Consider the following 144,179-nt stretch of genomic DNA (forward strand, 5'->3'; position numbering starts at 1 on the left):
GAATCCTCCGCTGCGACTTCTGGTGCACGGAATGTGGTTTGACAACTCACTCTACGGCGCAAATCTGCCACCCGTCGCTTCTAGAGCCTGGAATCCTACCCATACCCAGTGCCGAAGACAGTTGTAATATTTGCCTGTGCTCACTTTGGGTGGGGAAATCCGGAAGGCTGGAGGCATTTCTGTGGGGTTAATCGGTCATTGCGCGGAATTTGCCATCTCGGGTGCGGATCGTGCTATTGAATCGATCATTGGCTTGTTGGCGGACACCATACTTCTCTGAGCGAATATATAAAATAGTGAGTTTGACTCAGTGTGTGCCCAAGCGACGTCGGAGTGTTGGAGTTTTTATGCACAGAGGTCTGGAGTTCCGCCCACGCATTGAGCTGGTGAGCCTTCATCTAGGGTGCCCTTACGGTCTTTCAGTCCCTCCGACTTGTCCCTGCGTAGTGTAGTTGTGGGGATGGATATGCAGACGGATCATGTGCTTTCGTGATGGTTTGGCACTGGAGAATCTGGGCCAGAGGTAATGCTGGAGGAGGTGATTCCTACAAGTTGTTGATATCTGCCACTTCCTTCATTTTCAGTCTTTTTTTTTGTTTTTTTTGTTTTTTGTTTTTTTTCGTCGTCTACATTTAAATCCACTGGATTTATATCTATAATACGACCTTTCATCTCCGTTTTGCCCTGCTGCTGGTGAGCAGATTCATGCAAACATGAACTCTCTTTGCTGTCACCGTCTAGCAGGAAGTTTTCTCTAGAGCTGAGTGAAGTCTGTATGCGTGAGACTCATAAGCTTGTCTTGTTCGTCTGAGTGAGCTCGGAGACTGTCTCCTTGTTCAACTGCGTTTTAAATTATCCAAGGCACCGTTAGGGCTTTCCAAATTTCGTAAGCCCTACCGGAGCCTGTCTGTATAGTCTCAAATCTAGTAACTGGATATATACCCAAAGTGAATCTTTACTGCAACGAGTTCTTAATTACTAAGAAACTGTGCGACGCAATGGTTAGTAAAGCTCGTCAGTGTTCGAGGATGCTCGTTACACTTCCTGTACGCTGTTCTCAATGAATATTACGAGGAATCTTGCTGTGAGGGTGACTGTACGTTGGGTTTGCGAGGTGCGTGCCTGGCGACGAAATCTCGTGGTGGAGTTTAGGCTACAGTTCGCTCAAACGAAGTTTCTGTGGCGTAGGTCCCGCAGGCAACCGCTGAAAAGTCATTCCAGGGTCTCGGTGCAGGATGATCCGGAACCTAGTGGTGCGCCCAATATCCTGTGTGAGAGTTCGTCGGGTATCAATTATTCTTCAGGTTTGTGAGCTCGTGCGGGTGGAGTCACTTTTTTAACATCATGTTCTCCGGTGTTGTATCGGAAACAGTTGCAATGTCCTCACCCTCACGTGATAACGATTCATGAACTCTCATGTTCCCCTATTCCATGTCCATTCGTACGTTGCTGTAGGCACGCTGGAGCTGTCTCTGTTCCGGCCTCGTTGTCCATTTTCTGAGCTTTCCAATGACGTCTTCGACGTCCCTTTCGTCTTGACTTCGGCTTGACTAAAAGAATAGACTTCAAACCAAGTTCAAACAGGTCCACACGATAGCTTCACATGTGGCTTATACATTGAAGCGGTTTTATTCATTGCTTTTGTTTTCGTCGTGGAGACACTCGGCGAACTAGGTGGACAGAACATTGGGAGTTTGGTTTCAGTTTGAGGGGAGGTCTCGACGTCATGAAAATGAAGCGATAGAAGCTGCGGGCTCTTTGCCTGTCCGACACTCGAATTTTTACCAGTGATAACTCATTTTCAACTGTCCTCAAATGACGAAACGCAATAACGGTCGTATTGTCTGATTGAATACCTTCTTCAGCGTGATCATCAGGTCTGAATCGCAGATGCAAGTCCATCAAGCGCCCAGGGACTTGGAGTCCCAAATGGAGTGGAATGACGTGCTCCATACAGGATGCGAACGATGTAACATGGATACAATCTTCGACATGCCGGTCGCCTCTCAGACGGGTGAAAGCTTAAAATACGGAACCGTGGATCATCAAGGTATCCAAGTTTTCACTAATCCTTTAGGCTGCAATGGCTAAGAACTACTGCTGTCACAGTGAAAGAGCATACTTGCAAAACTAGAAGGTATATGTTACAGCACGGCTATTTATTTTGTGAAAATTGCGCTATTCTTTCTGGACTCAGTGATCGCGCATATACACAGGCATAGAGCGACATGAAAATCAAGACCATCCTCCTCACAAGCACCGACATTCGCTGGATAAAAGCAGCCTAGATGCACACCAATCAAACGACGACTTTCACCGGCGACTCAGCTTAGATGAAGTGGATACAACACATTTCCCCGAATCCTATTTAGACCGCATGAATGGAATCGAGCTGGACAGAATGAATGTAACAACCCACTTCCCTGTCGAGTAACCTTCCCGCTTCCAATTTGACAGCTTTAGCAAGATTCAATCAAAACCATTTTTTAGAAACTAACTTGCACCGGATTTGTTGGCATCCAGGATGCACGTGATTCTATGTTTCCGCTGGACAAGCGATGGCCATTCCTCCTCCGCGTGCCGGTCAACGTGTTTGGAATTTCAATGGGCATTGGTAGTCAATCTATGGTATGGAAAGCTCTCGCAACAGAGAGGTCGATGCAGTTCTTACATGTGCCCTCTACAGTGGGCACCATTTTTTGGGTCATGGGAATCGTGGTGCTCATCGTCGCTTCCGTGATCTATGCTCTGAAATTATTTTTTTGGCCAAAGGTACGCCGCCTTCCCCATCTGAAAATTGTTACGCCAAGAACCTGTGTTACCATCTGTGAGTAGAAAGGTTAAGCATAGCTTTCGTCGCAGGCTGTGTATCGGGAGTTTGTGCACCCAGTTCGCTCCAATTTTTTCTTTGGGCCATTACTATCAGCGTTGTTTCTTCTTCTCGGAGCTCCTACGCTGGTGAACAATGATGATCGGATGTCCACGCTAGTGGGAGCCTTCGTTATTTGCGGTCCGTGCTCTATCTGACCCTGCCATGCCTCTAAGAAATTTTCTAGTTAATGAACATGCGATTTAAATAGATGCTGACCATGAAGCGGTCATGACATGCAGTACCGATCCTGTTAATCGAGGTTCATTTCTACGGGCACTGGCTAATGGGAGGACACAATCGTCGGCTTAGCGTCATCGCGAATCCGACAACGGAAATTGCAGTAATTGGAAACTTCGTCGGCGCCACAGCCTTCGCCAAGGCTGGTTGGCATGAGCTTGGCTTGTTTTTCTTCTCATTTGGGTAAGTCCATCCCATATTGTCTACGAAACTCTAGGCATCAGCATGTATTCAATTCTTCTTCGTCTTTGAATTCTGCCTCTGCTTTGACATAACTGTCTTTCGATGTGCTTGCAGGTTACTGCATCAGATCGTGGTGTTCCTAACCATTTACATGAGATTACCATCAAACACGCCTCTCGGCTCCCAACTCCATCCCGTCCTCTTCCTCTTCGTGGCTCCGCCAAGCACCGCAGCCACCACCTGGATTGCAATCAATGGTAGCGAAGACTCTTTCTCAAAGATCTTGACCTTCATCGGCCTATTTCTCTACCTCCTCCTTGTATCCCGAGCGAATCATCTGGTGCGAGGAGTGAGGTAAAAACCCCAACCCCAAACCAACACAACCTGAACGTAAGAACAGACATCAACAGCATCCCACACAAAAAACAGAACCCATATGCTCTTCAACATGACACGCAAATCCTTGCAGGCACTACACTAAACACATGTGATTCCTTTGTGGCCAAGCGCAGATTCTCCTTGGCGTGGTGGGCGTACACTTTCCCGATGGCCGCTGCGGCACTTGCAGTGATGGCTTACGCGACTGCAACTCAGGGCCTCTTCGCCAAAATCCTGGCAGCGGCGCTGTCGTTCTTGTCCTCTGCCACCGTGACATTCGTGTTTGTGTTCACCATCGCCAGGACTTGGTCGGGCCACTTATTCCCCAACGATGAGGTGGTGGGCGTGTGCTTGACTCCAGATCCCACAGTTCGCAACGAGGTCTCGCATTTCTCCAATCCTTGCCCAGCTACAAACTGATGCTGATGTCGATCCACTTGCTGCTGCTGCAACAACAATTGGCCGGATTTGCACTCCAAAACTGAGTTGTGCTCTCGGTAGGAGCTTGAGATTTTTCTAGATGAATTCCTCTGTCGAGTTGTGGGTTAAAACCCGCTCTGAAAGAACACATTTTACCTAGTTTCTCTGCTTGTTTCACAATGAGAGTGAAGTTCATTGTGCAACAAAAATGAAATTGGCCCTCTGCCTGGTATTGTAATCCTTATTTCATCAGGGTATTATGCATGCCGATGTTAACCGAGTTGGTTATCCTCTGTGTACACAGACAATGTTATCTTTCTAAACTACACATAAAAAAGTGAGTTGGTGTGCACAAAAAAAAAAAAGAAAAAAGAAAAAAAAAAAGGCAATGTTTGTAGGAGATTGATAGGTTGAAATCTTAGCAAACAAATTGACCATGTGTCATTAATGTTGGTGGTTTGTGGTATTAGTTGTATATGTGGTGCACATATTAGAAACTTGTCTTGCAAGTTAGACATTTATCCCTCAAGTTGGATACATGTTTGAAGTATTATAGAACACTCTTGTGTAGCTCTTAGGTAGATAGTATATATGGTGTCAAGTGTGGCCTTTCTTTGCTCTTATCAACTCCTTTCTTGTTCTTGATTTTGTTTTAAAAGTTTGAAATCTTTTTGTCTTTGGCAACAACTATTTTAGTCCTATTATTGTACCATTTTTGAGTGAGTATTTACTTTCTTGTAGTGATACAAGAATTTATTGATCCTTTCATTCTTTGTGATTCATGTTATTGATAGTCTTGTATATTAAATTTATATTTTAGAGGATTTGAAATAAAACTTAGAATAATTAGACAAGTTTTATTGTAGTTTTTTTTTTTTTTTTTTTTTTTTTTTTTACTTTATTATTTTTTTTATTGGTTTTTTATTAACTTAAGAATTACAAAATTTTCTTCTTTTATAATTAATGGAAAAGTGATTTTAAATTATATTTTATGATAGTATATTTAGTTGTTATAAATATTTTAATTATTTATGGCTTTTAATTTAAATATTTATATAATAAATAAATTAAATAAAATTTAAAAATACTTCATATTTAAAAATAATTATAGTTTTTTAAAAATAAATTTAATGCAATAGTTATAATTTTAAAAATAAAAATTGGAACAAGAATATTATTTTTTATATATAAAAAATATAGTAAGCTATACTAAAGTGTGTTATAGCACATAGAGCCACCACAAGAGTGAGAATTAAACATTAGATCTTTAAAAAGGTCTTGAAAAGAAAGCTTGGAAGTTCTCAATTTTTTGTTTAAGTCTTGGAGTGTTTAATTACTCTAAAATTCTAAGAAGACTCATCATAATAGATTTGTGCACTTAATTCAACTAAAACTTGGATTTTGGTATATTTTATTGAAGTTAATGAATTCTCAAATTATAAGAGTTTTTAATTTATTGATACTATATCCTTTATTCATTGATTTTAGAATGTATAGAATATACTTGAGTATCAATAATAGATGATGAATAATTTTTCATCCAAATTAAAGAATTTCATCTAAAATAAATAGATATCATTTGCAAAAGAGATTTTTTTCTCCAAATGAACTCATTACATCTTTGTAGAGAAGTCTACATTGGGCATGCATAGACTTATATGAATGTGCATACATAAAAAAAAAAATATATATTTTTTTGTATGTACGATGGTCAAAGGTAAGCTTAATGCACCTCTTATTAACTTTGAAGATTTAGAAACTATGACATGCTCTTAGAATATTACAAATGTAGCAATAATGATCAATTAACATTGATGGAACATTCAACAATGCTTTTGATTTGCAACTAAGTTTGAAAAATTGTCATATCAAGCCTACTTTGAAAAGTAGTTGTACTCCTTATCATTAACTCATGCCTTATACTTGTTATTATATACACATTTTTTGCCTTGAGACTCTTAGAATTTGTTCTTAATTTTTTTGTCAAAGTTACTTATTAATTGGTTTAGTTATTAAAATCAAATTTTAATTCTCAAAAATAAGTGAGTGAGATATCATCAAATTATATTCTTACTAGCTTCATTGCTCATATTTGTGAATATACAATAGGTGATAATCTCTAGATCTTTAGATGAATATTATTACTTATAACTCAAGGTTGAAGTGACCTCAATTACAAATCAGTGCAAGCTTGGAGGTAGAAGAAATCTTTATTTGAATTTTATGAGCCTGCTCATTCAAAGAAATTAATTGGATTGTATTTAAAGGTTTTGTTGTTGGAGTGGATATTTTAAGAGCATTGAGTGTTTTTATTTTATAGAGTTGATATTATTCAACTAGATTTCAAGGTGTTTTTAAATTTGGAGGTGTTGGTAGTAGATTTGGCTATAGCAACAAGTGACAAAAGCAACCATAGAAATAGAATGCAATAACATTGCAATTTAGTACTTCAAAAGAATAGTACAATAAAAGATGACATTAATTAGTTACATTTTTATTTAAAGATGAGCATATAACAAAATTGGATATATACATGAGTAACTAAAAGAGAGATTGTGATCAAACAAGAAGGGTGTTTGCACTTATAGAAAGATAAGCAATTGGTAGTAATATACATAAAGAGGCAAATATATCCAATGATAGAAATGTTGGAGGAAGTAGCAATGACCTAGACATATAAGGTACATTGCCAAGTTTTAAGATCCAAATCTACATCTTATAATCTAGATTCTAAAATTAAAATTTTAACCCTATATCTCAATCATAGATTAAGGTACTATAATCAATGATTGGAAATTACTTATAAAAAGATAATTAGTGATAAGAAGTTAGAAGGAATAATCATTAAAGTAGATCAATTATTGATTTTGATTGATAACAAAGAATTAATAGGAATGGAACAACCAATAATCAATGCTAAAGAATACAACTAATCTAATAAATTGTAAATAGAATATGATTGATAATCAATGGTAAAAAATACAACTAATAGAAGAGATTGTGAATAAGATATGATAAGTGATCAAAGACCAATCTGTAATATATAACCAGTTATTAGTGATATAAAAGATATCATATATATATATATATATATATATTCTAATAATTATATAGATAATATAAATAAATAGAAGTAGATAAAAGTATATTAATTTTATAATATCTTTTAAAATAGCTTTCTAAAAGCTTTATAGATATAATTTCACATTTATATATATATATATATATATATATATATATTTATATATGTAATTGATTGATATATTAGAAACTTGGCCAACAAATTAGCCATGTATTGCATGTATTAGTAGCTTGTGGTACATGCTAACAATGTGGTACTCATATAGAAAACTTACCTTACAAGTTAAGATATGTTTCTTGCAAATTGGATATATGCTGGAGGTTTTATAGAACATTGCTACATAGCTCTGAGGTAGATAGTATATATAGATGTAAGAATGAAGCCATTTTTAGTCTTGTTAATTCTTTTCTTGTTTTTAGTCTAGTTTCAAGGATCTTTAGTTTTTTTTTATCTTTTGGCAATAGCTATTCTAATTTCTTTTAAATATAAATATTTATTTATTTATATTTTGTCATCTTTCTTTGAAAAAAGTTTCACTTGTTTATTTGCCTTCAACAAGTTCTTATTCTTGATAGATTAATAAGAGTAAATTTATAATATCAAAGCTTTGTCTCTTCCTGATTAAGAATAGATTATCTTTTTTTCTTAATGAGACATAAGTATATTAGAAATTGAGGATTATCTACTTCTAAGTTGATATTGTTTCTAGAATTTCTTTTGTTCTTCAAATCTCTCTTCTATTTATCTTAAAAGATATTAAATATTTTCTTTTTTATTATGTAATCATGACAAAGTTTACTGAAATAGAGAGTAAAATGGCACAAATGCAATAGCAAATGAAGGAATTAATGCTTGTTATGAATCAATTCAATTTACCACCAAAAAGAATAATAAGATTGACAATTAATGAAGATATAGAGACGATTGGAGTTGCTTCAATATGCATATCAAATTATACTATTTCTTCTATGATAGAACACTATTCAAGCATTAGAGAACCAAAAATTTTCTTGCTCAAGAAGTTTGAAAGCACAAGATCAAAATTTTGAGGATTCATCAATTAAATACAACTAATAATTGAACTTTAATTCTAAAGCTATCCAACTTCAAAATCACAAGGTAGGTTTATTGACTATTTATTTAAAAAATTATATTATCATGGTTTTTATCTTTTCTTGAATGACATTGTCATATTAAAAAATAATATAATATATAAAAATAATATAAAATATTATAAAATTTTTATTTAAAATAAAATAAAATAAAATAATGATTATATATATAAGTCAAGATATATTAGTATGAGCTTGAGATATAGTGGTATGATGCTAAAGTAAAGAAATATGGGATAAAGTGGAATGACATAGGCTTGTATTGAATTTAGATATGAGATTTTGAAAACTTGTTTTTTTTTTTTCTTTCTATGCTTTTCAAAAAGCTCTTATTTACTCCAAGTGGAGTTACTATGAAGTTGTGATGTCTTTTTGGATAAAAAAGAGCCAACCACTCTTTAAGGTTTTTCTTTGGAAGTTTTTTTTAGTATATATCTTGAATTTGGTTTTGAGAAGTTTTTCTTTGTTTTATAAGCTTTCTAAAAAGTACCTATTTACTTAGAGAAGAAATAATATGAAGCTATAGTATCTTTTTTTATGATAAAGAAGAGCTAATTATTTTGTATTAATATGATCTATAGCTTTATTTACTCATAAAATATGTTGTAGAAAGTTTTAAGAAGTAAAAATGTATATAAATATATAAGGGCTGAATAGCTCTCAAGACTATCATATATTCAAATCTAATAAAGTATAGAGCTATGGCATCTATTTGAATGAAGAATAAATATTAGCTACTATTAGGTCTCATTATTATTTTAATTTAATTAATATTTCTTATCAATATATATATTTAGAAGTATAGAATATACAAATTAATTCATCAAATTTCTAGTCCACATACTCTACAATTCTATGCCACGTAGTCCTTACGTCAAAAATTCTATTCCATGTAATTCAAAATTTAGATTCTAATGTGATTCTAAATAAAGTTCTAGAGATTAGTATAGTATATAAATGATAAAAATCTATTAATCACTCTATATAAAAATTGGTAATATAACAAATCTTATGATTGCCATTTCTTATCTTATAAAATTAAAACCAAATATAATTATTAGAAATTATGTGATTAAGTATTTTTTAAATAACATAAATTGATAAACAAGGTAGTCAAATAAATAGCTAAAGAAAGGAAGCAAAGAAACCTCTTTCTATTATTTTTTATAATAAATTTATTTTTTAAAAAAACTAAATACAAGACTATTAATTCTATAAATATAAGATAAGATGACTAGATCAACTAATTAACATCTTTTCTTGATTTGCAATGTAAGTCATTGAATTGACTCACTTGTATGTTTAGTGTAATAAATACACTCATTGTGCCTAAAATTACAAGTTTTGTGAGTTAGTAGTAGAATTCTCAAACAAATAGAAAATATAGATTGCTTGTAGTAGATATGCTGTCTAAGATAGGATTTATTAAGACAAATTTTAAAGATGAATAGGTTTTTTTTCAGTTAATTAATATTAGATGATGGTCCAATAGAAGTAGCTATTGTTGTCATGGATTCTTAATTAAGATAAGAAGCTAAGAAAGAATAGTTTATTTAAATAAATTTAAAAAAATAATAAAAAAATATTAATTATTAGTAGTTTAAAAACTATATGTAAATACATGTAATAGAAAAAATAAAAAATAAATTAGAAGAAAAATCAAAGGAGTAGAAAAAGAAACAAATTAGAAGATAAAGAGATCTTAATTAAAAAAAATCTTAAGTAAAATATTAATATATTCTAATTAAAATACTAATAAATCTTAATCAAATTCAAGGTTAAATCCTAATTAGATTCTTATTGAAATCCTAATTAAAATTCTAATAAATCTTAAGTTAATCCTAAATCAAATCCTAATGAAATCCTAACAAAATCCTAAATCTTAAACCAACTCTAATGAGATCCTTGCAAAATCCTCAATCTTAAACCAATTCTAATGAAATCATAGAAAAATCCTAAATCTTAGACTAATCCTAATGAAATTTTAGCAAAATCCTAAATCCTAATCAAATCCTAAACTCTAGATCAACTCTGAGAAAATTCCAAATAAATTTTAATCAACTACTATAGCTATTTGAAACTTCAATAAATATTAATTAAATCATAGATTTTAATTAAAATTTTATCCAAAATTTAATCAACAAACAATTAACAAGTATTCAAAATTTAAAAAGAATTGGATTTATCAATTACAAGAAAAGATCCCAAAACCTCTCAATTGTTGGCTACCTTCCTTCTTTAACTTAAATGTTGATATTTTAACAAATATTTCTCTTTACTGAAGAATTCAATTGTTTCAAAAATTAGGTGGTGTTTAGATGTTTAAGTCTAAATTTCTTTTATTAATTTTTTCTTTAATAAAACTAGAAAATAATATTAAATTTTAAAATCCCTCATTAATCCTAAATTTCAATTATCTAAGACTATAATCTACAAAAAATCTTATATTTTTTAATCTAACCACTCAATTGATCTCAAATTTTTCAAACACATCATAGCAAGTATAATGACAAAATGCTAGATTTGTTTTTGTAAATATGCTATGAAACTCACAAAATCTTCAAATTTATAAATTTATTTTTATTTCTCAAAATCTAAATCTACTAAATACATCACTAAATTTGAAAATCCCTCAAAACCTTAATATTAATCCAAATGACGTAAAATCAAATGTTAAAAAACTTCTTTTAAGTTTGCTCTCAAATTCCACTCTTTGATTTATAAAACATCTTAGAAATAATATAGGTGCTTGCTTTTGTGCCTTTTTGATTTTGACCTTCATAGCAATCAAACCTCTTAGAATATCAATTCTTATTTTTTTGAGATAATTTACTAAAATCAATTCCTAACTCCCTCTTAAATATGCCTATATTCTTTATTTTTCTAATCTACTATGATTGTCGTTTTACTTATTCTACAATTCTTTCCAAAATAAACATGTATAGGGAAATTCAAATACAGGGAAAGACTAAGCGCATGAGTTTTATTTGTTAGGGTCACACAATTAACTGTATTCCAAACCACTAAAACACTAAGAAACACTACAATGCTTCCTTCCAGTAACAATACTCCTTCATCAACCGATAAGCACAATGTGCAACTCTCCACTCTCAAAAGACCATTCAAATCTCAATAAATTCCATCCAACACTAGGAATAACAGGCTTCACTCCAACCAATCTGAATTCACAGAATTCGTGTAATCAAAGGCTTCCTCTGTCAAAACACACACATATAACTCTCAATAAACAACAATCATAATCTTTCATCCATAATCAATCTTCTAATAACTTCTTAGATAATTCAATCACTCAGTACTCCAATTACATCATCAATAACTCACAAATCAATCTTTGATTTATTCCACAAACTCACTTCTCAATATTCAGAAACTATCCATTACTCTTCAACAAGAAAGAAAACAAAAGAAACAAAGAAGAAGGACCAAGCTTAACCCCGGCTCATGACTATCATAGTGTGGCACCCCAACAAACTTCTACAATTCCTATATAATTGCTACTGATTTCCAAATTCTAATCGTAATCCTATAATAACCGCTTTTAATAATTGAATCAATCATCCGTTGTCATGTTATAACATGACTATATAGTAAAAGATGATAACATGGATCTTATTATAAAAGAGCTAAGTTAAAAGAAAAAGTAGAAAAATATGGATAAAAGATAGGAAGGTATTACAACTTTTAGTAGTAATTCTGCCCTTTTAGAAAAAATAGCTTCTATTTACTTTGTAGGGCCAAAAATAAGGCAAAATAAGGTAGATTGGAAAAATAAATGATATAGACATCTTAAGTAAAGAAGTTAAGAATAAATTCTAGTAAAAATTACTTAAAAAAACTAGATGTTGATACCCGGAGAAGGCCAGTTATGAACCAAGGTCGAAATCAGACCTTCAGATACAAAACTGAGTCTCAATGACGACTCCGGGACTCTTTGGTAAATCAGAGAAAGGGATTTGAGAGAAGATTGAATAGGATTTCTAAAGGCATTGATTTTGGGTGATTTGGAGTTGATATGACTTTGTAAGAGCTTTGCAAAGTCAAGATTTGTTTTGGATGACTTGGATTTTATGAAATAAAATAGAGTTTACGTTTTGGAAGATTTCAAGAGTTTTGTAATAGATCTACAGGTGAAATTTTGTGCATTTATGGTTATAGTTGTGTTTAATGTGTGTTATGGATTTGAATTCGATCTAACGGTTAAATTAAAGGATATTGAGGTTTACGTGGGTCAAGGTCTCAAAAAGCAAAATTTTAGGTCTAGTGGGGATTTTTAAGTTTTCTTGCAATCTACTAGTTGGATTGGAGTGAAACTTATGTGAGAGGATATTAGACTTATTTTTCTATATATATGCGAATTTTGAGATCAATCGAACGGTGAAAAGAAGAGATATTGGCTTTTGAAGATTGGCATTAAGATTAGAGAAGGAGGTTGGCCAATACCCGAGCACATTTTTGAGGTTATCGTCAATTTGGTAGCTTCGATCCTTTTCAATTTTTTTGTGCTTATTTTTAACTTATTTTTTTAGAATTGTGCAAAATTTGAGTTAAGATCGACGGTTTATTCATTAGTTATTGAGGTTTAAATCTATTATAGGAATTACTAGGATTTGGTTTAGGATTTAGGGTTTGGATTAGGGTTTGATTTAGGGTTTAGGGTTTGGTTTAGGATTTATTTAGGGTTTAGGATTTAGAATTTAGGATTTATTTAGGATTTAGGATTTGGTTAGGATTTTATTTAGGATTTAGGATTTGGTTAGGGTTTGATTTAGGATTTAGGATTTGGTTAGGGTTTGATTTAGGGTTAGGATTTGGTTTAGGATTTGGTTAGGATTTGGTTTAGGATTTGGTTGGGATTTGGTTTAAGGTTTTCTTAGGGTTCAATTTAGGATTTAGGATTTTATTTGGATTTAAGATTCAATTAGTTTTGGCTTAAAGTTTGAATGAAGTTCAATAGGATTTTAACTAGAATTAAATTAAGATTGAATTGAGATGTATTTGAGTGATATTTATAATCCTTCTAATATTTCTTTAAAAATTCTTATTATTTTTTTGAAATTTCTTTGAGGTTTTTTTGAATTTGATTAAGCTTGCTTAGCATTATTATAGTCTAATTAAAGCATTGTTAGTATTCTGTTAGAATTAGGATTTTGTTATTGCAATTTCTATTCTTCCTTCCACAACTAGGTGCTCGGAGCATTCTCAAGCAAGACTTCACGTATTACGACACGGTCCTCCTAAAGTGACTATTCTATGGACTATTAATCTATTTTATCAATATCTTACAAAAACGAATTAATATCTATTCTACATCTACCTTATTTTTTTTATTATTATTTATTTCCGTACAAAATAAGTAGAAATCATTTTTATAAAAAATGATTCTAATACTATAAGCTTTTATTACCTACCTATCTTTTATCTATAATGTTCTATTATGTCTTTTTAATTAGACTCTTTTATAATAAAATATTTTCTTTCTTCTTTTACTTAAAAGCCATGTTATCAAAGAACAATGTGGAGATTGTGTTTAGCATGGCAAATTTCAACCTTAACTTGTCTTTATTTTTAAGTAGCTAGGAGATTGAAATCGCCTAAATTGGGAGAAGCCTCATGTCTTAGTACTTTCTAGATAGTATTCCTTCTTGTTGGGGTAGTTCAATAGATGAGGCATTTATACTAGAAGTGCGAAATTTTGGTGTCTTTGCAGTTGTATTGGTTCTGACTATGTCACTATGTTTGGCATGGGTAGCGATGTTTTTTTTTTTAAAGTTGGTTTGTAACAAGAGAAGAAACTATTCTGACTGAAGTTGGATTTGTTATTTTTTATTTTATTTTATTTTTATCGTAGAGGCTCTTTGGATTGGTCGTTGATAGGAGTTCATCGACATCTGATTATTCGAGCTCTCGTGCTACTTTTTTCCTTTTCAAAACCGTCATATTCTTGGTTGTTGTGGGCGGCTGTACCTCTTGTTGTGAGAGGGACAAGAGAGAGTGAGGATCTATCAGGTCGATTGTTGGAGGTTTTGTGTGTGGCATTAAAGTGTGGAAGACTTGTGATCGAGCACCACATCTAGGCGCTACATGCGGCATATTGACTACACATTGGTTGATAAACAAATTCTATTTTTTATTTATTTATTTGTTTATTTATTTTATTTTTGTTGCACGTAGTCAGTACTTGAACGCTTGGCGTGGTGCTGTTGTTTTTTCTAGTTCCATCTTTGATCTGCAAGCACCGCCTTACCCGCCTTTTTGGTATTCGCGGTTGATCAGACCGTTTCTGTTGCAGTGAGTTAAGCTAGTCCGTGCGGTGAGTTTGCTCTCGTGAGAGTTGTCGGAGTCACAAGAGCGATGAGAGCTACATGTGCAAGGAATTAAGTGTAGGATTGAATTGCGGTTGAACTTTTAGGCAGTCGTTTGTGCACTTCATTGTCCGAAACCTAGACTCGGATTACGATCACAAGACGAGCTTGAGTTGTGGTTATAGAGTTGCTTCGACTCTGTGCCGGGTTGAAATGGGGATCTAGGTTGCCTTGGAACTGAATCGCACTCTTGTGCGCTTGATTGCGAGTATATATATATATATATATATATATATAAACACTTTTGGGTCATTCCTTGGATTGTGTTGATAATAGTTCTTACGAAAAAAGAGAGTGGAAGGGCCGTCGGACTATGTAGTCGAGCTAGATGTGATCGTATTTTTGGTTGGATTACTTTCATCACATCGGTGATTTTGGTCAGAGCTTTTTGAACCATACTATCATCGTTTTAATTCTCCCTTGTTTTATTGACTTGAAGTCATGAGGATCGGTTTGCAAAGCACACAATGAATAGGGTGTGATGTTGAAAGGGTTACGTGATGAGCTCGACAAGTGAGTGGGGTTACATACAAAAGTAATTATGAGGGATGGTCTGAGCTTGCTGCTGTGAATTGAATGGAGTAGCCCAATGTCACATTTGTGGGCGAAGGAGGATAATTCAAGATTCACAGGAGCTACTGCTGCTAAGACATTGGAGCGAGACTGCACTAATATTTTTGTTTCAAAAAATTGCATCGCTGGTATCTTTCAAATTCGGTGCATTGAGGCTCAATATGGGAGCAGCAAACAAGTTCTTTACTGCTAAGGCGTGGAGGATTCACAGCTTGAATTTTTAACTTTTTGTTGATAGATGAATTTTAGTTAATAGAAATTAATTAATTAATTAATTAAAATAATAATAAATATAAATATAAAATAAAAAGAATTAATAGATAGTTTATTTTTCAATGCATGGATTTGAAAGAATTTACAATTGCAAGTATGAATTGAAGTAAAGTTTTTGCTTGACTATTTGGATGATTTAATAAGAATTAAGAGTGATTTGATTAAGATTTAAATAAGAGCTAAAATTTCTAAGATTTTCATATTTAATTCACTTGTTTTAAACTAGAAGAAACTTCCAATTAAGGAAGGTTTATTTTAGCTCACATGTAATTATCAATCACCTTTTGTTAAGGACAAGAACTTAATGAAGGCAAATAAAGAAGTGAGATGTTTTTCAAAAAAGATGATTAAATAGAAATGAAAAAATATGTATATTTAAAAGAAATTAGAATAACTATTGCTAAAAGATAAAAAAAAACTAAAGATCCTTGAAACTACACTAGAAGCAAAAAAAAAATTAACAAGAGTGAAGAAGGCTTTACTCTTACCTCTATATATATTATCTACCTTAAAGCTATGTAGTAATGTTCTATAGAACCTCCAATATGTGTCCAATTTGTAAGACACATGTATTAACTTGCAAGACAAGTTTCTTATATGTGTCCCACATTATTAGCTTATATTACAAGCTATCAATACATGCAATATATGGCTAACTTGTTGACCAAAATTTTAATCTATCAATAATCTATAGACATGTTTAAAGGTAAAATTACATCTATAAAGCTTCTAAGAAGCTTCTTTAGAAGATATTATGAAATTAATATACTTTTATCTACTTCTATCTATTCATATTATTTAAATAATTATTAGAATAAATATGTATGTCTATGATTTTATCTTCACTTCTATAAAAGAATTTTATAAGGAACAATGATCATATGTTGATGAAGTCAAACATGTGATAAATTATGATTGCCACATACCTTAATTATTTTTCCTTTCTAAGGTAGTTGATAGGTCTTCTTAGCCATTAATAATATTTCATTCTACAACAAGAAGGCCACCTCATTATTTAATCATTGTTGAGGCTTTCATAACTTCTTTCAAATAAAATATTTGTTATACCATCAAAAATTATTTCTATCTTTAATAATATTTTCAAACATCAAGAATCTCTTTTACAGTTGTAATACCAAATTCATTGTATCTTGCCATTTATTCGAAGGAGAACATCTCATTCTTGAAGGTCTTTATTTCACTTACATTATCTTAAAAGCTATGATAATAACAATATCTTGTCTAATAAGTTAGTGAACAATAATTCTTGAGTTAATTTTATCAATTATAGATTTTTCATCTTATAAGTGTTATAAAATATAAAAAAATTATAATAAAAAATAAAAGATACAATATAATTTTTATTAAATATATGTATTTTTTTATTATAGGAATTTTCTTGACTCTTTATCTTGGTTTTAATGGATGTCATTGATAAAATATTTTAACCTTTTTCATTGTATTTGAAAGATTATTTGCTAGCTTTCATATGCATCTGCTAATATCATATCCACGCTAATGAATAAGATATTTCAATCTATTTTGGCACCACTTTGAGTCTAAGACTTCTTCTACTTCAAACTTGAGCTGTGAATCCTCCACGCCTTAGCAGTAAAGAACTTGTTTGCTGCACCCATATTGAGCCTCAATGCACCGAATTTGAAAGATATCAGCGATGCAATTTTTTGAAACAAAAATATTAGTGCAGTCTCGCTCCAATGTCTTAGCAGCAGTAGCTCCTGTGAATCTTGAATTATCCTCCTTCATCCACAAATGTGACATTGGGCTACTCCATTCAATTCACAGCAGCAAGCTCAGACCATCCCTCATAATTACTTTTGTATGTAACCCCACTCACTTGTCGAGCTCATCACGTAACCCTTTCAACATCACACCCTATTCATTGTGTGCTTTGCAAACCGATCTTCATGACTTCAAGTCAATAAAACAAAGGAGAATTAAAACGATGATAGTATGGTTCAAAAAGCTCTGACCAAAATCACCGATGTAATGAAAGTAATCCAACCAAAAATACGATCACATCTAGCTCGACTACATAGTCCGACGACCCTTCCACTCTCTTTTTTCGTAAGAACTATTATCAACACAATCCAAGGAATGACCCAAAAGTGTTTATATATATATATATATATATATATATATATATATATACTCGCAATCAAGCGCACAAGAGTGCGATTCAGTTCCAAGGCAACCTAGATCCCCATTTCAACTCGGCACAGAGTCGAAGCAACTCTATAACCACAACTCAAGCTCGTCTTGTGATCGTAATCCGAGTCTAGGTTTCGGACAATGAAGTGCACAAACGACTGCCTAAAAGTTCAACCGCAATTCAATCCTACACTTAATTCCTTGCACATGTAGCTCTCATCGCTCTTGTGACTCCGACAACTCTCACGAGAGCAAACTCACCGCACGGACTAGCTTAACTCACTGCAACAGAAACGGTCTGATCAACCGCGAATACCAAAAAGGCGGGTAAGGCGGTGCTTGCAGATCAAAGATGGAACTAGAAAAAACAACAGCACCACGCCAAGCATTCAAGTACTGACTACGTGCAACAAAAATAAAATAAATAAACAAATAAATAAATAAAAAATAAAATTTGTTTATCAATCAATGTGTAGCCAACCTAGTCTCGACGACGACTCTGGGGTTCTTATGGAGATCAAAGAATGAGGTTTGATAGCAGACTGAATAGGCTTTCTATGAGCATTGATTTTGGGCGATTTGGAGTTGATATGACTTTGTAAGAGCTTTGCAAAGTCAAGGAGAGATATTGGCTCTGGAAGATTGGCATCAAGATTGGAGAAGGAGGCCGACCAATACCTGAGCACATTTTTGAGGATATTGTCAATTTGGTAACTCTGATCCTTGTCAAATTTTTTGTGCTTGTTTTTAACTTATTTTTTTAGAAGTGTACAAAATTTGAGTTAAGATCAAAGGTTTATTCATTAGTTATTGAGGTTTAAATCTATTATAGGAATTATTAGGGTTTGGTTTAGGGTTTGGTTAGAATTTGATTTGGAGTTTAGGATTTGGATTAGGATTTGATTTAGGATTTAGGATTTGTATTAGGATTTGATTTAGGATTTAGTGTTTGTATTAGGGTTTGATTTAGGATTTGGTTAGGATTTTATTTAGGGTTTAAGATTTGGTTAGGATTTGATTTAGGGTTTAAGATTTGGTTAAGATTTAGTTTAGGGTTTAGGATTTGGATTAGGGTTTGGTTTAGGATTTGGTTAGGATTTGATTTAGAATTTAAGATTTGGTTAGGGTTTGATTTAGGGTTTAAGATTTGGATTAAGATTTGATTTAGGATTTAAGATTTGGATTAGGACTTGGTTAGGGTTTGATTTAGGGTTTAGGATTTGGTTTAGAGTTTGGTTAGGATTTGGTTTAGAATTTAGTTGGAGTTTGGTTTAAGATTTATTTAGGGTTTGATTTAGGATTTAGGATTTTATTAGGATTTAAGATATAATTAGTTTTGGCCTAAAGTTTGAATGAAGTTCAATAGGATTTTAACTAGAATTAAATTAAGATTGAATTGAGATGAATTTGAATGATATTTGTATTCTTTATAATGTTTCTTTAAAAATTCCTATTGTTTGTTTGAAATTTCTTTGAAGTTTTTTTAAATTTGATTAAGCTTGCTTAGTATTATTATAGTCTAATTAAAACATTGTTAGTATTTTATTAGAATTAGGATTTTGTTATTGCAATTTCTATTCTTCCTTCTATAGCCAGGTGCCCGGAGCATTCTCAAGCAAGACTTCACGTATTACCACATATTTGGTGAACCCAACGTGAAAAACTTGAAGTGGGAGGTATTTGGAGTTTCTTTGATCTATTTGGGTTATAGAGAAGGAAGGCAAGAAAATGGAAGGAGGAGCTTTTGGTGGTGCTTCAAGTGGAGTTGGAAGTGGAGCTTCAATTGAAAGACAAGGTATGTATTTTGATCCCAACTCTGCAAGCATGTTTGAGGCATTGGCCTTATTCATGCAACAACAACAGGTTAAGGATCGCAAAGAAGGCACGGCAGACAAAGCATTGCAAGCTCTTATAGATAAGATTGATCAATTTGAAGGAAAGGATATTACAAAATATTTAAGGTGTTACGTAAAGCAAATGGAATTGAAGCATGTTTCAGAGAAGGAGATGGTTTAGCTATTTGAATTGGCTACTGTACTAGAAATAAGAAATCATGTGAAGTCCATTATAGGACATTCTGGAGGTTGATGGGAAAAATTATCTCAAGCATTAAAGGATGAGTATTTTTTAGAAGATAGTGACTGAGTTATAAAGAAGTCATTTTTTGAATGGATTGAAAGGCCTAACAAGGATCTACTAGCAACGGAGTTACTAAGAAAAATTGAAAAGCAATATTCTTGTTTATCAAAGAAGGAGAAGCAATTATTAGATCCAAGTAAAGTAGAGCTTTTTCTTCAAGCGACTAATGGAGAGTTGTAAGAGAAGTTGGAAGTTTTACTGGAAGATAAAGAAGAAGTTGAAGGATTGACAAAAAATTGGAAGAAAATAGAAGAGGTGATTGGGGTGCTTGCAAAAAGATAAAGGAGAAAAGATAGGATGGAAATTCAAAGACCATTGCTAGCATCTAAAGAAAAAATGCCTGCTATCTATCCTATATCTATGATTCAACCTTCAATGGCTATATCAAAGAGAGAAGAAATGGGCATTGTTGAAATCATACGAGAGATGAGAGATTTGCAAATAAAATTTGTAAAACTTGAAGAGATGGGTCAATCATCAAGAATATCAACAAGACAAAATTTAAGACCAATAGAAGGTATGGTACATAGGTGCATTTGGTGTGATAGCATAGGTCATTCAAGAAGGGAGTGTGAGGATTTTTCAGAGGCGCTACGTAAAAGAATTGTTTTTTTAAAGATGGTATGATACACTTAAAAGAGAGTGGAGAAAAATTAGAGACAAAATTTGGTAAAGGAAAAATGAAGATGTTTGTAGGAGATGCTTTTAAGGTGCATACAACTTCAAGCAATGAAGCATCAATATTTTGGGTGGGGACAAATCCAAGCAAATGTTTAAGTATAAATCTTGAATATCTAGGAGAATCTAGTTTTTTATGGTTAAGTACAATGAATTATGCTGAAAAGGGAAATTTTACTGGAGATGATCTAAAACATGTTGGCAATAACATTCAACAAATTAGTGGGTGGGATGATCCAGTAGATAGATTATCAGTTCATGCTCATATTGCAAAGAGTCAACATGAAACATTAATAGAAGAAAAATGAAGGAAAGACGAAAATCATGAAGGGCCATCAAAAAGAATCACAAGGGGAGATAAAATTCGACAATAGAAGAATCCTATGCATTAAGAGACAATAGAGAATATTTCTACAAAAAAGAGGGAGATTGTGAAAGAAAAAACAAAGGTTCTTGCTTATAAATTACAATCTGATATTGAAGCTGCTATAGATTTGAAGAAAGTATTGAAGGAGCGGAATTTAAGTAGAAAGGTTGAATTTAAAATTGGTGAAATTCTAAGAATTGCAAAATGAGAATTTCATGAAGTTATTATTGATACAATAAAAAAAAAATGGCAATCTATTGGTGATACTATGACATCAAATGCACAAGGTACAAAGGCAATATGAAGCAATGAAGATGAAGAAATTGAAATGCAAATTGTTGGAGATGTTTCACGAGTCAAATTTACAAGAAAAGAAGATATGATTCAAGCTTCTAGTCATTATTCTCAGAGTCATTGGACAAGGGCTACTACAGAAACTTTAGTAAAATTGGGAGATTTAAAAGAACCAATTGTAGCATTGACTGATCATGGTTCTGAAATAAATTTAATGTCAACAGAATTATATAAAAGGAGAAATTGGCCTATTGATATTGAGCATGGATAGATGATAAGAGCAGCAAATAATTCAAAGGGGGATTTGTATGGACCTTGTCCAAATATCAAGGTGACAAAAAGAGATGTTATTCATGAACAAAATTTCTTTGTACAAGATATATCTACATATCCTATTATATTAGGACAACCATATATTACTGCCACACAAATGGAGACAAAAGTTATGGATGATGGATCAGCTTATGTAATGTTAAGAAGTTAAGACAGAAAGAGGACGGTGCAATTTTTAACAGTTTGTGCAAATCATGGAAGAAATAGGGATAGTTTGAGGGAACATCCTTTGCCAAAGATACATAAAGAATTTGAAGATCTTGAAGACTCAAAGGATTTTTACTAGACGCCATTGTTAAGCCGGATTGCAATGGTAAAAAGAGTAAAGGCTTTCCGCCTAATAGAAAGGATGAAGATATTATAGGATTATCGCGAGACGGATATATTTTATTCAAAAACATAAATAATTTTAGTAAGATAGTTAAAAAAAAATGTTAAGAATATAGAACAGGGATTAAAAAAATGTAGAGTGATTGATGAAGATGAATACATATCAAAAATATTTGAAGAATCTTATTTTGGTGATACTATGAATGATTTACAAATATTATTGAATGGAGATTTTGAAAGAGATGATAAAGTAATAAATGTCCATTCTAAGCAATTTTATGATGGAATAAAAGAATATATAGATAGGTATGAAGTGAAGGTGAACACAAAATACAAGACTATTACAAGAAAGGTTAAATCAGTGGCATTGCCACTACCATCGGATTTTGAAGAAAGGATTAAAGGGGCTTCTATGCAACCTAACTTAAGAGATCCAAGGAAAATAGGTCATGAATTCAAGGATAATTTGACGTTAGATGGTTTGAAAATTGGATGTGATAAATTTTTACAAGAGATGAGGAGAGATGTTTTAAAGAAATGTTTTCACGACATAGTAAAGCATTTGCATTTGAATCACATGAAATAGGGTGCATTGATCCGAGTATTATAGCACCTATGGTTATTTTTACAATTCCGCATGAACCATGGAATTTGAGGCCAATTCCAGTTCCAAAGGTCCATTTGCCAAAGCTAGTTGAATTACTCAATGAATAAATTAAGATGGAAATTTTAGAACCTTCTATTGCACCATATTCCAATCGGTGGTTCAGAGTACCTAAGAAAAATGGAACATTGAGGTTTATTCAAGATATGCAACTGGTAAATAAAATAACTATTAGAAACATAGGCTCAAGTTCAATTGCGGATGAGTTTGCAGAGGCATTTGTAGAGAGATCAATTTATTCTATGAGAGATCTTTACTCAAGATACGATCAATTTCAATTGGCAATGTAAAGTAGAGATTTGACAACTATGAAGACACCATTGGGATTGATCAAAATGTGTACATTACCACAAAGGGCTACAAATTTTGTGGCACACATGATGAATGGAATGCATAAGATACTAAGAAATTTTATTCCAAGAATAACAATGCCTTTTCTAGATGATGTGCCAATTAAGGGATGTGAAGAAGAAAGAATGAGACTTGGGATTCAAAGGGATGTAGGAAATTTGTCGCAGATCATATTGAAGATTGTGAGAAGATTTTGAAAAGATTGAAAGAAGTTCATTTAACCTTATCGAGGACAAAATCAATGTTTGGAGTAAAAGAAATTTTGGTGGTAGGACACATGTGTGGTTCATATGGATGTAAGCCAAGTATAGAAAAGATTGATATTATTAAAAGAATGAAAAAATATACAAATATAATGGAGGTGAGAATATTTTTAGGAGCATATATTTTCTATTATATATGGATACCTCACTTTGTACATATAGCAGATCCATTGTATGAATTGTTAAGAAAGAATCAAAAATTTCAATGGAAAGAAGAACAACAGAAAGCTATGAAAAAATTGAAAGAACTTCTTTCTTCATCTCTAACTTTGAAGAAAGTAAATTATGAAGGTGGAAGGCCAGTGGTATTAATAGTTGATGCAAGTCCAATTGGAATAGGTTGGGCAGTTGGACAAGATGATGAACAAGGGAATAAATATGTAATAAGATTTGGAGCAAAGGTATTGAATTCTAGGCAAAGGACATATGCGAAAATCAAAAGAGAATTATGGGGTGTACTAATACCTATGAAAAATAAAAAAGAGTACTTGATTGGGGCATCAGTAGTTATAGAAATAGATTGTCTATCTTTATTAGGCATGATTACAAGTTGTTCAACTCCTGATATTGCTATGTTGAGGTAGATAGCATATATCAAATCTATGAATCCAGAATTTAAACATATTACAATGAAAGAAAATTCAGTTGGAGATATGTTATCAAGAGCAAAGTATAATGATAAAGAAAAGATGATTGATTTAGAAGATGATGTGGATAAAATTTTTTATACCAATGCATTATCAAAAGAAAAGGGTATATGTTTTAATATACCATTAGAAAAAAATTTAAGAGATTTATATGAAAATGAATGGAAAGATGTTGGGGAGTATTTGATCACATTAAAGTGACAAAAAGGTTGGATGAATCAAGAATTTAAGAAAATCTGTAAGAAAGCCTATGGATATTTTTTACATGATGGATATTTATGGAAGCATCCAAAAAAGAGAGGAGAAGTACCATAAAGGGTGATATGTAGTTTAAAAGTTCAACAAAAGATTATTAAAGAATTTCATGAAAATTTATGGGCACGACATCGAGGTATTTGGACAACATTCACTAAGTTAAGAAAAAAATATTGGTAGAAAGGAATGTACAAAGACATAAAAAAATTTGTAAAAGCTTGTGAGACTTGCCAAGTATATTCAAATATTCGGCATCAAGATGGATTACATCCAACATACCCTTTGGCTTTACATTACAAGTGGGTGGTGGATTTAGTAGCAATGCCTATGGGACTTGGACAAATGAAGTATTTGGTACTTACACGAGAAGATTTATCAAATATGGTTGAAGGACGAGCATTAACAACAAAGGATATTAAAGGTGTATGTCGATTTCTATTAGAAGTAGTTATTTGTCGCTATGGTTGTATTGAAAAATTACGGCAGATAGGGGTGAATTGAATGCAAAGAAAGTACGAGAATTCTTTAGTAGGATAGAAATTAAACTTTCTTTAACAACAACATATACTCCAAAAGGTAATGGTAAAAGTGAGAGTGGGCATTCACCTATTGTTAAGGCATTAGTAAAGGCATGCAATGGCAAAGCACATGAATGGCCTAGACTATTACTATTTGTACTATGGACAGATCGTACAACTCATAGTTCGGTAACAAGTTATATGCCTTCTGAATTAATATATGGTCAGAAACCAGTAATGCCAATAGAAGATATAGTACCTATATGGGGTGTATTGCCTAAGAAGAATGATCTCAACAGTAGAACATATTCATTACAAGAACTTGATGGTACAGAATTGAAGGTACTCATAGCAGGCAAACGAATTAAGTTATTTAAACAAAGAGATGAAGGCATTTGTTTTGATGAAGAAAAAATTCCAATACAAGATATTGAGATTAGAATAGAAGAGCATATTGAAGATCAAGAATTGTACAAAGATGAAGAACATTCTACATCAACATATTGAAGAACCGTTGGCGCATGCCAGAGGATGTATAGATTCAAGGGAGGTGGACGTCATGATGTAACATGATTAATAGGTGAAAGAGTGTAGAGATTATTATAATTTTGGAGATCTTAGTTCAAAGTATTAGAACAAATTATCTTAGAAATATATTTTATAGTCAAAGGAGTAGAAAAATTAAAAGGTACCAATGTTGTCTTTTAAAAAGATAACTTCTACTTACTTTGTAGTACCATAAGTAAGGAAAATCAAAGTAGATTGGAAAAATAAATGATATAGGTATCTTTAGAAGGAAGTTAAGAATAAATTCTAGAAAAAAGTTACTTAGAATAACTAGATATTGATACCCGAAGAGGGCCGGTTATGAACAAGGATCGAAATCAGACCTTGGGGCACAAAACTGAGTCTCGACGACGACTCTGGGGTTCTTATGGAGATCGGAGTATGAAGTTTGATAGCAGACTGAATAGGCTTTCTATGAGCATTGATTTTGGGTGATTTGGAGTTGATATGACTTTGTAAGAGCTTTGCAAAGTCAAGGAGAGATATTGGCTCTGGAAGATTGATATCAAGATTGGAAAAGGAGGCCGGCCAATACCCGAGCACATTTTTGATGTTATCGTCAATTTGGTAATATGTTCTGTTGTCCTCAAAAATTACATATAGCTATTATATAATTATGTCCAATTGGGCATATGATAAAGAAACAAAGAAGTCTTTTGATTGTTGTTGAGAAGGAAATTTTAGGAACTTAGAGTACACAAAGTGTTTGAGGCCTTGAATATCTCCAAGAATCAATTTATTAGGATTCAATAATAGCTTCTTCACTTGTTATAGTAATCAAGGCCTAAGTGCAAGGTGTTATGCTTGTCTCTATTTATATACGTCATTGTTCTCTATTCTAAAGCTCATCTTCTCTTTCTTGTTGATCTAAAGTCATCTTCACATTATATTTGGAGATATGATGAAGTTGTAGAAATTGAAGAACCAAAGATAATTTGTGCAAAGAAAGGAAGTATAAAATTTGAGACTATTGATATGAATTGAATAGTAGGTATTAACAATCAAAAGTCAAATAGTTATGATATATTGGTAGTTCATTGGAAAAGAGGTTGGTTACAAACGTGAAGCAGAGATTATAAATCTTTCATATACATCCATTATATATTATTTCAAATTTAGTATTTATTTTTATTTATTTTTATCTACTTTATTAATCTATATAAGTATCATTAATATTTATAATATTTACTTTTATTTAGACTAATTTCATTATTTTTTAGCTTCAAATGATTAGGTAGAGATAGATAAAAGTAGATTAATTTCATAATATCTTTTAGACTAACTTCTTAGAAACTTCATAGATACAATTTTGACTTTATATGTATTTATGGTTGAATTTTAGCTTAAAAACTTAGTCAATAAGTTAGCCATGTGTCACATGTGTAGATAGCTTGTAGAATAAGCTAACTATGTAGTACATACATAAAAACTTGCCTTACAAGTTAAGACATGTGGCTTACAAAGTCAATACATGTTGGAGGTCTTATAGAACATCGCCACATAACTCTTAGGTAGATGGTATATATAGAGATAAGAGTGAAGCCTTCTTCACTCTTGTCAACTTGTTACTCTAATCTAGATTTAAGAGCCTTTAATTTTTTCATCTTTTGGTAATAGTCATTCTAGTTTCTTTTTAATATATATATTTTTTTATTTTTATTTTGTTATATTTCTTTGAAACAAGTCTCATTTGATTATTTTTTTCATTAAGTTCTTATCCTTGACAGATTGATAAGAGTGCATTTACAATATTAGAGCTTTGTCTTTTTTAATTAAGAATGGATTATCTTTTTTTCTTGATAATACATAAATATATTAGGAGTTGCACATTATTTTTTTTTTGTAAATTGATATTGTCTTCAATATTTTCTTTAACTTCAAGTCCTCTTTTCTATTTGTCTTGAGCAATATTAGACATCTTCTCTTCTCTAAGTATTATCATAGCAAAGCTTCTTGAAATAAAAAGTAAATTAGCACAAATGTAAGAATAATTGACAAAGTTAATGCTTACAATACATCAACTCAATTTACCACTACAAGTAGCAACAAGAATGGTAAGAAGCAAAGATATAGAAATGATTGGAATTACTTTAATATCCACACTAAATCATGTCTCTTTTCCTATGGTAAAATAACTTCTCAATATTAAAAAACAAAAGATTGCAAGAGATTCAAGTTTCAAAGATTTATCAAACAAATAAAATTTGTGATTAAATTTCAATTCCAAAGCTATCCAATTCTAGAATCACAAGTTAGATTCATTGATACACTTCTTTCAAGTTTAGTATTATCATAATTTTTACCTTTTTTTGAATGATGAGATCCAATATTGGATAATTAGAAGGCTTTTTTGGCAAAATTTTGATCCATATATAGAGACATGATGTAATTTTTATTGCAATCAATAAGATCTTTATTTTACAATAAGATAATTGATTAATAACATTATATGCTTTATAATTTTGGCAACTTATAACTGGTATTAAGTAGAATGATTTTGCACTTGTTAGCCAATTTTTTTATGGATTATAATATGAGATAAAAAAAATTGATGCTCAATTTATATGATTCTCAAATATTGAGTTAAGTAATTGACTTTGCTATAAAATGTAATAATTTACTTTTTAAATTTTGATCTAAGAATCACATAAATGGACTTTAATATTATTATAATTAAATGAAAATACCAACATCTTCTCAACACATATATTTAGAAGTAGAAGATATGCAAATTATTGCAGTACATTTCAAACCTCTTATTGAGTAAAAAAATACTTATTGTTATTAGGAAGGGATTGTATTTGTATTATAGAGAACTTAAGTACATTGCTCAATATTATTTAAAAAAAGTGACACAACCATAAATGAAGAGTACAATTATCAAAGATAATAGTATGTTAGAAAACAAGTTTGTTCAACTATAATCAGAACCATGCAGTTGAAACCTTATACAACACCTAATGAAGGTTCTATTTTTTCTTCAAAATCCTCTTTTTTTTATAATAAATATTATTTTATAACCTGAACATCACAAATCCTTTTCTTTGTTAGATTCAAGAACTTCAACATATTTTTTAGATGAAGAATTTGCTAAAAGATTTAATATACTTTTAATTAAAAAAAATCAAATTTGTTCATATAAAAATCATAGATAGTCGTCTATTATTTTCATGTAATGTTATTTATAAAATCTTTCCTATAGAACTAATAACTAATAGTTATAGTAGCTTTATAATATTTAATATCATTAGATATCTTTCAAATCCAATCATTTTAGATTTATCATGGCTAGAAAAATATTACACTAAAATAGATTGAATTTCTTGTAGTCTTGGATTTTTTGAAAGTATAAGAATGTAGTTAATTAAGTAAAAAGTCATAATTCTAGTACAACTATACTTATATTTGTAGATGCAAGAGCTTTCTTGTATGCTACAAAAGAAGGATTACCTAATGTCATTTATATCGCATTTTTTTCTAATGGTGGAAAGACTTCAAGTGGCATTTCAAGCCAATATCAAGATTTTTAAGATACATTTGAGAAGAAAAATATAGATATTATTTCAAAATATCATCTCTATGACTGCTCAATTGACCTTCAAGAAGGACCTTAACTATCATTGTCGTATTATGCAAAGCCTTGCTTAAAATTGCATCAAGCACCTAGTTGTGGAAGATAGAAGGAGTATTGCAACAACAGGATTTTAATTCTAATAGATTCTAAAACAACTCCAATTAAAACTTAAAAATGCTAATCAATCTTTAATCAATCCAAAGAAACTTCAAAGAAATTATAAAAGAAGCATGAAGAAATCTTAAAGAAATTCAAAAGAAGTATTAAAATAAAATTCAAAAGAAGTATTAATCAAATTTAATTTAGATTCTAGTTAAAATTTTAATAGTCTTTATTTAATTCTAAATCAAATTCTAACTAAATCTCAAATAAATCCTAAATCCAAATCAAATCCTAATTAAATTAACTTAACCTTGGAGCAATTTAGGACCTCAATATCTAACAATTGTACCATTAATCTTGCTTAAGATTTTACACACCTTTCAAAAACTAAGTTGAAAACAAGCACATAAGATTTGAACAAGATCGAACTTATCAAATATAAGCTCAATCCTAAATTCTACTTAGATATTAGCCAGCATCCTACTTTAATCTAAATGTCAAACTTCTAGTGCCAATATCTTCTTTTTAAAATTTTGAATTACTTCCAAAATACACTTCAATTGTAGAAAATCAAGTCTATTATTGATACAAAAAATATATTTTTAATCTAATCAAAAATTTACTAAAGATCTTAAAAATACTCATTGACCTTCAAATTCCAATTCTTAAGACCTTGACCTACAATAACCTTCATACACTTTGATCTAATTGTTTGATTGATTCTAAAATTTGCACACATACTAACAACTAAAATATCAATATATTTTCTAAAATTTACCTATACCCATATCACAAAATTCAAGAAATCTTCAATTTTTTAAATATAATTTTATTTTTTAAAATCTAATCCAACTAAGAATATCACTAACTTTGAAAATCTTCTAAAAATTGAATATTAACTTAATTGACATAAAATCAAAGTTTAAGAATCTCTTTATTGATTTGATTTCAAATCCTATTCTTAGATCTACCAAAAAACTTCGAGATTGCCATAGATATGCAGTTTTGTACATTGGAATCTAATTTCAATCTAGGTTGATAATGGATCCTCTCTAGGTATCAATATTTGGTAATTTGAGGTAATTTTTATTTAAACCTATTGATAATTCCTTTCTAAACATGTCTATATTAATTACTTATTTGATTTACTTCAATTTGAGGCATTTATGTTTCTATAAAGTAAATAGAAGTTTCTTCTTTAAAAGGTAATATTAAGACTAAACTTTTTATTACCTTCCTATCATTTATTTTTATTTTTTGTACTACATCTTCTTACGAGAATCTTCTATGATAACATCTTTATTTTTATTTTTTACCATATAGTTGTATTACTATACAATACCATTTGGATCAATTTATAGTTTATCAGAAAATAAGTTAACTCAACTTAAAGAATTTATTGAAGAAAATCTGACCAAAAACTTCATATACTATTCTAAATCTCTAATATAAGCTCCAATTTTATTTATAAAGAAAAAAGATGGATCATTGCAGATATGTGTTGATTACAAATGATTCAACAAAATCACTATCAAGATATTGTTTGATATTTGGACTTCTTAATTAATAAAATTAAGCTAAGATCTATACAAAAATAGATCTATGAAGAGCATATAATTTGGTATGCATCAAAAAAGAAGATTAATGAAATATTATGTTTTAAACTATATGTAGACATTTTTAATACAATATCATGCCTTTTGGACTTACAAATGTATCAACAGCTTTTCAACATCTAATAAATGATGTCTTCCAGGAGTTTTAAAATGACTTTGTTATTTGTTACTTAGATGACATCTTAATCTATTCTAAAAATATAAAAGAATATAAATTTCATATTTATCATGTGTTATAAAAACTAAGAGATGTAGAATTCTATACCAAGATAGAAAAGTATGTATTCTATACTACTCAAATCGACTTCTTAAGATACATCATTTCAAATAATGAAGTTATGATAGATCCTAAGAAAGTTCAAACTATTATGGATCGAAAGATTTTAAAAACAATAAGAAATGTTCAATGCTTTTTGAGATTTTTTAACTATTATTGAATCTTTATTAAGGACTAATTTCAAGTTGCAATTCTACTTACAAGTTTGACTTGTAAAGACAAATTTTAATAGAATTAAGAAGCAAAAGTAGTATTTGGAGTTTTGAAGATAGCTTTTATTTTCGCACCAATCTTGTATCTTGTCAACTTTTTTTAACTATTCTTTAAAAAAATAAATACATCAAATTTTATTTTAGGTACCATATTGTCACAAATAGGAATAGATAATAAACTTCAATCAATAGCTTTTCATTCAAAAATAGTACTATTATTATAAAGGTACTTTCAATCCATTCACTATTTGTACAAACTATAGGAATCTTGAATAATTTATGTCAACAAATATTTTGAATCATGGCCAAGCCCATTAAAGCATGTCTTTGTCAAGATTTGATTTCAAGATCACTTATCAATCCAAAAAATAATAAGATTTGTCAAATATTCTTTCTAGATATTTTTATCTTTTATCGAAAGAAAAATACATGTCTTTTGATCAACAAAGAATGATTCTCTTAAAATCAAAGTATTTTTATTTTTAAGCAATAAAATCAACTTGATTATTGATTTAATTTTTGTCTAATAAATTCAATCAAGTATGTTCCCTAATTCTCTTATTCATGATATTAAGAATTTTTTTCTAAGTCTTATGAAACTTACAAGTTCAAATTTAAGAACAACCTACTCTATTTTGAAGGACATCTATGTATTCTAGAAAGAAAAGCATGTTTACATGTTTTTCAAGCACATCATGACTTTTTAGCAATCAAACATTTTGGATAGGATAAGATTTTAGAACTTATATCTAAAGATTTTTTGTAGCTACAAATATGGAAGGCAACAAAAGACTTTATTTAATCATGTAATGTTTGCTCAAGGTCAAAAATTCCTTGTTATCAACTCTATGGACTTCTCCAATTATTGCCTATATTCAAACAACTATGATCTTTTATTTCTATGGATTTTATCATAGATATTTTAGTTTCAAATTTGTACAATTTTATATTTGTGATAGTAAATTGTTTTACTAAGATGGTATATTTTATATCATATACAAAATTTATTATAGGTGAAAAAATATTTAAGCTTTTTTTAAAAAATATCTATCATTATTATGGATTATCCACGGATATAATAACAAGTATGGAGATTCAATTTGTATCAAGATTTTAAAGAATCTTTTTTAAGATTCTAAAGGTAGATATAAAATTATCTTTTATCTTTTATTCTTGAGCTAATAGACAGATAGAGCATATTAATTAAGTTTTGGAGTAGTATTTGAGGTATATTATTAAATACCAACAAGATAATTGGACGATTCTTTTTTCATTAATAGAATTTTTTTATAAAAATACATGAGATTTTTCTACTCACTAAACATCTTTTTTTATTAATTATGATTATTATCTATGACTTGATGGTTTTATCTTTTAAAGAATTGATAATCTTAAGACAAAAGATTTGACAAATCATTTGTCATAGCTACATGCAATAATAAAGGTGAAATTAAAAGAAGCTCAAGAATGACAAAAAATAAATGCAGATGCCTATTACAAGAAACAACTACAATTCAATGTAGGTAATAGGATATGATTATTTTATTATAATATTAAGACTATTCATCCTTGTAACAAGTTAAACTATTGTAAGCTTAGGCCTTTTCTTATTTGTGAACAAATCAATTTAGTTGCTTATCAATTACATCTACTAGAATCATTGAAGATCCATCTCATATTCCATGTATCTCTTCTTGAGCTATATAAGACAATGAATATACTAAGAAGGAAACATATTCCACCTCTTCTTATAGAAATAGACAATGATAAAGAATTTGAGATAGAAGAACTCTTAGATTCAAAGCATCACCATAATAGGTTGGAATATCTTATTCATTGGTGTAGATATGATATTAATAAATATACATAAAAGCCAATAAAGTATCTTGAAAATGTAGCAAAGAAAGTAGAGGCTTTTCATCAATGACATCTATCAAAACCTAAATGAAGAATAGAAAATTTTTGCTATAAAAGAAATAGGATCAAGAAAAGATAATATTTTACTTTCTATCCTTGTTTGTAGCTTCTTTATATATTGTGGCAGTAAGAAGATGGAGAACCAAAAACTAGCAAATTCAACTCAAGAGCTATCATTTGTTGACTTACCAAATAAGATATTTTGATTGTCTTAACCTTCAAGCTGACATAATCAAGATGAAGATTTTTAAGAACAACATATTTTTCTTCAAATAGATGGCAAGTTATAATGTATTTAATATCACAACCTTGAAAGAGACTTTTGATGTTTGATGATTTTATTAGATGTAAGAATAATTCCTATTAATGTTCTATAATTTTATTTGAAGGAAGTTATGAAGGCCTCAAAAAAATCAAATAATAGGCTAAACTTTCTACCTTGGTATGGAATACTATCAATAGCTAGGAGGACCTATCAACCATTTTCAAAGAAAATAAAGATCAAAATATGTGACAAACTTAATTTATTGCATCTTAGAATTTTTCAACATATGATAACTATGCCTCATAGAACTTATCTCTAAAAGAGAAGATAATGTTATAGATATATTGCCATGAACATATATACTTACTCTAATAATTACTTATTAGATAAAAGAAGATAAAAATAAATAAAAGTAGATTGATTTTATAATATCTTTTAGAGTAGCTTCCTAAAAGCTTCATAGACATGGTTTTAACTTTACATGTGCTTATAATTGACTTTTAGGTTAGAAACTTTGTCAAAAAATTAGCCACATATCACATATGTAGATAGCTTATAGAACAAGCTAATTATATGGTACATGCATAAAAAACTTACCTTGCAAGTTAAAATATGTGGCTTGCAAAGCAACACATATTAGAGGTCCTACAAAATGTTACCATATAGCTTTTAGGTCGATGGTATATATAGAGGCAAGAGTGAAGCCTTCTTCACCTTTGTCAATTTCTTTCTTATTATAGTGTAGATTCAAGAATCTTTAGTTTTTTTGTCTTTTGGCAATAGCCATTCCAATTTCCTTTTGATATACATATTTTCTTACTTCTATTTTTCATCCCTCTTTAAAAAAAAATCAATTGATTATTTGCTTCCATTGAATTTTTATTCTTGACAGCAAATTATATTTGTATTTTAAATTTAAGCATATTAGCTAGATTTTGGATTTATTTTATTGTGCCTTGAAGGTCTTTAAATTTTTGAAAAAAACTTTTTGTAAAATGTATTAGAATTATGAGAGAATTTACAAGATTAGTGATTATTCCGAAATTATGATTTAATATTAAATAAAAAATAGTTTCTTGGTGGTAAGAAACAAAATAGAACAATGATTTTTTGGTTTGATAATATTTAAGTTTGAAGGTATTATTGTGCAAGAGAAGAAGAGAATGCAAAGGAAGTATTTTTTTTTGTAAATTAATTTATTTTAAATTTATTTTATTCTAAGTATTTTTTTAATTTTATTTAGAACTATTTTAAAAGATTTCACATTATAAAAGTAAAAAACAAATATAGATTGTTTTAGAATTAATGAATTTTTAACATGGTTGCTATGTAGATTTGTATATTTTCTTACTTTTCTTTATTTCTATTACTTGCTAGTAGTAAATTCTATCAAGAAATATTTTTATATTAATATATATATATATATATATATATATATATATATATATATATATATATATAGTTTAAAACTACAAAGTATTAAATAGCTAAAATGACTATTAAAATCTATAATTAAATTTTTTAGTTTTTTATTTTTATTTTATATATAGAAATTATATTTTTATTATAAAAGTATAGTAGGTTGAGATAATAAGATTGGAAAGTCAAACTTTTTGATGATGTTTGTTGCTAATGATTCATATTTCAATAGTAGCAACAACTAAGAAAATTAGGACTTCGAATACTTCTTTTTTATCCATATGGATAAATTACCATATTTTGATTTTTAGTGGTTTACGCTAAATCCATGAGGGGGCATTTTGCTAAGCATCTAGTTTTTGATCTTTTTCTCTTAATACATCATTCTACTAAAATATGATAGTATGGTATTGGAATTCCTACCTTTTAGTCCCTTTTTTTTTATTCTTCTAATCTTTGAGTCTCTTGCGACAAATACATGGTCACTTGGTATAGAATCTCTTGCTAAAAAGAATCTTATCTTTCAACTTCTTGCTTTATTCTTTCTTGTCTTTGAGCCTCTTACAAGGTTCTAAAAGATATTTACCTTTGTTTTTTCTAGTTTTGCTCTTCTAGTCTCTTTGTTTCTTGCCATGGTTTCATAGTCTCTTTAAGCTTGGTTTCTTCTCTATATTTTTCTTAAAAGCTTTCAAGCTTTCTTTAAAGCAAATTGCTTATTTAAATCTTCAATTTGTCTCTTATATAGGTATCTATAGCTTGTTGATTTTTTATGTTTTTTTTCTTGTCTTTTCTCATGTTGTCTAGCCTTAAATTCTTTGAAGTGACTTTGGTCTTCTTCTTCTTTATCAAATGTTCTTCCTCAAAACTAATCTTTGGAAAATTGCACCTTTTATTTTTTTTGGATAATTTAAGTATTTATTTTTTGGATGATGCATGTCACCTAATGATTTTATTTTAAATGGCCTACACATATTTAAGTGTATTAATCAACCAACTTCAATTTTTTTTCATTTGTAATGCCTTTGAAATCTTCATTCTGCTGTAATAAATATATAAATATGATTTGCATAAAACCAAGAATTATAATTTTAAGGAATTGTAATCCTAAAATTACTTTATAGACTATCATTCCATGCATGTCCTACCTATTGAAGTGCCATAATGTGACATGCCAAAGTTATAATTTTTATTTCAATTTGGTAATAAAAGTTTATGCCTCCATAATATATCTTTCATAGGAAGAAGTATGGGGTACATAAGATGGTACTTTAAAAAAAATAATTATAAATTTTAATTTATATAAGCTACTATGCTTATTTCATGAAGAAAAGGCTATTAATTTATTATTTTTTTATTTTTAACAAAAAATTATTTATTTACGAATTCTAAGCTAAGATTTTTATCAATAATATAGTTAATAGAATTTAGATTTTTTATAATTTTAGACAAAAATAGAATATCTTTAATGGTTTTTATTTCATTTAAATTTATTTTTATTGATTGATTATCTACATGTATCTTTAGATGCCTTTGGCCTCTAGTTGAGCAAATTTTGAGTTTGTTGGATGATTTGATTTTAAAAAATATTGCTTTGTTTCCTATTACATGATTTGAGATGCTCAAATCAAAATACCAAGAGACTTTAGGATTTTCTTCATTGATCAAATTTACCTCTTGCTTATTGAAGCAAATATCTACAATATGATATATATTCATATCTCTCTCATTGAATTGTTTGAATTTCGATTCAACTTATTCCATCTCAATTTGGTATATGTAACTATGAAGTTGGCAATTATTTTTTTGACAAGACAATATTCTTAATCTTTTGCTCTATAAATGTATAGTTTAATTTTATTTTTATATTAAAAATAACCTTCTTCTCTACAAAAATTATATATCTTTGGTCTTATTTTTTTTAACTCATAAGTTCTAAACACATAATTGATATGAGAATATTTTATCTTTTGTATAATTCGAACTTTGGAATGTAGACATCAAATATATGTACTAGTATGTGTATCTTTCTAGATAGTTTGCATGATGATTTAGCCTAGCTTATGATATTGTTGAAGAGTATAGGTAGATTATTAGCTAGAAGCTCTATATTATTGAAGTTCTCTCTAATTTTTGTAATTCTATTTTTGAGGTTAAGGTGAACCAAGGGATCTAAATTTAATTTTTTTTTTAATGAAGATTTTTTAATTTTCTAAAAAACTATTTAATCCCAATAATATTTCTATTACAAAAAATTTTGATTTAAAATCTTTATAATGTGATATTTTATTTCCATCTGGATCCACTCTTTTAAAAATATCATAGTAATTTAATAGATTCTAGATAATTGAGTATACTACAATAGATTCAAAAAGTTTTAAGATCAAGTCTTTCAAGTAAATCTATGTCTTTTTTGACTTTTATCAAAAATAAATCTATGGACAAATTTAATGACTTTTTCATTTTAAAAAACTTTTCTATCAACACAATTGTTTATAAATTGTTATGTGCCTTATAAAAATTCTTCAATTTTATCCAATATTAGAAGATTTAGTGTACCTTTTTAAAAGCCTTAAAGTTTTATTCTTAATATTGTCATTTATGGCGGCTAAGGTACTTTTTTTTCCTAAGCATTCAATCTTTAGCATATATCTTGATGGTGGCATGATATAATAGGTAATAAATTCATTGCATTGCAGCATATACTTCATATAATATGCCTACATTGTATAGTTGTGAGCTCCATCTAGATTATATGGTTTAGAGATGGACCATTTTCATGTGATGTTAGGTTGTTAAGATATGCCAAATGAGTCAATGTCTCTTTGGTGATTTCTAAATTATCCAATTTTAGTATTAATTGCTATTGGAACTCCTGTGTCAAACTAGGATCTTTCTTAGTTGTTTATCATATTATGCTTTCTTATTCTATAATGTCATTTTTAATATGTATATATAGGTTCAATTAAAAAAACAATGACAAGAATTAATTGTAAAAATATGATTTTGATGTTAATTACTTATAACGGTATTTATTTCATATAAGTTCACACAATCCAAGAAAAAGTGCTTTAATATTATATAGAAACTTGCATAATAAAATTTATTAACTTAGAGATTATATTCACAAAACTTATTATTTAAAATCTAACTATTTAAAAAAAAATTATTAAATAATAATTTATAAGCATTAATTTAAGAATACTAAGCCAAGATATTCATCTAATTAAAAAAATAATAATTTCCAACAAAGATCAAACATTGGATTCCAATAATTAACAAGAATATAATAATCTAAATTAAAATATGTTGTGGCATATAGAGCTACTACAAGAATAAGACTTAAGTATTAAATTTTTTATATTTTATATGTTGTTGAATTTTTATAATCCATTAGAATTTTTTTTACTTATTTATCAATAAAAGAGAATTAATTGGTCTTTTTTTTTATAGAAATCTATGTATACATGGAACTAATTCTATTTTTGTTTTTACATTATTATGTGTGATAGTTCCATTTATTTTTTTAATTTTGAGAGGTATTGACCTACAACTTAAACCAAATGTAGATTGGTACTATGTGGCATATTTATCAACACAATCATTTACACATTAAAAATACATATTCATTATTATAAATATATTAGTGCAAGAGTAGTTTATGCAACTTTTAGATTATATAATGTGGTATGCAAACATTATATTGGTACATGACATATAAAAAATGACTTTGAATTTGTATAGATAAATAAAATTTTATTATTTTATTTTTTTTTATAATTTGAAGAAAAAATAACTTCTATTTTGAAATCAAATATTGTTTTAAATCCATATTAAGACAATAAAAAATATTAGCCTTTGATTATTTATTTTGGCTTAATTTTTAATTAAACAATGTTTAGATATTTCTTTTTAAAATAAAAAAATTCTAATTTTTTCTAAAATATTTGATAAAATGTACTTTCATTAATTCTATTAATATTAATTTTTAAAAATATAAACATGTTATATGAGAAAAAAATAGAAATAAAATGATTAAGTAATATTTTTATTTAATTTTAATATTATTAATACTTCAAAATTATATAAAAATCATATATGATTTTATTGATGAAAAATAATTAATTAATTATATTTTTGGTTATGTATAAAATATATTTTTTTCATCCCTATCTTTACAAATGTTGGCCAAAAAAAGTTATAAAGAGTCATAGGCTTATAAAATCAACTTTGTTAATAATGCTAGTAGTTGAAATATTGCCTTATGGCATGTAATTTAAGTTTAGAGAGCTTGTAATGGCATGAAAAAAAAACCATAATAGCATATGGTGGATGGCATAGTATAGTGGCAATAGCAAAAATTAAAATGGAAATAAAAATATTTAAAGTATCAATAGCAAAAATTAAAGTGATGATAGCAACATCTTTTATTAATTATAAGCAAAGTGTATATTAAACATCAAAAAACACAAAAGTAAAAGAATAGGTTTTTAAATTCCAACATATATGCATCTTTAATGTATATATATATATAAAAGTTTTAAAACTAATATTATGCTTATAAAAAATTAAAAAATTAAAAAAAATTATGAATTTTATTTTTTTTTCTTTATGCTGCAAATCCTTTATTAAATTATTTAAATATCATTAATTATTTAATAATTATACATAAATTTATTTTTAAATAAAAATAATAATTTTTATTATTTTCATATTATTAAAAATATTTTATATTGCCTATGTAATAAAGTTTTTTAATTAGGTTCAAGCTACAAATATACCTTAAGTTGTTTTATACATACCTATTATGTCTATACAAACACTTAAAGCTTCTAATTGGCTCATCCAAATTTCTTTTTTAATTTGTCTCTAACATAGGTCTAAGATCTTTTTTTCCTCTCTTCTTTGTCCTCGCACGGAACTTGGGCCTCTTTTTTCTTTTTTCCGTGTCTTGGTACAGATTTGAAGCTTAATTTTAATAAATTTATAGCACAAAGAGTATCTACCAATGGTGTACATGATGAAAGAATCAAAAAGCTAGATGACAATTTAGATATTTTTTTTAAGAAACTATGATTATATAGTTGAAATCTAATTTTTATTAGGAACTAATAAGTATGTGTACTCCATATTCACAGAATAGTTAATATAAAAAACTATCAATGATTTGATTTAAAAGAATATATTTAAAATAATCTAAATAAATTGTGCAAAATCTAAGAATTCTAAACTTGTGCCAATTATTGGCAATTCATTGACAATGCATAGAAGATGAAAAAAAACTAATAGAAAATACTAAAAAAATCATTTTAAAAAATAGACTTGTTAAAGATTAAGTTGATATTTGAACATATAAATTAAAAAGTATCTTCTTGCATATTTGCATTGCCATTAAGTCTCTAACCACTCTAAATAGAAGAGATTTAAAACCTCATTTCTTTACCTTTGAATAGGATTGTGTAGCATGAAATAATTAGTTCAAATTTTCTTTGTCAAGGTTCCAAAAGAATCAATAGCCTTAAATTAGACTAAAATCAATAAATGAATTTCTTTAGATAAAAGAATTTTATGTACATATAAAGATGCCAAAAGAAAGATACTTATTAAGATTCTAAATAGAAGAAGAATAACAAGATGTTCTTTAGTAGATAAGAAGTTCTTAGTAAAATTAGACTAAAGTCCAAAATATACAATGTACATGCCTAGAGGTTGTTGTTTAATAAAAGATGATTTCATTTTGACTATTTTAAGAAAATATTCTTCATTATATAATAATTACGGCTTCTACAAAATAAGTATGTCCAAACAAAAGTGATGTTAGCACCATGGATGATATTAACAATCTTAAGCAAAAGTTTAACACAAAAAGATGACGATATAGTAAAAAGATAGGATAAAGATACAACAAGTTATAATATTGTCCTGAATATAAGATACAAGCAATAATTTTAAAAAATAATAGGCATTATACAAAATAATAAAAAAACATATGTTTGCTTTCTTTCTTCAAAATTCAAATGTTTAGCAATTAGAGTTGTAATATAATAAGCTTTTTTATTATATTTTGAAAGCATTCTATTTAAACAAAATAGTAGAATATTTTATATTTGCATGATTAAAAGAGAAATTATTAATTTATTGACTTTGAAATATTTATAAATTCAATTTTGTTGTAAAAAAGTATCATATCAAAGAATGTGTTTATGTCTTAGATGCATCCTAATATCACTATTATTATTCCATGGCTTGCCATTGATCAACATAATTTCTAAGCTAATAAATACCATAGCTTATTAAAGATTGAAATGTATTTTGAAATTGGATATTTTGTAATATCATAATAATCTTTATGGTAAAATTTAAGAATCTTGATAAATTGATTAAAGAGGACATTATACCAACAAAGATGATTGGTGCAAGTAAGAAGAGAGAAGGGACTTGAGATCCATATTAGGGCAAAGAAGAGAAGAAAAATGGGTCCTAAATCTATATGAGGGATAAAAAAAAAGGGAGATTTGGAGGAACCAATTAGTTACCTTGGATATATGTATAAACAAAATGGATGTGCATTTAGCAACTTGATGTATACTTGTAGCCTAAATCTTTCATTTAATGCCTATATAATATGTAATACTAAGATTTGATCATGTATGTGCTCTCTTATATTAATATTGTAGTTTTTCAAATATGAATAATAGGTATTAACTTCATTTTTGTTGGCTTTTCATTTTATATCAAAAGAATATGTATTTATTATTATTATATAAATATACTTTATATTTATTTATTAATATTTATTAATATAAATTATAATATTTTGGCATTAAGATCTATGTTTGTCATGTTTAAGTTTATAATTACTTTTAGTGATGGTTTGTGGTATGTCTCATGTTTTAGATATGTCAGTATCTCAAGGTTCAATTTGAGTAACTGAGTAAGTAAAATAGTAAGCACAATATTATTGAATATGTCACTAATTATTATTTCTTCAATATTAGAATCAATTGGTTTTGTGGCCTTATGTACACATAACTCTTGTTGTACTTTTTCTTGAATCTTCTTGAGCAACTTTGAATATTTTGTACTATACAAGAAATAAGGTTTTTATTTTATTTTTTTCAATATTTCAAACTAGCAACAATTAACTCAAGTACTTATCATAGTATATTTAGTTTTTAATATTAATATTATCGATAAGTACAACTTTTTAGTGTTTGTAATGATTATTCTAGCTTCATGCAAATTCTTTTGATTTTGATACCTTCTCCATCATTGTTGTGATGAGTAAAATTACTAATTTGGTGATTTTTTTTACATTAAAAATATAAGCCTTCATAGATTTGTTAATTTTTTGGTCTTTTGTTGCATTTTCATATTACGTGTGTTTTTACTTGAGAATACACCAAGCACCTAGTTGTAGAAGATAAGTAGAAATGCAACAACAATCCTATTAAGTCTAATAGAATCTTTAATAAACTTTAAGTAAATCTTAATAATTCTATTCAAATTTTAATTAGTTCAAAATAAATTTAAAAGAAGTTAAAAAATTACAAAGAAGTCTTAAATTTATCTCAAAAAAATAATAATAAATCTTTAAAAAATTAAAAATAAACTTTTAAAGAAATATTAAAAATAAAAAATATCAAAAAATATCAAAAAATCGTAAAGAAATACTATAAATATAAATTCTAAATAAATACTAAATAAATCCTATTTAAATCCTAATTTAATTCCAATTAGAATCTTAATCAATTTTAATCAAATCTTAGATCAAATCTTAATTGAAAACCTAATGGATCTTAATCAGATCTTAGATTAAAACTTAATGAAATATTAATGGATTTTAATCAAATCCTAGATCAAATCCTAATCATATTTTAATTAAATCCTAATCAAATCCAAAAAAAATCCAAATCCTAACCAAATTTTAGATCTTAAATCAACTCCAATCAATTTTTAATCAAATCCTAGATCTTAAATAAAAATTTTTACAACTCTATAGCAGATTAATAATTCAATAAAAATTGATTGAACCATTTTTTTTTATTCAAACTTTGTACACCTTGTAAAACCTAAGTTAAAAATAAGTACTAAAAAATTGAAGAAGATCACATAGACCAAGTAGACAATAAGTCCTAAAATCCACTTGGATATTAGCCAATCTCCTCTCTAATCTTGATGTTTATCTCTCTAAGCCAAAATCTCTTAATACCACCATTAAATACCTCTTAAAATTCACATATATGTTGGAAATTAAGTCTACTATCCATATATATAAATTTCACCTCAATCCAATTGGTAGATTACTAAAGATTTTAGAAATTCTCACTAATCTTCAAAATTCCATTTCTAAGACCTCAACTCACTTGAACTTCAATAACCTTCAATCTAACCATTCAATCATACTCAAATTTATAGTATACAATAAAAATAATTATATTTACAAATCTACAATTTTTTGCTTATAGATCTATTATCAAACTTACAAATTTCTCTAAAATATAAATCTATTTTTAATTCATAAAATTGGATTCATTGAAAATAGTCCTAATTTTGTAAAGCTCTTATAAAGTCATTACAAATTCAAATTGCTCAAATCTAATACTTAAAAAAATCCTATAAATTCTTCTTTCAAATTTTATTCTTTGATTTGTAAAAGAACCTTGAAATCGCCTTAGGTGCATAGTTTTGTACCTTGAAATGTGATTTTGATCCAAGTTGACAACCAATCTTCTCTAGATATTATTTTTTAATAATTTGAAATAATTTTTATTTTAATATATTTTAAACTCTCTTTTAAACATATATATATACCAATTTTTTATCTCATTTATTTTTATTTGGCTCATTTATGCCTCTATAAAATAAATAAAAGTTCATTCTAAAAAAGATAGTATTAAGACTAAACTTTTTACTACCTTTTTATAGTTTATCATTGTTTTTCTATTACATCTTTCTACTACACTCTTCTATAATAATATCCATTTTATTTTTATATTTTACTATATATTTGTGTTATAACATGATAGCATTGTAGATAGAACTTCTTATATTTGATTTCTTCTTATAATTTTATGATTGCGATAATTAGATTTCTTTAAATAACCTTCAAATAGTTGTTTGGATTTAAGGGATTCTAACAAAAATGTTCAAAGTACATTTTGTTACAATATATACAAGTTATTAATATTTTATTTAGATTCCTATATTCAAATTTTCATACAAATGATAACGTGTGTTTAATCTCAAAATTTTCCTCAATTGTTTCTTCCATACTTTTAGGCTACATGTACATCATGCCTTGTTTGATACTAAAGAACAAGCCTTACTTGAACTATAAGGATTTGATAGAATAAGCAAGAATAGCATTAAGTTTTTCTACCAGATTTATAAACCTATTTAAATAAGCTTCTATTGTCTTGTAATTAGTATGCTTAATTTTTTATAATCTTAATATAATATCATCATTGGTTTTTATATGCCTAAATCATCTTACAAAGATTAGTTCAAATTCTTCTTAAATGATCTTGAGATGCTTAAAAATAAACATAAAAACCACATAATATCCAATTCTTGTAATATCATTCTAAACAATCATATTAAAAAAATTAGTTATAAGACCTTGTTAATCTCCACTAAAATTATGTATGCTATGAGTGTAAATTTCACTCCTCAGCTCCAATTACAAGATGGCCTCAATTAACAATTGCTTGTAATTGGTGGTGTTAAGTAACGTAATTAATTGGCAAAAGACCAAGGAGGAACAACCAAAATACAAGTAAAAGAAATGAAATCAAATAATCACAACATCCAAAACGAAGTCACAGTCCGTTCACTAGATTTTTATCAAGTAAAAAATAAAAAGTAAAAAATAAAAAATATATTTTTAGATAGATAATTTTTTTTCTTTCCAATGACATAAAAATCATGTAATTCCAAGTTATTATGAATAAGTTATGATAGATTAAAGGTAGAATATAAATAATATAAAAGTTAAGTGAATAATTTTTACCTTAAGGATAACTTGCTTAAGAAATCAGGAGTTTGAGCCTCACCAAGGCTCACAAGTAGTGTATATTTCCCCCCTCAAGAGGCCTTGAGGCCTTAGTCTTATCTTCCTACCTATACCCAAGGTGCTACAACCCATATGGGAATTGTGCACCTCTCTTCTTACAAGGACTACACTAGCTGCTGGTCCTCCTATTTTCTACTTGTAAAACTACTTTTTCTGCATTTTTTACTTCACCATGGTGTTAAAAAAACACCCAATTAGCCTAAAAACCTTACATAGTCTTCAAATCTTGATTCATTTCTTCATAATGGCTCTCAAGGTGATAAAACTCAATTTTACCAAAGACTTGAAATTTTCTCTAAAAATTCATAAAAAATTCTAAATAAATTCTAAATAAATTCTAAAAAATCCTATAATGTTTCTATAATACTAATATCCATATGAGTCTGTATTTTCCTATCTTAGTTATTTTTTATAGTAATAAAATTAATTTAAATCCACTAAAAATTCTATTTTTTATATAATTAACTAAAAAGACATGAAGCTCTTTTTCATGCTTCTTCTAACTAATAACTAATCATTGATAGGATTTTATAAGTAATACATGTAGATAAGAGCCAATGAAGATATTGGTTTCAATAATTAACTCTTAATACTTAACAATAAAAAAAATACTAAACTAACTAAGATAATTGCCTCTTAGACTTACTAAGACTCCATTTTTATAAATTTTCTTCTAATAACACTTTTTAAACTTATAAATACTTCTAAATTATAATAAATACTCGAATAGTAAAAAAAAAACTCTCTACTCTTAACATTTGTATAATTAAATGACTTAAAACTATATTTTTAACTAATCCACTAATTAAGATCAATTTGTGGGACTTACATATGCTTTTATATATTTATTGAAATCACTAATGCATTTGTAAAAAGGATATTTAAGGCTGGATTGTTTCAAATTGACTACTACTTCTGGAATCAAAATGGAAGGTGCGGGTTGACTTTTCTATGGAATTTGATTATGGCCCTTTACTATCTTCTTATTTAGTTGTCATGTTTAGGATTCTAAAACTAAGGTTGTAAATTCATGACCACTTGTATAAGTTCCTTGTAATATTATAACATTCCTTATAAAGTTGTTTTCATATGATCTTCTATTACAATGGTATATTGTTATAGCCAACTTTGTAAGTCTCTAGTTTCTTTGGAGATAATAGCAACTTCTCTTGGATTTTATTTGCTAGACTTAAGCTGGCTAAAAGAAGATCTTGTATCTCTTCTTAATTTGATTTCTTTTCTCATTTTGCTTATAGATCTCATATCCATCCTCTGCTAAATTCTTTTAAGATTCTATGATATAATGCTCTCCAATATAGTTGCCAAATGTTACTTAGGCTTTTAAGTTAATCCACAAGCATAAGATAAGACCTTGTGAAACAAGAAACAAGATACATGATAATTAAAAAAGAAACAATATATAGTTTATTATTCAGTTAATATCACACAAATTTCAATCCAATACTATCTAATTCATATTACTATTGCTTGAGATCTACTAAGTATTGTATAGCTTCTTGAATGTCTTATTGTACTTTTTCTTATCCTAAGGTTGACTATTCTCAAGCCCAAATCCGAATTATGTAAATGATTAGCTTTATTTGATAGCTTTTCATTCTAAAATATTTTTAGTAGTCAAAATTAACTACAAGATCTATGACACAGAGCTTCTTGTAATTATGGATTCATTTTAAGAATAGCATCATTATCTAGAAGATACTTTTAATTTAGTCATTATACAAATTACAAGAAACTCAAGTACTTCATATCAATACATGTTTTGAATTGTTGTCAAGTCCATTAGAGCATATCTTTGTTAAGATTATTTATTGATCCAAAAAATAATAAGATTTGTTAGATGTCCTTTCTAAACATTCTTATCTTGTACCAAAAGAAAGAAAAATAGCTTTTGTTAACAAAAAAAAAAATCTTAAAGCCAAAGTATTTTCATCTTTAAGCAATAAAATCAACATTGATTATTGATTCAACCTTTGTTGAGTAAATTCAATCAAGTATGTCTTTTGATCCTCTTATTTATAATGTCAAAAATGATTCTTTTAAGTCTTATGATATCTCTAAGTTTAATTTCAAGAATAATCTACTCTATTTTGAAGAACAAATATATTCTAAAAAAGAAAACATAATTATGTGTTCTTCAAGCTTGTCATAACTTTTCAATAGCTGGACATTTTAAATACAATAAGACTTTAGAGTTAATATTAAGAGATTTTTGGTAGCTTCAAATATAAAGGTAATTAAAGTCTTTGTACAATCACTTGATATTTGTTCAAGATCAAAAACTCCTCATCATCAATCTTATGGACTTCTCCAGCCATTACCTATTTTGAAACAATTATAGTTTTTTGTTTCTATGGATTTTATCACAAATCTTCTAGTCTCAAGTTTTTACAATCTTATATTTGTGATAATAGATTGTTTTACTAAGATGGCACATTTTGTACTATATTCAAAATCTATCACGAGTGAAAAAATGGCTAAACTTTTTTTTGACAACATCTATTATTATCATAGATTGTTCAAAGATATTATATCAAATAAAAGAACTCAATTTATATCAAGATTTTAGACAATCTTTTTCAAGATTTTAAAAGTGGATATAAAGCTCTCTTTGGCTTTTCATCCTCAAATTGATGGACAAATGGAATGAGTGAATCAAGTTCTACAGCAAAATTTGAGGTATACCATCAACTATCATTAAGATAATTGAACAATTCTTTTGCTATTGGCAAAGTTTAGGTACAATAATTCATTACATCTTTCTACTCAACAAATACTATTTTTTGTCAATTATGGTTATCATCTACAACTTGATACTTTTGACTTTTCAAAAATTGATAATCCTATAACAGAAGATTTGGCAAATTATTTGTCAAAGCTACATGCAATATTAAAGGCATAGATAAAGAAAGTTTAAGAATGACAAAAGATGAATGTGGATGCCTATTGCAAAGAACAACCATAATTCACTGTATATAATAAGATATTGCTACTTTGTCATAATATCAAGACTATTTATTTTTTGAACAAGTTGGACTATTATAGGCTGGGACTTTTTCTCATTTGTAAACAAATCAATCATGTTGCTTACGGATTACAACTATTGGTATTATATTATATGTATTCTTATTTGAAAATGTAATAAGCATCTAGCTATGGAAGATAAATAATAATGCAACAAAAATTCTATTAAGTCTAATAGAACCTTAAATAAACTTCAAGTAATTTTTAAAAATCCAATTAAACTTTAATCTAATAAAATAAATTGAAAAGAAGTTACAAAAAAAACAAAAAAATCCTAAAACAAAAATAAAAATAAAAATTCTAATATAATCCTACTTAAAACCTTAATTAAATTTTAATCAAATCCTGTATCAAATCTTAATTGAAATCCTAATTGAATCTTAATCAAACTCTAAATCAAATTCTAATGAAATTCTAACTAAACCTTAATCAAACCGTAGATCAAACTCTAATGAAATCCTAATAAAATTCTAAATCCTAGACAAGTTCTAAACCGAATCCTAGACCAAATCCTAAACCAAATCCTAATCAAATACTAAATCTTAAATAAAATCTTAACAAATCCTATAACAAAATAGAACCTCAATAATTAATCATCAAAAAAATGATATAAATTCAAAATTTACATACTTTTTAATGTCTTAGTTAAAAACAAGGACAAGGAAGATGAAATCCATTGTACTTATCAATTCAAAGAAGCACTATTATATTATGTGAAGTTTTACTTGAAAATACACCAAGCACCTAACTGTGGAAGGTAGAAAAGAAATTACAATAATAAGAACCTAACAAATCTAATAGAATCCTAAATATATCTTAATTAAATCTTAATAATTTTAATCAAGATTTAATCAAATTCAAAAAAAATCTTTAAAAAATTTAAAAAAAAAAAACATGAAAGAAATCTTAAATAAATATCAAAGAAATTTTAAATAAATCTTAAATAAATCTTAATAAAGTTATATTTTAATCCTAATTTAAATCCTAATGGATCTTAATTAAATCTTATGTCAAAACTTAATTAAATCCCAAATCAAATCCTAGAAAAATTTTAAATCCTAAACCAAATCTTAGAAAAATCCTAAATCCTAAACCAAATCCTAAACAAATCCTAAACCCTAAATCAAACCTTAACCAAAATCTAACCATCTTAAATCAGCCCTAAGATAAATTAAAATTCTCATATTTATTAATTAATCTATTGATCTTGCTTTAAATTTTACATGCTTTTCAATCTCTTAGTTAAAAATAAGTAGAAAAAATTTGAAGATAATTGTACTTACCAAATGGAAGAAAAATCCAAAAATTTGCTTAGGTGTTGCTTAACCTCTTACTTCAATCTAAATGTTGAACTTCCAATTCCAATATCTCTTATTTGAACTAATGATTTTCTCCCAAATTTAAATAAAACTATTGAAAATCAAGTTTAGTCTCAACACAAAAAAAATCACTTTAATCCAATGAATAGATTGCTAAAGATCTTAAAAAAATACTCACTAATCATCAAATTCTAATTTTTGAGACCTCAACCTATAAAAACTTTTACAAACTTTAATCTAATCATTTAACTGATCTTAAATATATAATATATATCAAGCACAATTATATCCACCAATCCACAAAATTGCATCTATAGATCTACTATAAAACTCTTGAAATTGCCCAAAATATCAACCTTATTTTATTTCACAAAAATCCAAGTCATTTGAAATAACCATGATTTTGTAAAGTTTTTACAAAGTCATTACAAATATAAATCATTAAAAATTAATGTTCATAGAAACATTATTAAGTCTGCTTTAAAATTCCACTCTCTAATCTACCAAAAAACCCCAAAGTCACCATAGGTATATGGTTTTGTGCCTTGCGGTCTAATTTCAACCTAAGCTGACAATTAGTCCTCTTTAGATATCAATTCTTAGCTTCTTGAGGTAAATTTTACTAAAATCTATTCTTAACTTCCTCCTATACATGTCTATAATATTTTATTTTCCAATCTACTTTGTTTTGTCTTATTTACAGCCTTACAAAATAAGTAGAAGCTTGAATTTAAGAGGAAGGCGAACAGAAACGCACACGAAAGGGAAAGGGAAATCGAAGGCGCGAACGTAAAAGACACCCGGCGCCCCCGTCTCTTTATCTTTAGGGCTCCAGCTTCGTCGTCCCGGTCCCGAGGTGTGTAGAGGCTCGCCTCGGCACATCTGCCGGTCCTTTTCGCAGCGCCAATTCCAGCTTTCAGACGTCTGTGATTCCAGCTTTGGTCCCCTGCCGGACTTCACCATGAAGGAGAGCGATGTGCAGATGATGCTGGCTGCCGACGTGCACCTCGGCACCAAGAACTGCGACTTCCAGATGGAGCGCTACGTCTGGAAGCGCCGCTCCGATGGTAATTAGGGCTTTTTCCCCCTGTGGCCCGTGTTGGGGTTTGGTTGGGTGCGTGTGCGAGTGTTCGTTTTTTGGTGCGGGGGCGGCGCGGGGGGTTTGGTGCGGATGGAATTGGTTTGTGAAGGTGGGCGATTGACGAGGGTAGTGGGGTCGTTGTTTTATTCTGTGTGGGCAGGCATTTTCATCATCAACGTGGGCAAGACCTACGAGAAGCTGGAGCTGGCCGCGAGGGTGATTGCTGCCATCGAGAACCCGCAGGACATCATCGTCCAGTCCGCGAGGCCGTACGGGCAGCGCGCGGTGCTGAAATTCGCGCAGTACACGGGATGCCAGGCCATCGCGGGGAGGCACACGCCCGGTACGTTTACGAATCAGCTGCAGAACACGTTCAGCGAGCCCAGGCTGCTGATTTTGACGGACCCCCGCACTGATCACCAGGTGAGTGACTGAGGTGGGAGACGATGGACGGATGGGAGCAGAGGGGGGTTGTTTTAGGGCTGGAGGGGGTGAGGAATGGATAAGGTGGAGAAGTGGGGCGGTGTGTGACGATGAGTTGTGTTATGTTTGGCAGCCCATCATGGAGGCAGCTCTGGGGAACATTCCCGTGATCGCGTTCTGTGACACGGACTCTCCGATGAAGTACGTGGATATCGCGATTCCGGCGAACAACAAGGGCAAGCACAGCATCGGTGCTCTGTTCTGGCTGCTGGCCCGCATGGTGTTGCAGATGCGAGGCACGATCAGCGCCGCGCACCCATGGGACGTGATGGTGAGTGTGGCGATTTGGGAGGTTTGGGAGGGGGGAGGGGGCATTGCGGGGTGGGAGGGGTTGGGATGTGAATGTGGTGGACGTGGCGGGTAATGCATGGGGGATAGGTTGGGTGGTGTGGGAGGGCGTATGGGAATTGGGAGGAACGGAGAGCGGGGCTGGGTGATAGTTGGTGGCGAGGGGAGGGGGCTGATTGTGCGAGTTGGGGGGGGGGTCGGGTGTGCGGTGCAGGTTGACCTGTTCTTCTACAGGGAGCCCGATGAAGGCAAGGACCGCGAGGAAGAGGAGGGAGGAGCAGCTGAGTTCGCCGCAGTTGAATACGCGGCGCCGACGCTTGCTTTGGGAGGGGATGCCCAGTGGGGTCCCGAGGCCGCTGAGGCCGGGCAATGGGAGACGGACGCAGCAGCTGGTGCGGTGCCCGCAGGGGCTCCAGCTGGTTGGGACGTGGGAGCCGCTGCTGCGCCAGTTGCTCCCGCAGGTTGGGATCCCGCCGCGCCTGCTGAGGCTCCCGTCGCACTTGCTGGGTGGGAACCTGCCGCTTAGTTAGAATTTAAGAGAGGGACGGCTCGATTGATGAGATTGTATTTGTGTGAACATGCACTTTGAATCTATATTTTTGCGCAAACATGGAGATATGGGAGAGCACGGGCGTGGTTGTGATGTGATGTGGGAGGGGTGTGGTATCGTGAATTGGTGAAAGCGGTCCTTGATGGGGTGGGGCAGTTGGGACAATGCAATGATTTTTGGAGCACGGTAGGTGGTAGGTGTCAAGGTGTTAAGAGTGTAGCTTGTAAAGCCTCCGCCCAAGGAATGGGTTTTAGTTTGTATATTTTGTATGCTTATTTTGCGTATAAACATTTAGGGCAGGTTTTTATTTTTTCCTTAGAAAATTCAAATTGTCTTGTTCTAATTTGATCTAACATAGGTGTTAGGTTCTTAAGTGGGTTGGGTATCTCCAACCAATTTAGCATCAAGATATTCTTATTCTTTGTTCAATCTAAATTCTAATTTGACCCAACTTGGGTATTAGGTTCAGAGGTAGGTCAAGTACGTATGATGTGCCTTCTTTCTAATTGGTCCAAGTGTTCCTACTATTTAAATGTTATTGGTTGGGATCTATTGATTAATTAACCTGACCAATTAATAATGATAAACAATTAAGAAAATTAAAAACTTACAAGCTTATGAAAAGAAATATTTTTATAAATAGGATTGCTATTAGATCTATTCAAAAATGAAATTCACTGAATATCACTAAGTTATAGAATTGACAATTAGATTATATGAGTCAACAAAGACTCATTGAATTATACAAGCGTTGTGCTTTAGAAAGACATTACCGAAATTCTTAAATTATAGTATTCTGTAATACTTTTAGTTTACAAAATATTTTAAAATATGCTTTAATATAGTTTTTTGAGTACAATAATGATATGTTACACTACACATATTAAAATTTATACAAGCATGTGTCTATTGCTTTAATAGTTGGAGTAATATGGTTTTTATACTAAATGTTTCAGTAACTATTTGAAAAACTTTATCACCAAATCAGCAATTTATTTGAGAAAAACGACAATCATATTCCATCTTATAGTCTTAACGAAGTAACTAATATTCATACACCATTCTAGATTGTCAAAAGGATCGAAGATCCAATAATACTATAGAATATAATAACGAAGATAGAACAAGTTCCGAGCTGTAGACATCACCAAAATAAAAAAAACAAAATTTTTAATAGCTATGGCTATTAGGATACAACAGTATTTTCTTTGAGTAAAAATCAAGGTAATCATTCTATCTTAGAAAAAAACATACTAAAAAACTATGCGTTCATATAAATAAACATATCTATATACATATATATTTCAATTTCATGTAAAATTGTGATCCACTAATTTCGTCTACTACATTATACTTAAATTATATTTAGATGATGTGGTTGCCTAGTGAAAAGTTTACTTCTTCAATAAATTATTGCCTCAAAAAAAAAGTTAAATGATCGTTCAATTAAAAGATCACTTAATTTCAATTTCATTTTTTTTTTGTACATCTATAAATATCTATAAATACACACATATATATATATACACACACACAATGTGCAACTGCACCAACTTCAAAGATGGCATGCGCCTAAGTTCCATGCATGCACTGGACATTTCGACAGACGCTCACGCATGGTACTCACGTGCCTCGCTTACTCGTTGAAACCTGCTACTTCATTGAGTAGAAAGTTGGAGCTTGACAGACACATTTGCAACTTCAGCGCAATGGTCCACACGGACGATACCAACATCAGATCGCGGGCGTACCTTACTGAAAGAGAATCCCACGTCCTAAACCGACCGAGCTACCACTCTTAACACCTTGACACCTACCACCTACCGTGCTCCAAAAATCATTGCATTGTCCCAACTGCCCCACCCCATCAAGGACCGCTTTCACCAATTCACGATACCACACCCCTCCCACATCACATCACAACCACGCCCGTGCTCTCCCATATCTCCATGTTTGCGCAAAAATATAGATTCAAAGTGCATGTTCACACAAATACAATCTCATCAATCGAGCCGTCCCTCTCTTAAATTCTAACTAAGCGGCAGGTTCCCACCCAGCAAGTGCGACGGGAGCCTCAGCAGGCGCGGCGGGATCCCAACCTGCGGGAGCAACTGGCGCAGCAGCGGCTCCCACGTCCCAACCAGCTGGAGCCCCTGCGGGCACCGCACCAGCTGCTGCGTCCGTCTCCCATTGCCCGGCCTCAGCGGCCTCGGGACCCCACTGGGCATCCCCTCCCAAAGCAAGCGTCGGCGCCGCGTATTCAACTGCGGCGAACTCAGCTGCTCCTCCCTCCTCTTCCTCGCGGTCCTTGCCTTCATCGGGCTCCCTGTAGAAGAACAGGTCAACCTGCACCGCACACCCGACCCCCCCCCCAACTCGCACAATCAGCCCCCTCCCCTCGCCACCAACTATCACCCAGCCCCGCTCTCCGTTCCTCCCAATTCCCATACGCCCTCCCACACCACCCAACCTATCCCCCATGCATTACCCGCCACGTCCACCACATTCACATCCCAACCCCTCCCACCCCGCAATGCCCCCTCCCCCCTCCCAAACCTCCCAAATCGCCACACTCACCATCACGTCCCATGGGTGCGCGGCGCTGATCGTGCCTCGCATCTGCAACACCATGCGGGCCAGCAGCCAGAACAGAGCACCGATGCTGTGCTTGCCCTTGTTGTTCGCCGGAATCGCGATATCCACGTACTTCATCGGAGAGTCCGTGTCACAGAACGCGATCACGGGAATGTTCCCCAGAGCTGCCTCCATGATGGGCTGCCAAACATAACACAACTCATCGTCACACACCGCCCCACTTCTCCACCTTATCCATTCCTCACCCCCTCCAGCCCTAAAACAACCCCCCTCTGCTCCCATCCGTCCATCGTCTCCCACCTCAGTCACTCACCTGGTGATCAGTGCGGGGGTCCGTCAAAATCAGCAGCCTGGGCTCGCTGAACGTGTTCTGCAGCTGATTCGTAAACGTACCGGGCGTGTGCCTCCCCGCGATGGCCTGGCATCCCGTGTACTGCGCGAATTTCAGCACCGCGCGCTGCCCGTACGGCCTCGCGGACTGGACGATGATGTCCTGCGGGTTCTCGATGGCAGCAATCACCCTCGCGGCCAGCTCCAGCTTCTCGTAGGTCTTGCCCACGTTGATGATGAAAATGCCTGCCCACACAGAATAAAACAACGACCCCACTACCCTCGTCAATCGCCCACCTTCACAAACCAATTCCATCCGCACCAAACCCCCCGCGCCGCCCCCGCACCAAAAAACGAACACTCGCACACGCACCCAACCAAACCCCAACACGGGCCACAGGGGGAAAAAGCCCTAATTACCATCGGAGCGGCGCTTCCAGACGTAGCGCTCCATCTGGAAGTCGCAGTTCTTGGTGCCGAGGTGCACGTCGGCAGCCAGCATCATCTGCACATCGCTCTCCTTCATGGTGAAGTCCGGCAGGGGACCAAAGCTGGAATCACAGACGTCTGAAAGCTGGAATTGGCGCTGCGAAAAGGACCGGCAGATGTGCCGAGGCGAGCCTCTACACACCTCGGGACCGGGACGACGAAGCTGGAGCCCTAAAGATAAAGAGACGGGGGCGCCGGGTGTCTTTTACGTTCGCGCCTTCGATTTCCCCTTCCCTTTCGTGTGCGTTTTTGTTGACCTTCCTTCCAAGTTGCAGTCTGTCGGGACGTCGTGCTGATGAGGGTGGGTCTTCGTCGCTGTTTGCCTCGGGTGGTTGGTGTTCTTCTTTTCTTCGTGTTGGATGGAAGAGGCTTCTTCTTTCCTCACAGTGCCTTGCCATCCTCATGCGCTCGGCCTTTGTCCTATGACTTTCTTCCCTTCGTTGCTGGTTGGGTTTTAGATTATTCGCTCAACTGTTTCTGTTTCTTTTTCTTCTCTCTTTCCCTCTCCCACTGGTCATGTGGGTGTGTTCTTCGAAGTCTCTTCCTTTCTTTGTTACATTTTGGTTTTGTTGTTTTTTTATCTTGTGTATTTTTACGATGCAGGCTCGCATGGCGAGTTGCAATGTGAGGCTAGGCTTTTAACAGCACTTTTGACGGACTAAAATTGATCACGAGTTTTCCTGTTGAAATGCTTGAATTTTTGGGGGACGTCAGCGAACAATTTCGTTGTTTTTTCCTTTCTTTCTGGCTTCAATCAGCAGATCTTAACATGTCAAGAGTCATTACAGGCCTTGTGGAGGGAAAGGAGATTACACAGTTTTTTTTTTTTTTTTTTTTTTTTTTTTTTGCTTATAATGGGCAATTGTTCTACTAAGTGGTAGGCAACGATCAACAGAACCTAAACTGCGCCCACATTTTTTGCAAGAAGCGGACGAGCAAGCAGAGTAACAACAAGACAGCGGTTGGAAGTTGAACTTGTGTTTCCTTGAAAACACATTTGTGTGGAAATAGTGATTGTTTGATTATTTGGAAGCATTTCAACAAGCTCTATTGATCAAGTTGTACCATGTACAGTTTCTTTGAACCTCTGGTCGGGGATTTCATGCCCAACTGAACGTGGCTCTGAAGTTGTAAGGGCTTTGGAGAAGAAATAAAAGATCAGTTGAAAGATTAAGAACCAGCTTCTTGGCAAGATTGTATGGTTGGCATGAGGGAGATTTGTTTCCATCGAAGGCTTTTGAAGCGTGTGCAAGAACTTCGGGAAGAGACGGAGTGGTACAATAATGAGAGTGTGAAGAGAGAAGATAGTGCCATAATTTGCAATACAAAGTCGACATGATGGAGGAGGAACAAACAAAAGATTGCAAATAATTTGGATGAGGAGTTTGAATTTATAGGATGACGTGATTATTGAAATATTATTTCACCAATATAGTTTAATATACATATTAATTACACTTAGTAATTAATATTACTAAGTGTGAGTGTTATGAAAAAATATGTAGTTGATTGTCATTTGTGAATATGGTAAAAAATGAAACTGATAGTTTTACTTATTATGTTTTACAAGTTAAAATTAAAAATACTATAAGTTAATCATGTAGTCATTAAAATTTGATGTTAAATATTTTTAGTTTATGAATTAACAAAATATGTAAGATATGAAAATATTATATGGTGGTTATCAAGTTTAGTTTATGAATGAAGTTTTTGTTCTTAGAATATCAAATAGATGTATTGTTATTAGAGCTTCAAGGACTTCATGCATGCACAAGACAATACTTTGTAAAAACCACTACCAATGACACACACTTATTCTATAAATGACCTTGTTTATTACCAAAAAATTGGAATCACATGGCTTCTAGTCCAATTCTACTCCTCCTGGAGGTTCTATAATCTTGTACCACTATACTCAGTTTGCTAATTCTTGATTATACGTTGTGGTATTTCTTTGGCACCACCTTTGTTTTGTAGTTGTAATAATAGTGTTGTTCTTATCTTCCTACTTGTTATGCTACAAGTTTTAGTTGACCTCATGTTGTTTTAAACTATTTATAAATATCACTTATTATAAGAATTAAATTATTAAATTATTATGTTTAGTTTTTATTTATTATGTTTTTCAAGTAATAGATTCTACAATATTATTTTTTGAACCAACTATGTAGCACCATTCTTAAAAGTTACTTTTAATTGACAATATTTTTAATTATTATTTAGTGTATATAAATTTTAATTAATATTAGATTTTTATAAAATTATATTATTAGATCATATTTATGACCTAAAATTTGATTGCCAACTTTAATATTTCTTACATTTGATAAAAATTAGTTGTAGATAGAATTGTTGAGATTAAATAAAATAAAATATTAAATATGTATATTAACCTATATATTTTTAAGAAAGTTAATTGTGTTTTTTTAAAAGTATAAATGAATCATTACTACAATCCATAGAGTAATGTCTAAATTATGTTAATTTTTTTAAAAGTGAAATATTATAAATTTTATAAAAATATAATAAGTATAAAAAATTGATATTTATTTATTTATTTATTTAACTTTAGATTTATTGCTAATTTTATTGCATATATATATATATATATATATATATATAATATTATGTACCTATGTCTTTAAAACAATGCATGCTATTTTGTAGTATCAAATTAATTTGATCAAAATTGGATTATATTTTTGCTTGATTTTACTTTTTAACAAGCTTTATATTATTTTTATTCTTAAAATTAATTTTATTTGATATTTAAAAGTATGTTGGATATAATACTAGTGTATGTCTTCTTTATATTAGAATCTAACCAAGTTTATCAAAATAGATCACCAACCTTATGTTTTAGCACAAAACTTAATATCTTATGTCAAATTGTGACTTAAGATGGATCCAAAAAATAATTTGATGCCAAAAGAATTTTCACTCTTGTCCAATTATGAAAACTTAAGATAAATCCTTTGTTTCTTTGAATATCCAAGATAGTATCATGGATCTAAATCATAAGCTATATGAATTTATTGTTTTCTAAATCATAAAATCGACTTTTTTTTTGGAAAATGAATTAATTTGCACACAGTATTATTTTCATACAAGTTGATTAATAATTACTAAAGAATAGTATAGTAAAATCTAAAATCATCTATTATCTTTTTTAAAAAATAATTTTTAAATGAAGATATTTGAGATATTTTAAACTTGTTACAAGCTTTATTTATGTATCTTAGGTACCCAACATAAGCCAAAATGCATATCAATAATAGAAAAGCCATTCCTTATAAGAATTATTTTCAATACATCATATGCTATTTTAGAACATCTAAGTTTAGGCATATATCTTTCTTCTTAATTGTGCAAAAATATAATATAGTACTTATAATTAAGTCAAAATCTTTACTAATCTAATATATATATATATATATATATATATATAATTTTTAAATTTTTATTTCTGTATTGTAAGTTAAATCACCTCAAACACTACTCCTAGATTTTAAATAACTTTCTTTTGATTTAGAAAATTTAAGTAAGGGAAAAAATTACATAATACCTACTCTCAAGTTTTTGAAGAGTGGATTCTATATGAATCAAGCTACAATTGGATTTATTTTGATTAGAAAGATTTTAAAACCACCAGTACAATTACTCATTATCTCCAAAACATTACAAATTTAAGCCACTTGTGAATATTTAGTGACGAGAAATAAAAGTATCACATCAATTTATCAATACATTGGTCTAAATATGGCATCAAAAGAACACACTATGTCACACAAAAATTAAACAATTAAAAACTGCTGCATTATACAACACATGTGATCCCTTGTTGCAAATCTTTATTCTCTTTGATTGTATTTTTGTTTTTAAATTTTGGAAATATTTGTCGTTTTAATTGAAATGGAGAGTGCATTATGATTAAGGTATAACATAAGATAGCTAATGCACTAAATAATAATGTTGTTTATTTTTACAAAAATAATGTAACAAAAAGAATTTTGTTTATTTTTACACTATTATAATATATCATTTATAATTGATAATTTAAGGATTTACTATATGTATGGAGACACACATTAATACATATCTATACAAGACTGTGAAACTTTGTCAAAAACTGTAAAAATTCAAGTTGGCATCTCAAATAATTGGAGGTTATAAGTGTCTCCAAAAAATATTTAAATGCTGGAGGCTGTTATCTACATTGCCAACAAAAGTACTTAAATGCCACATATGGCTTTAAAATAAATACATTGAAACGAATAACAACAGAGATATCCAAACTGATTCTTAACAGTTTATTTAATTTTATTTAAATGGTTTCTGAATTAAATGAAAATATTTTTTAAATATTTCTAGGACAATCAACGTTTTATGGAAGTTAAATCTATTTCATAATAACCTCTTACAAGTCATTGCAATAAAAATTTAATGATGGATGAAAAATATGTATACATTTCTTACATAGAAAATATAAAAATGTACTTTGAATACATAGATAAAGCTATGAAGTTTCTTGGTTCTTATTATGCTGAGCTATAATTTATTATTATTATTATTATTATATATAATGATTACATGTAGAACATTTTTATTAGGATGCAAATCAAACAAAATATCCTATAAATTAATAGATATACATGTTTTCATCAGTTAATCGTCCTGTAATAACTCATCAATTACAATGTTCAAAGACTAACAATTCTGGAATTTTCCTTCACTGTTCTATACTTTTTCCTCGTGATTAGACACACTCTTAACAAACCATGCTTTTGCATGCTGAATTTTACTTCACGGAAAGAGAATGTTTTCTGTTGTCATTGTTGTAAGCACTGCTGCTATTGTTATTACTATTGCCACTCATCCATTTAATATTCACATTTTGTTTAGTATCATGACCAAAACATCACATAACAGCGTTCTTCGATGTGCTTCTACCATAATTTTATAAACGTGACAACGAAGCATGCAAAATCTTCAGCATTTCAAATTATCTTTAACCGAAGAGCTTTGAATCTAATCAGCATCCACTTGGTTACGGTAGCGGGTCATTTTACAATTCTTGTAATTACAAAACAAAAGTGGTCGATGCAACCTCACATTCGTATTGTGAAGTGTATGATCTGTCTGTAATATTAGGAACTGTGGACTTAAACTACAAGCTGAAGCTGTTGTATGTATCAACACCGAAACCCCGAGTTTCAACAATTTCTCAAACTTTAAACTTCAGTAAGAACTTGAAAAATCTACAAATTGGGTTACACAATGTTCAAGACCTAATTTTTTCCAGTTGATACGATAGGACGAAAGCTCCTTCAACTATCATCCGAGAGAAGCGGATGAATTGACGACGATGGGATTAGGGTTTCATTGTTGCGGAGGTGGAGAGCGTTGAAGATCCAGAGCAGGATGAAGAGTCTCTCCCTTTTCGCAGCTGCAATTCCAGCCCCTGCAGCTCTGCAATTTCCTGGCTGCGTTTTATCAGCGAGACACCATGAAGGAGAGCGATGTGCAGATGATGCTGGCTGCCGACGTGCACCTCGGCACCAAGAACTGCGACTTCCAGATGGAGCGCTACGTCTGGAAGCGCCGCTCCGATGGTAATTAGGGCTTTTTCCCCCTGTGGCCCGTGTTGGGGTTTGGTTGGGTGCGTGTGCGAGTGTTCGTTTTTTGGTGCGGGGGCGGCGCGGGGGGTTTGGTGCGGATGGAATTGGTTTGTGAAGGTGGGCGATTGACGAGGGTAGTGGGGTCGTTGTTTTATTCTGTGTGGGCAGGCATTTTCATCATCAACGTGGGCAAGACCTACGAGAAGCTGGAGCTGGCCGCGAGGGTGATTGCTGCCATCGAGAACCCGCAGGACATCATCGTCCAGTCCGCGAGGCCGTACGGGCAGCGCGCGGTGCTGAAATTCGCGCAGTACACGGGATGCCAGGCCATCGCGGGGAGGCACACGCCCGGTACGTTTACGAATCAGCTGCAGAACACGTTCAGCGAGCCCAGGCTGCTGATTTTGACGGACCCCCGCACTGATCACCAGGTGAGTGACTGAGGTGGGAGACGATGGACGGATGGGAGCAGAGGGGGGTTGTTTTAGGGCTGGAGGGGGTGAGGAATGGATAAGGTGGAGAAGTGGGGCGGTGTGTGACGATGAGTTGTGTTATGTTTGGCAGCCCATCATGGAGGCAGCTCTGGGGAACATTCCCGTGATCGCGTTCTGTGACACGGACTCTCCGATGAAGTACGTGGATATCGCGATTCCGGCGAACAACAAGGGCAAGCACAGCATCGGTGCTCTGTTCTGGCTGCTGGCCCGCATGGTGTTGCAGATGCGAGGCACGATCAGCGCCGCGCACCCATGGGACGTGATGGTGAGTGTGGCGATTTGGGAGGTTTGGGAGGGGGGAGGGGGCATTGCGGGGTGGGAGGGGTTGGGATGTGAATGTGGTGGACGTGGCGGGTAATGCATGGGGGATAGGTTGGATGGTGTGGGAGGGCGTATGGGAATTGGGAGGAACGGAGAGCGGGGCTGGGTGATAGTTGGTGGCGAGGGGAGGGGGCTGATTGTGCGAGTTGGGGGGGGGGTCGGGTGTGCGGTGCAGGTTGACCTGTTCTTCTACAGGGAGCCCGATGAAGGCAAGGACCGTGAGGAAGAGGAGGGAGGAGCAGCTGAGTTCGCCGCAGTTGAATACGCGGCGCCGACGCTTGCTTTGGGAGGGGATGCCCAGTGGGGTCCCGAGGCCGCTGAGGCCGGGCAATGGGAGACGGACGCAGCAGCTGGTGCGGTGCCCGCAGGGGCTCCAGCTGGTTGGGACGTGGGAGCCGCTGCTGCGCCAGTTGCTCCCGCAGGTTGGGATCCCGCCGCGCCTGCTGAGGCTCCCGTCGCACCCGCTGGGTGGGAACCTGCCGCTTAAAAAACTGACCTTTCTACGGGTTGAAAATTCAATATATCGCCTAATTGCCTTGTGAAAGCGTTTGCTTTGTGGGCTTGGATGGAACACCTCTTTAATGGTATATCCTGGTTGTCACTTAGAATTTGTGTTGGGCCCTCTCCTGGTGTTACAATTTTTGTTGTTTGTTTCGTCTATGGGTGGACGCATTGCTTGGATGTCTTTAATGTCGGGGGGTTGTTTTGTAGTTGCTTATGTTGTATACATTTGGTTTAGAAGATTATCGATCGGAACTAATGCTTTTCATTTGGCATGTCGTCGGGATGTATAACGTCCTATGTGATACTTTTGTAGTGGTGTCCCTCATGAGCTTGATGTTGTCTGTGTAAATGGCCTTCAGTGCGTACTGTTTTGTTATGAATCTATCACTTGCCCTCGAAATTGCGTCATGTATGAATATTTTAAAATTGTTCATTAAAACGTCATATTTGAAAAGTACTTACTGAATTTTTAATCAAACCTTATTCCTGTAATGGGAAAGTGGCCTCTTTTGAACCTACAATGAGTATATGCGACAGTTACATCTCTTACTGTAACAAATAATGAAATCTTTCAGTGATGATAACTTCTCTTTGATATCAATCTTTTATACGATTTGTAAGCCAATTACACTTTCTTATTCTATGTTATCTCAATTTCATTTGAGTGAACGGTGCTGACAACCACTGTTTTTCAGTCTTTTTCTACTTCGCGAACCTTGCAGTTTAGTTTCTGCATCTACGCCCTGGTAATCTCCAAATTTGTTTTGTACTTATTTTTACAGCCGATTGCTCTTTCCTCTAATCAATTTTAACCGCATGCATTGACGTAGAAAAATGCAAACTTGAGCAAGTAGAGTATTTATTGTAGTAGAAAACCTCTCCAGTGGAGAGTCTCATGAGCTCTCAGGATAATGAAGATAACTTACTTTACAATTAGTGTATCAGAAGAATAGTCTCAGTCAACAAAATATAGCCTGATACCGATGAGATGCATCGCACACTGTCCAGCACTTTGGTGACATCTTCTTGTTGCCATCATATATCAGTTATGCAGCTCTGTAATTCCTCACATGCTATCGTCGTGTATCCTCTACAAAACCACCAGTTTGCAAACTGCAGTGTTAAGTGGCTGATGCAATGTCAGCGTCCTAGTACAATAATCTTTCCTGTGCCAATGCAGACTACACAAGTTACTCAGTTTCTCGAATCTTCCATCTATTACATCAAATAAATAAAATGTAAAACAGCCCTTTCGAATGTCCTCTCGCTTGGACTCTATGACAATCAAATTTGTTGATGTTTATTTGTGTACCCTCTTAGAACATCTGAACTTTACCAACGCAGGAGTAGTTAAAAACGTAAGAACACCAAGAGCGCTTCAATATCAGAAACAAAATATAGGCATTTAACAATCTTAGGCCCACAGGCTGGTAGTCAAGAACTACAGTGAATCTTTTAGTTGAAGGACAGTGAAACCATTTAACGAATCACAAAAGGGAAAATACCATAATGAGAAGATACAAAATTCTGTCTACTCAGACGAAGGACACCCATTAAAAATTTCGCCCAGGTTATGTCATACTACAGTGAAAAAAAATTTACGTTCTGAAATGACCTAGGGAAACCCAACCAGGTCTAAAAATGTAATGAGCTACGTGCACCGCGAAGGTTTTCCTAGATTTAAATCCCTGCTAACTGTTACAGTGATTACGCATGTTGATTTCTTATCTCTCTCCCTCTAGGTGCCCTGTAGAACTCTAGAAACGCACACGAAATTCAGGAGATGAATGCGTTCACGACGCTACAGCAAGTACACAAATTTAGGCAGCTCCTGTAGCAATGAGTAAAAACATTCTATTTACACACTTCATCACTGTAAATTTTTATCTAAACCATTTCTGCTACACTATCAGCAGGTGAGGTTGTGTTGCTCACCCACACATCTTGCACAGAGGTAGGGGATGCTGGGCACCCACCGTTTTTGTTTAGAAGAGGCTTTGCGGAGTCTTTGTTATCGAGGGAAGGCTCCATTCCTGAAGATCTTCTAAAACCAATAGCTTGTATTCGCAGTAAATCTGTTAGCACTTCTTTCATAGACGGTCGATCATCTTTCTCAGATGCTAGACAACGAAAAGCAAGCTCAGCAACTTGCTCAACCATAACTTGCGCCATAGGATAATCATAGAACAAAACAGTCAAGTCTGGATCCAGGATCTCGTGTAAACACCCGGATTGAATTTTAGCCACAGCTAGAGATGCTAGGTTGATTTCCTTGCGCTCCCGGGTCATATCCACCGCTTTCTTGGCAGTCACGAGCTCCATCAACACTACTCCAAAACTATAGACATCACTCTTGTCAGAAAGGACATAAGACTCGTGATAATCTGGGTCAAGATAACCAGGGGTACCTTGTGGTGCGGTGGAGATATGGGTATTTTCCGTGTTCACAACCAACCTCGAAAGACCAAAATCAGCAATTTTAGCCTTGAAGTCCTGATCAAGGAGGATATTAGTTGTCTTCACATCTCTATGAAAGATAGGCGGGTCTACTAAAAAGTGAAGATAAGCAAGTGCTTCTGCTGTCTGTACAGCAATCTCTAACCTTGTCTTCCAAGGTAACGGTGCCTTGCACCCGGCATGGAGATGGTTTGAAATTGACCCGTTTGGTACATACTCATAAACAAGAAGGGGCCGCTCCATACAACAACCAAGTAACTGAACCAAGTGCGGATGTCGCACTTTAGAGAGAACATCAACTTCATTGTGAAATTGTTGTATGCCTTGATTTCCACCTTGATTGAGCTTCTTCACAGCAACCAATCTTCCATCCGAGAGTTTTCCTTTATACACCGTCCCGAAACCTCCCCCTCCCAGTTCATGCTTCGTACTGAAACTTTGTGTGGCATGATCAAGCTCCTTGTAGGTAAAAAGTGTTGTGAGATGGCCTGAGCCACTCGATCGAATCTTAGCAAACTCTTTCTTGTCACCACCATCATACTTCATCAAATCACTCGGGCCGCGCCGTGACAGTCGGCAACAGTACAGTAGGGCGATTAGGAAGATTAAGACTGCTGCTGTAAACCCAGCAACAATACCTGCCAACCTCTCACCCAGTATGCATAGCTAGATGAGCAATGAAAACAAAGAAAATACTGCTCAGGAGCCATTTTGGCAATATAACAAACTGGCTCGAAATGAAGTGGAAAATTTAGACTGCTAAAAATCAACTCTACATGATAGCTTTGCTCGAGAGCCAATCCAAAGCCCCCAACAAGGCGTACCAAGTTTGCCAGCATTCAACATGGTTTAGGATGCTCCCAGAAGTTGAAAGTACGTTCAATACCCACCAAGGATGATATACAGGTTCCGTCTCATCATATCTGCTGAAGGTGTAGCTTCAGGTGATGCCGCTGGCTGTGGTGAAGGAGATGTATCGAGGGTTGATATATCTGCCAATCGCACACGAGAGCATCACAAATCAATTATTGATGCAATCAACGACACATTCTCAGAGGCGTGCAAATCTTACAGTCTCTGCGATAAAATAAGATTGAGCCACTAACACAGACTCCAGACTGAGTTCACGAACAGAACCTCAATCAGGATACCCCCCTACTGTTGTCCAAGCACCAATCAGGAGTCTAAAACAAAAATAAAAATTTTAAAACTTTTTTACAAAAAACGAAATAGGCAACAGAAAGCAATTCGCTGCACTGTAATAACAGTGATGATAACCACAGGAAGTTGAAACAAGACCAAACAGTCAATCTCCCAAGACCATGCTACCAATGTGGCACAAATTCCGCCTTGCTAGAGTATGGATCTAGGACTGCAGTCTGAGATCCATGACAAACTGAACACGTTCCGAAATGTGATCAACCTGAAAAAAGAAGCTATCACTTGCAGCAACTTTAAATGACTACAATTTTGAGTGCTGGTCATCAGTACATTCTATCAAAAACAATAATCCCGACAACAGAAAGCAATTCGTAAAAACAGAAAATTGAAAGAGCTTCTGATTTAATGAACGTACTTTTTACTTCGAATTGAAGCTCCACGGTAACAGTCTTGTTTTGACCGCTTAGGAGTTCGGTCGGGGCTCTCTCAAACAGGTGGCACTGATTGTAACGCGAATCGGCGAAATTCAGATACCTCATCGGGCAAGCCCACCGATTTGCACCTCCCTGGGAACTCACACCCGTACCATTGCGATTACAGATATCGTCGTAGTTAACAATCGTGTCTAGGGAGGTGCAGTCTTCTTGTATACGGACTCCGCAGTCCAGAAGTAGTGTGGTGGTATTTGTGATGGTCAGGGTTCCAAATATATTACTCGTAAAGTCAGAACATATTGCATTATTTCCATATGGTACTATTGAAAGAATCTGGTTCTTATAATCTATGTTCTGAACCTCGTACGTGAAAGTGGGAGAGGCGCTCAAGTTAAGGTATAACTTCCGATACAAGCACTGAAATCCGAGATCGGGGTACTCTGTAACACACTGTCCAAGGGCATAGTTTTGCAAGGAAAATGGGTACCTGACCTCCGTTTCGCCACATTTCGGTTTACAAGTATTATTTGGAGATGCCGCATGGCATACCCTGATCATAATATGCATGATGACTAAAGCACACGCGGACTTCACGGCAAACGTAGCCATTATGAATTATGTTAAACTTGCACTCTCCAGCCACGGCATGGGCTTCGTCCAACAAAAATACCGATGCTTCAAATAACACAGAAAAAAAAGCAACCTACTTTAATACTTCAAAACAAGTTCCTTATCCTACATACCGTAACGGCAGGCAATTCAGTCCTACACAATGTAATCCACTCACAATATCCCAAGACGTGGAAGATAAATCAACCTCAAGTTCATACTCTCGGTCATGCCTTGCAAGTGCACTGACCAAGGTTGGATATAGCCAACTACTTGAGGACTGACACAAACCAAAACGCGACCGCTCAAAGAACACAGTACTTAGAATTACACCGACGAATCAGATCACCAAAACAATTTCATGCGAAAGAAACTCCCACCCACCGCTACAGGCCCAGTAGCAAGCACTAGAAATATCGATAAAACCTCCACACAAGGAAGCACTTACAAACACCCACGCAGTGCAATAAACCCCAGAATAACCTTGAAGACAGGCGCAATCTCTACACCGCAGCACGGAAGCTACTTTCTACTACCTCTCACCTCAATCTTACAACCCACCTGGCCTTACCCTAGCACCACAACCTCCCCCCCTAAAGAACCAAAACAAAATGTCAAGCCTACGACGAATCCCTCAAAATTCACCACACCCTAAAAACCACGACCATCAGTGGATCCCCGCAATCGCACACTCGACTCCCCAAACGCAGTGCTAGTTTTCTTCTACCCAACAGTCCCCGTAGCAACCCTTTCTCGGACAAAAAAGTCGAACTTAGAGAATCACCGGACTCCCTGTGCGACACGGTTTTGCAGCGTTCAGAAACTCCGAGGAGACCGCACTCGAGGCTCATCCTCCAAGGGTGCTCCTAAACCTGGTCTTACAACCCCGTCGCACCCGTGCCGCGGTGTGTTCCGAGTGTGCAATCTATCCCTCACTATGGTGGTTCGGGGTCTCTCGCTCTTCTGCTTCCCCTTCCCTTCCTCTTACTCCAGAATCTGGCCATGGTGGACGGCACCCCCGTCCCGCAGTCTGAATCCATCCCGCGAGTTGTCGGCTAGTCAATGCTCTCCGCGCGACGGCGAAGCCGCCGTGAATCCGCGACTCGACGGATGAAGGCTCGGGTGCGGTTCGAGGATGAATTCCGGATGGAATTGTCACTGGTGACAATTTTGGAAATATCTGGAGGAGAAAAGACTTCGGCCTACCACTTTATTTGGACTATGCTTTTTTTATAATGCAACTTTTTATGGATGTTTTATTTATCATAAATTATACTGAAATATTTTTGTACATCTGAAAATATATAATCTAGCTAGATTGGATTGTATTTGCACATTCAAATGAAGACACTTAAATATTGTCTCCTACTAATACTATTATGTATTATATTAATGAAAAATTTCCATTGTCTTAAAATAATATTTTCACATTATTATGTAAAAATAGCCTTAAATAACATTTCAAAATATCTTTGTGTAATAAACTTGTTAAATAATTTAAAAATATAAAAAGGTGTAGAGAGATTTATATTATTTTGAAGAATACACAAGGTGGTTGTTTTTAAAAGAGATTTTTAAATTTTTATAAATATATATATATATATATATACATATGTTACCTTTTTTCTTCATTCTTTTGCTTTGAATATTCTACAAACATTTTTAAAAATAGAACCCAATCTAACATTGCAAATGAGTTTATAAAAACAAATATATCATTAGAATATCAAAAGTGTATAAATTGAAGCAACAACTTAATTTAAAAAAAAATGTAACCAAAGAATTATTTTATTATATAGAAGAGATATCCAATACTTCTATAAGTTTTAAACTAATAGTTAATAGATAGAAAATAAATTCTTATAAAGAGTATATAAAAACTATGTGTAAATAAATAAATAAAATCAATGGGACATTAAAAAAACAAAAACTTAAAGTCATAAGAATCAATTTAAACTCTTAAAAGAATACTACTAATAAAAAAATTATTTTTACTCCTTGAAAGACGGTTAAAATAAATTTTACAATTCTAAAAACATTCTTAAAATTTTATATCAATTACATTAATCTACAATTAGAAAAAACACACATGAATATGATTTGTGAGACTTAGAACATATTAAAATTTCCATCCATATTCACATAAGATATAGTTTCTTGATTTTAAAGTTGATAAAAATAAAACGAAAATGTTTGCTATTTCAAATTCAAACATCATTTTTAATACAAGTTATAAATTATACTTTGAAGTATTGAAATCAAATCTCTAATACTTTATTTTCATTTTATTTTTTTTGAAAATATCCATTTTTAATAAAAAAATATATATATAACACAATTTTACTAAATAAAAAATCAAATGAGAAAATTTTACTTTAAACTAGAATATGCTAAATCTTTAAATTATATTTGTTAGGTTTTTATATTTCTAAAATATATTCATTGTAGATATTAATATTTTATTTTTAATTTTTTAAATAGTGATCTTAAATAAATTATCTAAATATATATACCAATATTTTTAGTAAAAGAAAATTAACAAAATTAAAGTGTTCAATAACATTTTATTGTTCAAGATGGAATTATTATTACATTTATAGTTGAAGTTAATTCAACTAGCCTAAGCAGTCTTATAAATATTTTACAAGATACTTATACTTCATTTAAATTATAAGATAAATAATATGAACTTAGAAAATATTAAATAAAATAAGTTCTTTGTAGATAATTTTTAATCCAAAAATAAAAAGAAATGAAATTTTTTTATTTATTTATTTCTTTAACATTTGATTTAGTCAATTAATTCTTATTCTACAAGTTGGCTGTACTTATGTGATTTGAAAAATAATACATCTTTTTATTTTATAAGAATATTCACTTTATGTTGGACTATAATATTCAATTAATTATTAATTATTTTATATTTTATATTGTATTAGTCTAAATATGTTTAGTAACTTGTATTTGGCATATTAAAGCATTTTTTTGCAATTAATTGAGGATTTAAATCATGAAAAATATTTGCATAAGAGTGGCATAATTTACTTACTGTGAATAAATAATAATAAAAAATTTCGTTTTACAAAATTAAAAGTTACAATAAATATATTAATAGTTATACTTGTTTTTTGTTTTTTGTTTTTTGTTTTTGTTTTTTTTTTTTTTTTTTTTTTGCATTATCATGTTTAAAATTTAATATCTAATACATGCTACGGTACCAACTAACTGCTACTTAGCATACAAAAAATATACAGCACTTTAATTATTGAATAAGGTGTAGAACATGTTCAATGTTTATTACTAATTACAGAAAACCTGAACACACATTTAGTAGATTTTAGGGTTTTAAACTTAGGAGGATATTATGTTTAGATCGTAAGTGTAAAAACCTAATTATTATAGTTTTAAAATTTGTCTAAAAATATATACTTATATTTATATCATATTCAATTTTTTGTTACAAATAATTAATTATTTTTTATTATCAATACAAAAAATACTAATTAGAATTTCTTACAAAATAAATATCTTATAAAATTGAAGATGATAATTTTTTTAGCAAAAGATATCTTATTCCAAATAATTATATTGGACTTTAAGATTAAATAACTTAAATTATGCTTGTTATTTTTTTTCTATTGATTGTTTTATATAAATATATTATTTTAAAGGATAACAAAAAAGTCAATTATATTAATATTCATTCTCAAACAAATTTATACTTTTTATTTTATAACGTGATTATTTTTAATATATATATATACGAATTATAGCTTTATAGGTTATGTTTTTATTAATTGTCTATTTTTAATTAATTTTTTTTTTTTTTACAAATAGCAACATAAAACTATAAAAACTATCTATAAAAAAAATGCTTTGAGTTTTATAAAGATACCAATGAAAGTTGATTAATTAAAGTTGGTTTTGACAAACAATTATAGTTTTGAATTTATTTTGAATAGAATTAAAATTTATATTAGTTTTTTATATTTCTAATATAAATAAATAAATAACATTATAAAGATCATATTTAATGAATAATAGAAGTATATGCATGCATAATAAGATTGAAATTTTTTTATTTTTAAAAATTTCTTCTATATGTCTCAAAATAAGTTTTTTTTTATGATTTCTATTAAAATCGTTTTTAATTTTAATTTTATACACTTATCTTAAGTTTAAAGAATATTTTATATTTAAAAATTATTTATGCAATTATTTTAAAAATTACTTGATCAAAAAATATAATATATTATTTAATAAAATTGAATGATTCAAACAACAACTATGCCTTAATTGTCAAGGATAACAATTCAAAGAATACAAATAAATAAAGAAGATATATATCAAAGAGACATCACAAAAAAGAAATAAATAAGTATGCACACTAAAGAAGAAATTAGAATAGCTATTGCTAAAGTCTACAAAATTAAAGATTCTTGAAATTACACAAGAAGCACAAAACAAATTTTTAAGAGTAAGGAAGGCTTCATCTTGATTCTAAATATATTCTATCTAACTAAGAGCTATATGAAGACGTTTAATAAGACCTCAAATATATGTTTAGCTTGTAAGATAAGTTTGCAAATGTAGCTAAAATATCAATTTGTACTACAATTAGCCAACATGGTGGCTAAATTTTCAATCTACCAGTCACTTATTGATACTTAGAAAGTCAAATTTGTATCTATAAAGCTTTTCTATAAGATATAACTGAATTTATTTTTTTACTTTATTTCTATATAACTTTTTTAATTTAGATAATTTCTATTACATATATATATATATATATATATATATATATATATATTTGTGATATTTTTTTTAAGAACAAATTCTATGAGAAGCAGTGATCATATGGTGAAGTTTAAGATGAAATAAATTATATTTGTAATATACTCTAATTTATCTATATATATATATATATATATATATATTAAAAGATAGTCATAAAGTCAAATTTGTGATTTATTCTCATTTGTAAAAATACAATAGCTAAAGCAAAGTTTGAAGAATTTGTATATGTAATAATATCTTAGAAAAGTCAATGTAATTCAAAATTGTTATAAAAATAAAAACTATCTTCAGAACTTTAAATATTGCTTCAACTTCTTTGTTCTATTTAAGACTATTTTTACAAGTCAAAGGTACAAGTTGAGCTACAACTTGAAAAAAATTCTTGATAAAGTTTTAATAGTAATCAGAAAATTATCATAGACATATATATATTTACTCTAATAGTTATCAAAGTAATATGGATATTCTATAAAATATCATCATACAACTCTTAAATAGATAATATATATATATATATATATATATATATATATAGGTAAGTATGAAGCCTTCTTCATTCTTGTTAATTCTTTTTTAATTTTTAGATTAGTTTCAAAGGTCTTTAATTTTCTTATCTTTTAGCAATAGCCCTTCTTGTTTCTTTTTAATATACATATTCTTTATTTCTATTTCGTCATCTTTTTTTGAAAAAAGTCTCATTTATTTATTTTCCTTCATTAAGTTCTTGTCCTTGACAAATTGACAAAAATACACTTGCAATATTAGAGCTTTGTTTCTTCTTAATTAAAAGTATGTTATTATTATTATGTTTTTTTTTAATAAGACATTAGCATATTAGAAGTTATAGATTATCCTTTTTTTAACTAATATTGTTCTTAGAATTTCTTTTGTTCTCTAATTCTATCTTCTACTTATCTTAAGAGATAATAGACATCTTTTTTTCTATTTTATAATCATATAAGAGCTTGCTAAAATAAAGAGTGAAATAATAAGAGCAATTAAAGGAATTAATAATTCTTATGAATCAATTCAAATTACCACCATAAGGAGCAGTATGGTTGGTAGGTTGTGAAGATATAGAAATAATTGGAGCTGCTTCAATATCTATACTAAATCACACTACTCTTCCTATGGTAGAACACCATTCAAGCATTAGAAAATCAAAAATTATCGTACTCGAGAAGTTTTATAGCATAAGATTAAAATTTTAAAGATTCATCAATTAGCTATAATTGGTAATTTAACTTCAACTCCAAAACTATCCAACTCTATAATCACAAGTAAAATCTATTGATACATTTTTTAAAAATTCTCCATTATCATGGTTTTTATCTTTTTTGAACAATGTGATCTAGTATTGGATAATTTAAAGGCTTTTTTGAAAAAAATTAATCCATATAAAAAATACATAATTTAATTCATATTACAACAAAAAAGATCCATATTTTGTAATAAGATAATTAATTTCTTATATTATATACTTTATAATTTTAATAACTTGTAATTGATATTAAGTAAGATGATGTTACATTTATTAGTTAATTTCTTTATAGATTATAATATAAGATAAAAATTGATGCTTAAATTATCTAACCTTCAAATATTAAGTCAAGCAATTGACTTTGCTTTAAAATGTGACAATTGATTTTTTGATTTTAATCCAATAGTTACATATGTAGTTCTCAACATTATTTTAATTCAATAGCTACATCAACATCTTTTCAATACATATATTTGAAAATAGAGGATATGCAAATTGATGTAATATATTTCAAATCTTTTACTAATCAAGAAAAGACTCATTGTCATAAATAATGATTGTGCTAATATTATGGGGAACCTAAGTACACTCTTCAACCTTGTCCAAAGAAACAATACAACTACAAAATAAAGTATATGGTTGTTAAAGAAGATAATATGTTAAAAAATAATTTTATATAGCTACCATAAGAATCATGTGATTAAAATCTTATACAATATCTAATAAAGGTTCTATTTTCTTCTCAAAATCCTCTCCTTGTTTTACAAAAAATGTTAGTTTAGGATCTAAACTTCATAAAGCCTCAGCCTTGCTAGATTCAAAATCTTAACTTCTTTTTTAGATGAAAATTTTGTTAAAAGATATAACACGCATTTAATGAAGTAAATTAAATATATTCATATAGAAGTCATATGTAGTTGTTTGTTATCTTTTAAAGATGTTATTTATAAATTTTTTTTATAAACATAGTAATTAATAGTTATAGGAATTTTGTAATATTTAATATTATTAAATCTTCTTCTAATCTAATTATTTTATGTTAATCATAGATAAAAAAATATAATCCTCAAATAAATTAAATTTCTTATAGTCTTAGTTTTTTAGAAAGTATAATTAAGAGTGTTGTTAATCAAATAGAAAGTTACAAGCCTAGTACAACCAAATCCATATTTGTAGATGCAAGAACTTTCTTGCATGTTATAAAAGAATAATCATCTTGTATTATTTATACCACACCTGCTTTTAATGGTAGAAAGACTTCAAATAGTATTTCATGACAATATCAAGATTTTAAAGATATTTTCAAGAAAAAAATATAAATACTCTTATAAAACATTGTTTCAATAATTAATTGATCGAATTTCAAGAAGGAAAATTGCTATTTGAACCAATCTAAAGTTTATCACAAAATGAATTGGCTAAACTTAAAAAATATATTGAAGAAAATTTGGCTAAGAATTTCATATGCCATTTCAAATCTCTAACAAGAGCTTCAATCTTATTTTTTAAGAGAAAAGATGGATCATTTTATATATATATATGTGTTAATTATTAAAGATTCAATAAGATCACTATTAAGAATACCATTATTGAAGATTCAATAAGATCACCTTTTAGCTTTGATATCTTAACTTCTTGATCAATTAAATCAAACTAAGATCTATATAAAATAGATATACAAGAAAAATACAATCTTGTATTTATTAAAGAAAGAAATGAATAGAAGACTACATTTTGAATCAAGTATAGAGACTTTGAATATAATGTCATATTTTTTAGACTTATAAATAACCAATAAATTTTCAATATCTAATAAATGATATTTTTTAAGAATTTTTAGAAAATTTTATTATTTATTTTTTAGAAATTTTTAAAATTTTATTCTAAAAATATAGAAGAATATGAACTTCATGTTTGTCATGTATTAAAAAAATAGAAAGATATAGGGCTTTGGACCTAGATAGAAAATTAAATATCTCATACTACTCAAATTAACTTTCTAGGATATACATGCAAAATATTATATATATAAGGCATCTAATCTTCTTCTTTCTTATTCTTCATTTACTATCAAGAAAAAAAAAATTCCATCTTTTGATATTATTTTTTGGTAATAATATTTTTTAATAATAAATTATATATATATATATATATATATATTTATATTAAAATTAATTCAATAATAAATGTATACACTCTTCTTTTAAATTACTTCCATTTGAATTTGAATTCAAATTTTCTAATAAAGCATTTTGATGATTTTTTAAATTTAAATCACATCAAAAAAAATAAATAATTATTATAGGAAAAATAAAATAAAAATTAGGCCTTTTAATTGTAAGTAAAAAAGAATATAAAGATTAAATTTAAATAATATTTATGAAAAAATAAATAAGTCAATGAACATTATTTCAAAAGTTACATATATTTCTAAAATAAATGCAATCATGTTATGTTTTTTCATGCCATTGCATAGATTTTATTATTGAATGGCATATAATTTTATAATAAAATGTATAGTTAATCAATATTAATTTCATAACAATAGTGAGTATTCAACACAAAAACAAATGGCCTACATTCTATATTCGATGATATTATATATATATATATATATAGATATTTATTTACTTATATGTCTTATATATTCTAACTACATACTATATATATTTATCTATTTACTTCTAATTTTTGATCCTTATCCATTATTTAACTTTTGATAATCTATATGTCAAAAAAATAAAATAAAATAAGAAATAAAATCCCTAGCTTTGACAAAGAATTATCAAAAATTGCTTCAATTAAATAAAATAAAGAAGATAATGTCTTTATCTTGGTAGTAAATTTTTCTATTATGTTGCAAGAATATCATCACTAATATCAGAGATGAATACGTAATATTCTAAATTTTCTTAATTTTCAAATTATATTAATGATATATTATAAAGTAATGTAAAATAATGTTGTTAGTTTTAACCTACACACAATGTAGCTATTTGCACCTAGCAGCATATGAAATCCAAGACTTTCTTAATATAAAAGAAAAAAATATGTACTCATTTAAATGATAGCAACAAGAATTCAAATTGGATTGAGTAGGTATACAAACTAGAATAACAATTACATAAAATAAAAATTCAAAAAACTATACTAAAATTGAGATGGTAGTTGGTAGGAATCATTACCATAGATTTTTCATCAATATCAATATTCAAAACATTGCTTACTAATCAATTAGCTCTAAAAAGATTTAAAATCTTTTACAAAATGTTCAAATTAAAACTATATTATCAAGTTCTTTCAATAAAATTTTGTAGTAAAAATATTTTTGATGGACAAACAAAGATTTTATAGAAAGTGGTATTTTTAGCCTTCAAATTATTATTGAAACTTATAATCTTTTATGTTCAAGTGAATATAATAGAACAATAATTAAAATCAATATCTTTGATATAATATAATATTCACATATATTACATGTATCAATATAATATTACTATTATCAACGTGAATTTTCAAATACAAATAAAATCATAGAAAACAAAATATCATTAATTAATCACCAATTTGTTCAATTATCATCTATGTAAGTACTAATTATGTACTAACACCCATATTATTTTAAAAAAACTATATTAATTTGTTCAAATCTTTAAAAAAAAAAAAAAAAAAAAAAAACTAAGATGAAAAAGAAGTTATTTAATTATAATCTAGACATGAGAAAAGAAAATAACCAAAATCTCTTATCAACAACAAATTTCTAGCTTATCTCCTACTGACACAATTATACTAAGCCAAAGTAGAGTCAAAGTGACCATATAAGTGCAAGTAGAGGCTTAAATTTGGCATGTATTCATACATGATCAAGAATTCTTAGCTTATATCTTTTATATGAAAAATCTTAAAAGGCATTATAATGGAAAATTGTGACTATTTTGCACTTGATAATTGTAACTAATCCACTCTTGATAATTGTTACTATTTTTCTTTAGATGAAGTAACTATGTGTCCCTTAAGGTGTATTTTACACATTGTCCTTATTAACAATTTGTACATTGTCATGATATAGCATGGCTAATAAATAATAGAATAAAGAAAATATTATATTATAAAAAAATTATTTCAAAATATTATAGAAAATTATCTTAGAAATATAGATAATAGTCAAAAGGCAATAAAATTAAAAATAAAAATGCTGCTTTTTTACAAAGTGGACTTCTATTCACTTAGTAAGGCCATAAATAAAGAATATATGCATATGTACAAGAAATTTAGAAGTTGATTTTAGCAAAAACTACTTCAAGAAAATAAGAATTGATATCCAAAAGAACTAGTTGTCAACCAGAGTCAAAATCAAACCTTGAGATACAAAACCACATATCTATAGCAATTTCAAGGTTTTTTTTACAAATCAAAGAAAAATATTTGAAAAAAGACTTTATAGGATTTTTTTAAGTATTTATTTCAGGAAATTTGAATTTTTGATAATTTTGTAAGAGCTTTGCAAATTTAGGATTATTTTTGGTGAATCTAATTTTAAGAAATAAAAAAAAGGTTTATTTGAAAGAATTTTTTGAATTTGATAGCACATCTATAGGTGAAAATTTGTGAATTTGTGATTATAGTTGTTTTGATTGTGTGATGTAAATTTGAGCATGATCAAATGGTTAGATTAAAGGTTATTGAAGTTTAAGTAGGTTAAAGTTTCAAAAATAGGATTTTGAAGGTCATTAGAGATTTCAAAGATCTTAAGCAATTTATTAATTTGATTGAAGTGAAATTTATGTATATAGGTAGTAGACTTGATTTCCAATATATAAGTGAGTTTTGAGAAGTATTTTATAGTAGAATAAAGAAATTTTCATTCAAAGAGATCAATATCAAGATTGGAAAAAGTTGCCGATCAATACCATAGTAGATTTTAAGATTTATCTTTTATTTGATAAGTTTAATCTTTTTAAAAATATTTTTATTTCTTGCCAGCTTAGTTTTTGGGAGGAATAAAAAATTTGAGTTGAAATCAATAATTGGATTATTAATTATAGAGGTTTCAATTTGCCATAGGATTTGATTAGGATTTTGTCAAGAATTTGTTCAGGATTTAATTAGGATTTGCATAAAATTTGATTAAGATTTGTTTAGAACTTGATTAGGATTCATCTAAGATTTTTTTAGGATTTTTTAAAGATTTGATTAGGATTTTTCTAGGATTTGTCTAAAGTTTGATTAAAATTTAATTAGGATTTAATTAGGATTTATTTATATTTATTTATAATTTATTTAAAATTTTAATTAGACTTGATCAATGTTTTTTTTTGTTTTTTAAGCTTTAATTAAAATTTATATAAGATTCTATTAAAGTTGTTAAGATTTATTGTTGTAATTTTTTTTTAACCTTCCACAATCAAGTACATGGCACATTCTCAAGTGCGACTTTACATAATATGACAATGTATTGCTTTCAATACTTGTTATGTTGCTCAATTGAAACCAACCATTAAACTTGCATTCTAATAAGAATTTTTTATATATAAAATATTTTTATACCTCCAACCTATACCAAAGAGAAAATATTTATAATATCACTTTTTTATTCTTCTTATTGTCAAGGATGGATTTCTTTGCAGTTTAATTCATGCAATGCCTATTTCTTCATGTATTAATGGTTTTTCTTTAGTACATTAACAATACCTAAGAAATCAATAGTATTATAATCTTTTGATGAAAATCCAAATCTTATATTACAACAAACACCATTGTTTCTTTGTATTCCTTACACACAACAACCTCAATAAATTACAATTTATTTAATTGATAAAACATTTTAGGAGCATGAAAATCTCATCTTACATCAAGCACATATTAAAAAAAAGCAAGCCAAAATATCTGCTCATATTATAACTACAACATAGTTTAGTTATATTGCAGCACACATTTTTAAGTCTAAGTACAAGCATGGCTATGAACCTATACAACCCATGATTGACGAAGTCTTTGCATGTGACACATTGGAATTTTGCAATATTATGTGAAGGCTTTCTATATTCAATATTCTTTTATAGGTTTGAGATAATTTGTTCATATTGATAATTTGCTAGTAACTCTGATTCAAACAAAAAGTTTGTCTCTAAGTGCTTCCTTCAAAGTACATAAAGTCACATGCTTAGATTATCTAGTAAGGCCAAAATACTTGACATACAACTAAAACAATTATGGCAAGAAAGACACACATACAATCATAGTTACTTTAGAAAAAAGTTCATAATGCAGAACAATAGTTTATACTCAAAACCTCAAATAGCATTAAGAGCTCTAGAAGAATGTTCTTGAATATACATCACTTAATATCGACTATTCCAATGAATGCAATTTAATTTGATATATTCTTCTAAAAAAGTTGAAATTCACTTTTAAGCATATGTTAAGTCAAACTTTAGTATTGATCAAAATATAAAATCATATTTTACAAATAACATGAGATCTAATATAAATCAATCTAAAATACAATAAGAAATAACCTTAAGTATGCACTTAAATCACCACCTAAACTTCTACACCAAAAATTGTGGCATTTAGATATTGAAGCTCACTTTAGTACATTTAGGAATTGATGATCATTGCAATAATGAACTAAAAGAGATTAATATTGGATTATCTTTGTAAATGGTTTTATGAAAAAAAATGGACTTTTTAGTAATATGACTATATCAACTAGTATAACTAATTTGAATATTATATAAATTTATAATAGCATACACATATAAATCTAATGTAATTACCAACTTATAATGATTCTTAAAAAATATAATAAAAGAACATTGTTACAAACTTGTAGATTGCACTTTTCTAATATAATAAAATCAATACATATAAAACAAAACAAAAAAAAAACAAAAATAAATCCAAAAAAATAAAAATAAAAATACAACAACCAAAATACAAGAGAATTCAAACAAATTAATATTTAAAAAGCATCAACTAGTTGATTTCATTGTACTACTACTCTGCAATAAAACCAAAATACTACAAACTAAAGCAATGAACACATATCAAAGTAAAAATTAAGATTAAAATTAAAAAAAGATCATACAAATAATGATTAGATGAGTAGAAATTAAAAATAAACCATGATGATGACTAAATGGCCAAATGCAATGGTAAGAAGGTTATCATGAGATTTCTATATAGTATTGAAAAAAACTAAAGAATCCACAACTGTATCAATCTCGAAGAGAATGCATAGGCCACCAAAGCTACCTTGAGGTTGTTCAAGCTTTTTAAGGTCTTCTATTGCTGAAGACATGAGATTTTAAAAAGCTATATAATGAATAGAAGAAAAAGAATACAACAATTTGTAAAAAATATAAAGCAGAAGTACTCACTTTTGTAGGGGTATCAGGTATAGTAGCCTTCTTAACAAAACCTATTAAGGTCATATCAAACTATTAAACATGTGCTTGCAATCTAGCACAAAAAGATGGCTGCAACATCAAATGCACCAAAAACAAAAGATATCAAGCAATATACAAAAATAATATTGTGAATTAATAAATAGATTTAAAATAATAAATTAAATACATCCAATCTTTAGTAGGTGTTAGTAGAGTCTGCCATTGAATACAACATAAGTCATAATGGCAAGTACAACATGTACTACTTGGGTTGCAATTCTAGTCAACTAAGAATTTAAGGTCCTAACAATTGTATTCCAACAATTTAGTTCCAACAACTATGATCTTATAAATACTTAGTTTCCAATAACTTTGTGTTTTCTTAATTCAACTTGTTTTCTTCACAAAGCCAATTAGAATGCATATTTGTCTCTTTATCTTATATCTAAGTTGTTTTATTTTTTTTTATGAATATAAAGGAATGTTAAATCAACCTAAACTTTTACTAAATTGATCCACATGTTTAAACCATCATTATACCCTTTCAATCCTATCCTCATTCCTAGCCATTCTTCCATTTCCAACCATTGTCCCCATTCCCAACATTTCCAATCCCTCATTCTTGTCTCTAGTAATGGTTGGGAACAAGAAACAGTTGAAAATAGGGATGCAATGATAGTTAAGATAGAGTGGGTTGCTTTAATAAAAATTTGGGTTGCTTTATCATTCCCATATATATATATATATATATATATATATTCAAATTTTTATTTTAACATATTCAAACTAAATTAACAATAAATGGCTACTGATTTTTTAGTTCCAATCTTATACTCATATCAAATCCAAAGGTAATCATATCAACTCTAAAGGTCATTTCTTTTTTGTTAGATGAATATCACTAACAAAAAAAAACTGAAATTTTTCATAAAGAGGTATATTTGGTGAAAATTGGCGATTTCACGTTTGATTGTAAAGGCCATCAGCATGTGTTCTACAACGAACGTGTTTCCACAGTGATGACGTGGCGATGGAAAGTGGTACGACGACGAAACGGATGACGAGGATGAAGAAGTACGTCGGCACTGGCGGACGTCGTCCCGACGTGACGCGCGTTCGTTTGTTCGTCGTCGTTGGGTGAAGAACCGAGTGTGAGAGCGTGAGAGAGGAGTTTGGTTGGTTGGTTGGTTGGTTCCCTTCCGAAGGTGGCGGGGGCTAACCCAGAGTTTCTGGAGCAGCAGCGCTGGCGCCATCGCTGGAGCTTTCCCTTCCCTTCCCCCCTCCCTTCGGCGTTGCGAAGGTGCAGCTGCCTTTTGCCAGGTAACGAGGTCCTACATTCCTCCCTCCTCCTCCTTTGCCTCCTCCTCTGCCTCCACTGCTACTACTACAAGGCTACGTCCCGTCTGCACATCTGCTTTCCCGCACCTCTCTCCCCCTCTCCTGCTCTCTCTTTCCCCCTCCGTCTTCTTCTGTTTCCAGATCTCGCTCTCTCTCTCTCTCTCTCTCTCTCTCTCATTCGAGCCTTGTTCCCGAGAAACGGCGTCTCGAATACGCAGTGCACAGGGACTGACGCTGAGGTTGAGTGGTCGCTTGACTTGATCCAGGTGATTTTAGTGCTCCCGACGTGGGATTTTCTCAGTCATTCCTTTAGCTCCTTGTCCTCGCTGTGTTGAGTTGTGGAGTAAAGGAGCGTGTTTTTGGATGTTGGTGATGACAATGGTGTGGTTTGGGACGTGTTGTGCGGACATGCTAAGTGGAAATTCTAGCGTTGGGACGAGATCTGAGGCTGTGGATCTTGAGGTCGACGAGAGCGGGTGTTGGGTTCACTATGGTTCCTTTCAGTGTGGGGTGTTATAGTTGGAATGACTGGCGTGGTCTGTCTTGTTGTTGGGTTTTGAGTACAGTTGTGGGTGGTCAGTCCTGTATGTCCGTCTAGATCTTTCTGTTGCAAGCGCAAGCAATGATGCCTTTAGTTTGTGGGAAATGCCGTTCGAGGAGGCTCGCTTTTCAACAATGTGTAAAAATGGATCGGGAGCTGGGCACTTATTTATACTTTAGCAGGGGTTTTCCGTCTAGTGTAATCAACTTTGCTAGTTTTTGTGATATTCAGTGACGAACTATACGGTAATTGATCAACTTTGAATCTAAAACTTAAACTTCACGAATACCGAAGACAAGTTTCGTGAAGATCGTGTGAGGTACTGTGGCTCCGATTACACTCAGAGCTGACCAATTTGCGTGTATGGCCACTTAATTGCTGCGAGAATCCTGTTGATGGTGTCTTGTTGAAAGTTCTGATTAGATATGAGCTGGAGCCTTTGAGTGAAAGAAAACACCATTTCTTTTTAGTGTTTTTTCGTATATTTGAGGGCAGTGACTGGACCATTAGTGAGAAAACAAGAATAATGGAGTCATTCCTAGTACATGCAGTATTAGAGAGTTTCATTTATGGAGCAAGAGTTCTCTTGCTGCATTTTCCTCGTAAGAGCTACTTTGTTGAACGGTCGTAAGTCGTGGTGTGTTATTCGACCTAATCATTCAGTAGTTGAGTTATTCCGCATCTTGCTCTATGCAGGGAGGTGGGAGAGAGAGGGATCTTGCGCAATAAACTGATATAATCTTCTCATGGCGGTGAGTTATGCATGCCTTGTTGGCAGTCCTGTATTTTGCGTATCTAAGTTTTGAAAGAGTTTTGCACTCTTTTCTCAAATTGCTTCAGAGTGTTCACTGGGTTTCTGGTCTCACGCATTTTATCTGACTTTGGTGCAGCGTCCCAATGTTCCAAAATTTGGTGCAGGGACCGGTGCAGCTTACACTGCAGTATTCGATCAAGCTCGCACGGGAAAGAATGGGAAGCCTATCAATCCCAATGATCCAGCGGAAAATGTTGGATTATACGGTTATATGCCCCCGCTTCCTTCTCAGCGAAATAGTGAACGTCCTCCTCGTGGTCATGGTAATGTCCTCATCAACTCATCGAAGATACAAAATGCTGATTGAATTCCTTTATTTTTTTGCTCCTTTGTAAGTTTTCCTCTAACTTTAGTCATACTTTTGATCGAATAGATGAGAATCGTCCACGACATGAAAGGCGCTCCAGCCGTGAAGATTTAGATGTGCGCCGATCGAACGACCCTCCGAGTCGTCAACCACCATATCCTGGTCAAGCACCTGCCCGCAAACCTCCTGGTGGAGTTGGCGGTAAGCCTTTTACATTTTCCTCAGTGATTTTCTTTCAACACCGAGGCTATCCTTTTTAGAGTGCGAGTGTTAAGATTGTATTACCTCAATATCATTTTGTTCTCTCTGCCTGCGATGCCGTTCTCCACTGGAGGCGCTATGTGTTGTTAAAGTACTCGTTTTAGTGGGGTACTGGGAGATTTGCCTGGACCTTAAGGTGATGTCGAGCCTGTATTGAGAGGTTTAAAATAACTATAGACGAAAACAATTCGACATTTGGAGATGTCTAGTGTCCACATTGCAAGTATCTAGATTATAGACTACTATGTGATTCATTGAAACCAGATGTCTTAAGTACTTTCGCATCTCAGTTAGGAAATTCTTCTCAGTTAAATTTTATGCAATCGTTCATCTCGAGGATTGTCCACTCTCGTATAAATGCATTATATGCACGAGAAGTAAATTTTAGTCATGCATGGTACTGAAAGAGTTATATATTGTATTCAGAAGTAGAATGTCGAGGATTGTGGTGTTATTTTTGGCCATTCTATTTTTACTATCCTACTCCTCATTCTTCTATGTTGTAGTTGCAGCTCGTGGAGGAGCTGAAGGTCCCCCGACGCGTCCTGATAGGGATGGTTCAAACCATACTGATCGAGATGGCTCCAGTCATCATACTGACCGCTCACCTGCACATCCTCATGCAAATAGGGTGGGTGCACGCGAAAATCGACGCGGAGCTGCCTCACCCACTTGGGAGCGAAGAGGTCGACAGCCTTCTGGAGGGGATGAAGGTTCTTTGTTAGGTTCAGGTGCTCCCAAGCCTCGTATGAGGCCAGCCGGACCACGTGAGGAGCCGGTAAGAGGTTGCCCTTGGTAGAAGTACGTCGTCAAAATCTGGACAAATGACTGCTATATTATCAAATTTTTGTTACCGAGACATATCTTCACATTTGTAGTAAATCACTTATGCGTTGGACTTTGAGTGCGTGGGTAGCCAACCAAAGGGGGAGCATTGCCGGCATTCGGAGCTTGGGATGTGAAAGATCCAAATGCTGGAGATGGTTTCACCATGATCTTTCAGAAGCTTTCGAATGAGAAGAAAGAGGGTGGCCCGGTGCATATTCCGAAGTTGAATACCGAGCAGCTGTCTTCTCATGAGAAGAGCTATGACAAGCACAATCAGTCTAATGGATCGAGAGACAAAAAGCAAAGCAGTCAACCGGTAAGTATGGGTATCTGTTTTAAATGTTCGATCAGTTGTCATCGAGTAATCCACAAAACCACATTGCTGTTTATGTGAAGGGCTTTGCACTTTGTCCACTTTACTGTTACATTCGTGCCATAAATCTTGACTGTATTTGCTGGCAGGTTCTGTTGGAGAATAATGCAGTGGTCAGGGCTTGTCTTGAATCGTGCTTGAACTTGTATTCTTTTTAAGTTTCTTTTGGGACTTGTAAGTGCAGGACTGCGGCTGCATCATTTTGTGAACTGATAACAGCGATCAATTTCTAAACGTGAGTACTTAATCCTTGTCGCAGAATATTCACAAGAATCCGTCAAATATTTCCTCCAGAGTTTTATAGCTCTTATTCAAACTCCTCTATTTTTATTTAGCTTGTGCTCTTAGGACAGTAAACCGTTATTCGAGGTCTAGTTACATGTCGACGTTGTAGACCACATCTTCCATGTGTCAACTTCTGTACTCGGCTACAGGTGCACTAAATATACCCTGGGTACAGGTCTGTGGTTCACTCGTTTTGCGGTTGTGGTGTGCATTCGTACTTTCGACTCCATTGAAAGGAAATGTTAGTCCTGACTGTCGACACGGCCGTTTTTTGGTTTGCAGAAAGTGACCCTGCTAATGTGACTTTGAAGCTGAGCATGACTGATTATTCGTGGGTGAAGCTGTTGGCGCACCCACATTCATGACGGGAAGGTTGCACCTTATTTTGTTTGGGTACCTTATTGTCACTTGTACCGACTGTCTTCTGTGCGGTTTATTCTGCCTTGAGTGGGGGTAGTTTCTTCACGTGCTATGAACGCAGGCATCAAGTACCTCCAAAACGCAGTCAGCCGTTATCTCGACCAGTGATTATTTTTCTGGATGTTTCTTGATCCGATCCCTTGGTGGAGCTTTGAGAGGATTCTCAAGATTAAATTTCTGAGACACGGTGTTTTTATCTGTTAATATATCTGCGAGGGCGAACGAGCTGTGCTCCACTGCTTACTACAGCTAGACTTGCAGGACCATACTTGTCATCTCCGTCCATAGTTTGCTTTAAACTGTCTAGTCAACTCTTCTGGGAAAAGGCAGTCTTTGATGCAACCAAGTCTACCTCGAAGATAGTTTCATGTAGTGGAGGTCCCTTTCGTTTGGAAGGCGTAGGCCTGGGGATGTGAAATGTTTGTGACTTTAGTGTGTGCCATTTCCTGTTGGCATAGAGAAAATATCAAAACTCTAATCCAATGGATAAAATCTGCTATTTTGCAACATGATAAACTGATTCGAAGAGCTTTACGATTTATGTTCCAGATCTTCTCTTCTCTAGCAAAATTCTTCTGTAATCAGTGGACCTGTGATTGTTATTGTTTACTTGACATGGGCAACTTGTGGTTTACTTGTTTCTGCATTATTTCTATTGTTATGACATAATGGAGCTGTATCACGTAGTTGTCGCAAGCATGGTTGGGTTTTCTTGTATTATGAGGGAAAATGTGGTTCTATTCTCAAGAGATAAACAGTGATTGATTTGCGAAGGGGAAGGCTCTCACAACCTGTCTCGGGTCTGTAAACGTGCGAGTAGGCATCACCGATGGAAAGATAGAGAATCATTCCGAAATGTAAAAGCATTGGATTAGAACACAGTGTAGCATTCAGCTTGACATTTGGGTTAACTCTGTCAACCTTCTAATGGGAAGAAATAAGCGAGATTTGAACTTTACATAATGTATTTTTAATAGTTAGCATCAATTTCATTGAACATGTCTATGAAACAACATACACATCAAGAAGTGATTGATGATGGATACAAGAAGAATCATAATACTAATAAAAGACTTAAAACAAGAGTGCGTGAAATTACCAGGATAAACTATGAGATAGATGGAAACAATATATCACCACTTTTAATTTTTTATGAATTTAATCAAACATTTAGTGAGTTATTGCAACTGATTTCATCATATTTCAACTAAATAGTTACATAAATCATCTTTTATAGAAAACAATGTCAATTTTCATGTTTTTTTGTCTTGACATTTCTTATGTTTATAACTCTAATTATGAAACACCATATCCTTAAGGGCATAACACTATATTTATATTTGATTATTTATTTCTATATGTGTCATTCATACTATTGTAGATATAGTCTCATTTGTATTGTGCCCATACTTTAAATGATTTACATTCTTGCTAATGAATCCAAAGATGAGGATTTATGATTATCATAAACAATGATTTCAATTATAAATTATATCTTCATTCTTTGATAACAATAATGTCAATTCATTTAATTTTGTGGTCCTTGAAAACATAACTACATCCAAAGATTTTCAAATATTCTCTGTGGCAAATAAATGTGACAATGTTAAAATTTAAACCAAAATATTTTTTTAAAATTTAGTTTTTAAAAACCATCTATTAATAATTTTTATATTCCCAAAATTTAAAAATACAAACAATTATGTTAGTAAACTATTCATTCATTTCTGGTGTGGATTCATGCAAAAGTAACGATTATTCTCACAATACAGACTTACAAGAATGGCCATGGTTTGATATATGAGGCAAACCAGGTTCTGTAGATTTCACCGAATTAAGTGCACTAAAAAAACCAAATTAAATTAAATGGAGCGTAGTGAATAACGACAATTAACTAAAACTCCACGAACAGGAAAGAGAATACTGCTACAGACCCGGTATGGGTTTCACCCCGGATGAATTATCTTTCATCCGTTAATAAGGATGAGAAATATGCAATTGTCATCCAATTTCCAGGGCAGGATGCCTATGGCCGCGAGCCGCGGTCACGACAAAGACGCGATGGGGCTGCGTGCGGCGGACCAGGCGTCGTAGTCGTCGATGATGCCCTGAAGGACCGCGGCCTCCATGGCGCCGAGGATGCAGTCCACCACTTCGTTGCCCACGCTCGTCACTAACCCCTCCAGGATCAGCGACAGCGGCGGAGGGAGATTCACAGCCACGCCCAGGTTAACCCATCCTTTGAAGTCCCATTCATCGGAGATGGTGCTGGGAGGGAACACTCGCAACTCACCGTGGAGAGAGAGCCTGAGGTCTAGGTTGCGGAACTGATCCGGAAGGCCGGTGACGTCGAGGATTACCTTGTTGGAGTCGATGATGAGGACACCGTTGTCATGCACTACTCTGCTAGACGTGAAAAGACAAGATAAGCGTTGGGAGAATCGGGCAGGGTAGTGAGAGTTGGGTGAGTGATAGAGGAGGTAAGAGAGGGGTAGAGCCCGCTGGGGGGCGTTAGGCAGCGAGCCAGCTTAGAGGTAGGACGGACCTGACATAGGTATATGGTGTGGCGGAGAAATTGAAGAAGGTGATTTTGAGAAGAAGGGCTTGCCATCCTAAATTGCCCAGGTACTTGATCCGGGCTGAATCCAAGAAAGTCATTTTGACCATCCTCTTGGTTTCCTTGAAGTACTCTCCTAGTAGCAGCAGTTGCTTCTCTTTGAAGGATATGGACACCCTATGAAGAACACAAGTAGTATTGGAGGATCAAGGTATTTTTTCACTTTCATTCATGATTATTGAAAAAAGATTTGGATCTACATTCTTAAAGCCAAGAGTGAATGCTTTTGGAGCTTTAAAGAGTTTAAAGCACTTGTTGAGAAACAAAGTGAATGTAAGAGCAAGGTGCTGTGTACGGATGGTGAGTACATGTCTAAGTAATTTGATGTTTATTTGAAGAATGAAGGAATTGCTAGACAAACTACAACTCCATATACTCCACAACAAAATGGTGTTGCTGAAAGGGCAAATGGAACCATTGTAGAGATGGCAAGGAGCATGCTTCATGTACAAAACCTTAGCTATGAGTTTTGGATGGAAGTTGTGGTGAATATAGTGTATACAAGAAATAGGTGTCCAATAAGTGCTCTTGCATCAATGACACCACAAGAAACTTGGAGTGGAAGACAACCTTGTATTTCCTATGTGAGGACCTTTGGTTGCATTGCATATGCAAAAACACGAGATTGTATAAGGTCCAAACTTGATGTAAAAGTACAAAGTGTGTGTTTCTTGGTTATTGTGAAGGTACTAAGGCATATAGGCTAATGTGCTTGAGGTGTTTGAGGTTCTAGGTGGTAACTAGGTTAAGAAGAATTTAAGATTTAGTTGGATGTAGCTAAGAAGGATGAAAATGACTATAAATAAACACTCTAATTATAAGTAAAGAATTAAGAGTGTTGGAAGTGAGAGTCATCTTAGTCCACACTTCTATTGGGTACAACATTGTTGATGCTAAGTGTTGTGACTTCTATTTTTTTTTTTTTTTTTTTCAATAAAAAACACAAAAAAAATAGCCCACTATTGTGATTACTATTCAATAATTCACATGCTTGTGTGGCTTTATCAATCAAATTTTATCAATGAAACTTGTTGCTTGTCAAAAACTATTCCTTACAATGGATGGCAATCTTGGAGTGATCTTGTTTTGAGGAATTAGGTAAGGTAGCCCACCATGGAGATTGAACACAGATCAAAGAAGCATTGATATTTTTTTGCAGCATTGCAATATATAGGAGTGGAAAAGAATTCAAACCGAATTTCAAGATGAAGACACACTCAAAATCTAAAGTTCAGCTCAGAAACCCACTGAACTGGACGCTACTACCTTCCGAATCACATCCTGAGTTTCTCAAAATTGGAGAATGCCACTAGCAACAGTTGACCAGCAAGCTTACCAGTGCCGTGGATTTCGTAGTCGTGCTCGAGTCAGCTTTGTTTTCTCATGCAGAAGCAAGCTGTTTTTTTTAGCAGCGCAGTCAATGCCTCCAAATACGAGAGCAATGATCCTTACGAGCTTGCCGAGAACAGCAAGAGTCAAACAACATGTTTGACATATAAGTTGCGCACGACAGGAATTGTAGCCAATTTGGAAGTTAAAGTACTAACCCTTGCTGTAAATCGGTTCGAAGTGCTGAACTAGCAAAATTACTATTGAGGAATGACAGCCCAGGAGGTCAGGGACTGCTTTGGTCGAACTGGTGTAAGAGGCACTACAACATCCAAAACCCCGAAAAGTTGAATGCGTTGCACTTTTGTAACATTTAAACTTCTGAGAGAGGACTACTGACACGTGCCGGCTTAGGAGCCAACTCCAACCTCAGCACACACATGTGTCAAACAACAGTGTTCATGTGTTACGAGTCGCCGCAGAGGTTGATTGCTACACTGCCGTGTGTTTTGCTTGAAAAACTCACCTAAAGAGGGACGTTGTTTAGAGCCTTGGGAGGCAAACCATTTTCAAACACTGAGAATCTTGTCTTCCTCCTGCTCTCATCGGCACTCACCATAGTAGCAGTGAAACAAACGAAAAGCAACACAATACCCACAGTGTAGCACCATAAACGGAGGGGAGCAAACTTTTGAGGTATGAGGATGCGAATTGACCACGCGTCCAGCATTTATCACATAATTGTTACCGCTGATGATGCGTAGAGTGAAAGCTAAGAGATAACGTGCACCAAATGACCAACTGCTTCATGGCGTACACTGAAAACCAACAGTGAGTAGAATTAAGAACATGATGTACGGATAGAGAGTAGGAATACGCAGTGTGGTGTCTATTTTCGAAACATTTTTTTATAGCGTCCGTGTAGTCCATTGTGATCTGAATTTTCAATTCGAAGGTCTCAAACTGATAGTTAGCGTCTGGAAAGTTTCCTTCGAAATTGACATTGTTTGAAACACCTTGAGTGGATAATTTAAGAAGTAGAATGCCATTTGTAAAAACCGATATTTGTATCGTCGAGACTTGCAGTCTTCATGAGCATTTTTGAGGTTTTAACCGCACAATGCAGCGAAATGTTATCTACAAGTTGAGCATCTCTATTGATGAGCCAGAAGCAGGTTTCAGAACATCCACCAGGAAGCACACAAAATAGGAAACTCCTACTGTTTTTTATATAAAGCAATCCTACCTAGTACCCTTACTCCGCTTCTGTTTTTCGCCTCTTCCACCTCCCCGTCCAGGATGCCGTATTACTTGAATTGGGCGAACCTGCACATGCGCCACGGTAGCACTGGTTCCGGATGTGGATTGCGCAGGCGTGCCTTCGCTTCCAGACCCGGACTGCCCGCTTCCCTGCAAAAGGCATCCAGTTTGTTGGAATCAGTGCAAGTTTATCAATTCTCTGGCAATCAGGACTCATAACACACTTCACAAGAATTTACCAAGGAAGAGTCGCATAAACCTGGAGTCCAATTTGATTCGTATGGCAATCAATACCAATTGCAAACTAGGCAGAGAGTCTGGGAATAAGGAAATGTGGGAGACGAGAATTTTCTTACATGGTCACCAGTGAATATGGCCAAGTTGGAGCGATGCCCCAAGGCCTGGAAGTCACCAACCTCTGAAGCTCCTCGACCTGCACAACTTCAACGTTGCTAAGAATTTTCATCCCTCTTAGAAGCAGTTTATATTCTTAATCTACTGCACTTGTAGTCCCCGTATTTTTATTTTTATTTTTATTTGTTTTTGTTTGTTTTTTCTTTTTTCGATAGAGATGAAAGTATCATCTACGTACTTATAGGCTTCACAGAAACTCATGAACCAAGGTGTGGAAAATGACAGCGAGCACAAAATGTGCTGCGACGTTAAAGGACAACAGTCTTGTCCTCATTAGGTGATTGCCCTGCCCTAGGATCACAGCAAAAGCCAAGTCTAACGTGGCTTTGCTAAGATTCCAACTTTATGACTGAATCATTATTTTATCTTTTTGTCGCTGAAGATCATTGATCCACCCATTACTTCATGACTTTTCTAGCACTGGCAAGAGTAGAGGAAGACGGGGAAAGGAGCACAAAGAGATATAATATGAACGATTCATGAAATGAAATCCAACTTAAGGCGAAAACAGGGAAAGAGGGATGCAAAGGCTTCTGTGGGAATATGAAAGTGGAGTCGCACGTGGTTTTTTAATAGGAGGAGCGGATGGTTCTTTTTCCACTTCGCGCTTTGATTTCTTCACAAGCTCCAGAAGCTCTTGATCACTCTCCAGAGCATTGCTGCTTAGAAGCTCAAGGGCACGGTTGAACACACGCACGAGATCCTGTGAGCCAGCATACCGTGCACCCATCTCCTTCCCCTTAGTAACGGCATCCCTCATCGTGCCTCACGAACTTGACCTAAAGTGCCAGTGTTTCTCAAGATGGTCGAGTGACCTCTTCAGATACTCTTCCTGCACATTCCAGAAACAAATGCTCGGTGCTCATGAAAATGCACCTTAAGACACATTACAATCCCTGGTATGCATACACATTCTTCTAGCAGTATGAATGCTGCAAAACATTTACTTGGGCAGACTACAGGGAAGTAACTCAATAGTAGGGTCGCCTCTGTAATGAAAGTAATTATCTGTTCCGGGACAGAAAGAAGTGAGAGTTAATAAGAAACAAGAATTCTTAGGTTTCAAAATCTTACAAAGCATTGTCGTGATTCTCGTAATTCTGAGAGCTTCATCAAAGAGAAATGATACATAACCCAAAATCTCCAATGCAGGAATTCTGAAGTTAATGCAACAACCTCTGCAGCCATGAAATCACACTTCAATCAATTGTTATACGATCACCAGCTGATTAATCGAAACGCTACCGAATCTGACATCTTCCATCACATTGGGGATATCAAGTCAACAGTAGCATACAATGTTGGCACACCCAAAAGTATGCATACCCAGAAAGACAATCTATCAGCCATCTACTGTTCAGTCGACTTCTCGCTGTCACACGAGCGCACAAACGTCAGATTGAGGAGCTGCGCATCGAAAGGGCTGCAGAGCATGCGGCAAAGATGAGACCGAGATGCAGAGAAGGTTTAACATCCAACAAACAAAAGGATTGCCATGTTTCCGAAACAGTGTCCATTTACCGAACACATTCACCCGAACTTGGTGAAGCCAGAGACCCTCGCAACCATAAGCCAATGTCTACTATGGCTTGAGGTCGCAGCAATGGCAAAAACACGTAAAAGGGCGCAGTTTGTTGCGAAAAAAGGAAGGAAACGAAAACATATATTTGAACAAAAAAATAAATAATATTTAAAGAAATTAATAAACTATGGTTGTTTTGTACCAGAATGCTTCAGCAACAGGGGTGTGAAATGTGGATTGAGAAAGTCTCTCCAAGGAATACTCATACCTCAATTTAGTGGTTCGGTGTCTCATTTTAACACTTTGTAATCACATTGAGGATCCAAAGAAGTCAACATCGTGAGTTAAACTTTGTTTATACTACCAAAGAATGAGGATCGGGATATAGAGAATTTATTAAGGGCAAATTACAAAGAATTATCTTTAAAAATGTAATATTTAAAAGAAATAATAGAAATTTGTTGTGTGACTTGTCTTTATATTGTCAAATCATGTTGAGGTTGTTGGATAATTAAGAATCAACCTCTAAATTAGATTTGGGAAGAATGAACATGTGTAATAGATGATTTTTTTAAATATAGAATTTAAAGAGATCTTTTATTCTTTTAAGCATGTATGCTTAATATACTAACCTATAGTTTAAGGGTGAAGAGATTTGCTAAAGAAAATGTAGCCAAAAGAAAGCCTAAACATAAGATTAGCCTATACAAAAACCTTAAATCTCCAAAACAATATGGTGAATATGAGCAATTAATTAACAATTATTGTGGGACTTTAAAAGTAGTTACTACAGTGATTTAAACATAAACTTTAAACTTTCTTGATATGAAGCACTTATGTTAAGCTATGCAAGGAGCTTCTAAAGCTTAAACTTTTAAATTAAAAAATATAAACATAGTTTCAAGGATATTGATTAATTATTTCTTTTAAAATACAACTTCTTAGAGAAAGAAATTTAATAATTAATTTAGTAATGGCTCTGTAATATATATATATATATATATATATATATGCTTACTTTAAATGATATTATATTCTTTGTTATTTTATGTATGTCATGTATGTTATGTTATGAGACAATATAATAGTTAAATAGAATAAAGTAAGTGTTGAAAAATTATTTGATTTGAAATAAAAATAAAATAAAATAAAACTTATGTGTTTTTGGTTTTTTGGAAGATGTATTTTTTTTTTATTAAAAAAATATATTTATTATTTTATTATACAATAATGGTCAAATATTCTGAAAACAGAGATAGTATAAATCAATATGTAAAAAAAATCTTAATTTTGGTATTAACTTTGAGTTGTACAATGTACATTCTTATTGTATGTTGTTGGACTTATTGAAAACATAAAAAAACTATGCATAATATTAAAGTATTGACAAAATTATTATGGATATAAATTCAAATAAAGAATGAAAATTTAAGTAATATTTATTAAAATTTTGTATTATAAGTAATAAGAAAATTAAATATTTCTATTTTTTTAATAGAACTCTTGGTTTTGTTACAAATATACAATAAATCATAATAGCAAATACATATTTAGTCTTGTAATTTTTTGTACCACTTTATATATATATATATATATATATATATATATATATGGATCATTCTAAAATTTCTTGTAAGTTTCTTAAACCATTTATTGTTGTTTAATTTTTTTTAATCTTCTTAAAAATAATATTAGTTTTTTATGATCATCTAATATCATTCTAAACCTCTTGCATTTTTTTTTAAAAAATAGATTTTTTATATCAATAAGATATTTTAAATTTTTTAGAATATTTATTGGAAGCTTTTGTAGAACCTAATTTTCATAATATAAACAATAAGTCTATATAAAAAAAACCTTGGTCTTGCTACTACAAGTTTTAAAATAATTAAAGCAATTTATTATTATTTATCTTGTATCTAATGTTCTTTCTAATTTTTATAGTAGTAAGTATTTCTTTTATTAGTATTTTAATTTGAACTACGATTTTAAAAAAAAAATTTTGTAAAAAAAAATTAAAAATATCAGATACAAGAATAATAATTTAAAATAATAATTTAAAATAATAAATTTAAAAATAGTAATTATAATATTATAATTTTATATTTAAATTTCACAAAAAATATATATAACTATAAATAAAAATTCTTATTAGTGTATAAATACTATACAAATTAAGTTAAACTAAAAATATAATTTTTGTATCTATTGTAGGTATTCAATTATTTTAATAAATAATTGAGAAATTACTAATATATTTTTAAATATTAAGATTTTATTTTATTCAAAGTGATATTCAAAATATAATTTTATTGTACTATGTTTTGGAATTTAAATTTTTTGGACATAATAATGAAATGCAATCAACATATATATATATATATATATATATATATATATTTAAAGTATTAATGTATGTTTTTTAATTTTAAAATATTTTATTATATTACCAATTATATCGATCAAATATAATGAAATAAAAATATAATACTTTAACTTTATTCTTAAATTTAATTAATATATAAATAAATATATAACTTGTAACTTTAGTAACTTCTTTGAATCTAATGCAAAGATTTAAAGATAAGATTTCTTGTATGTTGGAAAATATAAAATAAATATATAAGATTTTGTTGATGATAATTTTAGAAATATTTTAATTTCAAATTTGAAATAAGTCTTTTGATGCAAAGAATCATTATTAACTTTAAAAAGTGGGTATCTTAATTTTTAAGAAAAATATTAATCAATAAACTTGATTTTTTTTTTAAAAGTACACCTATTTTTAAAAAAATTCTACAGTAGACCTCATATTTTAAAAAATCATAAATTATAGTAACTTGTGTCTTTTTGAATGAAAATCTAGTCAATTAATTTTAAATTTATTTAAATTAAATTATTTAATCAATTAGATACACCTAATTTAAATAATCATTCATCTTTTGCAAGAAATAAGAAAAGAAAAGAAACTTGCAAAATCTACTTATTTTCACCAATAAAATAATATTTATAATAGGCTTTTAGATATATAAGAACCGTAAAATTTGAATTTAAATTTTATTTCCAGGTCATCTCATTTTAAATTACATATACATTATACATAAAAATAATTAAATAAATTTATTCAAATATTCAAATTCTATTTAATTTTGATTCTGTACATAATTTTTTATTTAAATTTAAATTTTAAAAATTAATAATTACTTATTAAATACACTTAAAAAGACTATTTGAAAAATTTAAAATATGTCAAACCAATTTTTAAAACATTAAAAATTTTAAGTCTATTTTTAATGTTGTTTCTAGACTTTTATTATTATTATTCTTTAGTATCATATTTTAAAATAATCGTAAAAAATATTACATAAATTAATTTAAATTAAATTATTTTTATTAAAATATTATTATATCTAATTTAAATAATAGGATTAAAAAAGAAAAAAATTGCTTGCCAATTTTGGTTTTTTATAGATTCTAATTAAATATCATAAAATGATCTTTAAATTATTAAAGATATTTTTTATGTAACATGGCATTTAGCACCAAATCAAATTGGATGAATGTTATTTAATTTAATTTAATGATTTTTTATCAACTTAATATTTTATGTTGATTGACCTTATAAGTGTCATTTAAGACTTGAGGGTTTTAGGTAGAAAAGCCTCATTGACCTAACATTCTTATTAAGTTGAGTCTTATAAATACTTTTAAGATAGAAAGCTCATTCTTAAATGATTTTTCTTGGATATGGTAACTTAGCCATTAAAAAAAGTGTAGAGTTTTTTCTATATACTTGGACTCTTAGATTCTTTCTTTGTAGTATGAGAGATAATTTAACTATCGGTGTTTAGATACTTCAACTTTCATTTGACAAGAATCATCTCTTTATTAACTTTTGTGGGGTAACAAATGAAAATAAAGTAGGTGATAAAGAATTTTCTCTTCTTCATTTTTTATAGATTGTTATATAAGAATTATTATTTTATTTCTACAATTTTGTATGTCTTTGGATATTGTCTTGTTGGTTGCTCCTATGGTGCTATAATATAATGCAACACTAAAAGCTAATGAGACATGATGCTTGGTTGCAATGCTAAAGGATTGAGGTACTAGAATTAGTGAAAGGATAGTGCACCGCTTTTTATCAAGGTGATAGAAGAAGGAAGGGATGACATCTTGGATATCAACCACCATTGCTTACCAGATTGATCCTTATTGCATTTGTACATTACTACTTGATAAGAAACTACTTTTGTTAAATTTTATTAGTTGGTTGCTTTAGATAATGTTTTTTGCTTTAATTGGTGTATTTTGCCATAACGGATCAGCTTAACAGGGTAAAATTGTATGATTTTTTTTTAAAAATTATTAAAAAATTATTTGAAATAAAATAAAAAAAAACTAACTATCTATGACAAGATTTAGAATTAACAACAAATCAAATGTGTGATTGAAGTGGATGTATGTACTAAAACAATTGTTAGTTAGAGAAGTACAACAATGAATGCATGGTTTTGTTTTGTTATGAGGCAAATACTTGTAGACGTTGTGGAAAGCAAAGACAGTCATAACAATCTAAACTAAGTGATGCAATCGCATTCACTTGAGTTTTATTACACCAACTTATGAGAGTCATGCAAAGAGATGTTTCTTGCTCCACAAGATTTGTGGATGTGATGAAAGTATTTGGATTATGGAATAGAAGTAGAAATAAGTTATTAAATTTAGTAGCATTAGGTTCCAAAAGAAGATTTTTTGCAGGGATAGATACAAGCTACTTACAACAACAAGTAAAGTCAATCCTATTTCTATTTATTTTATGTTTTCATCTGTTCCTATTTTCATATATAATCTATTATTAGATGAATGATCATTGATAAGTTTTTCACCAATTTATAAAAAAAATCAAACAAAATAAAATTGCTTATTATATTAAAAAAATATTATGTATATATATATATATATTGTCCTTAATTCTTATGCATTAATATTTAGAAATTCATTCTAAGAGCATATAGAATCTAAACTTGACATATTTTTAGTCATTATTATGTAATATTTTTCCAAAAAAGCAAATATTGTTATATGTTTGACAATTAGATTCATTTAGAAAATTGAATTAGTATTTATTTAATTTTATTTTTTTCCATTATAAGTTTTAATCTTTTTTTTATATATATTTTATATTTTGAACCTTGGTGCAATCTTATTTTATTGATACTAGTTTTGCAACTTATGACCATTAATTACAAATAAGTATCACTTACTTTGATTCACTTACAAATTCTAAATATATATTGTTGGAATAATGATGCATTTTGGATTTTGTCTTTAATACCTTCTTTTAGTTGTGAGCATTATTGTTGGAGGTTTTTGGAGTTGGTCTATTTGTTATTCTACATAATATATATTCAAAAGCAATGATGTTGGATTGATAGCCAACATAATTCTTTTATTTGCACCATGTACGTAGTATTTATTAGCTCTAGAGTAATCCAAAAGTGATTGTTGATGAATTACAAAGATTAGCAATTATTGAAGGTGCACATATAGGTATAAATTACTCTTAAGCTAAGAAATGGTTGTAAGTATTCAAGTAGTCTTTTTTATGGTACAAAATAGGAATTAATATTATAAATCTTTATCATCAAATTACTTAAAAAATGACCATGTTCAAGACTTTGAGCCAGTAGTAGATACTAACAAGGCAAAGATAGATGATAACAAATGAAGAAAGCAAAGACATATAATAATGAATGATTTGATAATTTCAAAAAATTCAATAAAGACACAATATCATAGCATTTCTAATATAGTTCTTCATGTATTTTCTATAGAAGAAATGAATTCTTACAATGTCTTGTAGAAAATTTTAAAGCTGGTGATCCATTTTTTTCTACAAAATTGGATATAAATATCATGTCTTCTCTAATATAACTAGTCTACAAAGTTTGATGCTAATGCATTGTAATAAAATAGAATCTTTGTCGACATAATTATAGCAATTGCTTAAAACAACATAAGAATAAATTTCTTTCTTTTATCACTAGGAGAGCATCCTAATCTAATCTATGCCTCCTTATTCTAATTGCCCAAATATAAACCAAGAGAATTAAGTGTCTCTTGACAAATTAAAATATCATAGTTGGTAGCACAAATCACTATTTAACATATACAAGTTTAATCACAAATTTAAAATATACAAGTTTAATCCTAATACATTGCATCCTTTAAATGACTATCAAAATATAATTCAATTAAATGATAGGTTTATTTAATAGATATCCTTGTTGTTTGAAGAGCATGAGATTGAAATCAGAGAAAAAACATTCAAGTTGTGGTAATATTCTTGAAAGCCTATCAATTTCACAAATATGCAAGGGAAGGTATATAGAGAAGCACCCTATGGTACAACTAAAGTTCTATCAAACAAGGACTTTACTCAGGGACCTATTTTGGCGTGCGTCAAAAATAGCGTGTCAGCCAAAACCAGGACGGTACACGCTATTTCGGATGTACGCGAAGCACCATTCATCGCTTTTCCCATCGTCACCTAAACCACAAAGAAATCGACACCGGTTTCACAAGTTGTCCGACGACGTCGAGTTGCTCTGTGACCAAACCCTACTCACCATTCGGGAATTGGGCAATGCTTCGCATTACTGACGAAAACCTTGAGAAAGTACTGCCTGTGCAGTGTGCTGCTAACAACCGTCACTCGGCTGAAGACGAAGAGTTGTGACTTAGGATGCATAGCATATGAATCAACATAACAACCGTCACTCGGCTGAAGACGAAGAGTTGTGACTTAGGATGCATAGCATATGAATCAACAAGGATCACTATAACTACGTGTGAATGTTGCCTAGAATGAGAGTTGTGAACCTTGTGTCGAAGTGTTGTGACTCAGGATGCACAGCATATGAATCAACAAGGATCACTTTAACTACGTGTGAATGTTGCCTGGGATGAGGGTTGTGAACCTTGTGTAGCACATGCTGTGCTTCAGATATAACTTTATAGACATGGCTTCCGATGGTATAAACCATCTGAATTGGGTTTCTTTCACGAGCTTAGAACCTCTCACCGTGTCAGTAATTAACAGCTGTATCGGTTATTGGTGGCGTTACATGCTGTTGTGTACTGAAGTGCTACCCTAATCATCATTTCAGGAATTTGTCCGAAGCAAGGACCGCTGTAAGGCAGGTTGAGCGGATCAGTGCGCTTGTGGACACCAGTGGGAAGTTCGATCGCACGTTTGAAGAATATCTTATCTTACAGTTAAATTTGCTTCTTTCTCCGTATTTGGAGCTTTTTGTACGGTAATGAGAAATAGAAGCAATTTTCTCTTTTGGCTTTCCTCGGTCACCTTCGGATTCTTATCTTGCATTCCAGGGATAACCTTTTACGTCTGTCGCGTGTTCTGAATCATTTTCATTGTTCCATTCAATGTTTTGTTGCAAATATAGGCCCCAGAATCGCCATTAGCTGTTCTAGGCATGCAAATCAGCGATTAGATTTTGTGCAGGAATCGTTCCGTTGTACGAAGTCTCGCCTCCAGCATCCTCATTGCGTCATGATAGAATGCAATATAGCAGAGAGTGTGCTGCACCTGCTAAAGGGCTGCATCCAGTCGAGGGTAATACGAGAACCAGGAATACATTGGGTGGAGGTCATGGGAGACGCAGGAATTAACCCATTGCCATGAATTGTCGGCACAATCAAAGATCACAATTAACCGGGGGGTTTTGCGATTGCTCAAGAAGATTCGATCGCCGTGACCAACGCAGTTGAACGACAAGAGGCTGGAGTTGTTGAGGAGATCCCTGAACAACCCCTCAGGCATGTTCTGCACCACCACCCAGTCCCGCGTTGGAGGCTGCAGCTCCCACACACATATACCCTCCGTTACGAAGTGCGGCCTCCTGAAATGACAACTGCATATAGTTCATGGTTTGATAGATGGCCATACAGTACCAAAAGAAGCTCACCTCTACAACAAATTTCTAAACGGAGTGGGCGAGCAGGCAACCGAATTCACTCGACTGGTGTGAATTAGGGTTTAGGATTTGCGGGCTTTGTTACCTCCCAAAGCCTCCAACCATGAGAAGGCGCTCCTGGCATTCCACCACATGAGGGCAAGTCATGAAATCCGGGATCGGCACATGCACTTTGCTCCACGTTCCCTGCTCGAGGTTGTAAGCGTAAACTCCATAAACGCCACTGCGAGTTTCCCAGGTCATGAAGTACAGCACACCTTTGCAATAGGCATATCCTGTGGTGATCCCGTCCTCGAGGCCGTTGGTGCAAATCCACAGGTTGGTTGTGGAGTCGTAGACCTCGGTGCGCAACACGGCGCCATTGCTGTTCACGGAGGCTAGGTTACTCCGCACTATGATTTTGTATGCACAAGTCTGTTTGTCAATGACCAGACCAAGGAGGCCATCGCGCCAGCCGCCGAGCATGGGAGGCAGCTTCCGCCAAGAGCTAGTGACGGGGTTGCAAACGCATACACTAGAACCCCCATTTGCTTCGTGGAGCCGGAACACAAGCAATCCACCTGCGACTGTCACGTCAGAGATGTCAAATGGGAGGAACGAGAGCGGAATATTGTGCCATTTGTTCTGCGTGGGGATGTAAGCGGAGACAACTCTATACCCCCGATCAGCGAAAATCAGGATCCAGGCGTCCTTCGATGAAGGCGTTAGCGCGTACAGTTCCACGAATCCTCGGGTGTGGGTAATGATGTTCCATGTCCGGCACACCGCTCGCAACCGAAAGATGCTCGACAAAGGCAACCAGGCCAGCACTCTGTCCACTAAATCTTCAGGGAAGAAACTCCATAGCTGAGGATCCATGACGACTTCTTGGCAACATGTTGTTGGAGCCGAGTCTTGCTCCACTGAGATGGAATCTGATTCCAAGCATTTCCGCGCCTTGTTCTGCTGGGCGTCCATCGCAGTGTGCTACCCGTCTCCTCAAGCTTGAACTGTAGCTCTCTTTACCCTTTGCAATCCATCACTGGTTCTGTGTCTACTGCTGTTTCAGCCATAAGAGGCTAAGGTGTATTTCCGTAGCGCTGCATGTGTGTGCAATGCTTGCACGTGGAAGCCGACCAGTTCAGAAAACTGTTTCATTTGCTTTGTTTCGGTGACACTTATGCGATTAGACGATCAGAAAAGTTCCGGCTGCGAGGAGAAGCTCGCAAACACATGGGGACTTAAGCTAGTAAAGAAACGATTCTGTGGCATTTTGACAGTGCACATGCTAGAAACATGAGAGGCATACGGTGAGGGAGAAAGGGGGAGGAAGGTGAAAGGAAAGGTATGTGCAGAACAATAATGCCCCGTCACAATGGATGCGCCTCTGCCACTCTCCATTTCCTTTCTCTCCACTGTCATGCCTCTTCCTTTCCCTTCATGGTCCTCACTCGCGCTCCCCATGTCATCTTTATAATCGTTCCCCTAATGGACTCAAACACCAAATCAACTCGGCCCAGAACTACAGTCCGGAGATGGCAAAGGCGGCATGAGTCTCTTACTCCATGAGCAGGCTCTTTGCTGCTCCGGAAGGTTAATTCTCAAGAGTAGGCGATCATGACCTTTGGAAGTCCTTACACAATAGTTGGAGCAGCGTAGTCGTCATGTCATGTCACACATTAAAACCCTAAGGAATGATAAGTTTGGTAGCATGCGGTATGAAGAAAGTTATCCGGAAAGAGAAGGGCTTCGGTGGCAACTGAATTTGTGATGAGTCATCGGAAACCCCATTCTCTTGTCCCAGTTGCTGTACGAGGTTCTCGTATTCGAAGTCCAAGTGGCAGTCAGCTGAATGTGCCAACACCCAAAGGACGTCTTTGCGGGGAGCGCCGTTGGGAACCAAGCATTAGTCTGCCACTCCTTGACATGTGTGTAAATTTGTGAATTGTGAGTTCTCGTTCAATTGTTGAACCTAGAGGTATTGTGTGAGGTTTTAGGTTGAAACGAAAGAGGAAGGTCTTGGAAGTTGACAGCTATTTTGAGTTCGTGCTGGAGTTTGCAGGGTGCACAAGGTAGACATTCGTCTGGTGAATCTAGATATTGTGTTTATACTGCAATTTTTTTCACAATCGCCAAGATTGGTCGCCAAGATTCTGGATTTATTTTCGAGTTGCGTCAGCCAACGCGTCAGAAGTTCGAGGTCGTTGGCTGGTACTTGAGCAGAGAGTGGAGCCGTACTTTAACCTAAAGGGTAGAAGACGACTTAGCAAAATGCTCGCGGGACGGCGCGCTGTGATTTCAACTGCATTATGTCCTCCTTCCAAGCACAATGCCGCAACAGGACTGCGTACTATTTTCGCATCGATATTGCGAGTAGCCGGGATTCATGGGAATTCAGCAGAGGGTTCAACCTCAGGGGACACCCCATTAGCTTCCAAGGGTCCGTATGCGTCGAAGCTGAAGACCAGAACAGTGATTAGGTTTGATGGGCCGGATGTGCTCAATTTCCTGCAGGGTTTAATCACGAATGACGTGAAGAAGTTCGAGGACAGCCCTTCTGGTGGGACATCCCCGCCTTCAGTTAATGCCTCCATTCTTTACCATCCGCCAATGTACACTGCAATGCTAAATTCTCAGGGGAGGTTTCTTTATGATTTATTCTTGTACAAACCGAATGTGGAGGAGGAGAAGCTCGATCGTACTGGATCTGGTCCTGGAGAGAGCCGGAACGCGCCTGTTTTGTTGGCTGATGTCGACTCTGCCGTTGCTGTCGAGCTCGTTACCTACTTGAAGAAGTGCGTCTTTCCTTCATCCTCTCTGATTTTTAAGTATGTTTTACCTAGAATCTTCATGTTGCAGTTGGCTACTTCCCAGACCTTTCATTCCTGTTAATATCTTAGGTGGTCGAAAAACAAGGTTCTTTTCTTGTTCTCATGGGTAACTACTGTGCACAAAAACAATGAAGGATCACAGATTTAAACGCATGTGTATCATCATTCTTTCGGTTATGAATTGCTCATCTCTGTTCTGTTCCTGTTGTATGCCCAATGTTCTGATTTCTGAGAAAAACAAGATCGTGTTAAGTCATTTGACGCTTACTCCTGGCTGCTCAATCGTGAGTACCGATCTTTCTACAATGGAACCTGATTTCTACAACACACATGAATACACTTCGTTCAATGTTATCAATCTTTCCATGCATATTTTTGGGGGTCGAGCATTTTATTTATTTTTCTTTTGGTCTAGCGTTTCTTCGCTGATATATTTAGTTGAAGTCCCCTCCATCAAGCTATATAGCTTTGTAATACAGAATAGAGGTTTTGTTCTTATTATTGCGACTCCCTGCTTACAGGCACATTTTACGGAAGAAAGTGCAAGTTCACGACATCTCAGAAGATCTTTCAGTTTGGCAATACTATGGAGGAAAATTAGCAGAGCATCCAAGTAACACAACTGAGTCAGAGGGTGGAGCGATTGGGTATGGAGGCACCAAGGATGAGAGTGCCTCAAGTTCAGTTTTAGTTAATGATAATCAATGGCGCTGGTACAAGGACCCACGACTGAGCACCCTTGGACTGCGGGGCCTCTTCTCGAAACATACTCCACGTAAGGATCTACCATGGGATCGAAGTATTCATTATCAAGCAAATCTTTATTTATAGCTTCACTTATGTCACATGTTTTGTTTTGAAGTTGTTCTGTGCTTTGCAAACATAATTTTGAAGTTATTGAAACTCCCATGCATGTATAGCTTCTCTGGTCGTATGTTATGTAGGCAGTATTTGTAGGTATTGCTGTATCCGTCTTAAACGTTCATACATAAAGCAGATTTGGAGATTATTGTTTGCAGTAATATACTTGGTAAGTATCCGTATGTTTGTAATCGCTTTCATCGCCCTACACTACGTGCTGATAATTGGTTAACATTTGGGTTTGTAGCACCTTTGGTCGAAGCCAACACTGAGGTGGAAGAAGACTACTACCTCTTGTGGAGATTAGAGCAAGGGGTTGCGGAAGGCTCCACTGAGATTCCCAAAGGTGTGCTGTGATTTTCTTTATGGATCTCTTGGATTTCTGTATGACAACGTCTTTATAGTTGATTGTAACTTAACTTCCTCGCATTAAAATCCGGTTTGTGCATGGTTTTCTGTCCATGTTTATATTTTCGTTCAGATGCTTAGATGGTGAACTTTACAATCAGTCAGCAACTATAGGTCCATGAAGTGGCCCTTGATGGACGTAAGTTGGTGATCTGGTACTTCAGGGGAGGCTATACCACTGGAGTACAATCTGGCGGGACTGAATGCGATCAGTTTCGACAAAGGATGTTATGTAGGCCAGGAACTTGTCGCCCGTACCCATCATCGAGGTGTCATTCGCAAGCGACTCATGCCCCTGAGCTTCACCGATACGAATGGAAAAGGTTAGTCGTACTTTCTTTCGTTTTGCTTGAGTTCCTTAATAGGCGTGCGCTTGGTTGTTTTGTTGTAGCACTTAACCATTCATGCACCATGAGTAAATGCTGCTCAGCACCCAGATGTCGTGTATTGTGTCAGCGAGTTTCACTTACAGCTTCATATTGAGATTGTGGAAGGACTTGGGAGTCGGCAATGATTGGTCGGCATAATATAAGAAGAATCACAAGATACTGTGCCGGAAAATTTTCGGTAGCTTCAGTGTAGGTGTTCGCGGTTCACGACAAATGTGACACATAAGTAATATGCATATAGAATGTGATAAAGGACTTTTCTCACTGTTGTACCTTCTTCTCATTTATGCAGAGGCACAAGCGGCAGTTGCAGTTGGTGCGGAAGTTCTAGACAAAAGGATTGGAAAGAAAGTTGGTAAAGTATCGACGGTGCTTGGTCCAAGAGCGCTGGGCATGATACGGCTAGAGTCTGCAAGAGAAGGCAACAACCAGCTGTGTATCGAGAACCAACATGATATTCTTGTGAAAGCTGTGCGACCCAAGTGGTGGCCCCAAGCATGGGGTCATGAGCATGAGGGTCTGGTGGCAAACAGTGCATAGCTTTGACATTTTCATCTGAAGTTTTACCTTGGAATGAAGATTCATGAAATCATCGTGTGAAGCTAGATGATGACTTGCCTGCTGACTTTTTCAGTGGTCCGGAATTGCACAAACGACGATGGGTGCATTACAAGCTGTTTTTGGTGCCATTCTGAACCACAGGTGGTTCGTCAAAATTGGAAAAAGTGATGCAGCACCGCTCTCTGGCATGATGTGTAGAAGCTCATAACTCACAGGTTTACTTCGATAGAATCTAACCTCCCAAGTTGTATCTTGCATGAAAGAAGTTCGATTGTGACCTTCCAATTGCAGTCATTGAATTTGGATTGCAACCATGTAGTGCCGCATCAAGTATCCTTCAATACAAGTTGATTTATTTATAGAGCTTGAATGTTTCAATATTTGCATTCTATGTGATTCCATGTCATGCTGTGTTGCTTATAATCCCTTTACTTTAGTAACAATGTGTTCAAAGATCATTAGAAAACAAATATCACAATTTGGATCAGCTAACAAGTAAGCAAGCAATATTAGGATTTTTCAACTTGGTTGTTCAATTTATGCAAGCTATATGTGCATATTGTTCTCTATATGTGCATCAATTACTATATCATGATTAGACAATTACTATATCATGATTGGACAATTACTATATTATGATTAGGCTTTAATGATGAACATGAATAAATAAAGACTTATTATTAATGCGAGGCTTCTTGGTGCAATGGTTTGATCATTTCATTAAAATTTGAAACAATGATGTGTTACAAATATACATATTTATTCCAATAATTATTTATGTGATTAAATAAATGTTGATAAAAATAAATTAATTTCATAATATCTTCTAAAAAAGCTTTTTAGAAGGTTCATAATCACTACTTTGACTTTATACATTTTTGTAGTTGATTAATAAGTTAGAAACTTAATCAACAAATTAATCATATGTAATAAGCTAACTATGTAGTGCACATATAAAAAACTTGCCTTGCAAGTTAAGACATGTATTTAACAAAGTCAATACATGTTAGAAGTCTTATTTAACATTGTCACATAGCTCTTATTTAGATAGTATATATAGAGGCAAGAGTAAAATTTTCTTCACTCTTATCAATTCTTTTTTTTCTTGTAGTCTAGTTTCAAGAGTCTTTAGTTTTTTAATCTTTAGTAATAGTCATTCCAATTTCTTTTTGAATATATATATATATATACTTTCTTATAATCATTTGTTAACTCTATTTAATACTCATCTCATTTGTTTATGTATCTTCTTTTAAGTTCTTGCCTTTAATAGATTGAGAAGAATGCTAATTTATTATTCTTCTCTTGTTTTTAGAAGTGAGAGAACTATTCTATTTCTAATATTGTATTTTAAATAGTACAAATTATCCACTTTGAACTAATATTTATTTTTTAAACACTATTTTTTTTAAATTATCCATTTTGTAGAAGTTCTTTCTTTTGGTTTGTACTTTTGATGCAAAATAATTCACGATTCTTTCATGATTTGATTTCATTGCTAAAAGTATTTATGACCATATTTGAAAAAAATGATTGAAAAAGAGCAATAGAGACTAAGTTCTTATCTTTATGCCAAGACTCATGATTAGCCACTATATATGTAGCTAAATTCTAAATTGTTGCTTATGACATGGATTGGAATGATAAAGTCTTTATCAATCAATTTTGATATGGATTAAAAGATAACGTCAAAGAATTACTATTGACAATATTGAAACCACATTCTTAAGAACAATTTATTGCTCAATCTATTACAAACAACAATCAATTATTTGAAAGCCATGAAGAACAAAAAAAAATTGGCAGAAGGAGAAAAAATCAAATAATGACAAAAACTCCTAAGTTTCTAAAAACTTATTCATCAAAATTGGAACCAATGCAAATTAATACAATACATTTTAAATCTCTCAATGAATAAAAAAAACTTCATGGCATTATAAGAATTTGTACCTATATTGTAGAGAAGCTAAGTATATTATTCAATATTTGTCAAAGATAAGAACATGATAAAGACAAATAAACAACTGAGACTTCTCTCATAGAAAGATGACAAAATAGAAATAACTTGATATATATTTTAAGAAAGAAACTAGAATGACTATTGCCAAAAGTCAAGAAAACTAGAGACCCTTGAAACTAGACTGGAAGCAAGAAAGTAGTTGACAAGAGAGAAGAAGGCTTCACTCTTATCTCTATATATACTATCTAACTAGGGGCTACGTGGCGATGTTCTATAGGACCTCCAATATGTGTTGACTTTGCAGGACACATGCATTGACTTACAAGGCAAGTTTTTCTATGTGTAGGCCACATAGTTAGCTTGGTCTTCAAGCTAACAACATGTGTGGCACATGGCCAACTTGTTGACCACGTTTTTAATCCCAAAAAGTCAATTAAAGATACCTATAAAGTCAAAGCAACGTCTATAAAGCTTCTAAGAAGCTTCCATATCAAATACTATAGAATTAACTTATTTTTATTTATTTTTACTTACTTCTACCTATTTATATATGTAATTATTGGCTTACATGCATATGTCCATGACATTACCTCCCCCTTCTAGGGACGAGTTCCACGAAGAGTGGTAATCATATGTTGAGAAAATCTATGATGCGATAAATTATATTCGCCACATACTCTGATCTTTGTTCTCTTCGAAGATGATTGATAAGGCCTCTCAACCATCGATAGTGCCCCATACCAGGGCGGGAAGACCACCCAGTTATTTGATCATTGTTGAGGCCTTCATAACTTCTTTCGAATAAAATATTTGGAACACCATCAGGAATTGTTTCTACCTCTAGTAAAATCACCAAAAATCGAGAGTCCCTTCTAAGGTCGTGATACCAAACGCGTTGTATCTCGCCATCTATTCGAAGAAGAATATATCGTTCTTGAAGATCTTCATCTCGATTGCGTCATCTTGGAGGTTGTGACAATCATAATGTCTTGTCTAGCAGATTAACAAACGAAGGCTCTTGAGTCAAATCCGCTCGTTGTTGGTTCTCTATTTCCTGAGAGTCACAACTACAAAGAAGCTACAAACAAGGATTGAAAGTAGAATGTTATCTTGCCTAGATCTTGTTTCTTATAGAAGGAAGATTTTCATCTTGATTTTAATGGATGTCGTCAATGAAAAGCCTCCACCACCTTTGCTGCATTTACAAGATTCTTTATTAGCTCCCATATACATTCACTAATATCATATCTATGCCAATTCTAATTTATTTTGGCGTCGCCTTAAATCTAAGACTTCTTCCACTTCAAACTCTTCATTATTGTCTACTTCTATAGGAAGAGGTGGAGCTTGACTTCTTCTTGGTATGTCCACTATCGTGTATGGTTCAAGAAAAGACACGTGGAATACTAGATGGATTTTCATTGACTTCGATAGATGTAAACGATATGCAACTCGATTAATTTGTGCAAAAATAGAAAATGGTCCAAGCCTTTGATAGTCTAACTTATTACAAAGATGAGTGGTCTTGATATTGCAACAAAGTAACTATACCTTATCACCCATGTGGAATGGTGGTTGTTCCTTTCGATAGACATCGACATTGATCTTTTATTGTTCTTGAGCTTCTTTTAACTACGCCTTTATCGTTGCATGTAGCTCTGACAAATGAATTGTAAAATCTTTTGCAGCAGGATTATCAACTTTTAAAAAGTCAAAAGTATCAAGTCGTGGATGATAACCATAATTAGCAAAGAAAGGTATTTTTTTTGTAGAAGAATGTACTGTGTCATTGTAAGCAAACTCTGCCAATGGCAAAAGAGTTGTCCAATCATCTTGTTGGTAGTTAATGGTACATCTTAAATACTGCTCTAAAATTTGATTAACACGCTTCATTTGTCCATCAGTTTGAGGATGGAATGTCGAAGATAGTTTTATATCCACTTTTAGAATCTTGAAAAGAGTCTGCCAAAATCTTGATACAAATTGAGTTCCCCTATTTGATATAATATCCTTCGAAAATCCATGATAGCGATAGATATTGTCAAAAAAGATCTTAGCTGTTTCTTCACCTGTGATAGATTTTGTACATGGTACAAAATGTGCCATCTTGATAAAACGATCTACTATCATGAATACAGAGTCATAAGAACCTGAGATTGGAGTTTCGTGATGAAATCCATAGAAATAGAAGACCATAATTGTTTTGGAATGGGTAATGGCTGAAGAAGTCCATAAGATCGATGACGAGGAGTTTTTGATCTTGAGCAAATATTATAAGATTATACAAAATCTTTAACTACTTTCCACATTTGTTGCCACCAAAAGTCCCTGGATATTAGTTCCAAAGTTTTATTGTACCCAAAATGTCATGCTGCTGAAAAGTCATGACGAGCTTGAAGAACACGTAATCGAGCTTCACCTTCTGGAACATGTAGGCATCCTTCAAAATATAGTAGATTCTTCTTGAATTCAAACTTGGAAGTATCATGAGACTTTGAAGGATTTATCTTCATATCACAAATAAGAGGATCAGAAGACATACTTGACTGAACTTGCTTAATGAAAGTTGAAACAACAGTTAGTATTGATTTCATTGCTCAAAAATGAAGATGCTCTGGCTTTAAGAGAATTATCTATTGTTGATCAAAAGTAGCATCTCCTTCTTTTGGTGCGAGATAAGATCATCTAGAGAGTGCATTTGACAAACCTTTTTATTTTCCTAGTCGATAAGTGATCTTGAATTCGAATCTTGACAAAGACATACTCCAACGGGCTTGGCGACGATTCAAAACACGAGCTGATATAAAATATTCAAGATTCTTGTAATCCATATATACTGTGACTGAGCTAAAAGTACCTTTTAGATAATAGTGCCATTCTTGAAACGAATCCATGATTGCAAGAAGTTCTTTGTAGTGGATCTCGTAGTTGATTTTGGCTACTAATAATTTTTTCGAATGAAAAGCTATTGGGTGAAGTTTATCATCTATTCTCATTTGTGACAATAGGACACCCAAAACAAAGTCTGTTGCGTCTGTTTCTATAAAAAATGGCATAAAAAAATCGACACGATACAAGATTAGTGTAGAAACAAAGGCTATCTTCAAAGCTTCAAATGCTACTTCTACTTCTTAATTCCATTGAAGTTTGCCTTTGCAAGTCAAACATGTAAGTGGAGCTGCAACTTGAGAGAAGTCTTTGATGAAGATCTGATAGTAGTTGGCAAATCTCAAAAAGCATTGGACATCTCTTACCATTTTTGGGATCTTCCAATGTATAATAGTTTGAACTTTCTTAGGATCCATCATATGTCCATCATTTGAAATGATATATCCTAAGAATTCGACTTGAGTAGTATAAAATATACACTTTTTTATTTTGGCATAGAGTCTTGCATCTCTTAGTTTTTGTAATACTTGGCGAACATGAAGTTCATCTTCTTTTGGATTCTTAGAATAGATTAAGATGTCATCTAAGTAACAAACAATAAAATCATCTAAAAACTCCCAAAAGACATCATTCATTAGATATTGGAATGCTGTTGGTGCATTTGTAAGTCCAAAAGACATGACATTGTATTCAAAATGTCCATACCTTGTTCGAAACGTAGTCTTCTATTCATCTCCTTCTTTGATGCATACCAAATTATATGCTCCCCATAGATCTATTTTTGTATAGATCTTAGCTTCATTCAATTGATTAAAAAGTCCAGATATTAAAGATAGTGGGTACTTATTTTTTATAATGATTTTGTTGAGTCCTCGATAATCAACACACATCTACAATGATCCATCTTTTTTCTTCACAAATAAAATTGGAACTGTTGTTGGAGATTTGGAATGGCATATGAAGTTCTTGGCTAAATTCTCTTCAATATACTCTTTCAGTTCAGCTAACTCATTTTGAGATAAATTGTAGATTGGTCCAAATGGCGGTTGTGCTTCTTCTTGAAGGTCAATTGAGCAGTCATAGGAACGATGCTCTAGAAGAGTATTTGCATTCTTTTTTTCAAATACATCTTAAAAATCTTGATATTAGCTTGGAATGCTACTTGAAGTCTTTCCACCAATAGAAACAGATGTGGCATAAATGACGTAAGGTGATCCTTCTTTTGCAACATGTAAGAAAATACTTGCACCTACAAATATAGGTTTAATTATACTAGACTTATGACTTTCTACTTGATTAACTATACTCTTAGTTATACTTTTAGAAAAATCAAGACTACGAAAAGTCCAATCTATTTTAGGATTATATTTTTTTAGCCATGATAAACCTAAAATGACTGGATTAGAAAGAGATCTAATGATATTAAATATTATAAAGCTACTATGACCATTAGTTGCTATTTCTATAGGAAGGGCTTCATGAGTAACATCTCCTGAAGACAACGGACGACCATCTATGACTTCTACATGAACAAGTTTAGTTTTCTTTCCAAAAAATATGCTATATCTTTTAGCAAATTTTTCATCTAAGAAACATGCTGAGGCTCTTGAATCTAGCAAGACAGAGGCTTTAAGATGTTTAGGTCCTAGAATAACATTTATCATAAAACATGGAGAGGGTTCTGAGAAGAGGATAGGGCCTTTACTAGGCGTTGTACAAGGTTCTAGTTGCACGGTCCCTATTGTAGTTGGACAAATTTGTTTTCCGACCTGCTATCTTCTTTGATCGCTGTACTCCTCATTTTATGGTTGCGTTGCTTCTTTGGACAATATTGAGCATTGTACTTAGGTTCTCCATAATATAAGCACAATCCTTCTTGACAATAATAAGTCTTTTCTTGCTCAGGAAGAGATTTGAAACATAATACATCAATTTACATATCCTCTACTTTCGAATATATGTGTTGAAGAAGGATTGGTATTGCCATTGAATTATAGTAACGTTGAGGTCCACTTGTACAATTCTCAGATCAAAATTCAAAAAGGTGATTGTCACACTTCACAGCAAAGTCAATTGCTTCACTCAATGTTTGGGGATCAAGTAAGTTGAGCATTAATTTTTTTACCTCATATTGTAATCCGTAGAGAAATTGGCTAATAAGTGCAGCATCATTCCACTTGATATCAGTTTCAAGTTGTCATAATTGTAAAGCATACAACATTATTGATCGATTGTCTTGTCATAAAATATGGATCTTATCGATTGTAATACAAATTACATCATGTTCTCCATACATGGATCAAAACTATGTTAGAATAGCTTCTAGATTATGCAATATTGGATCTCGTCGTTCAAGAAAACATGAAAACCATGATAGTGCTGAATCTAAAAGAAGCGTACCAATGAATCTAACTTGCGATCTTGGAGTTGGATAGCTTTAGAGTTGAAGTTCAATCACAATTTTTACTTGATTGATAAATCCTCGAAACTTGGATCTGGTGCCATCAAACTTCTCAAGTATGCCAATTCTTGGTTCTCTAACACTGGAAGGACATTCTACCATAGGAGAAGGGACATGATTTGGTGCAGATGTTGAAGCAACTCCAATCATTTCTATATCTTCACTTCTTGTCAATCTTATTGCTCCTTATGGTAGTAAATTGAATTGATGCATCGCAAGCATTAACTCCCTGAATTGCTCTTGCATTTGTGCCATTGCACGCTTCATTTGAGCAAGTTCTGCCATAGTAACACTAAAAAAAGAGAAGATGTCTAATATCTCTCAAGACAAATAAAAGAGAGGACTTGAGAACAAAGAAAATACTAAGGACAATATCATTTTAGAAGAGGGTAATCCACAACTTCTAATATGCTTGTGTCTTATAAAGAAAAAAAGAAGTAATCTACTCTTAACCAAGATTAGACAAAGCTCTGATATTGTAAGTGTATTCTTGTCAATTTGTTAAGGACAAGAACATCATAAAGACAAATAAACAAGTGAAACTTCTCTCATAGAAAGATGATAAACTAGAAATAACTTCATATATATATATATATATATATATATATATATATATATATATATATATTATGAAAGAAACTAGAATGACTATTGCCAAAAGCCAAGAAAACTAGAGACCCTTAAAACTAGACTGGAAGCAAGAAAGGAGTTGACAAGAGTGAAGAAGGCTTCACTCTTGTCTCTATATATACTATCTAACTAGGGGCTATGAGGCAATGTTTTATAGGACATATGTGTTGAATTTGTAGGATACTTGCCTTAACTTATAAGGCAAGTTTTTCTACATGTGGGCCACATAGTTAGCTTGGTCTTTAAGCTAATAATATGTGTGGCACATGGCCAACTTGTTGACCACGTTTCTAATCCCAATAAGTCAATTAAAGACACCTATAAAGTCAAAGCAACGTCTATGAAGTTTCTAAGAAGCTTCCATACCAAATACTATAGAATTAACTTATTTTTATCTACTTTTACTTACTTCTACCTATTTATACATGTAATTATTGGCTTACATGCATATGTCCGTGACAACATTGTTCAAAGAAGCAATGCATTACAAAATGAAGAATATGGTTGTCAAAGAAGATAATGTATTCAAAAACGAGTTTTTTTAGCTACAATAGGGACTATGCAGTTGAAATCATGTACAACACCTAATAAAGGTCTTATTCTCTCTTTAGATTTATTTTTATTTTTATTTTTATTTTTTACAATAGATATATGTTTAAAACCTAAAAATCATAAAATCTTTATTTTATTAGATTTATGAGCCTAAATTTGTTTTATAAACAAAGACTTTGTCAAAAAATAAGAAATATCTCTAGTTAAGAAAACTAAACTTATATATATAGAAGCCATAGATGGTTGTTTGTTATCTTTTGAGGATGTTATCCATGAGATTATTTTTTTAGTTGTAGTAATTAAAAATCATAATAATATAATAATATTTAGTGTGATAAATATTAAAAATTATTTTTTATTATGATCTTTAATTATTATGCTCCAACCTAGTTATTTTAGAATTATATTAGTCAAAAAAGTATAATATTTAGTTAAATTAGATTCCTTGTAACCTTAATTTTTCTTGTAGCTTAATATAAAATTCAATTAGTTACATAAAAATATATAAGTCTAATACATCCAAACCCTTACTAGTAGGTGTAAGCATTTTTTTGCATATTACAAAAGAACAACCAACTTTTGTTATGTATGCCACACCCATTTTTTATAGTAGGAAGACGTCAAGTAATATTTCTAATCAATATTAAGATTTCCAATGTATTTTTGGAAAAACAAATTCAAATATTCTTCAAGAGCATTGATCTTATGATTATTCAATTGATTTGTACAAAGAAATTTAATTATCATTCAAATTAATCTACATCTTATTGTAGAATGAATTGATTGCATTAAAAAAAATATATTGATGAGAATTTGATTAAAAATTTCATATGCCTTTCAAAATCTCCAATAAGAGCTCATATCATATTTGTAAAGAAAAATGATGGATCTTTGTAGATGTGTATAAACTATCAATGATTTAATAAGATCTCCATCAAAAATAGATATCTCCTATCTTTGATTTCAAATTTTTTTAATGAACTCAATCAAACAATGATCTATATAAAAATAGATCTATAAGAAGCATACAATCTAAATTCCATAAAAGATTGAAATAAATAGAAGACTAATTTTTAAATTATGTATAGATATTTCAAATATAATATCATGTCTTTTGGACTTACAAACACATTAGTTTTTTTTTAATATTTCATGAATGCATTAGACACTTTTCAACATCTCAAGAGTTTTTTGATGATTTTGTATTCTATTATTTAGATGACATTCCAATCCATTCTAAAAACACAAAAGAAAATGAATCTCATATTTTTTGTATATCACAAAAACTTAAAGATGTAGGATTATATGCCAAGATGGAAAATTAAATATTCTACATTATTCAAGTTGATTTTTTAGAGTATATCATTTTTAATGAAGGCCTTATGATGAATCCAAAGAAAATCTAGACTATCATAGATTGAAAGATTCCAAAGACAATAAGAAATGTGTAAAGCTTTGTACGCTTTGTTAATTACTGCTAGATCTCTATCAAAAACTTTTTATAAGTTGCAACTCCAGTTACACGTTTGACTTGTAAAGACAAATTTGAGTGGAGTAAAGAAGCCAAAGCTTTTTTTGATGCTTTAAAGAAAGAATTTACTTTTGTACCAATCTTATATTGTATCAACTTTTTTAAGCCACTTTTCATAAAAATAGATGTATCAAACTTTGCCTTGGGTGTCGTATTGTCACAAATTGAAGTAGATGATAAATTCCATCCAATAGCTTTTTATTTTTTAAAAAAATAGCAACAAAGATCAATTACAAAATTCATAATAAAAATCTTTTTACAATTATGAATTCTTTTCAAGAATAGCATCCTTATCTAGAAAGTGCTTCCAATCCAATCACCATATATATAAATTACAAGAACCTCAAGTACTTCATGTCAACATGTTGTTATATTTCAATTTGACTACTATGTAAAAATAATGTATATTAATATTTAATATATCATTTACTATATAATATAGTAAGAGCTACATTATTAAATTTTAATTAGTCATAAAATATAGTTAAATTACTACTTTGAAGTGATTAGTTTAAAAGAACTATTATTGAAGTTGATTTTTTATTGATGATAGTTTTATGTATTTAGAGCCATCTTTAATAAACATTGGTGATCTTTGGTATCTTATTTTGTTTCTTTTATTTGGTGTTTAGGACATATATTATATAAGTCTTATAAGAAAAATATTTGGAGAGGAATTTTGGTAGCAAAAAGAATAATTAAGGCATCTATATGGATGAATGGAGATGTATGATGAAAATCTCTATTCCTATTGCCTAAAAGGTATATCCAATGGGCTTCAAAGAGGCTGCTTGATGCCTTATTAGGAATTAGGATTACTCTTTTGAGGTCATTTGAACTTAAGAGGCTAAAATCAAAGTGTTTAGATTTTTTGCTATGGTTTTGGTGAAAATTTTGGATGATTTTGAGTTTTTATAAAAGAGATATAAGTGCTCAAAGTTAAGGTGTTGATTTTGTATCTATTGTCACTCTTTTAGACATAATGCGTGCTTACAAAATGCAATGAAGGATTGGCAATTAGGATTGAAGAAAGCACTTTTTTTGCTATTTGTTTTATATATTATTTGATAAATTTTAAGCTAAGATGAAGGAATTATAAGAAGTTGAAGTCAGTACTTGCAATCTGAAGGCAATAAGTGATTTGATTTACTAGTAGTTGTATTTTGACCTATATTTTAAGTAATTTGATAGAATTTGGGCTAAAACTTTTTAATCATGTGTGTTACCATGTTAATAAACTTTATATAAAAACTTCGTGGCATTTAGAGTTTGGATTTTTGAGATATAGAAAAAATAGTATTTGGATGCTTAAAAATTAGGGTTTTTAAGATGCTAGATAATCTGTAATAGTTTTATAATTTTTTTTTATAGTAAAGCTTAAAGATAAATTATAAATTATCTCAAATTTAAAAAAAAAAAAAAAAAAAAAAAAAAAACTAAATAGTTGGATCAAAAGATATAAATTTCCAAATTTCAGGGAGAAAAAAACTTTTACAAGAAAAAAAATGTTTTGGAAGGGTTTTGCTACAATTTTGGAATTTTATGCAAAGTAAAGGTATTTTTGGAAGCTAAGACTTAATATATATATATATATATATATATATTAAAGATGAAGATATAGAGCTATAAAAAAATTATGATATAAAGATGGATATTTTTAAGAGGATTATAGATTTTCTTTGAGTTTATAGAAAATCAAACTTACTAGAAAATAGTTAATTTTGTTTTGATATAACAAAGGATGTTAGGGCATTTTTAGTTTTTTTAGAAAGCCTTATGTATAAAGATTTTTAAACATAAAAAGAATTTATTATTAGAATACTTTTTAATATTATTATATTTTTTTGGCCTCTATAGTAAAAAAAACATCACTTATTAGAACTTGTCCAATAAGTTAAAGCTAAAATTTCTATAAGTAGGTAATTGGTGTATTCTAAGATAAAAAATCATACCATATGACAATGTGTGTTGAATCATTGCCAAGCTCATTAGAGCATGTCATTATCAAGATTTGATTTTAAAATCACATCTTGACTAAAAAATTAACAAGATTTATTAGACGTAATATCTAGATGTGCTTATCTTATATAAAACAAAGAATTGTAATTTTTATTAAGAAAGAATGGTCATTTTGAAGCTTGAGTAATTTCATCTTTCAGCAATAAAATCAACATTGACGATTGATTTAATCTTTGTCAAATAAATTTAATTAAGTATGTTCTTTGATCTTCTTATTTATGATATCATGAATACTTTTCCTAAATATCATGATACTTCCAAATTTGAATTTAAGTTCAACCTATTCTATTTTAAAGGTTGCTTATATGTTCCAAAAAGAGAAGCATGTTTATATGTTTTTCAAATACATCACAACTTTCTTGTGATAGGATATTTTAGATACATTTAAATTTTTGAGCTTATATTTAGATATTTTAAATATAAAAAGATGTGAGAGACTTTGTATAGTCATGTGAGGTTTATTCAAGATCAAAAACTTCTCATCATCTACCATATAAACTTCTTCAACCATTGCCTATACTAAAACAACAATGGTCTTTTATTTCTATAGTTTTATTATGAATCTTTTAAGTTAAAGTTCATATGATTTTGCACTTACAACTATAGATTGTTTTATCAAAATGACAAATTTTGTACAATGTACAAAATTTATTTGAAGTAAAGAAATAATTAAGTTTTTGCTTAATAATATCTATTGATATTATAGATTGTCAAAAGATATTATATCAAATAGGGAGACACAATTTATTTGAAGATGGATATAAAATTGTCTTTGGCTTTTCATTCTCAAACTAATAGGTAAACAAAATTGGTGGATGAAATTTTAGAGCAATATTTGAGGTGTACCATCTGTTATTGTTAAAATGATTGGACAATTTTTTGCCATTGATAGAGTTTCCTTACAATAATTCAATAAATTCTTTTAATTAATAAACACTTTTTTTTACCAATTATGGTTATCATCCATGACTTAATACTTTTGATTTTTCAAAAGTTGATAATATTGTAGTAGATGATTTAACAAATCATTTGTTAGAGCTAGATGCAACAATGAAGGCATAGTATAAAGAAACTCAAAAATGACAAAAGATCATTGTAGATGTCTACTATAAGGAACAACTACAATTCAATATTGATGATAAGATACGACTACTTCATCACAATATCAAGACTATTTTTCTTTCTAACAAGTTGGATTATTGTGGGCTTGAACTTTTTCTTATTTATGAATAAATCAATTATGTTACTTATTGATTACATCTATTAGAGTTTGTGAAGATCCATCTCATATTCTATATATCTCTTTTTGAACCATATAAAATAGTAGATATCTTGGAAAGAAGACAAATGTCACCTCTTTCTATAGAAGTGGATAATAATCAAGAGTTTGAGGTGGAAGAAGTTTTAGATTCAAGGCAGTGCCAAAATAGGTTGAAATATCTTATTCATTGATACAAATATGATATTAGTGAATGCACATAGAAGCCAGCAAAGAATCTTACTAATGTAACAAAGATTATTGATGATTTTCATTGACAACATTTATCAAAATGAAGATGAAGAATAAAAATTCTTTGCAATAAAAGAAATAAGTTTCAAAGAAGATAGCATTCTACCTTCTATTCTTGTTTGTAGTTTTTGTATATTTGTAGCATTAAAGAGATAGAGAATGAACAACCAACAGATTCAAATCAAGAGCTATTGTTTATTGACTTACTAGATGAGACATTATGATTGTCACAACCTTCAAGATGACATAATCAATATGAAGATCTTCAAGAATGACATGTCTTTCCTTGAATAGATGGAAAAATATAATGTATTTAATATCACGACCTTGGAAGAAATTCTCGATATTTGGTGATTTTATTAGAGGTAGAAACGACTCTTGACAATATTCTAAATGTTTTATTTGAAAGGAGTAATGTAGGTCTCAAAAATGATCAAATAACAAGGTGATCTTTTTGCCCTGATATGGGACATTGGCGATGGCTCAGAAGACTAATCAACCATCTTCAAAAAAACAAGTATGTAGCAGATATAATTTGTTGTATCTTAGATTTTTTGAATATATGATGACTGTTCCTTATAAAACTTCTCTCTAGAAAGGAACATAATATCATGAATATAAATATTTATTCCAATAATTACCTACATGATTAAATAGAAATAGATAAAAGTAAATTAATTTCATAATATTTTATATAAAAGCTTTCTAGAAGCTTCATAGATATTGCTTTGACTTTATATGTGTTTTTAGTTATTTGATAAGACAATAAACTTAGTCAACAAGTTAGCTACATATCACATATGTTAGCTATGAAGGTAGTAAGATAGACAATCTATTTCTAATAACTTAAGTATTTCAATATATATCCAATAGGTGTAAAAATAAATAAATAAATAACTTGTGTAGGAAAATAGAAATCAAAAGGATTTGAATTATTTTCACTCAATTTGATTCAAAAACAAAAATTTATATAAATGTTTTAGTTGAAGATTCTCTTCAATCCATTTCAAACATATAGGCCTATCTAATTCCAACTAGTGGTGTATTAAAAACCCAAGAATCCAACTTTTACAAAACCATGATGTGTAGCATCTAATTATATTAATATTCCACCCCAACCAATCAAAAAGTGCCATCTATTGATAATTTACATGTACCCATACTAAATACAATGAATTTTATTTATTGTTCATAACTTAATATCATTTCAACTAGTTCCAACATATTTCCAATCAATAAAATGTTAGACCTACGTAATGCCTTGCCACAATTCTCAAAGCCATTCTTTTCACAAGTTTCAATCAAGGGTGGAGAACGGGAGCTTTTCAAGGCAAATGAGGGATTGGCTTTTGATGTACGTATTGTAGATGTTCAACATTTGTTGTAGTGAGCAGTGATACAAATTCAGTGCTTGTATTCAGACGGAAGCAAAAGATAGGTGTTAGATGTCGTGAAGGGTTTCAAATACTGTTGTTCAAGTTCAGTGGTGAATCTTGTGTCTTTTTTTGTTGTCAAAATGTCAAATTCCGTGAATATATTTGTGTAAATGACTAGAAATCTCTACTGAGTGGTTTGAATCCTTAGTAAAAGCCAATTTTAGGTGTAGTCTATGATGTTAGTGGTCAAATGTGTTGTCTCAAATGTGGATGCATGGGCAGGGTTTAAACGTCTTGGATCTCAGACTTTTGAGAGTTTATAAAAGTCTGTGTTTAAATGAAACATTAAAGTATTATAAAAAGGTTTCCTCACCTCAAACAATAAAAAAATAAGCAATAGTGAGCACAGTTGGGTGGTGATTGTAGCAGCATGCAAACTGTGTATAGAAACATTTTATTTACAAATTGTGAAGAAGTTGAGCATTGTTGTGGAATGAATGATCCTTTGCTCAATGACTGGAGTTACAGTGAGAAACCCCAGACATTAGTCACAGGATACTGTCCATTGCAAGCAGGCAACCATATGCACATCATGGTAAGCCTGTACTACACTTCACATTGCTTTTCATGGAAAAATGACATATTCAGTTGACAGATTCATATTAGATTCACAAGAATTAGCAACCTGCAATTACTAGTCAGACACTTGTTGACGTGGAATCTATGGATTGGAAGGAATGATAAAGTTTTCCTTGAAGTTGCAGTATAAAATTGGGTTGGACATGATAGACAATGGCATGTACACCAGCAGCTTCTTTATAAAGAAGCCACACAACACATAAACTTGACATGTGGATGCAAATGTGCAAGCTCTTCATGGACATTTGGTGGAGACATGTAATATTTAATGATGGGGTTGACTACCAATCAAGCTAATGCCTATCCCACCCTTAACATGTTTTTGTCTTCTAAGACTTGCAACCTATTTCCAAGAACTTAAGTATTTTAGTACATCTGCCATAATTGTATGAAAAAATTAAAAAATCTCCCTAGTAAGGGAAATAGAAACCACAAGGATTCCATGTATTTTCACACAAAATTTCCCAAAATAGAAATTATATTAATGTTTTAGCTAAAGATTCTCTTTGACCTAAATATAACATACAAAGATTAGTGGCTACAAAAGCAAGAATGCTTGATTCCAGTTAAATTTTCTGGGTTGGCATTATATTTTTAAATTTTTACCCGAGGGTGCTATGCAGTTGAGGCAAAAAAATGAACTAAGTAAAATGAAACCATAAGGTGTCAAAAGTAAACAAAATTATCATGTCAAGGTTGATGAGAAATACACCACCCTATAGGTTGGAAGTGGGGGGGGGGTGGTTGAGAATGGATTGGCTACCTTAAAAAGAATAAGAAACTAGCCCTAAGAATTAGCACCAACACCTGAGTCTACTCTCATCTCTATCCAACTGTACCCTAACCCCATCACAGCAACTTGCTGATGACTTGTACATTTACTGTCACTCAAGCAATATATTTGTATTATATTTTGTGTTTGTAAAACAAAAAAACAAAACAAAACAAAACAAAGAGATATAGAAACTGGGGATACAATAGAATGATGCATAGAATGATGTGTATTCAGTGAAGAGAAATGTGATGTGGACAGAGCTGTGAACCCTAAGCTGAGGAGCCTCCCCCTTTGCCACCCTCACATGTATCATTCTCATGGACCCAGCCAAAATAGGAATGGGATCTCATGTAAAGTATTCCCATAAGTCACACATTCAGGGGGCCAAGGGATAGAGATCTGAAAATGGTCCTCCCACCCAAGAATAACAGGTCTTTTATACTTGCTCAGAATGTGTCCATGATGTTGAGGGACAAAATAGAAGAAGTTTGGAAATTAATGAAAATAAAATAAAAATATATATATAAAGTAAAAAATTGTGGTCATCAGGGTAACTAATCTCATACAAAGTGTTTTGGATTTTGTTTAGTTTTTATTTGTTTGTCAAAAACTGGTAGGTTTGGGTGCCTCACCAGAGTGCACCACGCAACCATGCCCCCAGATCCTCCACAGCCTGCATTGAAATTGCAACACGTGCCAATGCCCATGCCAAACATCACTCCTTTCTTGGCCAAGCATGCAAAATGTGACATGCTTGTTGATGCTCTGTAAAGAGTGACTAAGGGGTTAGTATAATAATTAGGTGAACCTCACTTCTAGTATTGCTAATGGGAGCAGCAGTACCAAAAAAAAAGTAGGAGTTGTCAAATCATATTCCACCAATCCATAGGAATTGAGATTAACACACCTATTTTGCATGCAACAAGTGAAGATCAGACATATGACATACCAAAACATAGCCATCATTAAAGAAATTACTGTTGTAGTCCTAAAATAAACAACTAAGATTCTCTTTTAACCTCTGAGTAGAAATTCCACAGCACCTAGCTTTCTACACAGCTAGTTGATGTCAAGAGCGTTGCAGGATACATGGCTTTAGCTCCCTGCTGGTTATAGCAATTTCTAACTCATTGGCTGGCTTGAAATCAAGGATTCACGGCACACATGAGAACAGTCGGGTGCCAGGTTGGACGAGAAGATCTATTTGTCACGAGCTTGAGCCTGCACCATCCTTTAAAAATACACCTGCAGCTAAAGGGTGGCAAGGGATGGCTGCCGGAGACCCCACTGCCTTTACAAGCCACTTGTTATGCAACTCTACAATTTTGTTGTCGAGCATCTTCACAGACTTCGGGGTTCTCCTCCGCTTCTCGCTTACTTATTTTAAAGTTCCACATTTAAGATAGGATTTCAACTGTATCATCTGCCTGCTGGACCTGTGCTTACGATTGAAGATAGGACCCTTCCTCGACACCTCCTTGATGGGCCCGGAGCGTGATTCCTTGTGACAAGAGCCCATGTTCATCACTTCCGTGCCTCTTTCCCGTTTCCATTTTCCTCGCAACCAGTGGCTAGAAACAACGGGAGGAGAACAAGGCGTAGGCTGAGGCTGGTCAACAGCACTTCAAAAGCAGCGATGAAGGCACGCGAGGTGGATCGTGGATGCCGACTTCGGCGCGAGGGACACTCACCAAAATTTACGGAACGAGGGACACTCATCAAACTTTTTTCACAAGACAATATGATGTTAAATTATCACGTCAAAGCCAAGACACCGCAGATTTCTTTCCATGGATTTAAATTCCACTATTGATATGACGAAGTTCTCAGGGAGTAAAAATCGAAAGCTCATTCCAACATGAGCATTTTAGTCACAAGCCTTCCAAAAACTTATAAAAATAAAATAAAATAATAAAAAACAAGAATGAAGAGGAGAAAACGTGATGTAGAAAAGTGAGTAACGCTCAAAATACGGGAGATTCTTTCATTTCTAAGCCCTCATTGGTGATTTAGCCAGGCCTGGATTCTCCTCCTCCCTTTTCCATTCCCTGAGGTTTCGGCAACTGTAGACAGCTATACAAATTATATATATATATACATATGGACGAAGAATGGTTAATTAACGAGGGATTTCTGGACGAGGATGTGGGGATGAGAGAGAATGTGCACATTTTCTCATGGCACCTGGCATTTCTAATAGAAAATACCTACAACTCCGCCTGCAGCACTTTCCACTCACTGCTTTCTGTCATTCCCACTTCTCAAGCCCCGGAACTTCACACTGCCACAGGATGATCAAATTTGCTGCAACCATCTCAAGGCGACCCTAAATTGAACCCAAAATTGTTCTCCATTATTTTATTAATATTATTATTTATTATTATTTACTTATTTTTGTGTTTTTTTGCACAGGTGAAAATAAATTTCATTGCAGGGAGTAATCAATACAGAACCAATCTAGAATAGAGTTAAAAAAAAAACCCTAATATCCTTGAACTAGGGTAGGTAAGCTAACTTAGATGCCGAGAACTAAAACTATGCTAACATATTCTATTATCTGTCCTAGTGCAGAGTAATTGGTTTTCCCCATGTGTCGTCAAAGTATTCAAAAATAAATTTTGTTGGGACTTCATCACCATTTGTGGTTAATTGATTCTATTTAATGCAACCATAATCGTGTAGATGTTGCCGTATCTTAAATGTGATTTATTTGAAAGACCATTCTTCAATGTTAAATACCATTGTGTTTCATTCAAGCCATAGTTTCTATAGGGTAATTCCTTGTAATAGTATCCAAATGATATTAAACTTCCCAAATTGCTTAAATAGAGGTTTGGAGAACAATCATTGCCGCCAATCAAATATGAGTGGATTCATTATACTATCTGGCTTCCTTTCCAATGCTTGAAGAAGAAAGCTGCACTATTGCTATATATACACTTCTTTTGGCTAATCGCAGAACCTATCCAAGATAATCTCTAAGGTGTTGGGACAAAATGAACATGATATATCTATATTAGGATTAATTTTTTTCCTTCAATCATTGATGGTAAACACTCAATATTGCTTTATGGTTAACACTCAATATAAAAGTTGTTTCCTTTTGTGCACAATGCTTGTGCCATACATTTTTTCAATTAAATTTGATATTTAGAGAGAATTGATTTTTTAATTTAGAAGCATGAAGGTCTATCAAATTATTTGACTTTGTTAAATTAGCCCTTATTGTGTTAGTGATAAAATCTAAGAAAGAAAATTTTCCTTGGCATTGATATTGTGTAAGGTCAAATTTAAGTCTATCAATCAAGCCATAAAAAAAGTAAAGATTTTTTCATTTGTGGACGTTGGACCAAACTAATTTTTTTCACTTGTAAAAAACACTAAAGGCAAGAGCCTTCAATATTCATGGCTGCTAGTGGATATTATTTTGTGATTGAAATTTGAAAATACAATTAGATGTCTTCGACTTTAGATAGCTGATGTAAGATTGCTATGATAGTAAATAGGTCTTTCAAAATGTCTATTGCATTGAGTCTTATTTCTTGATCACATTGTGGAAGAAAACCTTGTCGTGAATATGAGATTAAACATAGGCTTAAATCCAATAGAAAAGAAAATAGATCCAATTATTTGTTAGTGCTAGTTGTTGTGACTCCACCATTAAATTGATTATTTTATGATTTTTGGATAGTTGAGCAAATTATTTTTCAACTTGGTTCTTTGGCTTTAATGATATATATCTATATATATATATATATATATATATATCTTCCTTCCATAAAAATAGACTTTTTAAGAGTTTGGACCAACAATCGTTAATTCTTTGTAGTCCACAATCAAATAGTTCCAAGGCTTGGTGATAAAAGAAAGTAGGCCAAATAGATTGCTGAAATTCTTAATTGTGCTAAAGTTTAATATTTAGAACTTCTTCAAATATGGTTGGGCATATATTTTCAAGGTAGACTATGATCTTTTTTCATACTCGAATAACTCAATTTAAGATTTTGGAACTAGAGAAGTATAATGATTTTATTCAAGGAATCATAAGGAATCAGTTAGCCACTTACCTTCATATCTTAGTTGGAATTGAGAAAGTCTATATTTCTAAAATTATTGAAGGTTAGAGTTTCCTAGCTCACAAGCACAAATTATCCTTTTACTAAACAAAACATTCATTACATCATCTCGTTCTTTGAAATTCAACCTCCTTAAGGATTTGTTGCAAATATATATTTTCCAAGCTACTAAAAACAAGTTTTGCATTCATGTCCAATCCAAAAATAATTCTTAAGGAAGTCCTTAATTTTCTTAGTAATTTTTTTAGAGCTTGCATATACTCCAATAAAATATCAAAGAATTGAAAGTAAGATTTGATTAACAATTAGTCATCTTCTAGCCAATAAGAGCTTAGTTGAGCTTAAAATATACGTTTTTTTCTGAATGTGATTAACTAAAAATTCATTTATATCAAAAATAGAGATGTCCAACTCAAATGGTATGTCCAAAAGTTTTGCTGTATTTCCATCTTCTATCCAAATCTATTCATAATCACGTGTCTAGACAAGATGGAGACATCTTTTTCTAAATCAATAGACTCCAAATTTGGCCCAATTAATAATTATATCAGAAGCTCTGCAAAATGTTTCAAGAACTTTAGTTAAGTTGAATATAGAAGATTTTTTCACTATTGTATTTTGTGAAATTTGCTTGAAAATTCACCAAGCACTTGAGCGTAGAAAATAAAATAGAACTTGCAACAAGATTCTAATAATTCTAATAGAATCTTAAAACAAGTTTCAATTAAATTATAACAATATTAATTAATCTTTAGTTAAAACTCAAAAGAAGTCTCAGAGAACTTATAAAAAAATATAAAGAAATTATAAATTAATCTTAAAAGAATATATATAATAAAAAAATCCTTAAAAAATCTTAAAGAAATATTTAAAATAAAAATTCTAATTGAATCTTAATCAAATTATAATATAACTTTCAACAAATCCTAAACAAATCTTGAACAAATTCTAATTGAATCCTAAATTAATTCTAATCAAATCCTAAATAAATTCTTATTAAATTCTAACCAAATCCTAATCAAATCCTACACCAAATCTTTATGATTTCTTAATGAAATTCTTAAAAAATTCTAAACCAATCCTAATCAAATCCTAAATCTTAATTCTAAACCAAAATTTAATAAAACCTTCAACTAATTCTAAACAAATCCTAAATCCTAATTAAATTCTAATCAAATTCTAAATTCTATCAAATCCTAATCAAATCCTAACTAAATCTTAAATAAATTCTAATTAATTCTAAGAAAATCTTAAATTAATCTTAACCAACTATTATAGCTATTTTGAAACTTCAATAAATATCAATTGAACTATTGATTTTGACAAAAAAAATTACAAAGACTATAATCCACAAGCAATTTATAATCATATAAAATTTTAGAAGAATTGAATTCATTGATTGAAAGAAAAGCTCTCAAAACTTCTTGAATGTTGATCTCTCAACAAAGGTTTTTCCTTGCTGAATCATTTAATTTCTTTAAAAATTTAAAAATATATATGTATTTAGGTCTTAATTGCTCTCATTGATTTTTGCTTCAATCAAAGTGGCAAATGTTGCAATATTGCAAAAATCTTCACTAATCCTAAATTTCAATTATTCAAGACCATAATCCACAAAAACTCTCACAACCTTCAATCTAATTGATTAATTGACATCAAAATAATTATACACATCTTCAATAAGTACAATAACAAATTAACAAATTTTTATTCATAAATATGCTACAACATTTATAAAAACATCAAACTTGTAAACTTCTTTTTATTTTTTAAAATCCAAATCCATTGAATACACCTTTTTCTTTAAAAAGCTCTTAAAATCTCAATGTACTTTCAAATCATATGAAATTAACTTTCAAAAATCCTCTCTTAAGTTTGTTTTCTGATTCCACTCTTTGATGAATTAAAAAATCTTAGAATCGTCATAGGTGCACAATTTTGTACCTTGAGATTTGATTACAACCCTTGTTCTCAATTAGTCCTCTCCATGAATTAATTCTCCATATTTTAAAGTAATTTTTACTAAAATCTAATCTTAATCTTCTCTCAAATATGCCTATACTAACTATTTATCTTATTTACTTTGATTTGGTACATTTATGCTCCTATAAAGTAAATAATAGTATCTTCTATAAATAAAATATTTAGACTAAAGTTTTTACATCTTCCTACATTTTATTCTTATTTTTTTACTATATCTCTCTATTAGGCTCTTCTATAATAAAATACTTTCATTTTTCTTTCACCTGATAGCCATGTTACTATACAACATGACTTTAATAGTGAAAGACTTGTAATCTACATATTAAAGAATTACTTGTTGAGTTATAGAGTTAGATAGTTTAACTCATTTAATCAATGCCTGAAATTTGGGTTATTCAATTTTTGCATTGAGGGCATCTTCTACTATTAAGAAGAAATATAGTGTAATAGAATAGCCTTGGCAAACTCCATAGTTTATTAAGAAATTAGAGGTGGCCTAGCCATTAACATTAATTGCAGCTTTAGCACTAATAAAGGTAATAGATGTTATATTCATGAATTCTTAGAAAAAATCTAAGATAAACATAGTATTAAATAAGAACTGCCAATTAATTTTATCATATGATTTGAAAAAGTCTAGCTTAAAGAAAATATATATATTTTTTTGATTTCATAGCCTATGTCAAAGTCTTGTGTGTTAATAAAATAGTATCTAGTATAAAATAATTAAGAAAAAAGAAAAAAGAAAAAAGAAAAAAAAAAAAAACACACTTTGATCATGAAATATAATGCTGTTAAGATGATCTTAAAGTCACCTTTGTAATGTCTTTGCATAAATTTTGTATAATACATTAAGGAAGGTAATTGGATTCTAATTACCAAAGTTACATTTATCCTTTTCTTTTTTTTGGAATAAGAGTAATAAGGACTCTAGTTACACTTTTTCGAAATGACCCTTAATTAATTTTGATTATAACCATTTGTACAAAATTTCAGTCGATGATTTGCCAACAATCTATGTAAAATCAAAGTATTATACCATCAAGCCCATGAGCCCATTCTATAGCCATATAATTGATAGCCAAATGAAGTTTTGCAATTGACATGAGTTTCTTTAACTCCTTAGCCAAAAGTAGGAAATTTTGGTTTAAAAGAGCCTCTACAATCTCCTATTTACTTGCTATCTCTATCGTTGTTTAGGGCGCCCCACAATATAATGTGGAGAAGTAAACTTTGCACTGCTCTATTATTGCAACTTGTCCTATGATACTAGTGCCTAATTCCTTCAGCACTTTAGTAATATTGGATCTAGTAAGTCTTTCATAAATTGCAAAAAAAATAAAAACTTTGTAGTCATGAAATCACCTTTGACTTTTCATTGAAGTCTTGATCAAATTTGTTTTTTCACAATCTTACGACATATTAATCCTAGCTTATAATATATGTCTAGATTCGCCATAATTTTGCTCATATTTTTTTTATTTTTTTGTCCTAGAAAAAACATAGCTCATCTTCAAACTAGAAGCGGTTAGTAAGGTTAAATTGATTTTTGAGTTATTTCCACATAAGTTTTTTCTCCGTCAACAAAATGCAACTACAATGGAAGGTTTTATCAAATATTTTTTCTTCCATATTAAAATCACCACCAAATTGCCAACAACAGTCCAGTCATAAAGATCATGATATTTCATTCCAAAACATGATTCACTCATTGGAGCAATTTGGAGCATACAAATTAAGAATTTTCAAATCACCCCCTAGAAGACCACTAAATCAAATCCAAAGCCCTCAATTCTTGATAATAATAGAGCTTCTAGTGACAAATGAAGGGACCTTACCAGATATCAATGTGCAAACTCCACCTCTTTTGGGACCTTCCAAGCCATCTATTTTATAGCCAGGATCTGCTTCTATAAACTATTGGCCACAGTGGGGCCATAATAACTTGTCAAATTCATGCATCCTTTCTCCCCAAAGTTATGCTCTTGGATCATGATCAAGTATGTTCTCCCATCTATTCTTTGAATATAATTTTATAGCTTGTTTGTTTTATGCCTATCATTAAGTCCCTGGACATTATGTGTGACTTTTTTGGTACTCATCATTGGCATACAGTGCCTTGATTCAACATTCTGCATGAGTCCCGAGAAGTTTTGTTATGTCTTGAGAAAGGAAGGCGTTGGAGAATACTTGGCATACGACTGGTTGCTCAAGGTGGATTGTGATTGTGGCTCCAACTACGCATTGAGTTGGAAGAGCTCAATCTTAAAGTAGATCGCCTTTCTGAACTCAGGCCAGTCTTTTTGGATAGTTCTTGCTATACCTGGAGAGGGGGTTGAGGCTGAAAGTACATCCTTGTTAGCAGCAGGGTTCGCATTCAGTGCCATTGTTGTTGCCCATGTGTGCTGAGTCCTCCAGTTCATCTCAATCCATGAAAGCACAAAACAAATGACATTCTCCTTTATCTTAATATTGCTATTTTAAGGAGAAACAAGAATTTATTGCAATAAAAATAATTAAAATAATGTACATTGAAGGGGATAAAGGAGGAATAGAAGGAGATGGAACAGTAAACCAGCATAATTGTTCTTTGACTACCACATTCAGCCAAACTGAGAAACTCATATTCCATAAAGCTGCATAAGGGGGACATGAGCTTTTTCTAAGAGGGTCCTTACCACAAATAAATCCTTTTTTCAAGGGTGGGTTTCATGCCCACACCTTACATTCTTGTAAAATAGCACTTGTCAATTGGGGGTGTGGTCTGCTCTGTCCTTCACTATTGCTGATGGGAATGAGTGGACAACCAATAATGCTGCTGGGGGATGGAAGCACTTGGCTGATTGCACTGTGGAATAGTCATAGTCAGTGTGTTGTTTGTCACTTTATGGACTGAGAGAATATCAATTGTAAATTACACTTTCAACATCACAAATTTCCACCAGTTTAAAATTACGACTATATATACGAGTATTTATATTTGTTGCTCCCATACGAGATCCCTCCTCCCTTAGAGTATTCACTTAAGTCTAGACATATCATTGTACTTTCTAATGGTGAAAATTTGGCATTCATTGAAAAAATACCCATTAAAAAAATAAATGATGTTAAATTTTATTAGAGAAACTAATATGCTTGTAATTGCATCAGATATATCCCAAGCATTTACATACTTGTAACACACATGTGTAAAGTATCATAGAATATTGATCATTTTGAGGGTGTGGCTTCTACAAGACAAGGAAAATTGGAAACTTGCTCTAACTAAACCAAGTATAATGGTGGACAAGGGCAGTCTCTTGTGCACTTCTGCACTTCTCTTCATGTTTTCTTGTCCACATTACTAGTTTTAGCCCCAGGTGATGTGTGGCGAACTCTCCACTTTTGAGCATCAAAAGCTTGAGGCAGGCACAATGATTGACTGGGAAAGGTGGCCATGGAGGGGGGTTACCAAAGACTGCCCAAGTGGAGGCAGATTCTCATGCTAAAAATATGGACTCTTTGTAAAGCACCAGGTGGGACCCCTACTTTCCTCCTGCAACCTCTGCATCACACTGCCAGCTAGAACCAACTGTTCTCAATTTAGTGGTGGTTTCCCAATTAGGGTTTGCCCTTCTTCATCCTGTCTGGAAAACCCTTAATCAAACAATAATAAAATGAGAAATAAGGAATGCATGTTTTTATTTGGGAATAGGTTTTGCAGCAGTTGTGCAAACCATTACCCAAAAACAGTCCCAAAAACATCCCCAAAATGAATGATAGATTAATATTATGGGGCTTGACTTTGAACTCAGCCAAAGAATGTTGAATTCCTAAATGAAGACTTCGTGTATAATGCTCCTTGCAATAGAAGAATTTTAATAGATTCAGTCATGAGAAGCAAACAATGTCAACCATGAACATACTGTTGATTATGCTTTACATGTATGAGTTTTAAAATGGAAAGAAGAAAGAAATTAAAACAAGCATTTGTTAAATAGCAACTGTGGTTCTTATCTATTCACAAATAAGGCACCATCAAGAGGTTTGGAAAACCAACATGGTACCATCATTCTGCACCCACTGCTTACAAAATGAACAAGGGACACAATGTTGTGAATCAGTTTGCATTTATTATTAAAAGAATAAATAAAATGAAACATTCTTTTGGGGCTTTAAAATAAACATATACTATAATGTCTGAGAAGAAGAGAATAATTCCCAAAAGGATCAAACATACTCTCAGATTAACCATTTAAAGTGGAAATTATGGTAATACAAACCTTGAATTTATCAATAGGGTGCACACCATATACATGAGCATGCACTCATAAACACACATGCATGCACAATGTAAACATCCCTGTGCTCCAACATCTTCTAAAAATTACTCCACATGTCCACATGCAATTGCCCAGGTGTGTTTTTGTTCTTAATAAAAATACCACCCTATGGTTGACTGGGCCACTTGTGCTGCAGTTTTTGCAATGCAGACTGTGTGGATTACATGAAGGACAAACAGAAACATGCAAATTTAACACTCTAAGTAGGATTTTTTTCATTTGACTGCTTATTTTAGTTTTTGATTGTGAAACAAACCTTGGAAGAAGCAAAGCACTGTAATCCCCCCCCCCCCAAAAAAAGCAGCCTCTCAACGGTGCACGATTCTTAGGTTTCCATGCTGCAGGTCTTGCTAAATCTTTCTAAAAGCGTCATTCTTCTCTTTTCCCCTGGATAGTTCTGTTGTCTATCTTTAGTGTTTCACACAGGCCCCAACCGGGAAGTGTGGCAGCTGGGCCCCAGAGCCGTTAAGGACAATGGGGATTTGAGCTGCCATAGAATAGTATTGGCAATTGGCTTACCGTCGCGCTTACTATTGTGTCCGGAAGGCTCCCGTTCTTCACAAAACTCTAGCCCCCTTTTGATCCCTCGAAGCATATCAGCCTGGTATGGGTGGGAGGGTGGGATGAGAAATGCGAAATCCATATCTTCGACTGGAAAGCGCCTCCAGAGCTGCTGCTTCTTCCCTATGACCGTCATGATACCCCCATGCAACAAACCATTTCTGAATGCAGCAAATTCTGTCAGTGGGAGGAATAGTGTTGCCTCTATCCTTTTTTCCTTTTTAATCTCCAAAAGTTATGTTGCAAGTTTGTGGGTCGTACTTGTGAAAGATTGCCCTGTGTAAGCTTTTCAGATTCACGCTGACGCGTCCGATTCCGGCCAAGTTTTGAAGCTTTGCAGTGAAGGGGGAAAAGAAGCTGCAGTTCCGGGCAGAAAGGAGCTGTCTCGATTCCAAACTCTCACTGTTTGCTCGAATCCGTGCGATGCCTCATGATAAATGACTGCTGGTTCTCACGTAGAGACTGAAACACAATGTGGCTGACAGGTAGAACGGATTAGCTATTATTAGCCACATCGCATGGATGAATGTATGTCCTCATGGGAATTTCGATGACGAAGATTCAAGCACATTGCGGCACCCTTGGGGGGGTCCAGAGAGGCACCGATACATGCGCGTCTTCGATTGACAGCTGGGGCCTCGGCCACCCATCCCTGTGATAAAACTATCCGAGGAGATGCGTTGTCTTAGCAGTCGTCTATTGACGCGGAGGATGATCGAGCTCTCGCAGATGCTCGTGCACTCTTCTTCGTCAATCGCCATTTGCAGTGTTGCCATCTAACGAAAATCGTAGTCACGATGGGTAGAATTACAGTCTCTGAGAGTAGTATCAACACCGTGAAGGTGGCGAAAGTGGCAAAGCAGCCTTCGCTTTCCCACCACGCCAAGCCCCACCTCAAGGCTTTCAAGCTCTGGTGCCTCAAAAAATGTTCGCGCTTGCACTCTAGTACTGAGCCGTCGTACTCTCCTTCTCAGCCCAATCGTGGGTAGGTACCGAGATATCTTCCATTCTGCTGCTTTTGGAGATTGAAATGTATGAAGTTTTAATGGCTGCTAAAACACGCTGCTGCATCTGCCTCTTTTTCTTCCCTTCTTCGTTTCCTTCCTTCATCTTCCCTTTACTCAAAAAGCTTATTTAATGTAACTTCATTTCATTCTATTTTATATTTTTCAAACCTCTCTCCGTTTATTGAGGAAACTGTGTTTAGTTGCCAGGAGGCGTTGTATGGCAGGAGGATTGTGTATCTTCGAGTGAAGAAGTGTTGTGGTGTCTGTTTTAGTCTACCGATTAGCAGCGGTAGCATACTCTTAGCGGTGAAGGACGTTGGTGCATCTGATCGTCTTCTTCCCTCATGGCAGACGTTGAAGCCTTACAGACATTTTCTTTGTTCTTGAAGCTTTGTGGTATGTTAAAGCATAGTACTAAATTGTAGCAATCGAGTAACCCGTGATGACTAGAGGGGATACGCCGGCGCTCAGTAGTGTACAGATTTGATCCCGTGGAGTTTCGGAGGTGGCATGCTTGGGACTTGCGGCTTACAGGGTAGTCGGAGTTACCGCTTCTGTAGTGTGTTGGGATAGTTCCAGATTTCCTACAGTATGTACACAATCTGTTCTGAATATTTGGGTCCAGGAGGAATTTTGTACGTGTACGTTCTGTCTTTGGAGCTCGAGTGCTAGTGCCTTCAGAAAGGCAGACTGAGAGCGGAAGGCGATGTTATCCATAGTTGATGAGCAAATGAATACTCCTTCACATTGTACAGTAACTTAGTAGCTCACTCTGGTGGTATCAACCATCGCGTCGCTCTCAAGCCTCGCAAGTACTTGATATGAGAGAGATAGATAGTGAGAGAGATTCCCTTTCTTATCGTCCTTATGCTTTCTTTGCTGTATTTTTGACAGCAATCAGGCTGATCATTGATTACTTTCATGCACCCTTCTCAGTTAAACGTTTATATAATCGCGCCTATCTTTGCTCTCAGAGATGTCCAACTTCTGCTTGGCTCAGGCATGTGGGTAGCACACCTGAAGCAGTGCAGAGCTGCAGTTGAAGGACTCAGGATTGGTGTATCCGAGGGTGAGAGAGAAGTCTTTGATAGCTTGCGCTTCGTTGCAATCATGCCAGTTGAAGTCTTAAGTTGTTCTTCCGTTCGTATAGATACCATCCCTCGATGTTTTGTACAAATGTCACCTTGGAAGTTTTTGGACAATCGTTACATTGAACAGATGCGGTTTCGGTGCGGAAGTGGTGGCAGTGTTCGCCGTAACCTAACTGAATGTACCCTTTTCGCAACGTGCAGACCAGTTCAGGTTGTAGTATCAGCAACGAGTGCAACGCAGAAGCTTGCGTGGATGCGTGACGGCGACTTGGACGCTACAATCTGGAAGAACTTGCCAGAAGAGGTGCTGGAGCGCATTTTTGCCCTACTCCCTTTCCCAAACCTATTCCGCTGCGCTACAATTTGCAAAAAATGGCGCATGATTGCTCAGAGCCCTCTCCTCCGCCTCACACGAGCCTCCTCCATCGTCACTCCGTGGCCATCGTACTGCCTCGTCCGCTACAGCCAGCGTGAGAGCGGCGCCCTACACTGGTCCGGTTTTTGTACAGATACCAACAAATGGCAAGACATGCCCCGCATCTCCATTCCCACCTGTCCTGGCAAGTGCGTTATAACGGGCTCAGGAGGTCTGCTCGCAATTTACAAACCAGGGACTGTTCTAGTGTGCAATCCTATCACGGGACAGCAACGAGAATTGCCGCGAACAAATCAGAAATGGTCGTGGCCGAATGTCTTGCACATGGTCACGGACGATGTCCAGGGTTCCTACACGATCATTCTAGCGGGGACCGAGGCATACTCCATCAGAAAACTCCAAGCCACGGAAGTATACGACTCCGTTACGAACAAGTGGGTCGTCACAGGGAGCCTCCCCGCAGGAATGCGCCTCGACACACAAGACGCTGCGCTTGACAACGGCCTCCTCTACTGCACCGCGCAGAAGGTTTACGTGCAGGCGGAGGATAACCTCGTGGGTACTGACGCGCTCGTAGCGTTTGATATCCATCGCGGCGTGTGGTCAGAAGTTGCGAACGAATTCCCGGACGATAGCGCGCGCCAGACACCGCTCGTCTGCGGGGGGCGGATCGTCATGGCAGTGGCACCTGTCGATGATGATGGGCCCGTGGGTTGCTTCTACGCGCTCAACGCCGTCACCAAGCACTGGGAGCTCATTGCGTCCATGCCTGAGGTCATGCACCGGCGAGTCCGACCGTGGGGCGCATGCGCAGTGAGTGGGAATGATATCGTTGTGGTGAGTGATTCGGCACAAGGGTGTGTTGTATCGTATGACATGGCATGGGGCACTTGGTGCGAGCGAAAGGCACCGATCAAGTTTACTAAGTCGAACAGACCGTCCGCCAAGGAAGTCCGACTCTTGGCTACCGTTTCCTTCCGTCCGGACGCGAACGCTACTCCATGATCGACGCAATCGTGGTGACAGAGCTTCGACAAACGATATGAAGGGCTAGCGCAATCCCGATTGATTGCTGACTGTATTGTTGCTCCGCCCACTCGATTTTTTGCCTCTTCAGTTGGATTCATTTCCTATTTTCAGTTCGACATTGAAATTCTGAGAGACTTGCCGCCGTGAATTATCTTGTACACTACAGAAGTCGGGAGATCATTTACATTATAGCTGTACTTTTAGATGTGGGTGTAGTCCCTGAGTTGCGGGCACCCTTCAGAGTTTTCCAACTGACCGCTTGGCGGAGACGTTCTTAGTTAAGAGAGATGGAGAGTTGTATCAGTTCGAACTCGGTCTAGGCCGGGGATGTGCAGAGAGGCGTTGTTGTGCAGACCTGTAAGAATAGAAATAGAAGTAGACTTGTACTAAAATTTTGTCCCAATGTTACAAGGTCTGTACGTCGAGTGCGTGTGGGTAAAGTTTCTCTGGTTCTAATGCCGAATGAGGCTCATCACTGAGCCATCGTGCTACAGCACGATACTTAATACGTGTTGATTGTGGCAACTCCGTTCAAAGTGCAGAGCACTTGTTCAACTCGGAGGTGCTCGTCCAGAATGTGAGAAAGGGAATGAAATCTATCTGATTTTGACGTATACTTTTTCTCAACACATGGCGATGAGTCTTTACAGATCGATATAAGGTTACGTATTTGATTTCACCTTCTTTTACTGTCATACAGTGAAATGTTGGAATACTGTCACTGTGGAAGAATCTCGAAATAATATGGGGGTGGCAACGCAAACAGCATATCGTACGTATTCCGATATAATTTATCAGTCAAAGCCAACATCTCAGGCTTTCTTGACATGTTCCATCTTACCAGCATTGTTCCCGTGCGATGCACCAGCATATGATGTGTGGTTATTTATCCTCCGACAAATCAAACGATTCTGCCTCAGTGGATTAGCACGCACAGGTGCCCTGGGATTCTAAACTGACGCACCAAGGTTGAATAATAAATGAACTACATGAAATAGTTGCTGAGAAATTGGATAGTTTTCTATGAAATGTCTGAACTTCTGCACACTTATTCAAGATTGATCTTCACTGATGGGCAAGGGAGAACATTAGCATCATCGCTCACATCAGGGACATCACTAATTACATAAAAATGAAGACATTTTTGGTGTTTAAAAGCATTTATGATGCTCTTGAAAGAATTGCCGACTTCCCACTTCACTTCAGCTGAGAACTGCACCATCCAGTTATATCAAATTATGGTGATTCTACCTGGTGAGATCATGCTTGGTTGATATACTGGCCTGAAATAGTTGCCTGTTCAATCTCAATCAGCTTAAAAAACAGGTCTTCAGAAGAGTAAATGGCATATTCAATAACATGTAATTTATTTACATGTATCTAAGAAGGTTCAGAAAACTATGAAGGTTTTATCCACTAACCCCAAGAACACCATTAACCTGTTGTAGCAGAACTGTGCTGAAAGCTGTATACATGGGTATCCAACTTAAGACCAGTCTGCATTGACATGATAATACTAATCAGATCTGACACATTATGGTTTCACATTACTTAATTCACATTTTGCCTCAACGTCATGGCACCATTGGATAAGAAACAGAACCACTTCGTTCCAGAACATCCACTTCATTCCGTTTATAAGTAAGAAAATAAAACGGACGTCCATTATGCAAAACAAGCAATCTAAGAAAACCCAGTGTGTCATTGCCCAAACGTCGAACCACCGGTAGACACAAAATCCAAGCATTTCGAACTTCACTCAGTAGACCTAATTCACGACTACAGAGCGGGTCTGGCTGTGGTAGTATACATTTACTCAGTTGGGTCCTCCAACGACAGCTTTTAAAACATCGTGTCTGCAACTGAAAGTCCACAGAAAGCATTTCCAAGCTCCAATCTGCAGGTTGTCCTAATGGAAGTGGAAGAAGCGAAGAATAACTCCGTTGATTACAGACACACATTCATATTTGTGTGTGTTTGTGTGTGAATGTGTGATTGAGCACTGTCAATTGGTGTTGTCGACATCAAGTTTTATGTGTCTTGGGAACAAATACTAGATTATGTGATCTTTTAGTATTTTGCGAGTGTCTTATTTCTGAATCATTGTCGAGTTGGTAAAGCATGCTCTTGTGTTCGTTTAAAATTTTCGGTGTATTATATTAAAATCTTACAAGATGATTCAACGTTTTTTTATTAACATCACATTCAATACCAAAAATAGGAGTTGATATCATGGATTCACGAATAACTGTTTTTAGAAACTAATATTGTAAGGCAAAACAGTCAGTGTTGAATTTTGGATTAATTTCTTCGGTCAATCTATTATTGATTAGTTTGAAAAAAGATGAATTTCGATAAACTGAAATAGTTTTTAATTTTTGAAAGCTTGACTAAATGATATACACATGATTTGAATAATTGATAATGTTATCATAGTCATGATTTTATTAAAAAAAAAAAAAAAATTAAAAAAAATTAAAATTTGATGTGTTATAATATATAGTGTATATATATACTATTAAGAGATTTTTGTATCTTTTGATTAAAAAAAAAGTAAGGTGATTAATAAAGTATTAAATTTTAATATTTTTTAAAAAATTACTTGATAACTAAAATTGAATATGTAAAAAAAATTAAAAGCCTTAATTATTAGATCTTTTGATTACATTGATTTTTTTTTCCTTCTATTTAATAGTTTTCTTTTGATGAGTTAATAGATTAATTTAAATTTTCTATTATCAAATTATTCAACAATAATGTTGTGCCATTCATAATAAGAACATGAATTTTGATTCTAAAAGAAAAAATATTTTTTAGATTATTAAATAAATTACTAAAAAAATTACATATTTTTTTAATAAGCACAATATCAACAAATTTAAGTTTAAAAATACATGATTTATTATTATTATTATTTTTTTTATTATTAGTAATACCATAGTTCTGAATGATTATATTCATTGCATGTAGTACACCAATTTGTTTTGTCTAATTCAAATACTAAATCAAAAATATCATTTTCAAACTTTAATTCCATGCTTGGCTTGTTTGTGTATGCAAAAATGCCTAAGTTACTTAAATAAATAGAAGTACACAAGTAAGTTTGTGGTTTTAAAAACCATAGTTTTTCTTTTTCTTTACATATATATATATATATATATATAAGTTTCTAAATTATATTTTTAATATATAAATTGAAATAAAATATTCAAATTAAATAAAAATTATTGTAAAATTTATAAAAATAAAAAATGTCAAACTTTTGTGAATACATACAATGATTTCAGAAATTTGATTTAATTTAGTAGTAAAAGTGTTAATTAATTTTTAATTTAATTTTTTTGATAATTGCTATATTTTTATTTTATTTTGGTAGTAAATAATATTAAATATTTATATATTAAATATTTATAATTTTTCAAATTCTTTTTATTTTTTATGTTGATAATAATTGAATTAAATTTAAAATAAAAAGATGATTAAAGAAATTTATGTTTGTATTCTATAAAAAAAATAATTTATATTGATTTATTTGATATTTTCTTGTCTATCAACTTATTATTAAAAAATTTAGACAATCAATGATTCTTAGTAGTTAAATACAATGCTAGTTTTAAGAAAATATGAATAAAAAAACTCAATAGTAAAAACAATGTACCTATTTCAATAAATATAAAAAATATTCCAGTTTTTACTTTTTTAAAGTAAAGTCTTTATCAAAATCTAAAAAATAATATTCTTTGATAATTTTAAAAATAAGAATAAAAAAATTAGACAAAGACTAAAAGTTTTGGACAATGAAATAGGCAAAATATTATCTAATCATTTAAAGAAAATTTAATTTAACTCTTGAGCAATAAAAATAAATGAATTGTTAAACTAAAGATAGTGGTGAAGCAAAATTATTATATTTATTTTGATCTAAGCTTTAACTTAATAGCATGAAGACAAAATTATATATATATATATATATATATATATATAATTAGATAGATTGAATCTTAATATTTGTTATAAATATATAATATGACTATGATTCTGTTAAACCAATATAAAATAAAAGAATAAAAAATACACCAAAAATACCAAAATATCAAAATTCCATATATTTAAATATTTTTATATTCTTTTCAACTTTTGATCTTTTGAAACAAGAGTTATTAACTTTATAACTCCTTCTATATAACAAAATTTGATTATTTAAGGTCTATAATTATTATTTATTAATATGAAGGAGATTGATCTTGTTGTTACTTCAATTCATTATTATATAAAGCTTTGAATGATAAAATTTCTTCTATTATTATTATTTTCCAATTTTTAAGTAATTCTTTATCTAATACATTATTGCATGTACTAAAACACTTGGTTTAAAACTTCAATACATAGAACACATCTTATCTTTTAGAGAGATGATTCTAAAACCTTTTAGATGAACAAAACTATGTTTCTTACTAGTATGGACTTGTGCCTCTTAACTAAATGAAGATGCCAATTCTATATATATATATATATATATATATATATGTTCCTTTTCTTATTACAAATTGCTGCATTTTAATTAAATCTTATAATAAAAATTTATTAATCTATATATCTCTTGAATTTCTAATGTTTACACTTTGACTAAATACATCTATATAATAAAATAATAAAATAATTAATTAATATTTATAATAATATCTATAAAAAAATTATTAAAAATATTAATATAAGTAAAATTATCATTTATTATTTTATTTTATTAAATATATATTAGATTTTTTTAATAATTTGATAGTAACTACTAAGAAATTATACACTTAAAGGATACAAAATCAAGAAAAAATATAAAATTATTTAAAACAAAACTTCCCTATTGGATTGCAAAATCTTATATAATAAATGTCCAAGTAACAAATTTCCATGTTACATATTTAAAAAAATATATATATCTAAATTTAAAAAATATCAATACACTATTTTAAAATACTTAAAAAATAATAATTAATGTAAATCAAACTTTATTGAAAGAAAGAAACTAAAGCCATACTTGATTGAATGTCTAAATGGCCTCGGTCAATCTTATTTATACTTTGTCCAACCATCTTGGAACTTTCTAGAATATCTATAAAAGTGGGCTCTACCAAGATAACCTCCTTTCTAGTAGATTCTAGAGATAGAATCCATCTTGGTAACCGCCACTAATTTTTCTAGGATGTTCTATGATGGGCCTCACATGGACCACCAACCTAACTTTAATTCTAAAACTTCTAGATACTTCTCAAAAATGGTCCCGATTACCTACTTCTACATGACAATAATACAATTATCTTATCCATGCCTCATTACACTCACAACTTCATTCAATCTAAAGATCAAAATCCAAGGTAAAAGATAATGGCTCTTAAATAAGCCTATTACAAACTTATTTGGCCAAAATAACTTCAATATTGTGTTTAAAATATATTTTCTAATAAAAATTGACTACTTATATGCTTTAATCCATTAGAATTTGTAATACTTGTTAAGATAAGAAGTATGAAAATTTTGAGTTAAATATAAATTACTTCTAAATTACTACTAAAGTACATATAACATTATTTTTAACATAATTAAATTATTTTAAATTAATTATATTCACAATTTTATTAAAAAATATGATCTTAATATCAATTTTATCTATATTTTATCTTAATCTATTTATAATCCTATCTAAAAATAAAAGATTTTAAAATACAAAACATAGTTTAGAATACAAATATTGAAATTGAAATTGATCTAGTAGCTATTAAAGTATTATTAAAATGATTCATATTAATTAGATTTTATTTTATTTTATTTTTTACATATTTTGCATCTTTATTAATCTTTTTATTAGATAGTTTTATTATAATATGAAAACATGTCATAAGAAACATTAAAAAATTACAAATATCTTATGTATTATTTTTTTTATTAATATATTTAATTAAATATTACATACTATAGTAATTAGTAATAGTATAATAATAACTAATGTCTTTATACTATCAAAATACTTTTAAAATATGTTTTAAAAAATTTAGTTATTAATTAAAATAAATAATAATTTTAAGATTACAAATAATTTTGATATTTTTGTACAAAATAAAAAATATATATCAATATACAAGAATAATATTTGATATTTAATAATAAAACAATCATAATATACACTCGCTACATACAAGATTTTAGATAAATAAAAGACTATTAGAGACTTTAAATAGAACTTAAGACAATATAAAGAAGTAAATAAGGAACAATGATTTTATAATTGATCATCTTTAATGCAATCAAATCACTTTTGCAAGGACAAGCATAGAGAAATATATAATCTATATAGGCATTAAAAATAAGACTTAAAAATAATTATGGTAAAAAAAAATTAAATTTAAATAAAAATCATATAAACTATTTAATATGAGTGGATACTATAAATTTTAAGGTATTTAGGTTTGTAGTTTTTAGAAAAATCAACTAATGATTTTAGAATAAATAGCTTCAAATGGTTAAATTTATTTAAATTTATTTTTAATATTATATAAAAATGATCAAAAATAATTAAAAAAAACTTGAATATATTTAAAATTAAAGTAATAATAATAAATTCTTATATGAATAAAATAGAATTTGTATTAGATAGGATATTAATTGCATAGTTAATTTTATATTTATAGAAATAAAATAAAATAATAAATCATATAATTATGCTTATAATTCTTCATGTTAAATATTAAAATATTAAATTCTATTAATAAGCTAAATTAGAAATTATGTAAGATTTATAATCTTAAGAAAAAAAAAAAAAAAAAAAAAAAAAAAAAAAAAAAAAAAAAAAAACACAATAGATAAAAACATGTTATAAAAATGATAAGATACATAATGAAATTCAAATCATTATTTATTTTGTAGAAAGTATTCTACCACAAGAATAATCTAAATAATAGATAGTTTTACTAAATTATAAGACACAAGAAATAATCTTCTAAAGAAACTATATTAGAAGGATATTTTAGCTCGAAAAATTTAAAAGATACATTAAAGAAAACGCTTACTATATTTGCACTCAGAAAAAATATAAGTACAATTGCCTTCTGAATAATTAATCCCTCAAAAATAATAATCTCTAATTATTAATCAAATAGATATAATTAAAGTATCTAATTTTGTTCTTTTAATAATTGATAACCTTTTATAATTAATATATATATTTTTAATTGATAATATTAATTAGCAAGAAATAACTATATGTATGAATATATATATACATATTGAACTTAAATATGTGCTTTTGATGTAAATGTAATATAATACTCTAAGTTATAAAACTATTAAATTAGCTATATATGTAAAATATAAAAATAAAGAATATTTTTTTAAAGATATCAACTTAATCCTTCTTTGTAAAAAAATAAAAAATAAAAAATGAAAAATTAAGTTTTTAGAAATATTTATCTAAATTTTTATTTTTTTAAAAATATAAAATAAAATAAAATAAAATATTTCATGTTGGTATATAATATACATAAGCCTCCAACTATTAAAATCAAAAGATTAGATTAGAATTTTAATTTAATAATAGATGCTAATATCTTTTTTATTTTTAAAATATAGATTGAATGAATGTATTTTATCTTTTTATTTTTTTACAATGAGAATTAGATCTAAATTTTATTTTAAAAACTTATTTTTTTATTTCAACTATTTATAAATATTTAACATAAAAAATTAACTAATTTTTCAAGAAGAATATTTTATCTATTTTTAGAATTTTATATTTAATTAGATGTAATTATAAATATTTTAAGTTCATAAAATTATTTCATGGCTCATTAAAAGATATTATTTTAAACCTTTGGTATAAAAATAGTAAATTAAGAGATTAATTGGTAGTCTTTATTGCAAAATTAGGCTGGATATTGATTAATGCAAAATTAGAAGAGAATATAATAAAAATAAAGATAAGATAACATGATAATCTAGATATAAATTACAAATTTAATTGGTCAGTTATATAAATCAAAAGTTTGGCAAGAAATAAGACAATGCTTCTTTGAATGATTTTGCATAAAAATAACATAATCAATATTTAGATAGTTCAAATCCATTGAAGTATATCTATTTTATACTAGCTATATATTTTAAGTATTTAAAGTTATAATACATAGATTTTAAAATTTAAGCAAGTAAAAAAATAACGTGATATTTTATAATTTTATTTTTTTCAAATAATTTTAAGTTACTGAAATTAAAAAGCACAAAAAATAATAAAGAAAAGA

At 32.1% G+C, this 144,179-nt stretch overlaps 10 protein-coding genes across 27 annotated transcripts; 6 read left to right on the forward strand and 4 right to left on the reverse strand.

Annotated features, from left to right (window-relative positions):
• The first annotated feature begins 330 nt into the window (after positions 1 to 330).
• Positions 331 to 4,370, forward strand: LOC112291792 (S-type anion channel SLAH2). Of its 6 annotated transcripts, XM_090255849.1 has the most exons (10): positions 331 to 386; positions 1,189 to 1,253; positions 1,456 to 1,584; positions 1,878 to 2,050; positions 2,217 to 2,407; positions 2,524 to 2,772; positions 2,863 to 3,010; positions 3,112 to 3,292; positions 3,407 to 3,646; positions 3,805 to 4,370. In XM_090255849.1, exons 4-10 carry the CDS (start codon positions 1,891 to 1,893, stop codon positions 4,088 to 4,090), a joined length of 1,455 nt encoding a protein of 484 aa, XP_090111975.1. In that variant the 5' UTR covers positions 331 to 386; positions 1,189 to 1,253; positions 1,456 to 1,584; positions 1,878 to 1,890; the 3' UTR covers positions 4,091 to 4,370. The 6 variants fall into 6 exon arrangements, with proteins under 6 accessions (XP_090111975.1, XP_090111976.1, XP_090111973.1 ...); XM_090255850.1 differs by lacking the exon at positions 1,189 to 1,253 and having other exon boundaries at positions 331 to 523; XM_090255847.1 differs by having other exon boundaries at positions 1,189 to 1,584.
• Positions 4,371 to 49,808: 45,438 nt separating this feature from the next.
• LOC112290940 (small ribosomal subunit protein uS2) lies at positions 49,809 to 51,366 on the forward strand. The gene is made up of 4 exons (XM_024537793.3): positions 49,809 to 49,973; positions 50,148 to 50,410; positions 50,544 to 50,741; positions 50,973 to 51,366. Exons 1-4 carry the CDS (start codon positions 49,868 to 49,870, stop codon positions 51,282 to 51,284), a joined length of 879 nt encoding a protein of 292 aa, XP_024393561.1. The 5' UTR covers positions 49,809 to 49,867; the 3' UTR covers positions 51,285 to 51,366.
• A 1,894-nt stretch (positions 51,367 to 53,260) lies between these two features.
• LOC112290941 (small ribosomal subunit protein uS2y) lies at positions 53,261 to 55,126 on the reverse strand. Its single transcript, XM_024537794.3, has 5 exons — positions 54,932 to 55,126; positions 54,654 to 54,819; positions 54,217 to 54,479; positions 53,886 to 54,083; positions 53,261 to 53,654 (listed from the first exon to the last, which is right to left on the reverse strand). Exons 1-5 carry the CDS (start codon positions 55,124 to 55,126, stop codon positions 53,343 to 53,345), a joined length of 1,134 nt encoding a protein of 377 aa, XP_024393562.2. The 3' UTR covers positions 53,261 to 53,342.
• Positions 55,127 to 60,169: 5,043 nt separating this feature from the next.
• LOC112291835 (small ribosomal subunit protein uS2-like) lies at positions 60,170 to 61,766 on the forward strand. The gene is made up of 4 exons (XM_024539746.3): positions 60,170 to 60,334; positions 60,509 to 60,771; positions 60,905 to 61,102; positions 61,334 to 61,766. The coding sequence occupies exons 1-4, from the start codon at positions 60,229 to 60,231 to the stop codon at positions 61,643 to 61,645; spliced, it is 879 nt and encodes a 292-aa protein (XP_024395514.2). The 5' UTR covers positions 60,170 to 60,228; the 3' UTR covers positions 61,646 to 61,766.
• Positions 61,767 to 62,504: 738 nt separating this feature from the next.
• On the reverse strand, positions 62,505 to 67,342 carry LOC112290939 (wall-associated receptor kinase-like 14). 3 transcript variants are annotated; one of them, XM_024537792.3, is made up of 4 exons: positions 65,696 to 67,342; positions 65,010 to 65,111; positions 63,639 to 64,757; positions 62,505 to 62,752 (listed from the first exon to the last, which is right to left on the reverse strand). In XM_024537792.3, exons 1-4 carry the CDS (start codon positions 66,321 to 66,323, stop codon positions 62,736 to 62,738), a joined length of 1,866 nt encoding a protein of 621 aa, XP_024393560.1. In that variant the 5' UTR covers positions 66,324 to 67,342; the 3' UTR covers positions 62,505 to 62,735. The 3 variants fall into 3 exon arrangements, with proteins under 3 accessions (XP_024393560.1, XP_024393559.1, XP_024393558.1); XM_024537791.3 differs by having other exon boundaries at positions 63,598 to 64,757; positions 65,696 to 67,341; XM_024537790.3 differs by lacking the exon at positions 62,505 to 62,752 and having other exon boundaries at positions 63,094 to 64,757; positions 65,696 to 67,341.
• A 13,607-nt stretch (positions 67,343 to 80,949) lies between these two features.
• On the forward strand, positions 80,950 to 85,487 carry LOC112291936 (RPM1-interacting protein 4). 5 transcript variants are annotated; one of them, XM_090255853.1, is made up of 9 exons: positions 81,247 to 81,376; positions 81,883 to 81,970; positions 82,348 to 82,403; positions 82,542 to 82,728; positions 82,839 to 82,973; positions 83,546 to 83,811; positions 83,950 to 84,177; positions 84,419 to 84,469; positions 84,802 to 85,487. In XM_090255853.1, exons 3-8 carry the CDS (start codon positions 82,398 to 82,400, stop codon positions 84,440 to 84,442), a joined length of 846 nt encoding a protein of 281 aa, XP_090111979.1. In that variant the 5' UTR covers positions 81,247 to 81,376; positions 81,883 to 81,970; positions 82,348 to 82,397; the 3' UTR covers positions 84,443 to 84,469; positions 84,802 to 85,487. The 5 variants fall into 5 exon arrangements, with proteins under 5 accessions (XP_090111978.1, XP_090111981.1, XP_090111977.1 ...); XM_090255852.1 differs by lacking the exons at positions 81,247 to 81,376; positions 81,883 to 81,970 and adding an exon at positions 80,950 to 81,092; XM_090255855.1 differs by lacking the exons at positions 81,247 to 81,376; positions 81,883 to 81,970 and adding an exon at positions 80,956 to 81,092 and having other exon boundaries at positions 82,570 to 82,728.
• A 4,419-nt stretch (positions 85,488 to 89,906) lies between these two features.
• Positions 89,907 to 92,485, reverse strand: LOC112291183 (uncharacterized). Of its 5 annotated transcripts, XM_024538281.3 has the most exons (6): positions 92,081 to 92,216; positions 91,886 to 91,931; positions 91,634 to 91,737; positions 91,121 to 91,391; positions 90,502 to 90,578; positions 89,907 to 90,295 (listed from the first exon to the last, which is right to left on the reverse strand). In XM_024538281.3, exons 4-6 carry the CDS (start codon positions 91,317 to 91,319, stop codon positions 90,128 to 90,130), a joined length of 444 nt encoding a protein of 147 aa, XP_024394049.1. In that variant the 5' UTR covers positions 91,320 to 91,391; positions 91,634 to 91,737; positions 91,886 to 91,931; positions 92,081 to 92,216; the 3' UTR covers positions 89,907 to 90,127. The 5 variants fall into 5 exon arrangements, with proteins under 5 accessions (XP_024394049.1, XP_073394622.1, XP_073394623.1 ...); XM_073538521.2 differs by lacking the exons at positions 91,886 to 91,931; positions 92,081 to 92,216 and adding an exon at positions 92,350 to 92,485; XM_073538522.2 differs by lacking the exons at positions 91,886 to 91,931; positions 92,081 to 92,216 and adding an exon at positions 92,284 to 92,409.
• A 6,571-nt stretch (positions 92,486 to 99,056) lies between these two features.
• LOC112291837 (F-box/kelch-repeat protein At5g15710) lies at positions 99,057 to 101,038 on the reverse strand. The gene is made up of 2 exons (XM_024539749.2): positions 100,167 to 101,038; positions 99,057 to 100,006 (listed from the first exon to the last, which is right to left on the reverse strand). Exons 1-2 carry the CDS (start codon positions 101,036 to 101,038, stop codon positions 99,697 to 99,699), a joined length of 1,182 nt encoding a protein of 393 aa, XP_024395517.1. The 3' UTR covers positions 99,057 to 99,696.
• Positions 101,039 to 101,664: 626 nt separating this feature from the next.
• LOC112291529 (putative transferase At4g12130, mitochondrial) lies at positions 101,665 to 105,469 on the forward strand. Of its 3 annotated transcripts, none has more exons than XM_024539074.3 (6): positions 101,665 to 101,988; positions 102,123 to 102,855; positions 103,413 to 103,666; positions 104,000 to 104,098; positions 104,325 to 104,483; positions 104,842 to 105,469. In XM_024539074.3, the coding sequence occupies exons 2-6, from the start codon at positions 102,332 to 102,334 to the stop codon at positions 105,087 to 105,089; spliced, it is 1,284 nt and encodes a 427-aa protein (XP_024394842.1). In that variant the 5' UTR covers positions 101,665 to 101,988; positions 102,123 to 102,331; the 3' UTR covers positions 105,090 to 105,469. The 3 variants fall into 3 exon arrangements, 2 of the variants coding, with proteins under 2 accessions (XP_024394842.1, XP_024394841.1); XR_002972448.3 differs by adding an exon at positions 104,655 to 104,738 and having other exon boundaries at positions 101,889 to 102,855; XM_024539073.3 differs by having other exon boundaries at positions 101,665 to 102,855.
• A 27,059-nt stretch (positions 105,470 to 132,528) lies between these two features.
• LOC112291469 (F-box only protein 6) lies at positions 132,529 to 136,511 on the forward strand. Its single transcript, XM_024538896.3, has 4 exons — positions 132,529 to 132,573; positions 132,688 to 132,798; positions 133,087 to 133,379; positions 134,694 to 136,511. The coding sequence occupies exons 1-4, from the start codon at positions 132,529 to 132,531 to the stop codon at positions 135,871 to 135,873; spliced, it is 1,629 nt and encodes a 542-aa protein (XP_024394664.2). The 3' UTR covers positions 135,874 to 136,511.
• Positions 136,512 to 144,179: the final 7,668 nt, after the last annotated feature.

Source organism: Physcomitrium patens, chromosome 14 (genome assembly GCF_059467195.1).
Source record: "Physcomitrium patens ecotype Gransden chromosome 14, ASM5946719v1, whole genome shotgun sequence".
In the NCBI taxonomy this organism is placed as follows: domain Eukaryota; kingdom Viridiplantae; phylum Streptophyta; class Bryopsida; order Funariales; family Funariaceae; genus Physcomitrium; species Physcomitrium patens.

What these genes read in the sequence shown, in the direction of transcription:
- LOC112291792 (XM_024539684.3), top strand. Translation starts at nt 480, where the DNA reads ATGTGCTTTCGTGATGGTTTGGCACTGGAGAATCTGGGCCAGAG. An exon ending in CGGAACCGTGGATCATCAAG is followed by an intron (nt 2,051 to 2,216) that starts GTATCCAAGTTT and finishes GCATATACACAG; the next exon opens with GCATAGAGCGACATGAAAAT. An exon ending in GGGAGCCTTCGTTATTTGCG is followed by an intron (nt 3,011 to 3,111) that starts GTCCGTGCTCTA and finishes CATGACATGCAG; the next exon opens with TACCGATCCTGTTAATCGAG.
- LOC112290940 (XM_024537793.3), top strand. Translation starts at nt 49,868, where the DNA reads ATGAAGGAGAGCGATGTGCAGATGATGCTGGCTGCCGACGTGCACCTC. An exon ending in CTGGAAGCGCCGCTCCGATG is followed by an intron (nt 49,974 to 50,147) that starts GTAATTAGGGCT and finishes CTGTGTGGGCAG; the next exon opens with GCATTTTCATCATCAACGTG. An exon ending in ACCCCCGCACTGATCACCAG is followed by an intron (nt 50,411 to 50,543) that starts GTGAGTGACTGA and finishes TATGTTTGGCAG; the next exon opens with CCCATCATGGAGGCAGCTCT.
- LOC112290941 (XM_024537794.3), bottom strand. Translation starts at nt 55,126, where the DNA reads ATGAGGATGGCAAGGCACTGTGAGGAAAGAAGAAGCCTCTTCCATCCA. An exon ending in GGGAAATCGAAGGCGCGAAC is followed by an intron (nt 54,820 to 54,931) that starts GTAAAAGACACC and finishes TCCTTTTCGCAG; the next exon opens with CGCCAATTCCAGCTTTCAGA. An exon ending in ACCCCCGCACTGATCACCAG is followed by an intron (nt 54,084 to 54,216) that starts GTGAGTGACTGA and finishes TATGTTTGGCAG; the next exon opens with CCCATCATGGAGGCAGCTCT.
- LOC112291835 (XM_024539746.3), top strand. Translation starts at nt 60,229, where the DNA reads ATGAAGGAGAGCGATGTGCAGATGATGCTGGCTGCCGACGTGCACCTC. An exon ending in ACCCCCGCACTGATCACCAG is followed by an intron (nt 60,772 to 60,904) that starts GTGAGTGACTGA and finishes TATGTTTGGCAG; the next exon opens with CCCATCATGGAGGCAGCTCT. An exon ending in CGCACCCATGGGACGTGATG is followed by an intron (nt 61,103 to 61,333) that starts GTGAGTGTGGCG and finishes TGTGCGGTGCAG; the next exon opens with GTTGACCTGTTCTTCTACAG.
- LOC112290939 (XM_024537790.3), bottom strand. Translation starts at nt 66,323, where the DNA reads ATGGCTACGTTTGCCGTGAAGTCCGCGTGTGCTTTAGTCATCATGCAT. An exon ending in GCTTCAATTCGAAGTAAAAA is followed by an intron (nt 65,112 to 65,695) that starts GTACGTTCATTA and finishes TGCGATTGGCAG; the next exon opens with ATATATCAACCCTCGATACA. An exon ending in GAACCTGTATATCATCCTTG is followed by an intron (nt 64,758 to 65,009) that starts GTGGGTATTGAA and finishes AGAGGTTGGCAG; the next exon opens with GTATTGTTGCTGGGTTTACA.
- LOC112291936 (XM_090255852.1), top strand. An exon ending in ACCTCCTGGTGGAGTTGGCG is followed by an intron (nt 82,974 to 83,545) that starts GTAAGCCTTTTA and finishes TTGTAGTTGCAG; the next exon opens with CTCGTGGAGGAGCTGAAGGT. An exon ending in CCGGACCACGTGAGGAGCCG is followed by an intron (nt 83,812 to 83,949) that starts GTAAGAGGTTGC and finishes GTGCGTGGGTAG; the next exon opens with CCAACCAAAGGGGGAGCATT.
- LOC112291183 (XM_073538521.2), bottom strand. Translation starts at nt 91,319, where the DNA reads ATGAGGGATGCCGTTACTAAGGGGAAGGAGATGGGTGCACGGTATGCT. An exon ending in TCCTCCTATTAAAAAACCAC is followed by an intron (nt 90,579 to 91,120) that starts GTGCGACTCCAC and finishes GAAGTTGTGCAG; the next exon opens with GTCGAGGAGCTTCAGAGGTT. An exon ending in CCATATTCACTGGTGACCAT is followed by an intron (nt 90,296 to 90,501) that starts GTAAGAAAATTC and finishes TGCCTTTTGCAG; the next exon opens with GGAAGCGGGCAGTCCGGGTC.
- LOC112291837 (XM_024539749.2), bottom strand. Translation starts at nt 101,038, where the DNA reads ATGGACGCCCAGCAGAACAAGGCGCGGAAATGCTTGGAATCAGATTCC. An exon ending in ATGGTTGGAGGCTTTGGGAG is followed by an intron (nt 100,007 to 100,166) that starts GTAACAAAGCCC and finishes TTGTCATTTCAG; the next exon opens with GAGGCCGCACTTCGTAACGG.
- LOC112291529 (XM_024539073.3), top strand. Translation starts at nt 102,332, where the DNA reads ATGCTCGCGGGACGGCGCGCTGTGATTTCAACTGCATTATGTCCTCCT. An exon ending in CTTCTCGAAACATACTCCAC is followed by an intron (nt 103,667 to 103,999) that starts GTAAGGATCTAC and finishes TTGGGTTTGTAG; the next exon opens with CACCTTTGGTCGAAGCCAAC. An exon ending in CTCCACTGAGATTCCCAAAG is followed by an intron (nt 104,099 to 104,324) that starts GTGTGCTGTGAT and finishes CTGGTACTTCAG; the next exon opens with GGGAGGCTATACCACTGGAG.
- LOC112291469 (XM_024538896.3), top strand. Translation starts at nt 132,529, where the DNA reads ATGATACCCCCATGCAACAAACCATTTCTGAATGCAGCAAATTCT. An exon ending in CTCGATTCCAAACTCTCACT is followed by an intron (nt 132,799 to 133,086) that starts GTTTGCTCGAAT and finishes TTGTCTTAGCAG; the next exon opens with TCGTCTATTGACGCGGAGGA. An exon ending in CCTTCTCAGCCCAATCGTGG is followed by an intron (nt 133,380 to 134,693) that starts GTAGGTACCGAG and finishes CGCAACGTGCAG; the next exon opens with ACCAGTTCAGGTTGTAGTAT.